This window comes from Ochlerotatus camptorhynchus, unplaced genomic scaffold, assembly GCF_037179485.1.
Source record: "Ochlerotatus camptorhynchus isolate MF236.1 unplaced genomic scaffold, CSIRO-AGI_Acam_v1.1 ptg000303l, whole genome shotgun sequence".
Taxonomy (NCBI): domain Eukaryota; kingdom Metazoa; phylum Arthropoda; class Insecta; order Diptera; family Culicidae; genus Ochlerotatus; species Ochlerotatus camptorhynchus.
This window is the reverse complement of record NW_027040791.1, coordinates 126,043-270,221: the sequence shown is the minus strand read 5'-3', so window position 1 is coordinate 270,221 and position 144,179 is coordinate 126,043. Positions and strand designations below refer to the sequence as shown.

Sequence of the window (144,179 nt, the reverse complement as noted above, 5' to 3'; positions counted from 1 at the left end):
ATCGCTCGCTGAATGTAATCATTTTGAGTTCTGCTGAGGCCACTAACATTTACACGATCAACACGGGCTTTGTATCGCGTAAAGTCGATATCACCTTTCCGAGTAGATTCTGCATCAGGCTCCTGAAGCAAGATTCAAGATAGAAATCACGCTCAGCCGGAACATTTGATTACACCAAAAACCTCACCTTTGATTTGCCGCTTCCCATCTGTAATCCTTTAGATCGTTATGTAATATATTTTTAGAAAAATACAACACTTCCTATCTGTTTAGGTGGCGAGTGATGTCAGCTGCTATTTGTTGTTCGCTTTTACAAGAAAAACATTAAATTTAACACCCAATTTATCCCATGAAGATCAGAAAATAGTCTACGACACGCACTCTTATTCCTATTTGGGTATCGTTGCAAAGGAAATTGTGAACGAATTTTGACGTTTCAGCCGCACTGGTGTTATTTTTGTTGTATAGTTTGACACAAGCAAGGTAACTACAAGAAGAGGTTAACAAGTTGACTTAAATAAAGGCCAGCCGTCACTCGTTAGACATGCAATATGCAAGATTTGCAACATTTTAACGGAGCACGCCAAAATGTTGCAAATCTGCCCGCATAAACGCGAACCATAAATTGACCTTACCTAAAATGGTTAAAAATTGTTTATAATCCCTGCTGAACTTTAACTGAAATGGTTATTGAACTTTACTTGAACGTTTAATGATAAAGTTTCAACCTTATGTATTATGGTTTTTTGGAACTGGACCTTACAAGTAATGGGTTGTTAAGAACCATTACCATTCAAAATTCTTGTTTTCTCCAAGTTGGCTACATATAGGTGTTCTAATGTGTCAAATTCATGATTTATCCATGTTGGATTTTTGTATGGGACAGCGACCGAGTTTGTTTACAATTTGCTCTAAAACCGCACTTTCCCCCCCCCCCCCCCCCGCGACCTCCTCGCCTATATAGTGACAAAGCTGTATCACCATTTATATACCCACCATGGTTTTCTCCATACATTTTCAGAAAGAGAACTATATATAAGTAGAGTCGGTGTATAATGAGTCACGCCAAGAGTGAAGCCAAGTCTACCTATTGAACTGTCAAATCGGCTACCTATCGTGCAAAGTAAATAAACATTACGATGCTACGAAAGGTCCAAGAAAGGTATTGCAATGAAATATAAAATAAAATTGAAGAAATCATCATAAACACGCAGCGAGCATTAAATGGTGATGGGATACGTTTGGTTTTGATCAGTAATGAGAATTTCTACTATTTTTTGATAAGATAATTTGATAAAATCACTGATATTATGATTCACTACAGCCGTTATTTTTGGTTTTTGCTTTTGGTTTTGCTAGTTGATGTAGAAGTCCTCTGTTGCCAAGTGAAAAGAAAGGGAATCCTTCGGAAACCGTGATGCGAGTTCAACTGTTTTTCTCTTGGCGTGACTCATTATACACCGACTCTATATATAAGAACGTTTTTACTTATGATTTGAGAACATTAATGGTAATGGTTATGGTAGTCAGTAAGGTCCATTAATGGTTTTGTATTATCGCTCAACTTTACGTGGAAAATATATTTTTTTTTGCAAATACCAGCATTTGCAGTAATACAAAACTTAAACCACAAACGAAGTGACAGACGACTTACTGGCGAAGAAATCCATTTAAATAATGTGGTTCACTGTAATAGAATTTTCTTGGAAGCTTGTGCCATCATCCACCAGATGGGTTAGTTTTTTTGTTTTGATTTGAACAAAGTTGATTTTGTGTACAATGATTCTTTGACAGTGTGCAAAGAGTGCGTATCATTTTGTCATTTTTTTAAGCATTTCAGTTTTGAGTAGAGTGAGTGAGATAGAACCAAAACATTCTAATACATTTGGTGAAAATGGTAGTACAATCCAGTAGTAGTGTTGCCATGTGGTACAATCCAGTAGTAGTGGTGTTGCCATGTGGTACACTGAAAAATTGAAATAGCAGGTTAGTCACCAAAGTTTTCGAGCCGCTCCGTCTGTCACTTCGTTTGTGCTAATAGTACGTTCAGACTACAGAGTTATAACATGTTATAGCGCTATCTTGATTGTGGTTTCTGTGTTGCAATTAATTGACAACCGTTATAACATGTTATAACTACTCAGTCTGGCCAGCGTTTAACCTGCTATTGCAATTTTTCAGTGTACCACATGGCAACACCATTACTACTGGATTGTACGTAGTAGTGTTGCCATGTGGTACAATTTACCTCTATGCTACTACTAGATTGAACTAGCATTTTCACCAAATGTACTAGAATGTTTTGGTTCTATCTCTTTCACTCTACTCAAAACTGAAATGCATAAAAAAATGACAAAATGATACGCACTCTTTGCACACTGTCAAAGAATCATTGTACACAAAATCAACTTTGTTCAAATCAAAACAAAAAAAACTAATCCATCTGGTGGATGATGGCACAAGCTTCCAAGAAAATTCTATTACAGTGAACCACTTCGTTTGTGCTATTAGTCACCAAAGTTTTCGAGCCGCTCCGTCTGTCACTTCGTTTGTGACTTAAACTATACTTTTGAATTATTGAGTTTTTTTATTGTTCAATAAACATATATGATCAAATTATGGCTACCCGCTTTCCAATGACAGTGTTCTGTGGCTTTTGCTCTAATACCCCGGACAGACTATAGCTTATATCATGTAATATAGGCTGTCTTGCAATGAGCACTCATACATAGGATTTCCAGTGAAAACTAGATGTATGAGTGCTCATTGCAAGACAATCTATATTACATGATATAAGCCATAGTCTGTACGGGGTATAATTTTGCCTTTGCTGCTGATAATCCTGTGAACATGTTGAAGGGTCTATAATTCAAAATCTTTGAGAAGTAATATATTTCACCTAAAGTAACACTGGATGATCCAAAATGTCTAAACCACTCACGGAAAGCTAAAAGCGGAAGCCAATTTCAGGGACAGGGAGAAGCCAGTGGAAGCTATGTTTAGGAAGTGGATTGATAAGATACTACTGCTGCTGCTGCTGCTGCAGCTCAGCAGTTCCATGTCACATGCCATTTTACATATTTGGTTCCCTAGTTTTGTACACGATTAACACTTGAAAAGGGCTTATGCAAACATGATACGCATCAATAGAAAAACATATATCTCGCGAACGATTTGTTTGATCGAGATGGTGTTTTCGGCGAGGTTGCGGACAAGAATTGTGCCTTTAAAAAAAATATACACTGTAAATAACTATTTTATTAAAAAAAATCAAAATTATAAAATTGAATTAAAATTACTAAAATTGCAGTTTTTTATACAGGGTGTTTGGTTCCGGGATTTACATATTTTCAGGGTAGATGGGGCTCCTAAAGTTATGAAAAAATCCCCATGAAACATAGGGTCGGAAATGACTGCTAAGTGAGTTATTCATCATTCTATGTTTTTTTGACGTAGGACTACGTCTTTGATTTCTATATGGGGGTACACTTTGTGAAAACCGAAAATGGAACATGTAACAAATTAAGAAAGATTTTGAAGGTTAATAAATCAGCTGCCCCTGGTCCAATTTCAATAATTTAATCGCCAATCGATCAGAAATATGGCTACGCATTGATATCAATGTTTCGAATGTTGGTTTTCAACAAGAAACTATTGAAAAACTGGTAAATGTCCAGCATTGTCCAAAAGCGCCGAATTAACTAACAAAACCACCAATTACCTACATGCATATGATGCTTCCCCAGCACAGTCGTCGTAGAGTAGTAAGTAGACGAAACACGTTAAAGTGGTATTCGCCTCCGATCCTCGGGCGCGTGCGAATAGGAAGGATGGCATTGCGTAATATTTTGCACACTCATCACTATATACTGGTGCATCGCAACTAATGCGAACGCTCATCACCTGTTCTACAGACAACCAGTTCTGCCGGTACCATATTTTCTCACTTCTCATTGGTTACTGTGTATAGCTAATAGGAAGCGAGAAAATATGGTACCGGCAGATATAATGTATATAAGAGGTAGCTAACTGCGCCTTCGCATTAGTTACGGTGACCGATCACGTTTGTCATAGTGGTCTTTGGTTTTTTGTTCATGATTCCGTTATAAAAAATCTGGGACTTTGAACAGTTATCTGAAGTCAATGAATTGGAAAATTGGTAACTACACTGCAATGCTTATTTCTGTTTGCAAACTTTGTAAACATATCAAACAGAAATGAATAAATAGTGTATTACTGAATTATAAGTGGGGATGGGTGGCATTCATTAGCCTGAGAATACCCTCCAGATGCTAGCCTCTTCACCAACCATACATCAGTACACACTTATCGAGTCAGTAATTTTTACCGAGTTTTTGAATTGCAGAACTCTTCGGTAAAAATTAAAAAATCTTTAAAAAATTCAAAGTTGAGAAATGTGTTACCAAATTTTACAGACTAACTTCTGTTAACCCCGTGTAATGATGAAAAATAAAAAAAAAATCGATTCATTTGAATTTTAACCGAGTCACTAAACTAAAAATCCAGTAAAAATACTAACTCCTGTAAAAAATCTAAGTGTGTATACAGAAGCAGCGGAGCTCCACACTCCTCCATCGAAACAGCACCGCAGCTGAGCTGCGAGTGCTATGAAATAAAAAGGACATCGACTTATTACCACTACCTACTTCTCTCCCTTCCGCTCTCAGAATTCGCCAATTCGGTGTCTCTCGTTGTGCTTTCTGTTGAGACTGAGCAATATTCGATACCACGAAACATCTCCGCAGTTATGTTTTCTTTCGGCGCAGGAGATGTGCGGTAATCAAAAGTTAAGAATGTAGCTAAACATCTACAATAACATTCTACCAAATTTTCATGTGCGTAGTCCACTGCAACAGCCGAACGTACGAATGAATAGGGTGACTATAGCGCATTTTAAGAAAACGTCACAAGTTTTTATGGCTGTTTTAAATCAATAATTACGAAGAAACCATAAAGCCTACAAGGTTACTACCAAAGACACAAATCTAGGGAACTGTATGGAGAATGTTTTGTAGAACAACTAAATAAACAGAAATGAAAATTTTCAACTTAAAAACACTAAAATGTATGAAATTTCACCAGTTTTTTCGGTACTTTCAACATACTTTTCAATTTTAATGTATGATAATTAACTTTAATCGAGTTCTTTTCTAGACAGCATTGATAGCTAAGACTTTAATCTTTCATTTGGTATGTTGAAATCAGAAAACCACATTAAGATTAAAAAAATATAGCTAACCAAAGTTGGCAATACAAAAAAAAACATAAAATGTTGAATAACTCACTTAGCAGTCATTTCCGACCCTATGTTTCATGGGATTTTTTTCATAACTTTAGGAGCCCTATCTATCTTAAAAATATGTAAAACCCGGAACCAAACACCCTGTATATTTTTATATTTATTTTGAAGTTTAGATAAAGTGCTACTCACTGACAATGTGTATTTGCTGAGCAATTCATAAAACAAAAAATTTAAGAATTATTGAAAAAAGTGCTATTTTCCCAAATAATACCTTGAGTAATCGAATATCTTTGAAATAGTGTTAATATTATAACACATTAAATTTACAACAAAAAAGCTCTTGGTAAATTGCTCAAAGTTATTAATTTCAAGATACTCGTAGGCTAAAATTCACTAATCGCATAATTTGAGTATTTTTTGCCCTTTGTTATTCGTGAGTGCCCAATCTTGGAAATATGTTTAACGAAAAGCCCAATTAAAATTAAAATTAATTACTTAATAATGATTATTTTTAGACCATCCTGAAGTTCACAAATGCAAAATCGACCATTTTATTTTGTTTGTCCGTAGGAGACAATTTTAAAGAACACGTGATCCTGCCATGAAAGTTATCTGGCGGGATTTGCAAAAACAAATTAAAAAGCGATTCTCTGCCCTGAGAACAAAACTTTTGAAAATTATGTTTCTAAATTAGACCCGAGTTCCAAACCCTTTTGGAAACTCACAAAAATTTTGAAAAAAACCTCAAAAGCCAATTCCAGCGCTTAAAGAAGGTGGTAAAATTTTGATCACAAATTTGGAAAAAGCTCAGAAACTTGCTAAGCAATTCGAGAGTTCCCATAATTTCAGTTTGGGTCTTACTAGTCCTATTGAGAATCAGGTTGCTCGGGATTTTCTGAATATTTTCTCTCGGGAAAATATTTTTGATGATTCCTGGGGGACTGATTTGGACGAAGTAAGGTCTATAACTAAAAAAATTCAAAATATGAAAGCTCCAGGTGATGATGGAATTTTCTATATCCTCATCAAAAAACTCCCAGAGAGTACCTTGTCTTTCTTGGTAAAATTATTTAACAGATGTTTCCATTTGGCATACTTTCCTGATAAATGGAAAAATGCAAAAGTTGTTCCAATTTTGAAGCCGGATAAAAATGCAGCTGAAGCTTCTAGCTACCGTCCAATAAGTTTGCTTTCTTCAATAAGTAAACTTTTTGAAAAGATAATTTTGAATAGAATGATGCTTCACATCAATACGAACTCAATTTTTGCAGATGAGCAGTTTGGATTTCGCCATGGGCCTTCAACTACTCATCATTTCTTAAGAGTTACCAATTTAATTCGTTCAAACAAATCTGAAGGCCACTCAACTGGAGTTGCTCTTCTAGACATAGAAAAAGCATTCGACAGTGTTTGGCATGAAGGTTTGATTGCTAAATTGAAAAAGTTTAATTTTCCACTTTACATTATGAAATTAGTTCAAAATTATTTAACTGACAGAACTCTGCAGGTAAATTATCAAAATTCCAAATCTAATCGACTACCTGTTAGAGCAGGAGTTCCTCAGGGTAGCATTCTTGGGCCTATATTGTATAACATTTTCACTTCGGACCTCTCTGATTTGCCTCAGGGTTGCCACAAATCTTTGTTCGCTGATGACACAGGCATTTCCGCTTAAGGAAGAAGTCTTCGTGTTATTTGCAGCAGACTGCAGAAAAGTTTAGATATTTTCTCTTCTTACTTACAAAAATGGAAGATTTCTCCCAACGCTTCCAAAACTCAACTTATAATATTCCAACATAAGCCTAGAGCTTCCTTTTTGAAACCTAGTAGTAGTCACATAGTCACTATGAACGGAGTTCCAATTTCCTGGTCAAACCAAGTGAAATATCTTGGATTAGTACTTGACCAAAAATTAACTTTTAAAGATCACATTGAGGGCATTGAAGCCAAATGTAACAAATATATAAAATGTTTGTATCCTCTTATAAACAGGAAATTCAAACTGTGTTTAGACCGGCCATTCTTTACGCTGTGCCAATATGAACAAAATTCTGAAGATGATTTTGAAGTTGCCTCCCTGGTACAGTACTACCATAGAGGTAACTCTAAGACCACTGGGTCCCGAAGAAAATCACTATTATTTTTGGCTCACTCAGTACCAGAACAACGGTCCCAAGCAGTCCCAAGCTATTTCACTCACCCCTGCATGTTCTGCATGAATCCACACACCCCTTATGTTATCTGTCAAACTTTCATAGCGAATCAAAACAAACATAGTGTAGTAATAGAATTTCAACTAGAATAGGGTACGTTAATCGTTTGCTTGGGACCAATAGGCTAGTCAAGTAGTGAGCCAATTTAAAATCGTTAGTTTCGTATTGATTGTTGGTACTACCATAGAGGTAACTCTAAGACCACTGGGTCCCGAAGAAAATCATTATTATTTTTGGCTCACTCAGTACCAGAACAACGGTCCCAAGCAGTCCCAAGCTATTTCACTCACCCCTGCATGTTCTGCATGAATCCACACACCCCTGATGTTATCTGTCAAACTTTCATAGCGAATCAAAACAAACATAGTGTAGTAATAGAATTTCAACTAGAATAGGGTACGTTAATCGTTTGCTTGGGACCAATAGGCTACTAAAGTGGTGAGCCAATTTAAAATCGTTAGTTTCGTATTGATTGTTGGTACTACCGAAGTACATAGAATTTCGAATGTTGAGACTTTAGAACAAATGTCCAACAAAATAATTAATAATTTCCGGCAAAAATCGTTGCAATCCTCAATTGCAACGATTAATTCCCTTTATACTTAGATAAGATTTAGTTTTAGTTTTTAGTTTTAAGATTTCAATTGTTATACTGACGTGCAGGTTTGAAAAACCTGTTTAAAATACTGAATTGCTAAGGCAGGAACAATGTAAAAACACTTAGATATATATCATAACAATTAAGGCTGGTAAGTTACTGTAGTAACTGGAGCACCTAGGTTAAAAATGAAATGTAATTTATTTTGAATTTGGAACAAATAAAGAGTTAAAAAAATGGTATTTGAGAAATTTACAGTAATAAATTTAAGCATCTTAACAATATAAAAAAGAGATTTTTCCCGAACAAATTTGGTCTCATCACACTAATTTTCGTTGTGTGAGCATTGTATCGAAAATTTATTTTTTCTCCCGTACAATAATTTGACAATAAATTTTAATGCACTCAAAATTCAACAGTAAAAATCATTGTAATTTCGTTGTTTTATTATAATTATTTTTTTTCGGGTTGCTTCCACTCACTTGCTATAAAAAACGATTTTCGGAATTTGGAATTCATTAGATGTTATAATGATAGTTTGTCAGGGTTACTTCCACTCACTTGCTATAAAAAAAATGTTTTTCGGAATTATGTAATCATGAAATAGTTTAATGCTAATTAGTACTTGTAAGTTACAAGAAGAGGTCATGAAATATATGTTTGACACATAAAATCTATCAATATTGCTTTCAGTGCGCCACAATCAGCGATTTTACGACTCCTGAGCGCTCACTCTGAGTGAACGCTCACGAATCATAAGATCGCTGATTGTGACGCTCTCAAAGCGAAATTGACAGGTTTTATGAGTCAAACACATGCTTTACACCCTCTTCTTGTTACTTACAAGTGCAACATAGCATTATAACTTCTAATGATTGCATAATTCCCAAAAATATTTTTTTATAGCAAGTGAGTGGAAGCAACCCTGTAGTTTGTACTTGTTAGATACAAGAAAAGGTTAAAAGACAAGTGTTTGACACATAAAACCTGTCAAATTTGCTTTCAGATAGTCACAATCAGCGATTTTACGACTCGCGATCGCTCACTCTGAGTGAACGCTCACGAATCATAAAATCGCTGATTGTGACTATCTGAAAGCAAATTTGACAGGTTTTATGTGTCAAACACTTGCCTTTTAACGAAGACAACAAATCAAGAAGACTGGCAACTCATCAATTTTCTCATACAATCGCTATGAGACAGATACACTCGCGTCATCTGCCGCTCAAAGGTAAATGCTTCGAACGAACTTGATAGCAAAGATTACATCCTCAGAAGAAGGGTATGTGTATTTGCTCATTTTTTTATGCGTTCTTCCAGCTTCACTCAAGCGCAGCGCTACTTTATCTGTCGCTTGGATTCTGGCAAAGTTGCCAGTCTTCTTGATTTGTTGTCTTCGCTTTTAACCTTTTCTTGTATCTAACAAGTACAAACTATCATTATAAAATATAATGAATTCAAAATTCCGAAAATCATTTTTTATAGCAAGTGAGTGGAAGCAACCCTGACCGGAAGACGTCGTAATGGAGGCAAGCGGCCACCATAACAAGGATTGCCAGCATGTTTGGCGAAGGACGAACTAGTGGACGGTTTCCAGGACAGTTTCCAAGTGAAGCTCATTCCAGATCGAAAGCACCAAGAACCTGGTGCACACGGACGACTGTGGCCCGGTTGAGGTGCCATCGGTCGGCGGTTACAGGTACTTTATGACCATGATCGACGACCACAGCCGAGGGCGGCGAGTACAGCAGTAAGTGGCTACGTGCGTTCTACAAGCGAGAGGGAATATCGGCGCAGTACACCGCCGGTTATAGCCCCCAGCAAAACGGCGCCGCGGAGCGGAAAAACCGCTCGCTCATCGAAATGGTACGATGCATGCTTTTCGATGCACAGTTAGAGCAACGCTACTGGGCAGAAGCGCTGACCACAGCAGTCTACTTGCAAAACATTCTACCAACGAAGCCTCTCGACGTCACACTATTAGAATTCCACACATTTTTATTGGCGAATTTACATGTAAAATTCCACATGATTTTTATTGACCACACATAAGACAGAATCCACCCAGAAGCACACATAAAATTTATGAGTCAAATGAACAGTATGTGTGGTTTGGTTACACATGGCTTTTATGTGTACACGTATTAAGTATGTGTCCGACACATAGATATCATTTGTTGATCACATTGCAAAAATTCATGTGTGGGACACATAAAAATCATCATTGAATTTTTATCAGTGCACACCATTCGAGCTTTGGACCGGTGCGAAAACAAAAGTTAACTTTCGGGGGTTACTCCTCGGAGCATAAAGCTTATCGCTTTCTGGACAGAACCACGCGAAAAATCCGCATTAGCCGGGATGCCAAGTTCGTTGAAGACGACATGAAGAAGGATCCAACGGACGTTTTGACGGACGCTTCCATCAAAGGTAAGAAAGGCGATGCAGTTCTCTTTGATATAGGTCGTATACAGAAACGACCAGTCAAACCGGAGGCTCAACCCGAAGTCGAAGAAGCTCAACCCGAAATTGAACCCGAGGCTCGTCCGGAAACGGAGCCTGAAGCGGAAGATCCTGAATGCTACGATACAGCGGATGAAGAAATGAATCAATCGGATGGTGATTTCTAGGGATTCAGTGACATGGAGTTGACACACCTCGGAGAATCGAGGCGATCCACGCGTCCAACCAAGGGTGTCCCGCCTTAACGATTCAGCGACATCACCGGCGTAACGAAACATGTCAGCGATGAACCGCAAAGCTACTCCGACGCGGTCAAAGGCCCAGAGGCGGTGATCTGGCAGACCACGATGCAGGAGGAGATCAAGGCTTTCCAGGAAACTGGCACTTGGGAACTCGTCCCCCTACCACCTGGGCGCAAACCGGTAAGCTGCAAGTGGACGTATAAGAAGAAGCAAGACGAAAACTGGCAGGTAGTTCGGCACAAGGCGAGACTGGTTGCGCAAGGATTCTTCCAGAAGTTCGGTCAGGATTACGACGAGGTGTTCGCCCCTGTCGTGCGTCAAGCGACCCTTCGAACCATCCTCGTACTGGCCAGCGAGTAGCAAAAGCTAGTCAAGTACCTGGACATACGAAGCGCCTACCTGTACGCCGGAGAGGAAGAGGAGGTGTATATAAAGCAACCGCCTGGCTTCGACCGGAACGAAGGGAAGGTTTGCAGCCTCAAACGCTGCATTTACGGGCTCAAGCAAGTCCGCCCGAGCCTGGAACAGGAAGATCGACGGAGTGTTGAAGTCCATGGGTTTCAAGCCAGCGGATAGCGACATCCTAATGTACGTTGACGATTTGTTCGTCGTCAGCAACTCCGAGGCCGAGTTTGAGGAAATTCGTCGGCAGCTACAAGACAAGTTCAAGCTCTCTTGTCTTGGCGAGCTTAAACAGTTCCTGGGGTTACGCGTCGAAAAGGTTGGTGACCACTAGACTCTCGACCAAGTCAGCTACATCGAGAAGATGGTGGCTGAATTCGTCGCGCTGGCGGATGGTTGTCAGCAGCTCATGTGGTACCGGAAGTTGCTCAAAGGCATCAAGCAAGCTGAACTACCTACACCCTACTACCCACCCTACTACCCTACTACCCTACACCCTACTACCCGCCCAATCCGATCATCGTTTGGGACGACAATCAATCGTGCATAAAGATCGTCGAGTCGGAGCGTCTTGAACGGCGTTCTAAACACATTGCTACCAAGTACGCCTACACCAAGGACCTCCAACAGCAGAAAATCATCGAACTTCGCTACATGCCAACCGAGCGCATGGAGGCGGACCTCATGATGAAGCCATTGGACCGAATCAAGCTGGAGAGGTGCCGATCTGCCATCGGCGTTAAAGAGCCATCGGAGACATCCAACTGACAACGTTGAGGAGGAGTGACGGGCTACACAACCGTGTGGCACCGTTGTCAATTTGAACCACACAATTTCTTTGAGTGCAACATTTATATTTTATCTCATTTATCCCAGTTATCCACACTCAATGTAACACACACTGACACGCACACTACTTTGCTACGACTCTGCTACGAATCTGAAACTAAATAAAGATCATTCCATAGTTGTCACTATAGATACTATAGATTCCATAGATAAGCGGAGGCACAAAAAGTTGTTTTGGCAACCATGAAAAATAAATAATCTTACTGGCATCCGTGAAAAAAGCTCATGCCATCCATGGTGGGTAAACAAATGGTGATACAGCTTTGTCACTATATAGGCGAGGAGGTCGCGGGGGGGAAAAGTGCGGTTTTAGAGCAAATTGTAAACAAACTCGGTCGCTGTCCCATACAAAAATCCAACATGGTTGAATCATGAATTTGACACATTAGAACACCTATATGTAGTCACCTTGAAGCCATCATATAGAGCTCTTCGTTGTGTAGTTTTGTTTTGTTTCGTACGTAAAAGTTCAAAATGAAGTGCAAAGCAAATCTTTGCAACAATGTATCGAGGAATGGTTTGCTTTATCTTTCCTTCTTCCGTTGTCCGCGAAATAAATCGGAATGTGGAGCGTGGAAAGCGTTTTGTGCTCATTATATTACAATACTTCTCCCTTAAACAACACCATGATGACGTCATGCTCGTTTGGCAACACTAAAACGCTGTCCAGACTGGAGAGTTATAACATGTTATAACGGTTGTCAAATAATTGCAACACAGAAACCACCATCAAGATAGCGCTATAACATGTTATAACTTTGTAGTCTGAACGAACTATAACTGACAGTTCGTTTGGCTACATTATACTTTTCCTCCGCTTATCTATGGAATCTATAGTATCTATCTATAGAAGTCTACTAGGGACAGCCATGACTTTCGAGAAATCATCGAGTCAGTCATTGTTTACAAAAGCTGTTACGCCCGAATTCCAGCTCTATCTAGAAATATCCATTACTATCGTCCCAATGGCGTGTTCTTCTCGATAAAATTGATAAATAGCAGATTGTTAGCGATAGGCCCAATCTTAGATCCATAGGCCAACATTAGAGCCATTTGCCCTATATGTTTTTTAAATGCTTTTTTATGTTATGACCATGCTTGAATGTATTTTTTTTACTATAGTTGATAAAATTAACATCATTGGGGCTTCATCCAGTCTGTTGATGTAAAATAAAAGAATAAATAAATAAATTAAGTCGATAGGTTGTATCGTTATTGAAAAATCGTTACAAATGTACCACGTAAATTGCGTAAAGTTTTAATATTAAGTCCAATATCTACATTTTCAGTAACATTAATTACACTTCGAGTACTTTTAACTACGTTAAGTACGGCCATATAATTTTCATTACTTCCTTTAAAACTTTAAAATGCTTTAATTACATTAAGTACTTTTGCTTGGATTTTAAATCCAACGCACCGGTCCTGGATATTGCGTGACCCTCGTTTATTGTTTAAATTTTCTGAAAACCATTTTCTAAGTTCAATTACACAAGTATGTAGTATGAAAGGTCATATTTGACTTGCGTAGATCGTTTCAAAATATTGTTAGGAACATTTGCCTGGTACAATTGTTACTGCCTGCCATCTGCGACAACAGTCGACAGCGAAAGGGTAGCTAAACAAAATTACGTAACACCCTATGGTCCCTATGTTGTGATATTTCACTGCACAATGGATTTTATCCGATACTACTAGCAATACCTACACTACTGTTTGACATATATTTATTCTTCAAATTCAAAGTATTCACGCCATCAATAAAGCGCTTACACTGTATTTGGGTGTATTTTATATTATTTTATGGATTATTAACGTTCATTACTTTCGCAGTATAACCAATGTTTTGTAGTAAATTAATCATTAAATTATCAAAGGTAATCAAATTTAAAAGAATAATATTTGAAGCAATTATCGTAAGTTGAACGTTAACAAAATTCGCAAAAAAAAATTAAAGCATTTGTTGAATGTAATGAAGGTAATGCGGGAAAATACGAATAAAAGAAACTTCTCTTACTTCTATTCTCTGTACTCTTCATTGTTAGCTAAAGTGTAGTTTTATGCTCTATACTTATATGGGGCAATTATCCAATTTATTGCCAACGCACGGAGATTAATTATTTCCGAAAATAGAAAAACCCTAACTCGCATTTCTAGTAATCCTACAGCAGCATGCCCATCTACGGTGAAGGCGAATCGTATTCTTCATCAGTTGTACCATATTTATCCTCTTGAGAGCCGTTTGTTTGATCACTTCGTTTCACAAAATCCATCGCCGATTCGGCAAGCGCCTTCTGTACCATTTCCCGCTCACTTAGTTGTGCAAAACCTACGAAAGATGAGATAATTCAGCATTAACTTTTTTCCAGTGTCAGTGCAAGTTAGAGGACACTCACTACCATCGTCGGTGTACGATGATTCCAGTAATGATTGATAAAATTCGGAAACGGGTTCATCTCGCGGTCGGTTTTCGTTTTTCGCAGTTCCCGATGTACTCGCGCCACTGTCCGTTTCATGTTCACCCGTAGGGCTGGAGACTATTTTAGGTTTTTTTGGTAGTACTTCTGTGCTGGGTTTTTCCACTCTGTAGCAAGTAAAAACAAGTAACAATGGTAAGACTACAACAACATTAAGTAATGCTGACAATACTAGCCAATACTGGTTCATTTACTGGATAGTTTTAAAACACATTTTAAAATAACCGACCGATTAACAAATATTCTGAATTTTATTCCAACAAATCTACGTATATAGGGAAAATGGATGTAATGTCGGCCTAAATGCCCCTAATTTGGGCCTATACATAAATTCAGCAATCGACTAATTTTTCAATAGCGACTAAAAATATCCATTAGTACCGTCCCAATGACGCGTTCATCTAGATAAAAGTGATAAATAGCGGATTTTTTGCGATCGGCCCAATCTTAGATCCATAGGCCAACATTAGAGCCATTTCCTCTACGATACATATTTGTTTTATATTAAAAAAAAGAAACAAACATCACTATAAATGACCTGATCGATAGCTAATAGTAATACATGTGTATTAGGGTGGGTCAAGATTGTGTGGCGGATAACAGCCCTCTGCTCGCCACCGTTCCTTCGACCTGTATTGACTTCTTCTTCTAATTTGCATTTCATGCTTTTGCTTATCGCATATTAGCTTATTGCTACACATTAGCTACGACTGAAAATCTCATAAATAAAAAAAAAACCAATCAATCACATGCCTAAAAGCTCATATATGCGCCTGTAGGTATGCGCGAAGTACTAGGCTAAATGAATAATAACTTTTTGCGAACTTCGGTACAGTTATTTTTTTCCAATCTAAGTCCAAGGTTATTTTGATCTTTCAAGTTCTCACAAATCCAGATCATAAACAAATTCGTTCATAAAAATATCGATCGAACGAGCAGTGGGGAGCAGGGGATAATTAAGTTGACCCACCCTAAAGTGTATATTTATCCTAAACGTAAGTTAATGTTAGTAACCGAGAATAAAACAAAAGCTGCGACACCATACAATTTAGGCATAACTTAAAGCTGAAGAATGCAAAAGGTTCAATCGATTCCATTTATCGATTTTCAAAACTCTTTCCTGCAGTTACAGTATTTGTCGTACTAAACACCAGATGACGAATTTTAACCCAAAGCTTATATGGGATTGACAGCACCCCTCTGAAATTCCAATGAAACTTTGTTGGTGTAAAGACTCCGTCTACTTCTAAGACTCTTAGATCTACTTTCAAACTTGAGCATCTTTACATATTGGCAAACCAATGAAAAATTAGCATAGCATTTGACAATCGCAGCTTTAAAAGCATGCTGCGGTTGTCAAATGCAATGCTATTTTTTTCTCTGGATGGGCAATACTTATTTTCCTTAAAAAAAATCTAGACTACCATTTGAAAAGGGCTAAACTTTTTGTCTTTTTTTAACAAAAAGATATAACTGAATAGAATAATTATAATTCCTACACAAATTTGGCGAAAGAGAAGAATAATGTATAATCTTTCAAAAAAAATATCAAAAAGATATTTTATATTTTCGGGAAATTTTTTTTTAGATTTTAAATATTTTTCTACAATTTTTTTTCGACCAAATTGTTGTAGATTTTGTAAATTATATTTTTTATAAAAAATATTAAAAAAAAAAAACAGATTTTTGTAAATGGTCACCTAGTATGAATGATTTTTTTAGAGCAAACGGGAAAAGTTAATGTTAAACCATTTTTTTTTTTCCTATACAAGTGCCCATCTTGCGTATGGACGACTTGTAGGTAATTAGTAGATTGGCTCGAAAAATCAAAATTGTCGAAAATAATGTTTTAATGCTGCACTTTTTGACCAAATTTCAAATGGTAGTCTAGATTTGTTAAGTACATATGCAAAGTTGCTTAAGTAGTCTTTATACAAAAACAGTTTCATTGAAACTTGATATCTGATATGGGTGCTGCTGCCAACCACTGATTGAGTTGGCGTGAAATTCGCGAAATATTAACTTCTTTCATCGTACTGTTTGACAAAACATCCGAAGATGTGTTTACAGAGAGAAAAATCGACTGAGAGAATCGATTGCAATACAATCCACTAATCCAGAAATAACTTATATTACTTACGGAGAACTCAGATTCCGTTTCTTTCTTCTATTACTGTTGTTAAAGTAATATTGAACCGAACAAGAGGTTTCCGGTAGTGAACAATCAAGTTCGAAGGAGCTATTTTTCGAACTCGACGAACAACTTCCTTGGTTGAAGGAATGATTCGATGGCGACGGAGACGATGATTTTCGGAATTCACACAACAGCGTCTCTGAGTAAGATGTAGCAGCCTCTAAATTTTGCTTCAGCGATTTCTCTGGGCTAACCGACGTACTGCAGCAACCACTAGCGCCGCCACCACCGAGATCACTAGAGGTGATGGTACTGGTGCTTTTGCTATTCTTTCCGGAGTTCTTACGCATATTATCACGACACCACTGCAAGTATGATTCTCTTGCTATCTGTTCTTCGATTGCTTCATTGGTTGCTTCCCAATCAGTGGTTTTCAATTTATCTTCAAACATAGTTTGTTCGATCTCCAACTCTTCGCTCATTCTGACAGCATCAGACACTTGCTTGATATCTAGCTCGTCCGGTCTGTAGCCAGCTAAGCCTAAACCGACACCGACCGATGCCTTGTACGGATCTAATATTGCATTATAGTGCGAACATCGCTGGTAAGACAATCGCAGTGGCTCATTTCCATTTTGTAGTTGTTCAGAATTGAAAATGTTGATTGGTTCTGTAAGATGAAAATTAGTAAATAAATACGACTCAAAATACAACGGGAATTACATACCTAGCTGATAACAATACAATTCTACTGAACGGTTGTACATTTCTGACATTGCTTGGATCTCTATGTGGTTTCCATGGACATGGTTTGCCCTCTTTCTAGCAACATAAGTATTGATGTCTTCCGTCACGAATTGTGCGAAATATTCACGGTTTTGGTACTGTCAAAATATTCATCACATTAGTTAATCCAATTTCAATTTCTATAAAAAAAAAACAATACTTACTATATAATCCATTGTTTGTTGCCTTATCATTTCGTGCATGTCCTGGTCACCAAAAATTTGCATTGAAATAGCTCTGAAAAGGCATGCACCATCCTCTACCATGTCTTTGATAACAAATCCACGGTCCGACATAATTTTGATGAAAGCATCGTCCCGTTTCTGCCATTCATCGGGACTGAGCTGTGCATCTTTTTGTCCGACGTGTTCATCTCCACTGTTATAACCGGACAGGGTATCCTCAACTTTTGCCTTCAAGTTGTTAGAGTTGTTGCTACTACTGCTTCCGGTAGCCACATTTAAATTGCTACTTGATGGAATTGTACTCATTGGAGACCGGCCACCGGCATTTCCCAACGGACTGGAACATGGCGGTGCCGTTTGCTTCTTATTGCTCACTGATGGTAGAACAGCTGGATAACTTGGCGAAGTATTTTTGTCCCGCTCGCGATTCTCTCTCTTATGATGATGATCTCGTTTTGCGCGGCCAAGGCTGAAAGAAAGATACAAATTATACTTGTTATAATTATCGAAAGTAATGCAATTGAAACATATGCCTTATGAAAATATGATGAGGCTTTTACTTTTCTATATAAAAAATTAAATACCTATACCAACATTTTAAGCCCGTTGCACAATGGAGTCTACAAGATAAAAATGAAAGGAGAACAGCAAAATGGAGCACATGCGATACGACAATGGAGTGATGCGCGTTAAGAAAATATCACTCCGGGGCACTGTCTATTTTTCGCGCTTGTGTTACAGGTTTTATACAAGACGCAACTAGGAACTCAATATCATCATAGATAATGGATTTACGTCGAAACGTCGTGGAAATCATCAGAAATAACATGGGAGAAGAGCAAAATATGGTGAGAGCTGTCCAATTGTTCTTTACAAATTAAATATCAAAGTAAAACTAAATACGTGTCAGGTTTGAAGAGAATATTTTCGAACCTGGAAGTGTACACTTAAAAAATAAATCACATTTCGAATGGAAAATATCCATTAGAATTTCACATAACTTTCATGTGATCTCATAATTGGGAATCGCACTACAAGATCACATGACCTTATGTGTCCAATGAAATTTATGTGATTTATCACATAGAATTCATGTGATCATATGAATGTTATGTGAATTTCAGATAAAAATCATTAATTTTGTTATCGGAAAAATATCATGTGCGTTCCCAATGGAAACTATAGGAAAACTTTTTTCGGTGTGTATGTAATACCAATATCCATTTGATAACGGTGATGCATACATGCGGGCCTTATTGTATGTGAAAGTGACCTCTGAATGGATGTGAATTACTATGCATTCTGAAATGGGTTTGTTGGATCTGCAGTAGTGCTATCACATTCTAACTACCGGACTAAATATGTTTTCAATTGTCACTACAAGGATAATTGAGAACACACTTCTTCCATAATATAGGGCTACAAATGATGAGTTGAGAACCTGGAAAGAGCGTTTTACCAAACTCTGGTTCTCACGAGTTCCTACCTCATACCTTCCCGTGGTGTAGCCTGGGTAATGTTGTCCTTCTGACAATAGCAAAGTGAGGGGGTGCGACGCGAACACTGGCGCGGTAACCATAGTACGGCGATAGAGGAAATGCTTCGTAAACCCGCAGGAGTGCCAACCAGCACATTGGGATCGATGCTAGTTAGATCCTAATTACGGCATACTGAACACGGCATGGAATAATGGAAACGACACGGCACAATGGATTGGATACCACGCTACAGGGCTGACAGTCGTGCTATTCTGTTCCCTGAGTAAAGAAGGGTGACACTTCTTCTTCTTGAAATGGCGAGTGGGTGGGCTAATGGTTCGGCTGCCCTTGTCCCGGTAAAACCTTGGCAGGCCTCCGGATACGTACAAAACTCGTCACTAATTGGTGGTTGGTGAGTAGTAGGCTCAGATGTATCATTCCTGACTTACGCCGATCTGGCTCTGAACATGAAGGACCGTGTCAACCCTAGCATGGCCTCCCTGTTTGCCAACATAACCATGGGATTACGATATAGCGGCATGGGATTACGATATACCAATGGTATAGATAGCGGCCCGGAGAACAGATTGAAGAAAAACGGAGAAAAAACAAAAACGAAGAAGAAGAAAAAAATATGAAGGACGACGGCAAGACGCCAGACAGTGAAAACGGAGGAACGAACGTGTTCGCAAGGAGCGGGATGTTGCAGAGATCACCAGTGTTGAACCTGGTGGTCACAGCTAGTTCCAGCAACGGCTACAAAAGTGATTTGTTGCAAAATTTTTTAATAAACATTTAAAAAAATCATCTTTAGGTGTAACGCTATAGGACTATTTTTGCATAAAGCTGTAAGTACATTTAACCTAAATAGTTCGCTTCAATTACAACCACTTCGTTATTTCCACACAGTATACTGCCCATAATCGCATATCAGTCCTATATGGATAGGAAATCAAGCAAAGATGGGACAGATATGCGATTATGGGTAGTATAGTGAATTCTATGCCTTGTTCAAAAGATACAAATTCGATACGGATACATACTGGGAAACTGATTTGAAATATTGCTGCGAATCCTCAGAAATAAACAAATTAAAAAATTAAACTTTAGGGCAAATAATCCATTAAGAATATTATACAACTCTAAAAACTCTAAAGCTAAAAGAGCTGTAGGTAGCTTAGAGCATCTACTAGCCTAGTTAAGCCGACAGTTTATCAAGCCAGCAAATATTAAGGATTAATTTGTATATTTAATATGAAGTTTGATTTATTTAATCAAAATTCCTTTATTCCAAATAACTACTATTTATTGATCTACAATGAACCTATTTTTTTGAAAGTTTTGCTCATCGGTAGGAAAATTAAAGATCTTTAATATGCGTTTACAAAAAAAAGTGTTTTGAAAGAATTTCCACAAAACTGTATTATTTTTTTTTTGAGTCACTGATGTACATATATTTTTAAAATTGTTTAAGTTCAAGTGACTGTAACCCATCATCGCACAAATTATGCAAAATTTGGGCCATTAAATCGCATGATGGCGTCTTACAATCAATACTGCGAAACCATTGACTTTTCAATGTCTCGGCATAAACTAAAACAATATTTTAACTCCATACGGAATCATAACTCGTAGGAAGTAAAAATATAATAGCTGACAATATATTTTTTAATATTCTTAAGAAAAACAAATTTGTATATGTATTTGTACTAGTCTACATCGGTTGATGAAATAAATAAATAAATAAATAAATAAATAAATAAATAAATAAATGTGATTGATGAATTGATTTCTTTAAGGGTATTGAGGTAAATGCATATTCGTAATCTGCATTAAAAATGGAATTCAAACCCGAAATTTCATCAATTTTGGTACACTGGAACTATTTTAAATAAATACGATTACATTTGCAAAAATCACCTTATTATCGCCCCTCGGTTTCACTTTGTAAGGGAGCGAGCTGTCAGTTTGTTAGTTTAGTGTCAAATAGTGAAGTTATTATTTTGCTTTAAATCTTGATTTAAAAATCGAGATGAAAGTGTGTGGGTTCGAAAAAAAATATCGCTGTTTTCAGAAAACGAAGCTCTTTCAGATGATATGCAAAAAACGATACATTTTACAAAATTAAAGAACCCAATTCTCCTATGCTTTCCCGGGGGTACCCGGAACATGGCCGGATGTGGCCCTGGACACTCCAAAAGACTACCATTGAACTGGTTTTTGAATTCTGATGTCATTTTATGTGGCACATGGTTCAGTGGTTGCTTCGAAACATGAGCCCCATATTTTATTACACACGATCACACAGACATTTTCTGATTTCGTCGAACTGAGTCGATTCGTATGTGAAACTCGGCGTCGGATCGAAAGTTAGTTTTCCAAGCGGTATGTATACCCTTCTTTGTAAGAAAAAAAAACAATGCATAATAAGTTGATTCATGAAATTTACAAAAGTAATATAAAATGTAGAAAATCTTGTCGACTTGGGGATCATTGATGTTGTATTGGAATTCCAACTTTTTCCCGCAATTATGGAAAACACTCAACATTGAAACTGGCTTGACTTAATATAGCCTGGGTAATGTTGTCCTTCTGACAATAGCAAAGTGAGGGGGTGCGACGCGAACACTGGCGCGGTAACCATAGTACGGCGATAGAGGAAATGCTTCGTAAACCCGCAGGAGTGCCAACCAGCACATTGGGATCGATGCTAGTTAGATCCTAATTACGGCATACTGAACACGGCATGGAATAATGGAAACGACACGGCACAATGGATTGGATACCACGCTACAGGGCTGACAGTCGTGCTATTCTGTTCCCTGAGTAAAGAAGGGTGACACTTCTTCTTCTTGAAATGGCGAGTGGGTGGGCTAATGGTTCGGCTGCCCTTGTCCCGGTAAAACCTTGGCAGGCCTCCGGATACGTACAAAACTCGTCACTAATTGGTGGTTGGTGAGTAGTAGGCTCAGATGTATCATTCCTGACTTACGCCGATCTGGCTCTGAACATGAAGGACCGTGTCAACCCTAGCATGGCCTCCCTGTTTGCCAACATAACCATGGGATTACGATATAGCGGCATGGGATTACGATATACCAATGGTATAGATAGCGGCCCGGAGAACAGATTGAAGAAAAACGGAGAAAAAACAAAAACGAAGAAGAAGAAAAAAATATGAAGGACGACGGCAAGACGCCAGACAGTGAAAACGGAGGAACGAACGTGTTCGCAAGGAGCGGGATGTTGCAGAGATCACCAGTGTTGAACCTGGTGGTCACAGCTAGTTCCAGCAACGGCTACAAAAGTGATTTGTTGCAAAATTTTTTAATAAACATTTAAAAAAATCATCTTTAGGTGTAACGCTATAGGACTATTTTTGCATAAAGCTGTAAGTACATTTAACCTAAATAGTTCGCTTCAATTACAACCACTTCGTTATTTCCACACAGTATACTGCCCATAATCGCATATCAGTCCTATATGGATAGGAAATCAAGCAAAGATGGGACAGATATGCGATTATGGGTAGTATAGTGAATTCTATGCCTTGTTCAAAAGATACAAATTCGATACGGATACATACTGGGAAACTGATTTGAAATATTGCTGCGAATCCTCAGAAATAAACAAATTAAAAAATTAAACTTTAGGGCAAATAATCCATTAAGAATATTATACAACTCTAAAAACTCTAAAGCTAAAAGAGCTGTAGGTAGCTTAGAGCATCTACTAGCCTAGTTAAGCCGACAGTTTATCAAGCCAGCAAATATTAAGGATTAATTTGTATATTTAATATGAAGTTTGATTTATTTAATCAAAATTCCTTTATTCCAAATAACTACTATTTATTGATCTACAATGAACCTATTTTTTTGAAAGTTTTGCTCATCGGTAGGAAAATTAAAGATCTTTAATATGCGTTTACAAAAAAAAGTGTTTTGAAAGAATTTCCACAAAACTGTATTATTTTTTTTTTGAGTCACTGATGTACATATATTTTTAAAATTGTTTAAGTTCAAGTGACTGTAACCCATCATCGCACAAATTATGCAAAATTTGGGCCATTAAATCGCATGATGGCGTCTTACAATCAATACTGCGAAACCATTGACTTTTCAATGTCTCGGCATAAACTAAAACAATATTTTAACTCCATACGGAATCATAACTCGTAGGAAGTAAAAATATAATAGCTGACAATATATTTTTTAATATTCTTAAGAAAAACAAATTTGTATATGTATTTGTACTAGTCTACATCGGTTGATGAAATAAATAAATAAATAAATAAATAAATAAATAAATAAATAAATGTGATTGATGAATTGATTTCTTTAAGGGTATTGAGGTAAATGCATATTCGTAATCTGCATTAAAAATGGAATTCAAACCCGAAATTTCATCAATTTTGGTACACTGGAACTATTTTAAATAAATACGATTACATTTGCAAAAATCACCTTATTATCGCCCCTCGGTTTCACTTTGTAAGGGAGCGAGCTGTCAGTTTGTTAGTTTAGTGTCAAATAGTGAAGTTATTATTTTGCTTTAAATCTTGATTTAAAAATCGAGATGAAAGTGTGTGGGTTCGAAAAAAAATATCGCTGTTTTCAGAAAACGAAGCTCTTTCAGATGATATGCAAAAAACGATACATTTTACAAAATTAAAGAACCCAATTCTCCTATGCTTTCCCGGGGGTACCCGGAACATGGCCGGATGTGGCCCTGGACACTCCAAAAGACTACCATTGAACTGGTTTTTGAATTCTGATGTCATTTTATGTGGCACATGGTTCAGTGGTTGCTTCGAAACATGAGCCCCATATTTTATTACACACGATCACACAGACATTTTCTGATTTCGTCGAACTGAGTCGATTCGTATGTGAAACTCGGCGTCGGATCGAAAGTTAGTTTTCCAAGCGGTATGTATACCCTTCTTTGTAAGAAAAAAAAACAATGCATAATAAGTTGATTCATGAAATTTACAAAAGTAATATAAAATGTAGAAAATCTTGTCGACTTGGGGATCATTGATGTTGTATTGGAATTCCAACTTTTTCCCGCAATTATGGAAAACACTCAACATTGAAACTGGCTTGACTTAATATAGCCTGGGTAATGTTGTCCTTCTGACAATAGCAAAGTGAGGGGGTGCGACGCGAACACTGGCGCGGTAACCATAGTACGGCGATAGAGGAAATGCTTCGTAAACCCGCAGGAGTGCCAACCAGCACATTGGGATCGATGCTAGTTAGATCCTAATTACGGCATACTGAACACGGCATGGAATAATGGAAACGACACGGCACAATGGATTGGATACCACGCTACAGGGCTGACAGTCGTGCTATTCTGTTCCCTGAGTAAAGAAGGGTGACACTTCTTCTTCTTGAAATGGCGAGTGGGTGGGCTAATGGTTCGGCTGCCCTTGTCCCGGTAAAACCTTGGCAGGCCTCCGGATACGTACAAAACTCGTCACTAATTGGTGGTTGGTGAGTAGTAGGCTCAGATGTATCATTCCTGACTTACGCCGATCTGGCTCTGAACATGAAGGACCGTGTCAACCCTAGCATGGCCTCCCTGTTTGCCAACATAACCATGGGATTACGATATAGCGGCATGGGATTACGATATACCAATGGTATAGATAGCGGCCCGGAGAACAGATTGAAGAAAAACGGAGAAAAAACAAAAACGAAGAAGAAGAAAAAAATATGAAGGACGACGGCAAGACGCCAGACAGTGAAAACGGAGGAACGAACGTGTTCGCAAGGAGCGGGATGTTGCAGAGATCACCAGTGTTGAACCTGGTGGTCACAGCTAGTTCCAGCAACGGCTACAAAAGTGATTTGTTGCAAAATTTTTTAATAAACATTTAAAAAAATCATCTTTAGGTGTAACGCTATAGGACTATTTTTGCATAAAGCTGTAAGTACATTTAACCTAAATAGTTCGCTTCAATTACAACCACTTCGTTATTTCCACACAGTATACTGCCCATAATCGCATATCAGTCCTATATGGATAGGAAATCAAGCAAAGATGGGACAGATATGCGATTATGGGTAGTATAGTGAATTCTATGCCTTGTTCAAAAGATACAAATTCGATACGGATACATACTGGGAAACTGATTTGAAATATTGCTGCGAATCCTCAGAAATAAACAAATTAAAAAATTAAACTTTAGGGCAAATAATCCATTAAGAATATTATACAACTCTAAAAACTCTAAAGCTAAAAGAGCTGTAGGTAGCTTAGAGCATCTACTAGCCTAGTTAAGCCGACAGTTTATCAAGCCAGCAAATATTAAGGATTAATTTGTATATTTAATATGAAGTTTGATTTATTTAATCAAAATTCCTTTATTCCAAATAACTACTATTTATTGATCTACAATGAACCTATTTTTTTGAAAGTTTTGCTCATCGGTAGGAAAATTAAAGATCTTTAATATGCGTTTACAAAAAAAAGTGTTTTGAAAGAATTTCCACAAAACTGTATTATTTTTTTTTTGAGTCACTGATGTACATATATTTTTAAAATTGTTTAAGTTCAAGTGACTGTAACCCATCATCGCACAAATTATGCAAAATTTGGGCCATTAAATCGCATGATGGCGTCTTACAATCAATACTGCGAAACCATTGACTTTTCAATGTCTCGGCATAAACTAAAACAATATTTTAACTCCATACGGAATCATAACTCGTAGGAAGTAAAAATATAATAGCTGACAATATATTTTTTAATATTCTTAAGAAAAACAAATTTGTATATGTATTTGTACTAGTCTACATCGGTTGATGAAATAAATAAATAAATAAATAAATAAATAAATAAATAAATAAATGTGATTGATGAATTGATTTCTTTAAGGGTATTGAGGTAAATGCATATTCGTAATCTGCATTAAAAATGGAATTCAAACCCGAAATTTCATCAATTTTGGTACACTGGAACTATTTTAAATAAATACGATTACATTTGCAAAAATCACCTTATTATCGCCCCTCGGTTTCACTTTGTAAGGGAGCGAGCTGTCAGTTTGTTAGTTTAGTGTCAAATAGTGAAGTTATTATTTTGCTTTAAATCTTGATTTAAAAATCGAGATGAAAGTGTGTGGGTTCGAAAAAAAATATCGCTGTTTTCAGAAAACGAAGCTCTTTCAGATGATATGCAAAAAACGATACATTTTACAAAATTAAAGAACCCAATTCTCCTATGCTTTCCCGGGGGTACCCGGAACATGGCCGGATGTGGCCCTGGACACTCCAAAAGACTACCATTGAACTGGTTTTTGAATTCTGATGTCATTTTATGTGGCACATGGTTCAGTGGTTGCTTCGAAACATGAGCCCCATATTTTATTACACACGATCACACAGACATTTTCTGATTTCGTCGAACTGAGTCGATTCGTATGTGAAACTCGGCGTCGGATCGAAAGTTAGTTTTCCAAGCGGTATGTATACCCTTCTTTGTAAGAAAAAAAAACAATGCATAATAAGTTGATTCATGAAATTTACAAAAGTAATATAAAATGTAGAAAATCTTGTCGACTTGGGGATCATTGATGTTGTATTGGAATTCCAACTTTTTCCCGCAATTATGGAAAACACTCAACATTGAAACTGGCTTGACTTAATATAGCCTGGGTAATGTTGTCCTTCTGACAATAGCAAAGTGAGGGGGTGCGACGCGAACACTGGCGCGGTAACCATAGTACGGCGATAGAGGAAATGCTTCGTAAACCCGCAGGAGTGCCAACCAGCACATTGGGATCGATGCTAGTTAGATCCTAATTACGGCATACTGAACACGGCATGGAATAATGGAAACGACACGGCACAATGGATTGGATACCACGCTACAGGGCTGACAGTCGTGCTATTCTGTTCCCTGAGTAAAGAAGGGTGACACTTCTTCTTCTTGAAATGGCGAGTGGGTGGGCTAATGGTTCGGCTGCCCTTGTCCCGGTAAAACCTTGGCAGGCCTCCGGATACGTACAAAACTCGTCACTAATTGGTGGTTGGTGAGTAGTAGGCTCAGATGTATCATTCCTGACTTACGCCGATCTGGCTCTGAACATGAAGGACCGTGTCAACCCTAGCATGGCCTCCCTGTTTGCCAACATAACCATGGGATTACGATATAGCGGCATGGGATTACGATATACCAATGGTATAGATAGCGGCCCGGAGAACAGATTGAAGAAAAACGGAGAAAAAACAAAAACGAAGAAGAAGAAAAAAATATGAAGGACGACGGCAAGACGCCAGACAGTGAAAACGGAGGAACGAACGTGTTCGCAAGGAGCGGGATGTTGCAGAGATCACCAGTGTTGAACCTGGTGGTCACAGCTAGTTCCAGCAACGGCTACAAAAGTGATTTGTTGCAAAATTTTTTAATAAACATTTAAAAAAATCATCTTTAGGTGTAACGCTATAGGACTATTTTTGCATAAAGCTGTAAGTACATTTAACCTAAATAGTTCGCTTCAATTACAACCACTTCGTTATTTCCACACAGTATACTGCCCATAATCGCATATCAGTCCTATATGGATAGGAAATCAAGCAAAGATGGGACAGATATGCGATTATGGGTAGTATAGTGAATTCTATGCCTTGTTCAAAAGATACAAATTCGATACGGATACATACTGGGAAACTGATTTGAAATATTGCTGCGAATCCTCAGAAATAAACAAATTAAAAAATTAAACTTTAGGGCAAATAATCCATTAAGAATATTATACAACTCTAAAAACTCTAAAGCTAAAAGAGCTGTAGGTAGCTTAGAGCATCTACTAGCCTAGTTAAGCCGACAGTTTATCAAGCCAGCAAATATTAAGGATTAATTTGTATATTTAATATGAAGTTTGATTTATTTAATCAAAATTCCTTTATTCCAAATAACTACTATTTATTGATCTACAATGAACCTATTTTTTTGAAAGTTTTGCTCATCGGTAGGAAAATTAAAGATCTTTAATATGCGTTTACAAAAAAAAGTGTTTTGAAAGAATTTCCACAAAACTGTATTATTTTTTTTTTGAGTCACTGATGTACATATATTTTTAAAATTGTTTAAGTTCAAGTGACTGTAACCCATCATCGCACAAATTATGCAAAATTTGGGCCATTAAATCGCATGATGGCGTCTTACAATCAATACTGCGAAACCATTGACTTTTCAATGTCTCGGCATAAACTAAAACAATATTTTAACTCCATACGGAATCATAACTCGTAGGAAGTAAAAATATAATAGCTGACAATATATTTTTTAATATTCTTAAGAAAAACAAATTTGTATATGTATTTGTACTAGTCTACATCGGTTGATGAAATAAATAAATAAATAAATAAATAAATAAATAAATAAATAAATGTGATTGATGAATTGATTTCTTTAAGGGTATTGAGGTAAATGCATATTCGTAATCTGCATTAAAAATGGAATTCAAACCCGAAATTTCATCAATTTTGGTACACTGGAACTATTTTAAATAAATACGATTACATTTGCAAAAATCACCTTATTATCGCCCCTCGGTTTCACTTTGTAAGGGAGCGAGCTGTCAGTTTGTTAGTTTAGTGTCAAATAGTGAAGTTATTATTTTGCTTTAAATCTTGATTTAAAAATCGAGATGAAAGTGTGTGGGTTCGAAAAAAAATATCGCTGTTTTCAGAAAACGAAGCTCTTTCAGATGATATGCAAAAAACGATACATTTTACAAAATTAAAGAACCCAATTCTCCTATGCTTTCCCGGGGGTACCCGGAACATGGCCGGATGTGGCCCTGGACACTCCAAAAGACTACCATTGAACTGGTTTTTGAATTCTGATGTCATTTTATGTGGCACATGGTTCAGTGGTTGCTTCGAAACATGAGCCCCATATTTTATTACACACGATCACACAGACATTTTCTGATTTCGTCGAACTGAGTCGATTCGTATGTGAAACTCGGCGTCGGATCGAAAGTTAGTTTTCCAAGCGGTATGTATACCCTTCTTTGTAAGAAAAAAAAACAATGCATAATAAGTTGATTCATGAAATTTACAAAAGTAATATAAAATGTAGAAAATCTTGTCGACTTGGGGATCATTGATGTTGTATTGGAATTCCAACTTTTTCCCGCAATTATGGAAAACACTCAACATTGAAACTGGCTTGACTTAATATAGGTATTGCTGCAAGTTTATTTTTATAGATATTGTTTAATTGTAGCCTAAATAGGGTGGCCGTCATACCCCGACCTCACTTACAGGCGGGAAAAGTTGAGGGCAAGTGCAAAGTTCCATTTGGGCGATAATAGACAAAAAATAACAAAGATTTTTTATGAGTATGAATGAAAGTTTCCTGTGATATAATATATAAAATTATTGCATGAAGATACACTATACGTCGGGGTCCATACTGTTTTAAGGTGCCTTTAAGGTCTTATCCATTAAGTACGTCAGGAGATTGTGGTTTAGAAATTTGTGACAAACAATGTAGAAAACGTGTCGAAAAAAGAGGGAGGGGGGGGGGGTATGGGGGTGGTGTTGATTTTTATTCAACATAGCGTGACATATTAAATGGATACTCCCTAATTATGAATACGTTTAAAGGGAACTATTCACGTGTATTTCAAAAAGTTAATAAATTTAATAATCGACAACACCATGTTGCATTCGCATAAAACACCAATAACAACAACAACAACAACAAACACAACAACAATCACAGAAACAAAAACAACCTCGGGTGTAATGCTACAGGAACAGGTTCCAGCTGCAGCTTCAAACATCATACCTAAAGTCATCACGAGGATGGATCGTCACTGGAGCAAGTGCAAAGCGTGGAATAAAATTCTCATTACAGAAGAACCCCCAAAAGGAATAAAAAAAAATCAATGCCAGCCAGCTAGCAACTACGGTTGACGGTGGTGAGTAGTGAGCGCCCAGTACCTATACTGTTTCCGTAGCAAACGACGAGAGAGGATGAATAAGATGGCGATTCGTATGAATCTTTCTTCCTCATTCCTAAACACCGAGGATTTTTACGGAAAATCTTATAATTTTTAAGCGAACAAATACATTTGTAAAATATTGTCCATCCAAATCCAGAACATAGCTTCGGGACCGCTACGGGGTCTATAAATAACACTTTTACGAGTATTTTTGGATCATCTTCTCGTACAACAAAAAGCACAGAGGAAGTACCATGAAAACACGAACATATAATGTAGTCACTTACTTTTTGTGGGGGCTCCTCCTATGGCGAACATTTTCATTATCGAAATTGTGCGGAGTATGAACTCGTTTTTCCCTTGGGAGTGGCTGAAATTACACGATTACGATTTCTTAATCACAATTTCGGATATCAATTTTATGGTGCAGCCTTACTTGACTTTCTGACGTCGACAGCTGATTCAGGACAGCATTCCTATGTGTGTTACGACCCACTGTTCCGTTGTTGACCAGATTCTGAGAAGTGCCCTCCTGGCTTTCTTCCGAACTCTTTTGATTCACCAACGGTTTGATCGTCATGGTTGGAACTCGATGATTTCACACTTCCATTAGCTTTCTTCACGAAAATTTTCAGTATCTCTAATGGCGATTCCACGAGCACTTTTTCACTGTTCAGCACTCTACTCTAATGATTAGACATGAACATGGCGAGTGACACAACGACAGAAAAGTTAGCAGAGGCTGCTTTGCCACCATTCACTGTTCAGCACACATAAAAAAGAAAAATATTTACGTTTGAGCCGCGTACGCGAGGAAAAATCCACACAAAGAAACGACCCGAACTCGAGAAAGAGCAACAAAAGACTGGCAAAATACAAAACATTGAAGACATGACAGTGACAGAGGGTGCGTGCTATAAAACCACCCCACACGATGGTATAAAATTTACGAGGGACCTTTAAAAACCGCGGCACGTAGGAACAAATTTACAGAGAACCGTTCAAATATTACGTATCCAAGAGGAAGTGGTTTGAAATCCAAAATGTGTGAATCTTATGATTTTTTGTCGTTTTTGTAAAACCGTATTGTACACAGAAAAAAAAGTTGTTGAATTACATCCAAACTGCTGCAACCAGGCCAATCCATCGGTTGTGTAATATAACGTTGTACGATGTACATCGATTTTGCGAACAAAATTACATCCATTGATGTAATATTGTATCTGCTTTTTGCTATTACATCATTATTTCATACATCAGGTTGAATAACATTGATCGATATTACATATATATATATATTTTTACTAATGCTTTTCCAAATCCACCCAACTGTCTGTTTGACAACAGCTCTTGAGGTAAGTGGTGCGAAGTCACTCGAAATGGTTGTCAATAACCAACACCAAAGCTTACGTCTTTTAAACAGATGCGTTCGAAAGATAGAGTATCAACATTCAAAATTATATCCTCAAATTAAATTGTAAAGTAATAAGTGTATCTTAAAGGCTGGCCAAATTTATTCATACCCATGAAAACATACGGTTAATTTATTGCAATAAACACTACTGATTGTAAACATCCTCAACAAAGAAAACTTAAACATCAAAATAAACAGGTGTGAGGGAAAGCAGCAAAAGCACATTCGACCGTGTGACTTTACCCGAGACTTTACCGTGGACTTTATATTGATCAGTTTCTTACTTGATAACCATTTGAAAGCTTATTCCGAGCTTTACATAATATTGGCTATATCAAGCAAATGTAAACAAATAATGACAAAGTCACGAATGAGTTTTAATTTTTGCTCTGGAAAAAAGCGTAAATTTGTGAGCGGTGTGAGACAAGAAAATAAATATTATTCAAGCAAACTAACTTGAAATTTGAAAGTGATCGAATGCACACAACTCAGCTCGTGACTCAACTCTTGAGTAATCATTTGGTCGTTTGAAAAAGTTAATTATGTCAGTAGTGCGGTGCAAAAAGATGATAAATCAAATGAAATAGTTATGACTTGACATTTAGCATGCAAAAGGTAAATAGAACGTTTTTCACAACAGTTGCCAGGTATGAATACATAAAATCAGGGTTGCTTCCACTCACTTGCTATAAAACAATGTTTTTCGGAATTATGAAATCATTAGATGATGTAATGATATGTTGTACTTGTAAGTATCAAGGAGAGTGTGTAAATGATGTGTTTGACTCATAAAACTTGTCAATTTCGCTTTCAAAGCGTCACAATCAGCGATCTTATGATTCGCGAGCGTTCACTCAGAGTGAGCGCTCACGAATCGTTAAATCGTTGATTGTGACGCACTGAAAGCAATATTCACAGGTTTTATGTGTCAACTACATACTCCACAACCTCTTCTTGTAACTTACAAGTACTATACTATATTACCCCGAATAGAAATTTACATTAGCCCAACGTTTGATTTTGATGTCTACATCAGCATCGAAATCAAATGTATGCCTGATGTCAAACATTAGAAAACATTATGATTTAGTTGTATTTAAGCAACGTAACATGGTGTATACATCAGAAATTTTGGAACAAAATTTTGCCATTCTAATGTCGGTCTGACGTCAAAAATTTCAATCTCTTGACATTAGAACCAAACGTTTTAAGGATGTTTTCTGATGTACATTACGTTAGAACTAAACGTTGTTCGGATGTTTTTATATGTAAACGTTTTCTGATGTTTTCTAATGTAGATGTTTCCCGATGTTAGAACCAAACGTTTTCGGATGTTCTCGGATGTAAAAAACGTTAGAACTAAACGTTGTTTAAATGTTTTTACATGTAAATGTTTTCTGATGTTTTTTAATGTAGAAGTTTCCTGATGTTAGAACCAAACGTTTTTGGATGTTTTCGGATGTAAAAAACGTTAGAACTAAACGTTGTTCGGATGTTTTTATATGTAAATGTATTCTAATGTTTTCTTATGTAGATGTTTCCCGATGCTAGAACCAAACGTTTTTTGGATGTTTTCGGATGTACACAACGTTAGAACTAAACGTTGTTCGGATGTTTTCAATTGTACTTCCTGTTTGTTGTTCTCTGATGTTTTCAGATGTACAAAACGTTTAAAGTAAACGTTGTTTGAATGTTTTAAAATGTAGATGTTTACTTATGTTTTAAGTAGTATAACCACTAGAATCTTACTTTTCAAATGCTTTCAATTATATTTACAACACATTAGAATTAGTAACATAATCGTGTAAACACTACACACCATTGTTGTTAGATAACATCATAAAAATGCGTACATAACTGTCAATGCTGAAGCTCCCGTTTCCCACCAGTCAGTTAACTGACCTTAGCTAACCTAATGTCATTGCGGCAACTCTCTATGCAGCAGGGGAACTATGCCATTAGCGCGCTAAGAGTTATTAGACCACTGACATAGGCGCCAATTTGTAGGTGACGAGGCACTTGGTGACATTACAGCGAGCTTGACGATTGTTGCAGCATTTTTTAATCAAACTAACAGTTAAGGTGTGTAGTGTTTACAAGATCATGTTTCTAGCACTAATGCTTTGTACAATTGAAAGCATTGGAAAAGTTAATTCTCATGTTTTGCACAATCAGAAAACATAAAATTGTACAAAAAAAATCATCCATTCTGGTAGACTATCTCTTAAATGCATACAGAATAGCCATTGCGTAAGCTCCCGTTTCCCACCAGTCAGTTAACTGACCTTAGCTAACCTAATGTCATTGTGGTAACTCTCTATGCGGCAGGGGAACTATGCCATTAGCGCGCTAAGAGTTATTAGACCACTGACATAGGCGCCAATTTGTAGGTGACGAGGCACTAGGTGACGTTACAGCGAGCTTGACGATTGTTGTATCATTTTTGAACGAACTACCAGACAAAGATGCCTAGTATTTACATAATCAAGTTTCCAAATCTACAGGGCCACCCACATTAGATCCGGATCTGGCGCGATGCAGCAAAGTGACAGCTAAATATATTGTCTAACTATAAAATTTACGACAACGCAACGCAAGCAGATCTAATGTGGGTTACCCTTAAGGCCTGTGGAAGAGTGAAAACTGGTGGCCGCGTGAAACTTTAGGGAAATTCCCCAATAATTTGCAAAATTTAGCAAAACACAAATGCTCCGTCCATGTGTCGAACCACAAACGAAACTCGTCAGTTGGTGGGGATTGATGACTTCCTTGGTTGCTTTGGTGGTGTCATGCCTTCCTTCGAAAAGAAGCACAGCCGTGGATCCTGGCCCTTGAGTTGATGAGTCCAGGTCTAGGTGTTCAATTGCCTCCCTAGCGTAAGTGGTTGCCACTCGGTTGCAGAACATAGAACGATAGAAAATAAACAAGAAAACAAAGCCAAATTGAAGATTAATCCAGGGATTTTGCAATAAATATTTAGATGAGCTACCCTAATAAAAATTGTATGGTTAATTTGCTTAACGACGTGTTCTGGGTATCATCCAAACCATTTGTGGAATAATTCAATGATTTGGGTTATCGTTCGTTTATGGTTATTTTTTATTAGGGTAAGACTAGAGAATGCTAGAGAAACTGAAAGACTATCAAAGCAAACTATGCACCTAGATCCAAATCTTTTCAGAAAACTTATCAATACGCATAGTTTGAACCGATGTATAAACATCATGCAGACATTGTTGTCTTTGAAATGTCTACGAGCCAGGTAAAGGGCCGAACCCAATGACACCAGGACAGCGGCATAGCTGTATAGGGGTAAATGTACATTTTAAGGTTAGTTAGAAGAACTACTAGAACTTCAGGGTAGTTCCATAGAGGTAACTCTAAGACCACTGGGTCCCGAAGAAAATCATTATTATTTTTGGCTCACTCAGTACCAGAACAACGGTCCCAAGCAGTCCCAAGCTATTTCACTCACCCCTGCATGTTCTGCATGAATCCACACACCCCTGATGTTATCTGTCAAACTTTCATAGCGAATCAAAACAAACATAGTGTAGTAATAGAATTTCAACTAGAATAGGGTACGTTAATCGTTTGCTTGGGACCAATAGGCTACTAAAGTGGTGAGCCAATTTAAAATCGTTAGTTTCGTATTGATTGTTGGTAGTTCTATAAACATCAGAAAAATACCAGATTTAATTTAATTTAAGTTAATAATTATTCTGAAGACCTACAACTGAACAGAAATTCAAACGATGTCCTTTTGATATTCTTTGAATAGTTTAAATTGATCAGGTATTATTCTGAGAACCTACAACTGATCAATAAATCAATCGAAACTTTTCGGATATTACTACAAGAGATCAAAATAAGCAGAAATTGTTTTGAAGACCTACAACTGATCAGAAATTCAAATAAAGTAATTTAGAAAATATTCGAAGTGGTCAGGTTGATAAGGATTAGATATTTTTCGAAGAGGTCAAGTTGATCAGGAATTATTCTAAGGACCAACATCTGATAAAAAATCGAATTGAAGTCGTTTGAAAATTTCTTCAGAACGTAGAATAATCGGAAATTGTTATGAAGATCTTACTACACCGAAGGTCGTAGATCTTCAGAGAAACTAGCAGAACTTTAGGGAAATTAAAAAAAAAACTTCAGAGAAGTTTTAAAAAACTGAAATCTTTAGAGAAATCAAAAGAAAATCAGGGAAGTTCGTAGATCTTCTGAGTAATTTACAGCACTACAGTAATGTTTGTCGTCGTTTCGAGAAATAATCACTACTTTATGGATGTTCACAGATCTTCAGGGAAGTTTGAAGATCTTCAGAGAAATTAACAGAACTACAGTGATGTTCGTAAATTTAAAGATAATTTTTTAGTTCCTAAGGGAAATTTATAGAACAGAATTTCAGAGAAGTTCGCAGAACTTTAGATAAACTCACAGAACTTCAGGGAAGATCACATAAATTTAAAGATCCTCGTACATCTAAGAGTTATTTTCAGTACTTCAGGGCAGTTCACAGAGCTTTAGGCAAATTGGCAGAACGTCAGGGAAAAATACTGAATTTCAGGGAAGATTGTTGATCCTCAGAGAAATTTGCAGAACTTAAAGGAGGTCTTCAGATAAATTTTTATTGCTTCAGAAAAAAATTGCAGAAATTCAGGAAAGTTTTGTAGACTTTTAGAGAAATTTTTAATATTTTAATGCTTCAGGGTAGTTCGAAGATCTTCAGAGAAATTCACAGACCTTCAGGGAGTACACAGAACTTCAGGGAAGTTCGAAGATCGTCTAAGTAATTTGCAGATTTTTAGGAAAATTTAACATAACTTTTACTTAACTTTAACTAAACTTTAACATAACCTTAACTTAATTTTAACTGAAATTTATTATAATTTAAATTTTAACATAACTTTAACCTAACATCAACTAACCATATCTTTAACTTCACTTTAGCTTTAACATAAATTTAACTAAACTTTAACATAACCTTAACGTAATTTTAACTTAAATTTAACATAACTTTAATCTAACATTAACTGAACTTTAACTTAACTTAAGCATTAACATAACTCTAAATTAATTTTAACATAACTTTAACTTAATTTTAACTTAGCTTTCACATAACTTTACCTTGAACATTACTTCAACTTTAACTTCCCGAAAAAAAAATTACAGTGAAATTTTCAGTGGAAACGCATTTCTAACATTCATATTTATTGTCGACAATAAAAAAGATTGTTATAATGTTGTACTCTTCCGAAAACGGCAAAACTGCTACCTAGCTGTACAATGAATGTACATAATAAAATGTTGTTACAATGATTTTTATCGTATTTTTCATTTATTTTATTGTTAACATGATTCGATCATGAACAATAATGAACAACTCAATTACAATAAAAATAAATCTGATTGAAGCATGCAGACTATGAGAGGGTCAGCAACACTGCCAATGTAACTAAGATAGGCGCTGCTCGTATGGCTCTGGCTTTGACAGTTCGTTTGGCTCAAAATCAGGCAGTCCGCGTCCGCTCATATCTTATCCTAGACCCTCTCTAAAGCTTAATGGAGACCTTTTCCGTGCAGTCAACCCTAATAAAAATTGTATGGTTAATTTGCTTAACGACGTGTTCTGGGTATCATCCAAACCATTTGTGAAATAGTTCAATGATTTGGGTTATCGTTCGTTTATGGTTATTTTTTATTAGGGAATAATCATACAATAATAATAAAAAACTCCACCACTTGAAGATGTCAGAAAGGAACTCTCAGGTGGAAGCATATTTCATGGGCGATTCTCTCCAGTCGAATGCATTAACTTATCAACGGCGCTCAACCCCCAAGGAGACGTGACCTAGGGATATCGAGCGCAGGGGAGTTGGCCTGTATTTCTCACAAGTTCCGGATCGAATCTCGATCCATAACCAGTAAAAAAAAGGACCACCCATAACAGACATGCCACCCCCTTCCCTTCCCGGGGCAATGTTTTATTTTTTCGATTTATTTTTAAAATCGATAATGTAGATCTGTCAAGCCAACACATACACTCTAAAGTACACTGTTATTTTTTTAATCAATAAATTCGCCAACCAACAGTAAAATAACAATAATATATTATGTTATTGAAAAAAAAATTATATGGGAAAATCACGAAAATTTCATTGTTAAGATACTTAACAACCCCCCTTTTTTATTGTAAATTTTCCATTTACCATGAAATTTACTGTTTTGTACAACATAAATCAAGGTAAATTTATTGTAGACGTAACAATATAAATCATTGTTAAAACAATAATTTTCGTCTTATTGTTACATTGTTTTTTAATGTATTTTTGTTGTTATTTTTTTTCGGGTTAACTTGAGCATAACATAACATAACTTTAACTTATCTGTAACATAACTTTAAGATAACGTTAACGTTAACTTAACTTAACTTAGCATTAACTTTAACTTAGCGTTAACTTAACTTTAACTTATCTTTAACTTAATCTTAACTTAACTTTAATTTAACTTTATCATAACTTAACCTTAACTTTAACTCATCTTTAACTTAACTTTAACTTCTCTTTAACTAAACTTAACCTTTTTTTACTTAACTTTAACATAACATTAATTTAATTTTAACTTAACTTTAACATAACTTTAACATAACTTTAACATAACTTTAACATAACTTTAACCTAACATTAACTTAACTTTAAATTAACTTTAGCATTTATATAACTCTCACATAATTTTGACATAACTTTAACTTAATTTTAACTTAGCTTTCGCATAGCTTAACCTTGAACATTACTTTAATTTTAAAATCATTTTAATTTTAACTTCACTCTAACGTAATTTTAACTTTACTTTAACTTAACTTTAACAAACTTTAACTTATTTTTAACTTTAACATAACTTTAACCAAATTTTAACTTAACTTAAACGTTGTTGTTAACTAAATTTTAACTTAAATTTAACATAACTTTAATTTAACTTTAATGTAATATTAACTTAACACATCTTTAACTTGACTTTAACTTTATAATAACTTTAACTTAACTTTAACATAACTTTAACTTAACTTGAACTAAACTTTAACATAACCTTAAATTAATTTTAACTTAAATTTAACAGAACTTTAACCTAACATTAACTTAACTTTAATTAACTTTAAATTTTATCTTAAATTTAAAATAAGTTTACCATTAACATAACTTGAACTTAACTATAACCTAACATGAACTAAACAGATCTTTAACTTAACTTAAACTTTATAATAACTTTAACTTATCATTAACATAACTTTAACTTAACTTGAACTAAAGTTTAACAAAACCTTAAATTAATTTTGACTTAAATTTAACATAACTTTAACCTAACATTAACTGAACTATAACTTAACTTTAAATTTAATCTTAAATTTAAAATAAATTTAACATTAACATAACTTGAACTTAACCTAACATAAACTTAACATATCTCTAACTTAACTTTAATTAAACTTTAACATAACCTTTACGTAATTTTAACTTAAATTCAACATATCTTTATCCTAACATTAACTGAACTTTAACTTAACTTAAGCATAAACATAACTCTAATTTAATTTTGACATAACTTTAACTTAATTTTAACTTAGCTTTCACCTAACTTTACCTTGAACATTACGTTAACTTCAAAATTATTTTAACTTTAACTTTAACTTAAACTTAACTTTAAGTTAACTTATACTTAACATAACATAACATAACGTTAACTTAACTTTAACGTAACTTTAACTTAACGTTAATTTAACTTCAACTTAACTTTAACTTACCTATCACAGAACTTTAACTTTAGTTTAACATAACTTTAACTTTAAAATAACTTAAACTTAACTTTAACAAAAAATTAACTTTAAAATAACTTAAACTTAACTTTAACTTTAAAATAACTTTAACTTAACAATCTTTGTACAATTTCACTGGTTCAGATCAATCACGGAGTGCAACTATCGATACGTGCAGTCAGACTAAGCTAAGCTAAGCTAAGCTAAAATAACTTTAACTTAACAATAACTTAAACTTAACTTTAACTTTACTTTAACATAATATTAGCAAAACTTTAACTTAAATTTAATCAAATATAACATAAATTTAATTTATTTTTTGCTTAACTTTACCTTACCTATAACATAACTTTAAATAAAGATTAACATAACATTAACTAAGCTCTAACATAACTTTAACTTTAAAATTACTTTAACTTAACTTTGACACAACTTTAACGTAACTTTAACTTATCTTTAACATTAATTTAACTTTACTTTACTATAAAATAACTTGAACTTAACTTTAAATTTAAAATAACTAAAACTTAACTTTAACTTTAAAATAACTTTAACTTAACCTAAACTTTACTTGAACCTAACTTTAACAAAACTTTAACCTAAATTTTACCAAATCTAACATAAATTTAATTTCTTTTTAGCATAACTTTAATTTTAAGATAGCTTTAACTTACCTATAACACAACTTTAACTTAATTTTAACATAACTTTAACTTTAAAATTACTTTAACATACCTTTAACATAACTTCAACTTAACTTTAACTTACCTTCAGCATAACTTTAACTTAACTTAAACTTTAAAATAACTTAAACTTAACTTTAACTCTAAAATAATCTAGACTTAACTTTAACTTAAAAATAACTTAAACTTTACTTTAACTTTAAATTAACTTAAACTTAACGTTAACTTTACTTGAATATAATTTTAGCAAAACCTAAATTTTACCAAATTTAACATAAATTTAATTTATTTTTAGCATAACTTTAACTTTAAGATAGCATTAACTTACGTATAACACAAATTTAACTTAAGTTTAACATAACTTTAACTTAGCTTTAACTTACCTTTAACATAACTTTAACTTACCTCTAACAAAACTTTCACTTACCTTTAAATTACCTTTAAATTAACTTTAACATCCCGCATAAACAATAACCATAAGAAGCGCCTAACCACCAATTCGGGATATCATCCCAACTTTATGCGGTATGGTCGTACCATCTATGACATCGTTAGTGTATGGTATCCGTTTATTAGGGATAACTTTAACTTAAGTTTAACAAAACTTTATCTTTCCTTTAAAATAACTATAACATAACTTTTTCTCTTACATAACTTTAACTTAACTTTAAACTTACTTTAACATAAATTTCACAAAACTTTAAATTAACTTTAACTCTACCTTAACATAAGTTAAACTTAATTATAACTTAACTTTAACTTTAACATAACTTGAACTTTATTTTAACAAACTCTTATCTTAATTTTAGCTCTCATTTAATTTTAGCTTAACTTTAACATAACTTTTACTTTAACATAACTTTAACTTAAACATAACTTTAACTTTAAAATAACTTTAACTTTAACTTCAAAATAACTTTAACTTTAACATCACTTTTAAACTTAATGAATGATTCAAAAAAACTTAACATTATCATAAAATCAACTTAACTTTAACTTTATAATAACTTTAATTTTAACATAACTTATACTTTAGTTTGAATAAACCTTAACATAACATAATTGAACTAAACATGAACTTAAATTGTGCTCAACTTTAACTCAATTTTAACTTAACTTGAACGTTACTTTAATTTTAAATTAATTATAACTTAACATTATCATAACTTTAAATTTAACATAACTTTAACCTAACTTTAACTTAACTTTAACTAAACTACAACATAACCTTAACTTAATCTTTACTTAACTTGAAATTTTAACTTAAATTTAACATAAATTTAACTTAACTTTAACCTAACATATACTTAACATATCTTTAACTTAACTTTAGCTCTAACTAAACTTTAACATAACCTCAACGTAATTTTAACTTAAATTTAACATAACTTTAACCTAACATTAACTGAAGCTTAACTTAACTTAAGCATAAACATAACTCTAACTTAATTTTAACATAACTTAATTTTAACTTCGCATTCACATAGCTTAAACTTAACTTTAACTTTAACATAACATAACTTTAAATTAACTTTAACTTATCTTTAAGATAACTTTAACATAACGTTAACATAACTTAACTTTAACTTAACTTGAACATAACTTTAACTTTAACACAACTTTAATTTTAAATTAATGATAACTTAACATTATCATAACTTTAACTTAACTTTAACATAAATTTAATTTAAATTTAACGTTAACATAACTTATAACTAAATTTGAATAAACTTCTACTTAACATAATTTTAACTTACCGTTAACTTTAACTTAACGTTAACTTAACTTCAACATAACTTTAACTTAACTTTATCTTACACATAACTTTAACTTTACTTTATCTTAACTTAAACATAACTTTAACTTAACTTAAACGTAACCTTAACTTAACTCTAACTTACCTTTAACGTAACTTTAAATAAATTTTAACTTTTACTTTAACATAAGTTTATCTTACCATCAACATAACTTTTACTTTAACATAATTTTAACTTAAATTTAGTTGTTACATACTTAATTTAACTTAACTTTAAATTTTACTTAACTATAATAAAACTTTAACTTAAACATAAACATCGGGATCCGGTATCGGAATGCGTTACATCAGTAAGGATGCTTAACTCAGCCGGATTCCTCCTGCGGATCAATTTTGGAAAATAGTTACATCAAAATTGATCCGTTGGAGGAATCCGGATGAGTTAATCATCCTTGTTGATGCTTTGCATCAGTCAATTAAATCCGCCGGATTCCTCCAGCGGATCAATTTTTGGAAAATAGTTACATCAAAATTGATCCGTTGGAGGAATCCGGATGAGTTAATCATCCTTGTTGATGCTTTGCATCAGTCAATTAAATCCGCCGGATTCCTCCAGCGGATCAATTTTTGGAAAAAAAAATACATCAAAATTGATCCGCTGGAGGAATCCGGATGAGTTAAACATCCTTACAATAAGGATGCTTAACTCAGCCAGATTCCTCCAGCGGATCAATTTAAAAAAAAAATAATTACACTTAATAACAAATTGTTCAATACTTACCTCTATTCCCGAACACCTCCGGAATTATTGGAAGCAGGCGGCTGAAAAAAAAAACAATTACAAAATAATCAAAATTTTGGATCTGTTTGTTAGAATTTGTAATTATTTTTCAAAATTGATCCGCTGGAGGAATCCGGATGAGTTAAACATCCTTGTTGATGCGTTGCATCAGCAAGGATGCTTAACTCAGCCGGATTCCTCCAGCGGATCAATTTTGGAAAATAGTAACATCAAAATTGATCCGTTGGAGGAATCCGGATGAGTTAATCATCCTTGTTGATGCTTTGCATCAGTCAATGAAATCCGTCGGATTCCTCCAGCGGATCAATTTTTGGAAAAAAGTTACATCAAAATTGATCCGCTGGAGGAATCCGGATGAGTTAAACATCCTTTTTGATGCGTTGCATCAGTAAGGATGCTTAACTCAGTCAGATTCCTCCAGCGGATCAATTTTTAAAAATAATTACACTTAATAAAAACTGTTTAACACCTACCTCTATTCAATTTCCGTACACGTCCCAATCCGGAATTATTGGAAGCAGCCGGCTGAAAAAAAAAATACAAATTAATCAAAATTTTGGATGTTTGTTAGAATTTGTCATTATTTTTCAAAATTGATCCGCTGGAGGAATCCTGATGAGTTAAACATCCTTGTTGATGCGTTGCATCAGCAAGGATGCTTATCTCAACCGGATCAATTTTTGAAAATAATTACATCATGAGAAATCCGGATGAGAAATTACAAATAATAACACTAAATATAACAAATATTTGAATACTTTTTTTTTTTTTTTTTTCCTTTGCTTGTGTCAAAGACTTGGCTAAGACCGGGTTCGGTCCATCTCGCCTCTGTGGTCGTGCATCTTGTAGTTGTTAGTGTTTGGTTTATGTTATGTTGCCTTTTAGAGCTGGATTTTGCAAATCTTAATAAATTGAACTAGTTGTTTTAGTTCGATTTCCAAATTTTCACCGAGTATCTTCTGTAGTGGTTTATAGTATTCTAGTATTGAAAATTCAGATCTTTCGTTGTTTAATTTCACACAGTCATACAGTAGATGCTGAATATCTTCTTTTACTTCACAGATTTCACATAGATCGTCTGTTTCCCAACCCCAGTTGAATCTTCTTTCCTTTGTTAGGGTGTGGCCCGATCTAAGGCGATTTAATGTGGTTATTTCCTGTTTGTTCAATGTGAGCCCTTTGCACCAGATTTTTCTGCCTGGCTCTTTCATCCAGTTGAAATGCCATTTACCTTTTTCTGCTGATGTTTGTTTGTATTCTGTTTTCCATTGGTCCCATATTTCCTTTTCGGCTAGCAGCAGTGCATCTGCCATGACCAGATTGATGTTGTCTGATATTTTTCCTTTTGTGACTGACTGGGCTTCGTGGTCAGCCCTTTCGTTGCCATCTATTCCCATGTGGCTGGGTATCCACTGAATAACTATTTTGTTCTTCGGATTCTCTTTGATTTTTTTGACGATTTGCCATGATATGATGTTGCTGGTGATCTTCCGATCGTTCAACAGTGTTTGGCATGCTGAACTCGAGTCCGTGAATATGACCGCTTTGTTGAGGTTTTGGTCCACTATCCAATCTGTAGCCTTGCGTATAGCTAATAGCTCTGCGTTTGTTATTGAGTAATTGTCGTTGATCTTGTCCTTCCGTACTTCTTGTGTTGAGTCGTTGTAGATTGCCGTTCCTGTTCCGTATTGTGACTTCGAAGCGTCCGTATACAAATGATGATAGTTTCTGTATGATTGGTTCTTCACATTCAAAAACGTTTGCTTCCAGACTGCTGGGTTGCAGTTTTGTTTGGATGGTTGGTTGGTGTCTAGTTTTGGGTATACTTTTAGGTCCGGGCTTGCGTCGACCAGTCTTTTGCGCCTCAGAGAGACTATCGAGCTGTCCTTTGGGTGTACCTGGGCCACAATATCGTTGTGTTTGGATGCTATCTTTGTAAGGTAAGTGCCAGTTGGGGGATCTTCGTTGTTGGCTGCTTTGTGGATGAACCTTGCCAACTGATTTGAGTGATATTTACTTTTGATGATGTCCTTTAATGCCAAAAGTTCCGTCCGTGCTTGCACTGGCATTTGCCCGGATTCCCCCAACATCACATGGATTGGGGTCGATTTGAGGTACCGCATGGAATTTCTGATGAACGCATTTTGGAGGGTTTGGATTTTTTTCATGTTGGACTGTGCAGCTTCTCCGTAGATTTGGGCTCCGTATTCATATCTGCTTCGTATCAGGGCATTTCCTACTTTTATCAGCGTCTGAGGGTTTGCATTACTAGAACGTTTCCCTAGCATCTTGATTATGTTCAGCTTCTTAGCTCCTGCTTCCCTTACCGCTTCTATGTGTTTCCGGTGTGTGAGGGTTCGATCCAAGGTGTATCCTAAATATTTGTGGGTGTTGGTGATTTGAATCTTGTGGTTTCCTATCTTTATCCTGAGTTGTTCCGAGTTTTTCCTGGAGAAGAGTACCGCTGCAGTTTTCGTTGGGTTGAGTTTTAGGTTGAGCTCTTCAAGTGCTTTTTCCAGTTTAGGTAGGAAGCTGTTTGCCTTGACTGTGATTTCCTCCACATCTTTCCCGATGACTACTATCGTGAAATCATCTGCGAATTGGACAAGCACCACTCCGTCTTCCTTGATGTCGTGCAGCGTAGTGGTGTAGAGGTTGAAGAGCGTCGGAGATAGAGGACATCCTTGGGGTAGGCCTTCGGTGACATCAGCTATGACTTCTCCTTCAGATGTTTTTAATACCATCGTTCTTTGGGTTGTGTAGGTGTGGATCCAGGAAATAATTTTGGCAGGTATGTTTAGAGATGCTAGTCCTTTTAGGAGTAGCGTTGTGTCCACGGAGTCGAATGCCTGTGATAGGTCCAAGAAGATGCCCACTGCCTGTTTTCCTTCCATCTGCGCTTCTTTTACTGTGTTGACTAGGAAGTTTACACAAGATATTGCCGAGCTATTCTTCCTGAATCCAAATGACAGTTCCGGCAAAAGTCCCTCTAGGTCCGCTACCTGATTCAACCTGTCTTTTATTGCTGCATTTATGAGTTTCAGGCAGACATTCATTAATGCTATGGGACGTTTCGAATCCGGGGAAGCTGGGTTCCGATTTGGTTTTGGTATTGGTTTTACCACCGTTGTTTTCCACTTCTCCGGAATGATTTCCGTGACAAATACCTGGTTTAGCATCTCGCTGATCTTCTCTAGGATTTCCGGTTTCAGTTTCTTCAGGATACCATATGATACGCCGTCTATTCCTGGCGCCGAGTATTCCTTCTTTTTCCTTAAGGTTACCATGAACTCCTCGTGCTTTAAAGCTGATTCGTATCCTAATAGCTCCTGTTTCGAGGTGGCCTTTGGCATATAGACCTCCTTTAGCTTGCCTTCAAAGTAGTGCTCCATGAATTTCATGCCTTCTTCCGTGTTCATTTGAGGGTTACTGGTCGTCGACTTTGTTAACGCGTTGTCAATTCCTTTGATGATGTTCCACATTTGACGACTTGGTGTCGCCTCATCCACCATTTCTGCTAATTCCTGGCTGTACTTCCTTTTGGCTTTTCTAATAAGTCTTTTGAGTATTGCTCTTGCCTTTTGAAGCTTTATTAGGTTAGTTTCCGTTTTCTGCCGATTATAATTTCTGAGTTTTTCTCGTTTGAGGATGTAAGCCTCGTTGATTTCAGAAGTCCACCATCTTTTTAGATAGTTTGCTTTCTTGTTTTTGACTGTAAAACTGGCTTTTTCCAAGCATTCGTCGAAGATTTCTTGCATCTCATTGGGATCGTAGATGTACTGCGGCCGGATTTCATTTATTAATTTGATGGCTTTTTCCTTGTTGATGCACTTCCTTTTCCCTTGCGCTATTGGAATTGTGCTTCCGATTTCGACTGTGATGCTTAGGTGATTGCTTCCGAACTCGTGTTCTGTTGTCTTCCACGTTGACTTGCCAGCTGTTCCCGGAGTTGCTAGTGTCAAATCTACGGTGGAGCTACGTCTTGCGGTGGTGGTTAGGCAAGTTGTCGATCCGTCATTTAGCAGAACAAACGGGGAGTTTTCAATCAGCGTGTTTATCAGGCTTCCTTTCCTGCATGCATCTGCTTCCAAGTCCCATGAGGGGTGATGCCCGTTCCAGTCTCCTCCAACCAAGACTTCTCCTTCGATGTCTGCAAGTGCTTCAAATAGACTCCTTATTTTTGGCAAGATCTCTCCGATTAGCGAGTGATCCGGGGGTACGTATACCGAAATTAGTGTGATAGGGTGGAATCCTTGCACGATCTTTACTGCTACTACTTCTATCGGCAAGAAACTACCTAGATTTAGGACCTGGTATCCATAGCTGGAGTGGAGTAGGATCCCTACTCCTCCGTATCCGCTTGGCCTTCTAGCTGATTCCATGCAGAATCCCCTTAATCTGAAGTACTCCCCTTCCTTCAACCATATTTCCTGCAACAAACAAACATCGATGTTGTTTTCGTCCAGAAAGTGGGCGAGTTCGGCTCTTGTTTCCATGGGTCTAATGCTTTGGATGTTGTGTTGCAGGATTCTGAGGGTTTTACACTCCACTGTGATTGTTTTCGGCGGTTCTGATTTCGTGTACACATCCTTGGTCATTTTCTTCGATTATCTTCTGAATGTCCAGCCCAATTTCGACTAGCAGTTGGTCTCTTTCGATTTCCGTCTGGGCCTCTTGTGAGCGGATGAAGATCTTCATTTGCAGATTTTTGAGCGATCCCAGCCATCTTTTCGTCCTTATTTCGAGTAGTAGCACCTGCCGAAGTTTAGAGATGAGGCGTTCGATGTCGGTCGTTCGTAGTGTGTTTTCTACGCATCTTCTGCATTCCTCCTTGTTGTAAGTTCTCCAGCAATTTCCCAAGGGGTTTGAATCTCTCCTTTCTTGATTCAATGTTGATGTTGTTGATTCCCTACTCCTCGTTCTTCTTCTTCTTGGGCTTCGTACTCCCGATCCTCCTGCCTTTCCTTCCTGTTGGTTGCATGTTCCTGCCAGCTCTGGAAATTCCTCTTCCTCTAGACCATTGAACCTGTTCGAGAGCTTCGGATAGTGCTGCTCTGCTTGAGCGTATGATGATCCTTGCTTCTTCATGTCAGTTAGGATGGCTTGTCTTCTTTTTCTCTCCGGGCATGATCCGTCGTCCGCTCCGTGTCCTTGTTTGCAATTTAGACATTTGGGGTGAGATGAACAGCTCCCTTCGTGATTTTTGCCGCAGGTGTTGCACCGAGCCCTACCAGTGCAGAAATTCGCTCCGTGCCCGTACTTCCAGCAGTTCCTGCATTGTCGGATCGGGAAAACGTAAAGTTCGACTGAGAAATAGCATCCGAAGATTCTCACTCTCTGTGGCATGTTTTGTCCCTTCACAGTCATCTTGATGTTGTTGGTGTTAGTTAGTTCTCCTTCTCCAGTTTTCCTTCGGATTCTCTCGATCTTCAGTATCTCGTGCTCCGTTTCGATGTTGTCCAATATGTCCTGTTCTTCGAACTCTCTTGGTACACCTCTGATGAAGCATATGGTTTTTCTCCTTATCTTCGGATCGTATTGCCTGATATTTTGGTTTGCCAGATTTAACAGCCCTAGTTTGATTTTGGCTTCTGCTGAGTCGACCGTGATTTTGAACCGAAACTTCCCCACCTTTTTTACTTCGCTGAATAATGTGAAACCATGATCTTTGAGGATTTTGCCGACCTGAATCGGGTGGCTCGGGTTTGCCTCACGAATGTTCCGTAATTCGAGGAATACTGTAGCTTTTTCACTGAGTGGGGTACTGGTTTCTGGGCATTGGTCTGGTGTATTCTCTGGTTCCACATTCGTGTTTTCGTTGATGCATGATTCCTCTCGAAGTAGTTCCTTCCTTCCTCTGGTTATCCTACCTTGGTATTGTTTCCTGCTTTCAACTATTCGCTGAATTCTTGTTTTCGGATCCATGTTTGGGAATCACTTTTGATGGACCCGTTTACACTATCGACCAAACCGAAAACAAGATGTCTGACTCTTTTCACCGACGAATTTAGGAGACGGGCCAAAAAGGTATAACAGAATCGAAGATTTTCGAGCTAATTTCACTTTCTCCCTGAAAATAACACTTTCCCCGTTTGCACTGGGTATTTATCTACGCTTTTGAACCAAATTCGACGGAAACTTGTCGGATTTAACGGGGTTTTCGAGTAAAACCGCTGAACCGACGACACAAAAAACGCACTAGAATTTTCCTCGAACAGCCAACCGCAAAAATGATTTCGAAGCAAAACAAAGGATCACAAGCAAATTGTATTTGAATACTTACTGTTAAAGTTGCTACTTTCCTTCGCGGCTCGGGTGAAGGAATTTGCGGTGCGCTCCGTGCACTCAGCCATCTTGTCTAGTTTGTTTATAAACAAACCAGACAAGATGGCTGAGCGCACGACAAAAAAAAACACACCAATTTAAAAACGTCAGTCTTTAAGTCGCCCAATGTCAAATGACGTCACTTTGTCGCCGGCACTTTGTGTGTAAAGCCCTACAGTAAAAGTATGGACGTCTGTCAAAAGTTGTTCCAATCGAACCGTCAAAATGCACCGCTTTGCTCGATTGGAACAGCTTTTTTCAGTTTTGTGGTGCCAGTCGTCCATACTTTTACTGTAGGGCTTTATTCGTGTGGGGTGCTGTATTCGTACACGGTAAGAAAAAAGTACCCAACGGCCAGTTCACTTTTACCTACTTTTGACTAGTTTGTCTCCTTTTCTCCTTCTAATGTTGTCAAAAACGGAGGAGCAAAACCACCCAACAGGGGTAGTAAGTGTGTTCGTATACACGGATGCGGTATACACGCTAACTTGAAAGTACTCATTAATGAGTAAAAAAAGACCCATTTTGAAGAAAAGTGGTTTAACTCATTGATGATTAAACAATTTTACCCATTAATGAGTATCTGTTACCCATTAATGATTAACAATTACTCATTAATGGGTAACAGATACTCATTAATGGGTAAAAATTTTACTCATTTAATGAGTTAAGCCACTTTTCTTCAAAATGGGTCTTTTTCAACCATTAATAGGTACTTTCAAGTTAGCGTGTACAGCACACTATACACTGTGACTGGCAAGCACCCATTAATGGGTGAAAAAGTACCCATTTCGAAGTAAACTAGGTAAACTCATAAAATGGGTAAAACGTCTTTACCCAATAATGGGTAAAGAGCTTGTACGTCAATTCATCGGGTATTTTTTACCCATTTTCAGAAATGAAAAGATTTAGAAAATGGGTAAAAAGTATACATTTTCGATAATTGAGCTATTTAGAAATTAATTTTAATTTGATTTTTCGCATATTTCATTGAAATGGCGGAAACATTAGCATTAATAACTTGTTTTTTATTTATTTCGATAATAATAACTTGGCATCCACTGTCCCTGCTGTGCAATGTGTTGCTTTTGTCGGACGTTTCTTCATGTCATCCCTTCCTGGAACACTTTGTTCACGGCCACTTCCTTGTGGATCTGAAATTAACAATAAAAATCATTAAATTTTATCTGAATTTCATAATGTACACCACCTAGATATATTTCAAATAAATACTTACATTTCAATACTCATTTTACTAGGCATAGATGGCATAGAAAATCAATTTTTAAGCCCTCGTAATATGCTTTGTGTTAGACAATATTCACTATTGATTAAGATAATTTTCACCCAATAATGGGTAAAATAATACTCATTTTTCTTCCCCGAAGAGGTCAAAAAGATGGGTACAAAAGAACCCATTTTCAAAAATATTCAATTACCCATTATTTGACAGCTTCATATACTTACTTATAATGGGTACTTTTATACCCATTAATGGGTACTTGCATGTTACAGTGTAGCCGACGTTATGTTTAACGTACAGAACAAGAGTAAAATCGGTTTTCAATTGAAACGATAATAATCAATTAAAACACTAATTAACTCTTGCACTGTAACGTCACCAGGGCATTGTTTTACATACAAATAAACATTGCCCACAGGGCATGCCAAAACTTCTTTCCCACTGCGAAAAAAAAAACTGTACACGGCCAATGAGATCAACGCAAATTTGAGTACAGTGTACTCAATATCGAAAAAAGTGCAGGATGAGTAAATTTGCCGCATGTTTTCCTGTGGAAAACCTCAAAAATCTGCCCTAAAATAAGGAAAATTTACGAGAATCCAGAGAATCCAATCTTTGCTTTTCTCATATTCGGAACATGAGGGAAATTAATTCAAAACTGAGTTCCTGCACTTTTTGCGATTTATGAGTGAACTAACCTCAAATTTGGGTCGTTCTCATTCGCCGTGTAGTGCTGACTCAGGAAAAACAAACATTGCATGCGGCGAGAGACCGAGGGACAACAATATACATCGTTATGAACTTTGATTCTAATGTAACGTTTGGTTCTGTTGTCATTGGATGTATTCTGATGTTTTATGCGTGCAACAAATTACATCGTGATGATGTTTGATTCTAATGTAACGTTAGGTTCTGTTGTCATTGGATGTATTCTGATGTTTTATGCGTGCAACAAATTACATCGTGATGATGTTTGATTCTAATGTAACGTTAGGTTCTGTTGTCATTGGATGTATTCTGATGTTTTATGCGTGCAACAAATTACATCGTGATGAAGTTTGATTCTAATGTAACGTTAGGTTCTGTTGTCATTGGATGTATTCTGATGTTTTATGCGTGCAACAAATTACATCGTGATGATGTTTGATTCTAATGTAACGTTAGGTTCTGTTGTCATTGGATGTATTCTGATGTTTTATGCGTGCAACAAATTACATCGTGATGATGTTTGATTCTAATGTAACGTTAGGTTCTGTTGTCATTGGATGTATTCTGATGTTTTATGCGTGCAACAAATTACATCGTGATGAAGTTTGATTCTAATGTAACGTTAGGTTCTGTTGTCATTGGATGTATTCTGATGTTTTATGCGTGCAACAAATTACATCGTGATGATGTTTGATTCTAATGTAACGTTAGGTTCTGTTGTCATTGGATGTATTCTGATGTCAAATTTTACATCGTCAAGACGTTTGATTCTGATGTAACGTTTGAGGCTAATGTATTTTTATGTACACGCAGAAAAAAATATTTTAAACGTAATAATATTTGACGTAAATTTAATAAGAATTTCATTTTGTTTTGGCTGCAAAAAGAAATCATTATTATTTCAACAATCCAGTATCTTTGTTTCTAAAAACCCATGGATTGTTAAATCAAAAAGAAAATATTTTCGAATTTACAAGAGAGCTTTTATGGTTTTGACGTAAGCTGTCAAATTTGGCAGGTGATGGGTCAACAAAAAAATATGTTTGTTTTTAAAAGAGATTTCTTGTTGATTCAATCAATTTATTTTATTTAGACTGACAATATACGCAGTAGAAATAAAAATATGTTTATTGATTCATTATTCAATAATTTGGGATTATTTTTATGTTTTGTTTTCTATTTGTAACAAACAGAATAACAATTGAAACCTTTCTGAGGCATAAAATCTCTCCGGTTCATGAGTTGATGGGTCGATAAGTAGGGTCCAGGTGTGGGATCGGCCTTCCTGGCGTCGGGAGCATTGGTACACAGTACTGAAAATAAGATCGACGGAAAAAATAAAGGATAAAAAAGAAAAACTGTTTATATTTTGCGACTGCAGCATACTTGCTTACCTCTAGAGCTGAATCAAACGAGAATTTTTTTGTTATTGTTTACATTTTTGTCCGGGTGGAAACGAGGGAATGGTTGGTAGTTATTTTTGCATTCATGGCCCGGGGAACAGACACAACAAATAAATGTTAAATTAAAATCAACTGTTGTTGGCTTAATAAAAGAATATTGTTGTTTTTACAATAGTTGCAGTTGAAGAGTGGCTTATGAAAACAAAAAGAATCTTATTTTGAATTTATTTGAATAAATATTATCGAAACAATAAAATGCAACATAATTTCAACCGGAATTGTTTGTGTAAATACAAATAAAGTTTTTTTTCTTTCAATGCAAACAATTTTCTGTCCGTGTACTTGGACGTCACACTGACGTCTGAATACATTAAGATTACAGCAATACACGTTAAAATTTAATGTATTGAAGATGTCTGCTGATGTTTCCTACATTACAATTTCTATTCGGGACCATTATAACATCTAATGTTTTCATAATTCGGAAAAACATTTTTTTATAGCAAGTGAGTGGAAGTAACCCTGCATAAAATATCATGGTTTTTTTTATCTAGTTCGTTTATTTGGAAGGCTCAATCGCGTTAGCTTTACGGAGCCGATAATTCATTGTTCACTGTGTGTAACAAAATTCACTTAATTCTATGTCTAGTAGGAGTTGGGCCGATTACTCGCGGCTTACTCGAGGTTAGAAGGGTACATTTTCGAAGGATAGGATCAGGGGAGGAGCTTGGGGTAGGGTTTCGTTGTCTCATCAGAGCGTTGTCACCAGTATGAACGGTAGTGCTGTTCTAGCTTCGTCCGGAGTTCGACCGGCTATGGTGGGTGACCAGTGGGCGACGATGAGACTCATCGAGACGGGGGGACAAGACAAACAAAAACTAATAAAGAGAGACAGAAGACAAAAGGAATTAAATTCTTATACTAGACACACAGACAAACAGACGTAACTCTTCATTGTGTATCTTCGTTCATGCATTTAACGGTTGATTTGAATATTATCAGTTCCGCGAACTACTCGCCGCAGCGCTGGCATCGGAACACTTTGACGTTTATATATATTCTATAGAACTTTTATGCAATATTGTTTACGAGTTAGCGAGCAAGCTTGTTTTCCGCGAGAAGCCAGAGAGATGTCGTTACTGAGGTTATATGTTTTGAGATACTATGTTTTCAAGAACAAGTTTTTCAAAGAGTTACGTCTGTTTGTCTGTGCTAGACATTTAAAGAAAAACATAAACGGACTGCATATAGCAGAGATCACGGGTTGCCAACACGTCTCTGATAGGAACATAGGGTTGTCTTCCTTGGGCCTCGAGGGTATTCAAAAGTCGCTCTCTGGCGGCGTCATTATCCGTACATTGCCAAACTGCGTGTTCGATGTCATCGTAACCGTTTCCACACCGACAGATGTTGCTGTCCACGAGGTTTATTCTATTGAGATGAGCATCTAGCGAGTAGTGGTTGGACATAAGTCTACTCATCACGCGAATGAAGTCACGACTTAAGCCCAAGCCTTTAAACCACGCTTTCGAAGAAACATTAGGAATAATTGAATGTAACCACCGTCCAAGATTTCCAGTGTCCCAATCGTTTTGCCAACTCGAAAAGGTACTCTGACGCACTAAATGGTAAAATTCATCGTGTGAAATTTGCCTGTCATACAATTCGCCTTCCTGCGCGCCCACCTTTGCGAGAGAGTCCGCCTTCTCATTGCCTGGGATTGAGCAATGTGAGGGGACCCATACAAAGGTAATCATATATGATCTTTCGACCAGCACACACATCTGCTCCCTTACCTTTGAAAGGAAATAAGATGAGTGCCTACCTTGTTTCATCGACCGAATAGCCTCAATCGAACTGAGACTATCCGTGAAGATGAAGTAATGGTCTGCGGGCATGTTGGAAATCATCCCCAATGCGAAGTTGATTGCTGCCAGCTCAGCAACAAAAACGGAACAAGGTTCCTGAAGTTTGCGGAAGGCGCTAGAGTTTTCATTGAAGACATCGAAGCCAGTGGATCCATTGAGACGGGACCCGTCTGTAAAATATCTTTTCATGCAATTGACTTGTTGGTACTTTTCAGTAAAAATACGCGGAATAATAAAAGGTCGAAGTTGATCGGGAATCCCATGAGTTGCTTGTTTCATGGTCAGATCATATTCAATTGAGGAACTGCGATTGGTGAAGTGAACACGGTCTGGAGTATAACAAGGAAGACACATATCTGATGATATGTACACCCAACCGGTGGATGTAAGATTCGCTTACAATTATGTGGGATTCATCATCAGAGGATGTAAGTGGAGACCGCATGAACCGAGGATGCGATATACCTAGCTGCGGTCCGATGTAAGAAAATTGGAGACCGAAAAGTGTGGAGTGTATTAGTGAGTGAAATTAATTATGTCGAAAAAAATAGAAAAAAGGTTGCCGACTGGACTCGAACCACGGACGTTGCGACTATCAGACCTGTGCTTTCTCCACTGCTCTCTCTATGCTTCTGATTATGGACAGCCTAAAAGCAAACATGAAGCGCTCATTTTCTCGCATGCTCGGCTTCGTATGCTTTTTCTGCAGGAGAGATTCGAGATAAGTGTGTGTGTCGTTCTACAATGTTCTACAATGTGCGTCGTTCTACAAGCTTACTGGTATAGTCGAAAGCGTAGATGCAACACGAAATAAAAATGCTCGACTTCGTATGCTTTTTCTGCTGGAGAGATTCGAGACAAGTGTGTGCGTCGTTCTACAATGTTCTACAATGTGCGTCGTTCTACAAGCTTACTGGTATAGTCGAAAGCGTAGATTGAACCCGAAATAAAAATGCTCGACTACGTATGCTTTTTCTGCTGGAGAGATTCGAGACAAGTGTGTGCGTCGTTCTACAATGTTCTACAATGTACGTCGTTCTACAAGTTTACTGGTATAGTCGAAAGCGTAGATGGAACACGAAATAAAAAAAGACAAAAAACCATTACATCGCCTGCATGGTCAATTTCTAACATTCGTTGCGATGTTCATGCACAGAGGATGATAGGAAACGGAACTAACATTCATTGTAATAGATTTTTGGTTTGCGTGTAGTGGTGGTAGATTCTCATAAATCGAGATTGTGTGTTCAGCCCAAGAATTTCTTCAAAATTATCAATTATAAGTGTGTTCGTCACTCCGCATTTGATTAGTATTCTGAGAGAGAGCTCCCAGAAACGGTTCTGGAGGGGTGTTACTCCTGCCAGAACCTCGAGACTCATGTTATGCGTTGAGTGCATACAGCCTAGAGCAATACGCAGACAACGATATTGAATTCGTTCCAATTTTATTAGGTGACTTTTTCTTGCCGAGAGAAAGCAGAAAGAGCCGTACTCTAGAACAGAGAGAATAGTTGTTTTATAAAGCGTTATGAAGTCTCCCGGATGAGCACCCCACCATGTGCCGCAAATTGAACGGAGAAAGTTGATCCTCTGCTGACATTTTTGCTTCAAATACGTAATATGGGTATTCCAAGTGCACTTTGAATCAAACCAGACCCCAAGGTACTTGAAAGATAATGATTGGGTAATGTTTCTGCCCAAAAGATTAAGCTGCATTTGGGCTGGGTACCGCTTTCGAGTAAACACTACCAGTTCAGTTTTCTGCGGCGAGAATTCGATCCCTAGATTCATAGCCCAAGAAGACAAGTTATCTAAGGAATTTTGCAATGGTCCTTGCAAGTCCACGGCATGTGGACCTCTTACGGAAACCACACCGTCATCTGCAAGTTGTCTTAGCGTGCATTGTTCTGCCAAACAGTTGTCGATATCTTTGACGTAAAAGTTATAAAGAAGAGGGCTGAGACATGAGCCTTGGGGCAGGCCCATGTAGCTAATTCTGGAAGTTGTCAGTTGTCCAAGGGAAAAGTTCATTTGCTTTTCTGACAACAAATTGTACAAGAAATTATTTAAAATTCCAGAAAGTCCACATCTGTGCAGATTGTCTGACAGAATTCCAATGGAAACTGAATCAAAAGCCCCCTTAATGTCCAAGAATACTGAAGCCAATTGCTCCTTGTGTGCAAAGGCCAGTTGAATATCTGTGGAAAGCAGCGCTAGACAATCGTTTGTTCCTTTGCTCTTGCGGAACCCAAACTGTGTATTTGATAGCAAGTTATTTGATTCGACCCAGTGATCAAGTCTCCGAAGGATCATTTTCTCCAACAATTTCCTAATGCACGAAAGCATAGCAATCGGACGGTATGAGTTATGGTCAGACGCTGATTTGCCAGGTTTTTTAATGGCTATTACTTTGACCTGTCTCCATTCAGGCGGTACAATGTTGTTTTCTAGCAAGGAATTGAATAAATCTAGCAAGCGTCTTTTAGCGATATCTGGGAGATTTTTTCAGAAGATTGAATTTAATCATATCGCTTCCCGGTGAGGAGTTGTTCGATGAAAGAAGAGCCATAGAGAAATCCAGCATTGAGAATGGTCTATCCAGAGAGCCGCCGCTAGGAGACGCTTCTCGAAGAATATTTTGTGCTGGAAATGAGTCCGGACAGACCTTTTTAGCGAAATCGAATATACATCAGTTGGAGTATTCTTCACTCTCATTGAAAGATGAGCGGCTACGCATGTTGCGAGCCACCCTCCACAAGGTGTTCATTGAGGTTTCTCGTGAGAGTCCCTCGACGAAATTGCGCCAATAACCGCGTTTTTTTGCTTTGATTAATTGTTTCAGCTTTGTCTCAAGCTTTGAATATTCCTCGAAGTAAGTGGAGGTTTTGTGTCTACGAAAAGCTTTGAAAGCATCAGATTTTTCTACATACAATTTTGTGCATTCTTCGTCCCAACCAGGTGTGGCTGGTCTCCTCTTAAAGGGTGCACTTGGAACTTTTTTTTTTGTGCTTCCAGTGAGCTTATGTAAATCAAATCGGCTAGGAATCGATATTCTTCCAATGGTGGAAGCGCATCTATTGATTCGACACCGATTGTCACCGCCGTTGCATATTTCTGCCAGTCGATGTTCCTTGTAAGATCAAATGGAACCCGAGATGGTTCTGCAGAGTGAGGGCCACACTTAATTGAAATGATGATTGGCAAATGATCGCTACCATGGGGATCATTGATAACCTTCCACTGACAATCCAATGATAGCGATCTTGAACACAAAGATAGGTCGAGTCGGCTTTCTCGAGCCGGAGGATTTGCTATACGTGTCGCTTCACCAGTGTTCAAAATAGTCAAATTGAAATCGTCACATAAATCGTAAAAAATAGCCGCTCTATTGTCGTCATATAGATCGCCCCACCCAGTACCATGGGAGTTCATATCACCCATAATTAATACTGGGGATGGAAGAATCGAAACTAGATTCCAGAGTTGACTACGGCTAATGGAGGTTCTTGGTGGAACGTATACTGAAGCTATGCAAAGATCTTTGTTCTTCACATTTATTTGGCAAGCGACGATTTCGACGCCTGATAGAGCAGGAAGGGAAATGTTGTAGAAAGGGTAGCACCAACAATCAATACGAAACTAACGATTTTAAATTGGCTCACCACTTTAGTAGCCTATTGGTCCCAAGCAAACGATTAACGTACCCTATTCTAGTTGAAATTCTATTACTACACTATGTTTGTTTTGATTCGCTATGAAAGTTTGACAGATAACATCAGGGGTGTGTGGATTCATGCAGAATATGCAGGGGTGAGTGAAATAGCTTGGGACTGCTTGGGACCGTTGTTCTGGTACTGAGTGAGCCAAAAATAATAATGATTTTCTTCGGGACCCAGTGGTCTTAGAGTTACCTCTATGGTAGCACTTTTTGATCCCTAAAAGTACTCCTCCATAAGAAACGTCTCTATCCAGGCGAATAATGTTAAAATCGTGGAAGTTGAGTTCTTTATCGGAAGAAAGCCATGTTTCACAGAGAGCAAATATATCACAATCAGAATTGTGAAGTAAAAATTTGAACGAGTCTAGTTTAGGCACTAGACTACGGCAGTTCCACTGTAGCACAGTGATCATATCTTCAACCTCGTTCGACGAATTATCCATCGAAAGATATGATTGATGCAAGGAGGGGCCATGAAACAGTCAATTGCTTAAGATATGATTCTAATGTTGTAAGCAAGGCAGAAACTAAGCTTCTAAGAGGGTCTTGTATGTTGAACATATTTAATATGAATTCCACAATGTCCGAAAAAGCTAGCAAACCGCGTTCGGACTTGGATTTCTTTTGAGAAGTTTGAGGAGCAGCTTTTTTGTTTTTCTTTTCTTTGTTGGGTAATGGCGGAAAATCCTTACTGCAGCCAGGAAGTGAAGCAGTAGGAGCCTTCGATTTATTTTTTCATCCCCATTACCCTGGGAATTTTGCAATCCTCTGGGAGTGACTTTAGTTTTCTTACGGCGCACTTTCGGGGAGGAGCATTTTCGTTTTGAGGATCCGTTCGTTTTCAAAGGTGCGTGTACCACCGTAGAGTCACCCTCATCGGATGAGTCAGAGTCCGATTCTTCAGCTGACAAAATCGAAAATTGATTTTCATCTTGGACGGCTGATGCAGCCTTCACCATTTGTGCATATGACTGCTTGGAGCGTCCCAGAGATTGAACGCTGCACTTTATCGGAGTGCTGCTTGTACATCGGGCACTCCTGCAAGGGGTGAGGATTCTCGCCACAATAAGCGCATTTTACTGATTCTTTGTGGCAAGAATCCTCTTTTTGGTTTTCACCACATTTGCCACAATGGCTGGCTGAGTGTCCCAGCCTTTTGCAGTTGGTACAATTATATACCCTCTGTACAAACAACCGCACCGGAATAAAGCACCATCAACTTTGACAAAGTTTGGGAGAACTGAACCAGCGAAAGTCACCCGAAACTAGTCTGAATGCTGATAAACTTTCTTGCCATCTTGCAAAGATACTGAATGCAGTTGCCTAACATCCAGTATCTGTACCTGCTGACCGATTTTCGAGTTTTTGAAGCAACCCGATGCTCGTTTTAAGTCCTCGACACTCAGACTCGCGTCGGAGACCATACCTTCTATCTCCACATCTCGAGAAGGGATGTAGATGTTGTACTCAACACTAAACAGCTCATGTTCAGCAATTTTATTTGCCACATCATAAGTCGGTGCTTCCCCGAATAGAAATTGTAATGTAGGAAACATCAGCAGACATCTTCAATACATTAAATTTTAACGTGTATTGCTGTACCCTTAATGTATTTAGACTTCAGTGTGACGTCCAAGTACATAAAAATACATTAGCCTCAAACGTTACATCAGAATCAAACGTCTTGTCGATGTAAAATTTGACATCAAAATACATCCAATGACAACAGTATAAAATGTTACATTAGAATCAAACTTCATCGCGATGTAATTTGTTGCACGCATAAAACATCAGAATACATCCAATGACAACAGAACCTAACGTTACATTAGAATCAAACTTCATGGCGATGTAATTTGTTGCATTAGCATTAGCATTAGCATTAGCATCGAACAAGTTGCACAATATCGTAGGTGGTACGAATTCAAAACTATTAAGAGCAAGACGGATATCTACATATTACTGGACAGATAGTAAGTAGGAAGTAATTACTATCTCCCAGATAAAGACATATCCCGCTCCAACAGTTAAGGATTGTCCTGGCCACGTCCTTACAACTGGTAGGGATAGGAAAGGTATGTTAGTCCAACATTTACTTAAGAGAGATGCAGAGAACTCTACGACCCCTCATAAATGTCTCGGGAATTTAGGGATTATGTTAGTAGGGAAGGTAAGCCATAGGATACACCCAGTCAGTGTTGCTGGCATATGTAGTTTTTTTTTTATTAATGTTGAAATTGCTGTCCGGATCATCTGCTGGAAGATAAGGTTGCTGAAATAAAATGAAAATATAACATAGTGAACTCGCCATCGTTGTCACACCCGTAGCTAATTAAAAGGAAGGAAATATGTTGTGTTTTATCTTTTTTTTTCTTCTATTGATTGAGAGGAAAACTCGCGGGAGTGAAAATAATTGTACTACCTCTTCTCCCGTAGGCCCAAAACCTCTATGTCGTTTCAATTTGAATTATAATCAATTAAAGTAAACTTAAGTTCATGTGATGCACTCAAATTATACGAAATTTATTTCGTTTTCGTTTTGCGGTGCTACACTGCCGTACACTGAAATAATTTAGGGTGTTGATATAGGATGCACCTTTGTTTAAAAACTAATGATGTTAAGCTGTCAAAGACTCGCGCTTATTCCTGTTTACACTACACCGGTGCTACACCGCAATAACGAAAGCGACATAACTGGAAAAAGCCCACCAAATACAATAACCATGGCAGAATCAACACAACCTTATTCAGTTTTTTCATACACAACCACAAACGAACAAATTTAATCTTATCTCATTAATTTTCATTGTTTTTGGCAACATTAGAAGGAGAAAAGGAGACAAACTATCAAAAGTAAGGAAAAGTGAACTGGTCGCTGGGAACCATTTTCTAGTCGTGTACTATCATTACATCTATACTTTTTTTTTAAATTGACACTAGATGGCATTACAACAAATGCTTCAATTGGTTGTTGTCTCGCCTATCTCTACCATTCTATACTCAGACAAAAAATGCTACACTAATACAATTCCACACATTTTTACTGACGAATTTCCACATGATTTTTTATGTGACCACACATAAACAGAATCCACCCAGAAGCACACATAAAATTTATTAGACAAAATAATAGTTTGTTTGGTTACACATGGCTTTTATGTGTACACATATTAAGTATGCGTTTGACAAATAGATATAATTCGTTGATCACATTTCAAAAATTCATGTGTGGGACACATAAAAATAATCTTTGAAATTTTATCAGTGTGCTCATATCAGTTCACTCAAAAAGCGCAAAAAGTGTATCCACATACAAATGAGCAAAATTCCACCCAAATTCGAGGAAACGTCACCCACATTGCTGCAGCTTTTCCGGAAAATCTGCATCCCATTCCCGAGTAAACCCACCCTCTACATTTAACGCAACACAAAACTATTGTACTTAGCTTTTTTTGAAGGACAAACCATCCATTCCTTCTTTTTCGTCTTTCGGCCATCTTACGCAGAGGACGCAACCGTTTGTTTTTTTCTCGTATTGCACCGTCGTTCAGCCATCCGGTTCCTTCTGCTTCTCGCCATTTTCCTTTTTATTTTTATTTTTATTTTCACAATCTGCGCCAACTCTTTTTTTACACTTTTAGACCTTTCTGAGACTTCTAACACTAATCTTTTGCATCAAATCACTTTCCACCGTACTTATTTAAGCCTTACTCATATCTTTTTTAATAAATTCCACCAAAAAACATTGGAATTATGATTTAACTGGGTCGGCTATTTTTTCCACTACCACTTGATGCGCCAGTGCCGCCAGTCCGCCCTTCATGGCGATGTAATTTGTTGCACGCATAAAACATCAGAATACATCCAATGACAACAGAACCTAACGTTACCTTAGAATCAAACTTCATCACGATGTAATTTGTTGCACGCATAAAACATCAGAATACATCCAATGACAACAGAACCAAACGTAACGGGGTATCCAATGACAACAGAACCAAAGCTAACTCTAAGACCACTGGGTCCCGAAGAAAATCATTATTATTTTTGGCTCACTCAGTACCAGAACAACGGTCCCAAGCAGTCCCAAGCTATTTCACTCACCCCTGCATGTTCTACATGAATCCACACACCCCTGATGTTATCTGTCAAACTTTCATAGCGAATCAAAACAAACATAGTGTAGTAATAGAATTTCAACTAGAATAGGGTACGTTAATCGTTTGCTTGGGACCAATAGGCTACTAAAGTGGTGAGCCAATTAAAAATCGTTAGTTTCGTATTGATTGTTGGTAATACCCCGTACAGACTATGGCTTATATCTTGTAATATAGGCTGTCTTGCAATGAGCTCTCATACATCTAGTTTTCACTGGAAATGCTATGTATGAGTGCTCATTGCAAGACAGCCTATATTACATGATATCAAAGATGAATACTAAGATGAAACTGTCGGAAGAAAAACTTTCTATTTTAGTGTCTTCTTTCACGGTCCCTTTCATCCAATGAGAACCACCCGTATTCAAGGTAATTTTGTGGTTTTGCTGCCCCCTCGGAAGAGATGAAATTTTGCGCTCATTTTTATCAAAACAATCACACCAAAATCAGAGGTGTCCCATTTTTTAATTACTCGATTAACAACTAATCGATTATTTTTTGTTCGCTGTGCTGCCATTTTTCCACCAATGAGAGTGCAGCACATGTTTGAAACGATCGGTGATGATCCTGTGGAGATGTTAATGCTTATATCGGCATGATCTAACCGATTATAAATAGTTTACTTTTCGGTTCGTTAATCGATTAAACGATTATTCGAATGAAAATTGGACACCACTAGATGAATGTGAAACGTCATTTCAAATATAAGGCCGTTTATAAAATAATGATACAATTTGAAAGCGACCGGGGCTAATCACAAATTACGTCTCCATGGTAACTGAAATAAACACGAGTGTTCACCGGTTGGTATAAGCCTACTTCCCGGATTGAAAACTAATTAGAACCAAATCAACTTTGGTTCTTTATGTCATTTGTGACAATAGAGTTCTCTACCACCGTTAGTATTAGTGAGAAGTTTCACTAATACATGCATTTTACTGGTTGAAAACAGGGTTACTTTCACTCACTTGGTATAAAAAAATGTTTTTCAGAATTATGAAATCATGAGATGGTATAGTGATAATTAGTACTTGTAAGTTACAAGATGAGAACGTGAAGTATGTGTTTGACACATAAAATCTGTCAATATTGCTTTCAGTGCATCGCAATCAGCAATTTTACGACTCGTGAGTGCTCACTCTGAGTGAACGCTCACGAATCATAAGATCGCTTATTGTGACGCTCGGAAAGCAAAATTGACAGGTTTTATGAGTCAAACACATACTTCACGTTCTCTTCTCGTTACTAACAAGTACAGCATATCATTATATCATCTAATGATTGCATAATTCCGAAAAATATGTTTTTATAGCAAGTGAGTCGAAGCAACCCTGGTTGAAAATAAAAAATGAACCGCTGTCAAGTCGAACACTTTGACAGCTGATTTTGTGGTTGAAAATAATAAACAAATAGATTTTACAGGGCTGCGCTAGCTAGGTTGTATAAGTGAGATGTTGCGTCGAGAAGTCAATTGTCAAACTTTCCGTTTCCGTTTCACTACCGCGAATAAGATACTTTCCGAATGACTGAAGGCTTTGGAACTCTTTGCTATTTCCAAGGGGCTATCAACTTGAGTATTTTCGATTCATCTACCCGACTTGAAAAGGTGTATTTTGTATTTTTTCGTATTTATGTATGTATAAGTTTTGTGTATTTTTGTATTAAAGTGTATTCAATTCATTATTAAATGAATTTTTCGTGTACAAAGTATTTTCGAGGTTATTTATTAGGGTATTTTAGTTTCAGCGTGTACGTATTTACGTATTTTTTTGTGTATTTTCCGAAGTGTGTATTTACAATCCAACTGATTTATGAAGTTGATCGCCCCTCAGCTATTTCTGGGACAATCATCAAAAAACATGCTTGTTTGCAATTTTTTCGACGTCTAGAAAGTTGTATTCGAGTATATTTCAAGTATTTTTATAATAGATAGTGAAATAATGTTGAAACATATCATATTAATTGAATAACATAAATTATAAAAAAAAACAAGAATTTGAATTTCACTTTTAGGTGGATAATATTCTTTATTTTTTCAAACAATTTAGCAAAAAAAAAACACATTACTAGCAAACATTGAATCTATTTTAACAAAAAATCATCTATTTGGAGATTTGGCCAACTTTTTGGGTAAAATTCTCCTATGCGAGTCGGACGCTGCACGGCCAATCATACCAACTCAGCGACTGAGATTAATTGACTCAGAAAATTTTCTTTCCATACGAAATTTACTCAGATTTGGAAAAAAAATAAACTGCAGTTACTCACAAGCTATGAGTAACTGCAGTTTATTCCAAATCTGAATAAATTTCGTATGGAAAAAAAATTCTCTGAGTCAATTAATCTCAGTCGCTGAGTTGGTATGAATGGCCGTGTGCGTATCAAAGTAAAAAGAGGGGAGTACTACCAAAGGTCGAATTACAAAAGGCCGAATCACGAAAGGCCGAAAACACAAAAGGCAGAAGAAAAAAACTCGGGAAAGGGACAAAGTGGACGCGCCTTTTGTCAATTTGTTTTTAATAAATTAAATTACATTATTAAAGTAAAGTTTCAATAATTATTATTCTACATCTTCTAAATAAAATATAATGAAAGCTACTTCAGGGGATAGATATAAGTACCGTGGAGGCACCATATTTGACGCAGGTCCATATTTGACGCACTTTTGAATTAAATCCAAGTTTATTCGAATTTCACGCAGAATTATACCTTCAAATGAATCGAAGTATTTTTGTTTACGTTTATTCTTCACACTCGTAAAACCAAATTGTCTGTTGATCTTTAGTAACGTCAAAATAAAAGCAAAAGAAAAACATCGTCTGTCAAGTGCGTCAATTTTCATCTTCCATAACAAAGGAACTAAAAAACGAGTTGTACAATTTTTATTAGTTTGCATATAAAAAATCAGTTTTTAGTGATAGAAACATCTGTAACTGTAAGAACGTATGTTTTACTAGTGATCTGATGCTTGCAATGTTACTTATTTATGTTTTAATCAAATTTTTCGACCGAAAACTTGTCGTAAATTTAGGCTCATACAGTTCCTAATTATTTTCAAAACGAAAACATGGGATCCTAAATTAAATCCGATAAAAAGTACATAGTCTACACCGAAGCTGAGCTTGGAAAAGGTGTTGACATGGCGCGTAGAGGTATATCTATCCGGCAACAAGCAAATTCTGTTGGCGTTCCAGAGGCCACTGTTCGGCGAAAGCTGAAACAATCAAAGAAGCGTTCACGGGGGAAGCCAACGGTTTTGGCTGGCGGAAGAGGAAAGGACTATAATCGTTCGGATTCGCCCAAAGATAGAAAACATCCGTTGGATACTTTCTTCAGCTGTCTGGCAGACCTAACCCTTTTACTGGAGGAATCCCCGGTCGTAGGTGGTTGTTTTTACGACGCCAGCCTGAAATATCTCGACGCGTATCGAGTGCTCTCTCGAAGCAACGCACTACGGTTTCGGAGAAACAGATAAGACATTGGTTCAGTGAAGTTGATTCATTTATAAACAATGAAAAGCTACAGCAAGTTCTTGCGAAGCCAGAATGTGTGTTCAATATGGACGAATCGGCAGTTAGGATGGTTCCGACAAAAGGGCAGGTTTTTGCCAAAACTGGAGAAAAATATGTTTACACGAACAACGGAAACTCCGAGAAGGAAAGTTATACCGCTTTGTTTGACGGGACGCTTGCTCCACCGTTGATTATTTTCCCTCACAAGCAACGTCTTCCGGCGGAAATCGCGCGGAGTGCACCACCAGGTTGGGCTGTTGGAAGAAATCAATCAGGATGGATGACTCAAGAAACATTTTTTGATTATTTGAAGAATTTATTTGTACCGTGGTTGAAAAAGACAGAAATACCGCTACCAATTATTGTTGTTGTGGATGGTCATTCCTCTCACGTATCGTACCAGACTGTTGAATATTGTCGCGCGAACCAGATCTCTTTGATTTCCTTGTTCCCGAATTCGAAACACGTACTCCAGCCATTGGACGTATCCTTTTTAGACCATTGAAGGTCCAATGGAACAGACATCTTATTGAGTATCGAACCTTTTTATTTTGGAAAAAGCGGTTGATAATATGAAGAAGTTGTAACCCATACTTGTAAATGGTTTCCGCAAATGTGGAATCGTGCCGTGGGATCCTAATGCGGTTAACTATCAAATGCTTCTTCAAGAGCAAGATAAGCCCAATGATGAGAGGAACGGGAACTGGACAAAAAAAAAACAGCGAACTATTAAGGAAAACAATGTACTGCGGGGTTTGGAATCGCACCTCAAGGTTGGACAGCTAAAACTATTTGAGAAACATCAGTCAAGCTTGATTTGGCCCGGTCCTGCAAATGATAGCAACCTGTTCTATGTTTGGCAGGAGATGAAAAAAAAAAGGCAGAGTCGATTTCTAATAAGCATGATAATCAAACAGACGGTTTTTATGGTTTCGGAAATGATGAAATTGAAGGTACCAATTCCTGAATATGTTTTTAGAAGTACCTGATGGGTTAATTATAAATATTGATTTAATTTTAGATGATCGGATGCGCACCTTGTCAAGGTGGGACAGATTTCAGATCACAGAGAGCCCAAGCAATGACGAATCCGTCAGATGTACGGAAGGACAAGAAGAAAGTGATAATCTTAAAGAACCTCCGGGAGGGCCAATAGAGACAGAAACTCTTCCAATGCTTCCGGAGAAGCATCCAGATGAGCATGCGGAGTCAGAGACATCATACGACTTATCTCAATCAGGTTTATCTGAGGAAAAGGAGAATCTGTTCAACAAAGCATTTTTCTTGCCACAAACAACACCCAAGGTGTCAAAGCTGCACGTAAGCGTCCCCGTCCACCGGCTGTTGCTACAAGTGAAGAATATAAAGGATGGTATGAAAAAATGGAATCGGAAAAGAACAGATTCGAGCAGAGAAGAAAAAGGCTAGAGAGGCCAAAAAATCTGCAGCTTTAAGGGGCCGTAAGAGTCTAAATCTAAAGCTGCTCCGAAAAAAATCAAACTCGTAATTTAATGGCCCTGTTAAGTTTTTTTCCAATATGTATATTACAAAAAGTTGAATAAACAGTAATTATTTGCTTAATTCACATCATGTCAATCAAGGCACGTTGCGAAATCAGTGCGCCAAAATCAAGAACATAGGAACATTGTTGATAAATCTATGTCTACGACATGGTCTTAATCTGTTCCTGAAAGGCCAAACTCATTAAATAAATAATATAATGTTATATACCCGCTACGCATATAACAATATATTCAACAATCGATCATTATGGATTGAATTTATAACATTTTTATAGTGCGTCTTATAAGGAACATTCTGCGTCAAATTAGGAACATAGGAAAATTAGTGCGTCATTATTAGGCACACGACGAACGATATCAAAAGTAATTTTTTCACAACAGTTTTTAACAAGTTCGTCAAGTTTTATATGTTTCCCCTATTCTTAGATGTTACAAATAATGGCAGGCAAAATTTCAAATAAATTCATCGCGTGTTGATTTTTTAAATCAACATTGAATTTGATATTTCCTTAACTGCGTCAAATATGGTGCCTTCACGGTAGGTCGGTAAAAAAATTATGGGTTGGTATACGCACACATTTAGATTTTTTTAAACTTGTTTTCAGAGGGCATCAAAACCTGCGTCAAAATATACATTTTCAACTGTAAAAAATAAATAAATATGAAGACATTTGGTAATACAATTGCTGAGATATTCTTATATGAAGTTAGTGGTTTGGAAAAAAACGGGTCACACGATATCTCATCACTGCTTTGACCAAATCTGCTCATTTTTTGGGGTGAAGATTCGTTAAACAGGTCCCATTTGCATAAAAGGCGGTTTTTGAAAAGTGAATTTAAAAAAAATATTAAAAATATTTTCATGTTTTATCATATTAAAAATCGTCAGTTTTTTTTTTATTTTTGTATTTAAAAAAGGGAAATCGTCATGCACACGGGATACATCTTGAGTCTTTACCCCAAATTTCAGCCAATTTTGTCCACCCAGTCCTGAGATATCGTGGGACCTGTAAATCAACTCAACGAGAAAATCCATCTTTAGACCTCAATTATTTACATATCAACATTTCACCTCAACACGTGTTTACTAATGCGAATACGTGTTTACAAATACTAACACGTGTTTACTAATACTTTCTTTATTAAAGTCAATGATGATGTTTATTGTTGCATTTAGAGTACATTCAAACAATGATACTCGCCAGTATATTAAAAAAAAAAACTTTTAATGGGTCTACCCCGTTTGGCATATGTACTGGGAAAATGGTACTTTGATAAAGAAGGGAATATTCCCTTCTTTGAACATTGAATGCAATTTTCCGGAAAACCATCCCTTTTGAAGCCATAAAGTAGAACGTGATATTTGCTACTCAGAAAAATAATTCATAGTTCTTCGCTATGTTTTGCCAGATGAAATTTATTGCTGTAATCAATCAATGTTAATAACAGCCTGTTTTTTGGCATTCATAGAAGCTTGAAGTCCTTCCATGAGTACGCTCTGTGCCTTTTCATCTTCATTGGCAGCTTGGCTTATATCGGCCGCAGCAGAGATCATTTCTAGCAGTCCTTGCACTTCCAGAAAATCTCCTATAATTTGCTCTTCTTTCTTCAACCTTCGCGAAAGGTTAATGAACATTTTACCGACCTCCGTTCCGGCAAACTGTTCAAAATCATCCTCATAGACATCTAGCAGTATGTTCGCTGCATCAACCAGAGTTGGGGTGAACCGGTAGTCTCCAATATTGCGCATAAGGAAATTTATGAACCGCACTAGAAATGAGTGCGCTCTGCCTTTCAGTGCCCTGTCCAATCCTTTCCGTCGAATCAGTTCCCTTATCAAGGCAACGGTTTTCTCGGGAGCTTTTCCCATCACGACGGGCAACATGACACTATCGAGGGCCTTGGAATACTCGTACTGTCTCAACATTCGATCGAACTGCTCAATTCTATCATGACGGAATTCGGAAATTTTCTCATCAGCGCTATCGAAAATGTTCTCGTACCTCGCCCGTGCCTTAGATTGACGAACTTTGCTTTTCGCGGAATCATCTCTATCCTTATCGGCGTCACGCCGATGTATGGCTATCAGCCCGTCGACCATTCCTGTCACGAGAGTATCGTCATTTTTGGAGACACCCAAACTCAACACTGCATTGGAGTTATCTATGGTGTGTACTACTTGATAAGTTGCGATATCGTAGATCTTAACGTGTCTATCCAGACTTCCAGAAAGCAATCGTTTGCCATCACTAGCAAGTTGCAAGCAGGTAATAGTTTTATGATGCTTTGATAATTGGGCAATCTTTCTACCACCTGCTAGCGCGTCGTAGACATTAACTGAGGTTCCTCCAGCACTTATGAAAATGCCGCCACTTGGTAGAAAGATCAGTGACTCTACTGGACTACCATGATCCAACGATAGTACTTTCTCCTTTGTTCTTGTGTCGTACATGTTTATTTTCTTATCGTAACCACCGGAAACAATTATGTTAGGGCTCACGGGACTCGTACAACCAGCGCGAATGTAATCCGTATGCTCGGAGAAAGTGTTGATGTGTTTTTCTGTGGCGATATCCCAATACCGAACGGTTTTATCATCCGAAAAGCTGCTTACGTGATGTCCATCAGCGTTGAAAAATGTTCGATGCACCGGAGCCTTGTGACCAGTAAAAAAGCGAAGGATAGACTTTGAGGAGACATCGAAAAGGCGCACTTTTCCAAGGTCATCACCAGCCACTAGGAGGTTGCCATCTTTCCTGAAAGAACCTCCGTGTGCGCCTTCTTGAAACTTGCTTATATTTTTAACCACTAGCTTGGTCACCGGATTGTAGATCTGAACACGAACCGATGCGGTCACTGCGAACAGATACGGTTCAACCGGGCTGAAATCGATGTAGTCGATTGCTCCAAATTCCTTCACCAACGTTGGTATCTAAGAAAGAGAAAGCGCAACGGAAGGTTTATTTGTTCAGTATTAAAAATAGCGAAATATTATAGGGTACTGCGGGTTCGATTCCTGATCTAGTCGAGAATGGTGTAGGTTGGAAATGTGATTCTATAACATTCCCCAGAAAAGATGATGAAATTAGTAATTTATCACTTTTTTTTACTATCCCGAAGGGGCATTATCCCGAATCCCTTGCGAAAAACTATTGATTATATATTTTTCTTATATATTCAAAGAAGGGAATATTCCCTTCTTTATCATATATCCAAAGAATTAATTATTTCTTTTCTTATATTTTCAAAGAAGGGAAAACCCTTGATCCATTAAGAAATTTTTCTCTTCTTTTTATATACGCGCTAGAAGATTCCAGGAGTGACTATAATAAACAAAAATAGTCAATCTAATACATGGTATACTTTTCTGGGGAATGTTATAGAATCGAAAATGTCCTCGACTTCCGCGTTATACTGACCACAATATAAAAACATAACGCTATAAGGAAACTCTCAGTTAACAACTTAGGAAATACGCAAAGCAAAATTCATGTTGAGGACAGGCATAAGTTACAGTACTAATGCAGTAAATCAGGAAGAACATATTGATAGCACATGATAATTGTATCACGAAATAAGTATTGCAAGCATTGCTTCTACATATATATATGCTTACCCCCAACTTTTTCCAGTAGATTGTATCCGGCGACTGTACTGTCGCTGTTTTGGCATAAATCTGCGCATTGGTCTTCTTAAACTTTGACATATTTATCAAAACTGCGGCTACTCTTTGCTATAAGCTTAACAGAATCAAAAATCATGAAGCACAAAGCACAGAATTTTTTATTAAAAATGTAAGCGCCTCTAGTGGACCGCATGCACGTGCGTTGATATATGTTTTTGTTTTGATGGGCGCCTGCCGTGCCGTGTGTTTTTGTCTTTTATACCGAAATCCAACTCTCAGAGCTGTCACCATGTGTGCCATGTTAGCTCATGATCATAAAAAAAGAGAAATGCAGAGTTCTCGCGTAATATTTGAAAAGGGCCTATGTCCAAAATGTAAACAATCCAGAAAATGAATTGTAAATTTTTCCGCCAGTATTTAATTCCTATATAAATAAATTAAAGTATTTTAGGCATTTATATTGTTCACAATAACAATAGAAACTATATCTCAGTACACAACATCCAAAACATGCGAAACGTTTTCAAAAATACATGAAAATCGATAAAAATTTAATATCACAGTAATAAGCCTTTTTGTGAATCTTTAAATGGTTAGGCCCTTTTTGTTAAGCCATTGTGCTTGTCATCATAAATTGTAGGCCCTTTGCTAAGCCTTTTCTTAACGTCAAATAAATCATCGGCCCTGCCTCAAGCAGTAGGGCCTAGCTTTGATTTGAAATGTTTCAATCATCGGCCCTTCTACGTCGCTAGGCTTATGAATGGAACCTCATCGAACGAAAAAAAATATATGTTAGGCCCGAGGTTAAGCCGTTTTTGCATGAATGATTGGAAAAATTTCGTGGATCGGCCGTTTTAAAAATCAAGTTATTTTTAATGATTTTTATCGATAATGCGGAACATTCCTATACGACTGGTAGCTAATTACCAGTGCTACAGAATGGTATCAAAAATCGGTTTGTTTACATTTTGATCATAGGCCCTTTTCAAATGTTACGCGAGAGTTGTCATCTTAGTCCTCCCGTAAAAAAAATCCAATAAAAATACAATGATTTTCATTGTCATTGTAACCCCCTAATAAAATTTGTATGGTTATTTTGCTTAACGACGTGTTTGGGGTATTATCCAAACCATTTGTGGAAAAGTTCAACAATTTGGGTTATCGTTCGTGTATGGTATTTATTTATTAGGGCCATGATATTCACTGTCAAAACATTGTACATTTTTGTCCATTATCATAAAATCACAACGAAATTTATGGTTCACAACAATGAAAATCATGGTATTTGAGAGATTTGCAGTAAAAAAGGGGGGTTGTTAAGCATCTTAAAAATATAAAAAAGTGATTTTTCTCGAACAAATTTGATCTCATCACACTAATTTTCGTTGTTTGAGCATTGTATCGTTAAAAATCGAAATCTTTTTTTTCTCCCGTACAAAAATTTAACAATAAATTTTAATGTACTCAAAATTCAACAGTAAAAATCATTGTTATTTCGTTGTTTTATTATAATTATTTTTTTCGGGCTCTTAGATCTTAGTAGATGAAATAAAAACAAATAAAAAATGCGAGGATTAAAACAATTGCAAGTCTGCTGATTATTTAATGAATGATATTTAAAACAAATTTTCCTTACAAATTGTATTAAAAACTATAATGAAAGATGAATTCAAAAAGTTGTGTTTTAGAGAAGCTTCCCTAATAAAATTGTTATGGTTATTTCGCTTAACGACGTTTGGGGTATCATTCAAACCATTTGTGGAATAGTTATATTATTTGGGTCATGGTTCGTGTATGGTATTTTTTTTTATTATGGTTGTTTTGTCCTGATCATATTCTGTTTGACAATGAACTTGGCAGCACTGGTGAATAACACTCGTCCACTCACATAAAAACATCAACATCAAAAACACGTCACTAATTATTGAACAAAAATTAATTTTTTTAATACTCGTTGTATTTTAGTAAATTCGTAGACAAAAATGGTAAGGCTAAAGAAATGTATGTGCTCATTAGATTTTCACATAAAAATAACAAATAACATTCCTTCCAGAGTGCGATATTCAATTTCCAAAGCTTACTCTCGTTGCTCCTTCTGGCGATATGCACCTGTGCGTATCTACGATCTCTGTTTCCTTCATTTATTGATAGAAACAAAACCGGGTATTTTAAATATTTTCGATTTTAAAATTACACATCATTCATGTCTGTTATATCTATTCTAGAATGGTTGGTATATTTTGGAAGCTGGCCCGGATTGGTGAACGCAAGTCTCCGTGGGTGGCTCTGGCGTGTGTTATGATGGCAGCATCGATACTATTCTATACATAACCGAAGCAAACAAGCACCTCGTAAGTTTTCCATAATACCCAATAAACTATACATTCAGTTTAAAAAGGTTTCGACTGGATCCGAACTGTCTTGGGTCCGTGCTTCATACATCCCTAGCTAGACTTTACTTTAATACAAAGTGACCAGTGAACCGGGAAAAAAACTGGGAAAAGCCCGTGAATTTTGAGAACTAATTAAATGGGAAGATAGTTAAGGGTTGTGTCCTCAGCACGACCATATTATTGACGGAGGACTATAAGATTGTTTTTGTTGCTCAATTCAATAATTACACAATAATTGTTGGTTTCTCGCGTAACATTTGAAAAGGGCCTATCATCTTTTGTAAACAAAACTGTATAGGCCCTTTACGCACGAACCGAATTAGGTACACTAATTTGTATTGTCCAGATGACGCATTATTCTACGAAACATTTGAGAACAAAAGTCCGGGTCCAATTTTTTGATCCATAGGCCAACATTAGAGCCATTTCCCCTATATGGCATTGATATGCATTAAAACTAATAATAGGCCTCTAAAAACCGCCATCGTGAAAAAAGTATTGATGATGCATATTTTAACATTTTACACGGTCAGGTATAGGATCGAAATATTTAAATGCTTCTATTTCTCACTTTTCTTAAAATATTTTTTTTTCAATTATTCTACGGGATAGGAAAACTCAATTTGATTTGATGAAAGTGGTAGATTTCGACTTTTCTTCCTTCACAGTAACACTCAAATTAATTTTAAGTACTTCATTTGAAAATTATAAGCAAATTATGCGCAATGTGGTCCATTCTTGGGATTGGTCTATTCTGAGGAAGTAGTGGGCGTTGGTAAAATTTGGATCTTTCAGCTATAATCCTAAATAGGACTTAGATTATTTCCTACTCTAGTACATAGATTACCAAACTGTGAGCCGGTACCTTCCGTATTTTTTTCGCCTCTATTTTTAAAAATGTTTCTTAAATTTGGGAATCCTTCAATGAAACTTCTTCTACCAAAGAAGAATTCATTTCGCATAAGTTCGATGGTTGTCGAGAGGTAAAATTCTAACAAAAGTTGTTGAGCTACGTGAAGAGTTGGCGATTTTTTTAAGGGAACTTTTCAGTCATATTGCGTGTTAAAGATTTTTCTCTGAAGCTCGGATATATCTGATATTTTTATAAAATTAAACCATCTCAATTCCGGAGTGATTTGAGATTTGGGCGTAATTGCTTTTGTAAACAAACACGTCAATCGCCGATTTCTCGTCAATAAAAGCTCAATCTCGTAAACTAACTATACCAAATGATAGAGGAATCATTTCTCTACCTCATAGTGTTGTTAGTTTTCGAAATTGAGATTTTATTCGCGAGAAATCGACGATTGACGTGTTTGTTTACAAATGCAATTACGCCCAAATCTCAAATCACTCCGGAATTGTCGCATGTCAGGTAAATATTCGAGGTAAAAACCTTAGTATAGACTCAGTATATCTTCCTCCGAGAACTGCGATCTCTCGCCAAGGTCTCTCAGATATCTGCTCAGCTTTATCTGAGCCTCGGTTGATCTTAGGAGACTTTAACCAACAATCAATACGAAACTAACGATTTTAAATTGGCTCACTACTTGACTAGCCTATTGGTCCCAAGCAAACGATTAACGTTCCCCATTCTAGTCGAAATTCTAGTACTACGCAATGTTTGTTTTGATTCGCTATGAAAGTTTGACAGATAAAATGAGGGGTTATTGGTTTTTCCTATGTTTCGAGGGGTGATTCGATTAGCTTGGGACCGAAGAGAGTACCATAGCTGAGCCAAAAAGTTGAGTACGTTATTTCGGGACCTTCTAGTCTTAGAGTTACCTCTATGCTTTAACTCCCACGGTACAGGCTGGGGGGAACTGTACGATGACAACCACTCAACCCTGATATACGACCTTTGCGATAACTTCAATATGACAAGTAACACGAGTGGCCAAACTTCCAGCAAGAGAAAATACATAAGACCTCTCCCTCAGCTCGAGTTCGCTATCGTTGGATTGCTCGTGGAAAGTAATCCAAGATCTCTACGGTAGTGACCACTTGCCAATCAAAATTTCTATTACCAATGGTTCATCGTCCACCCATTCGGTTGATATCGTTGGCAAAAATTTGCTTTCGCGGTTCCTGGTGGTACTAATTCGGTTAAGATACTCCCTCCGCTGGATGAGTACTCTTTTTTTATCTTGACTTATCATTGATTGCGCTCTTCAAGCACAGACAAAACAAGTTCCGGGTGTTTCCGTTGGCAAACGACCTCCCACTCAGTGGTGGGATAAGGATTGCACCGACGCGAACAGTGAGAAGTCCGCCACGTTTAAACGCTTCCGCAAACACGGTAAGGTCGGGGATTTCGAGCGGTACACCGACCTCGAGAAAACTTAAGGGCTTCATTAAAGCCAAAAAACGCGGTTACTGGCGTAGGTTCGTCGATGGTTTGTCTCGAGAGACTTCCATGAGAACACCTACTAGTATAGAGATAACTCTAAGACCAGAAGCTCTGGTACCCTCTTCGGTCCCATGCTAATCGATGCACCCCTCGAAACATAGGAAAATACATGAACCCCTAATTTTTTCTGTCAAACTTTCATAGACCTTTTTGACGTTTATTTGTCTTTCTCTATCTAGCACACAGGGATAAATGGATGGTTTGTTTTCCCACTAATCTGTTTCCCTCTTACTCGCACTCCTTCAATTTAAATGCTGCATTAGTGTGCGCCGATTAAACGTCAAAAAGCTCCATAGCGAATCAAAACAAACATAGTGTAGTACTGGAATTTCGACTAGAATGGGGTACGTTAATCGATTTTCTTGGGACCAATAGGCTAGTGTCAAGTAATGAGCCAATTTAAAATCAATAGTTTCCACCGGTTGCTACTAGTCTTAGAGTTACCTCTATGGTTATAGCGTTATAGGGCCAAGCGCACCTGACCTGCAAGCACCATTGCAAGATACCTTGATACAATTTGTCTACTTGGGCTTTGAAGCTGGGTATCGGATTCTCTGCGGAGAAAACTGAGTTGGCTGTTTTTTCTAGGAAGCATCATACTGCACAGTTACAGCTTCAGCTAATGGGTAAAACAATCACCCAAAGTATTTCTTTTAAGTATTTAGGTCTCTGGTTCGATTTCAAATGCACATGGGGAGAATATATTGCGTATCTGAAACAAAAATGCCAGTAAAGGATTAATTTTCTTCGTACAATTACCGGAGATTGGTGGGGAGCCTACCCGGAAGATCTGATCAGGTTGTACCGAACAATCATCCTTTCGGTTTTAGAGTCAGGCAGCTTTTGCTTCCAATCCGCAGCAAAAACACACATCCATACATACATTCGGAGAACTTTGAGATTTGGGCGTAATTGCTTTTGTAAACAAACACGTCAATCGTTGATTTCTCACGAATAAAAGAACAATCTCACGAACAAACTATACCATATCAGTGCTAACATTTGAAAACGGCACAAAAGCCATTTGTATGTTGGGAAATATCGGATATTGAACAACTATTAAAGGCGAGATTTATCGAGCAACGTTTTTATTTCAATGTGGTTCAATTACACGCTTTTAGAAGAATGACGGACAATAAACTTCTGGTTGCATCATACGTTTTTCAAAAGAACATAGTTTGTTTGCTCTCTAAGTTGTCGTTGTGCGAGGGACGCACTGATGTAGACGGCATGTGGTGTACTTTCCAACACTCCTCCTCACCATGTGCCGCCGCTGTCCTTTGTCTGTGACAGTCCCAGCAATCCTGATAATTTCTTGAGTTTTGTAGTTCCAAGGGGCTTAGTTAGCATGTCAGCCACCATCCCTTCAGTGGGACAATATTCAAGTCGCACAGATCCCCTGTCGCACAACTCTCGAACATACCTCTCCTTTGTCTCAATATGCTTTGAGCGACGGCTGATTCGATCTGATTGCACAAACTGGATGCATCCTTGATTATCTTCCATAATACATGTCGGTCCATCCAAAGTTTCACCCATGTCACTAAGCAGTCTTCTCAACCAGACAACCTCTTGACTGGCTTCTCCAAGCGCCACGTACTCAGATTCCATTGAGCTGAGTGTGACACAGTGTTGTAGTCTGCTGCCCCAAGAAATCGCCCCTCCAGCATAGAGGAAGACATAACCCGTTGTCGACCGACGAGTACTGATGTCACCAGCCCAATCTGCATCCGAGAATCCTAGTAGTCCTTCAGTATCGCTCTTGTACACCAGCTTAGCACCTTTCGTTGATTTGAGGTAACGAAGCACCCTCTTCGCCGCCACCCAATCATTTTCAGTAGGAGCACACACCTTACGACCAAGTATAGACGCACTCACGGCTATGTCTGGGCGAGCACACACAGCGACGTAAAGTAGGGCACCTACGAGACTCCGATAGGCCGTGTTGTCGAGGAATGGTGAGCTAGTATCCATCGACGAAACATACCCAGTATCCATTGGGCACTTAGCAGTCTTGGCAGTTTGTAGTCCGAATCTAGCAGAGATTTTGTCAATGTAACTCTCCAGGCAAATACTATATTTCCCGTTCAGTCGTTGGATCTCAAGGTCTAAGAAGAAGCTTGGCTCTCCTAAATCGGTAATATCAAACTTTTCACTCAAAGCTTTGGTCACTCGGCCAATCTCCAATGATTCCATGCAAGCGACAAGTATGTCGTCGACATATACCAGCAAGTAGGTTCTCAATCCATTAACGACTTTGGTGTAGAGGCACTGATCCGTTTCACTTTGCGTAAATCCCAAATTCTGCAACACGCTATGTAAACGCTGGTTCCAGCACCTGGCTGATTGCTTGAGTCCATAGATGCTACGACGAAGTCTGCACACAAGTCGTTCTTTACCCTTCTCAATGAAGCCAGGTGGTTGTTTCATGTACAACTCTTCAGTTAAGTTGCCGTAAAGGTACGCAGTCTTAACATCCAGGTGGCGAAGAATCAGATTTTGTTGAGACGCCACTGCCAACAAAGCTCGAAGTGTGGTTTGTTTGATAACGGGGGCAAATGTTTCTTCAAAATCCTCCCCGTACTTTTGCGTGTAGCCCTGAGCTACTAAACGAGCTTTATGCTTAACGATTTCGTTTTCAGCACCTCTTTTGATCTTGTAGATCCATCTACAGCCGACCGCCTTGCGGCCGATTGGAAGTTCTGTTAGTTCCCACGTACCATTTTTATCATGAGATTCTAGCTCCTCCTTCATCGCAGCTCGCCATTCCGATTCATCGGGACCAGCCAATGCCTTTTGCAAACTTTGTGGTTCATCATCTGTAGCCTGGACATAGAAAATCTCCTCAAGTAGCCGACGTGGGGGAATTCCCTTGTTGACGCGAGATGATCGACGAAGATTTTTGTCTCCTTCAAACTCCTCGAATGCAAGTTCATTCTCGACTGAACTGTGAAACGAATTGCTGTCATCGGTTCCATCCTCTTGCTCCGAAACTTCTTCAGGATCTTCGAACATCGGTTCATCAACGACTTCTTCTGTTTCAAGCTGCTCGCGCGTACCATTAGTTAGTTCAAGGAACTTTGCGTCCCTACTAATAGTGACACGGTTCGTAGTGGAGTCCAAAAAACGATACGCCTTCCTGCCATCAGCATATCCTACAAACACCATCTTTCTTGCCTTCGGATCAAGCTTTCGTCTTCTCTCCTCCGGTACGTGAACGTACGCTTCACTCCCAAACACTCGGAAGAAAGAATAGTTTGGCTTCTTCCCCCACCAAAGTTCAAACGGTGTAGCTTCGATCGCAGCAGTCGGTAGTAAGTTTTGCAGAAAATTAGCAGTTGACACTGCCTCCCCCCAATATTGTTTACCAAGTCGAGCTTCCATCAAAAGACATCGCATCATCTCTTGCAAAGTGCGATTCTTTCGTTCAGCCGTGCCATTCTGTTGAGGGCTGTAGGGTGCTGTTTGTTCCAATCGGATTCCATTTCCAGTCAAAAATGTCTTCAACTCAGTACAGGAGTACTCTCCTCCTCCATCCGAGCGTATTACTTTAGGCAACCTACCAAACTGATTCTGCATCATTTTTGAGTACTCGACTATCTTTGCAGCCGCCTCCGACTTGTGCTTCAGCAGATATAGAACGCAATACCGGCTGTAATCGTCCACCATAGTCATCAAGAAACGATTTCCTCGAGGTGTCGCAACCTCCAACGGTCCGCACAAGTCAGTATGGACAAGATCTCCTACAGCGCTAGAAAAGGACACGGACTTGTTTGGAAACGGTGCACGACACATTTTTCCTTCATAACACACTCCGCAATCAGCTTTAACATCACACTCCTGCAAATTTAGGCCATTTCCGAGACCCTCTCGAACGATCTTCTCAATCACTTGCTTATCGCGATGGCCAAGACGACGATGCCACACATGAATACAATTCTGGTTGTGGCCTGCCATCGTTTTTAACGCCTTCTGAACATAGATTTTCAGCTGATACAGATTGCCTCTTCTTTCAGCACAAAGCAGAACTTTCCCATTCTTCTTGATCTCACAACTGGTTTTGTTGAACAATACGGAACATCCTTCATCGGTCAATCTACTTACCGACAGTAGATTCCCAGCCAACGCAGGAACATGGTAAACTTGCTTGATAGTCACAGGTACCTTCTTACCATTGCCATCCAGCCAACGGAATCTGCTGGAACCAACCCCTGCCGCAGCGATCTTGTTACCATCAGCAAGGCCAATAGTCGAACTCACCTTCGTAACGTTTTCCAGAAGCGATGCATCACTGGTCATATGCGATGTGGCTCCCGAGTCTAGACACCACACAACATCACCCGAATCACCACCGAGCAGTCCAGCAACCAGACACACCTCGTCACCTTCTTCATTTTCGACCACTATGTTCGCCTTCTGATTGTTGGCACTTTCTTTTTCTTTGTTCTTCCTGTCGTACTCCAGCTTCTGGCAGTCCCGTCGAAAATGTCCTTCTTTACCACAATAATGGCAAACTTTTTCTTTCTTCTTCTCTTGCTTCTTTTGGTTCACTTCCGTTTTCAACACTTTTTCATTACTGCCGCTAGCACTTCCACCGGACTTTTCTAGACGCTTCCTCCACTCATCGAGCAACTTCCCCTTCACGAATTCCAACTGCAGATCAGCTTCGAGACGACTTTCCAAAGCCGTGATCAGACTGTCATAGGACTCGTTCAGACTTGACAGGATGATGGCAACTAACCAGTAATCTTTCAGCGGATCTCCCATGTTTGACAGCCGGTTGGCCAGTTGTGTGATTTGCGCCAAATGATCGGCCATATTTCCATCTTCCGGTAAGTACATTCGGAAGAGCTTCCGCAAAACATGTATTTTCGTGGCAAGCGATGACCGGGCATGGTAGTTCTTCAGTGACAACCACATTTCGCGAGCTGTGGCAGCATGCATGACGTGGCATGTTTGGCCATCATCAATTGAGAGACCGATCAGAGCCCGAGCCTTGCCATCTCTATAGATCCAGGACGAGTTAGGGACTTCCGGCTTCTCCTCATCGACAACGTTTCTCACTCCCTCTTTCAAAAGCACCAGCTCCATACGAAATTTCCAGAGCTCGTAGTTGAAATCATTCAATTTATCTACGGCCAAGCTCGCGTTCGTTGCCATGTTGCTATGGTACTATCCAGAATGAGTAGCGAGAAAAAAAAAAATGTCTTCACAAGTGAAAATGTTTTTTATCGGAGAAAAAAAAACACTTTACATCCGATTTCCGAACGGAACTTTTCACAATTTGCAAACTACGTGCACATGCGACGCTGGGCCCATAACCTGTTGGGAAATATCGGATATTGAACAACTATTAAAGGCGAGATTTATCGAGCAACGTTTTTATTTCAATGTGGTTCAATTACACGCTTTTAGAAGAATGACGGAAAATAAACTTCTGGTTGCATCATACGTTTTTCAAAAGAACATAGTTTGTTTGCTCTCTAAGTTGTCGTTGTGCGAGGGACGCACTGATGTAGACGGCATGTGGTGTACTTTCCAACATTGTAAACAAATGGTTTGTGGGTCCTTTACTCACTACTTGAAGTACACCCACGCGACACAACAGCAACATCGGGTAGGGGAAATTTTCCCCTTCCTGACGATGCTGTTGGTTTGCGTGGGCGTTCTTCGGGTAGCGAGTAAAGGGCCCACAAACCATTTGTTTACAAATGGCTTTTGCGCCGTTTTCAAATGTTAGCACTGATATGATAGAGGAACCATTCCTCTACCTTCTTCTTCATCTTCGCATTTAAAGCTTATTGCATATTGCATATTAGCTTATTGCGTGCTCTCAACTTAGTGTTCTAGATGCGCTTCCACAGTTATTAATTGAGAGCTTTCGATGCCTGTACCATTTTTGCATTGGTATAATTGTGTGGCAAGTCCAATCACACTTCTATGCCCAGGGAAGTCGAACAATTTTCCAACCCGAAAAATTCCTAGACCGGACCGGGAATCGAACCCAGCCACCTCCAGCATGGTCTTGCTTTGTAGCTGCGCCTTTACCGACTGAGCTAAGGGAGGCCCCTTAGGTCATCTACTTGTTTGTGTTATAAGTTTTTGAAATTGAGCTTTAATTCGCGAGAAATCGGCAAATGACTTATTTGTTTACAAAAGCAATTACGGCCTAATCTCGAAATTCTCCGGACATACATACCGTTGCCTTCGTATTGCGCTAGGCTGTATGCACTCAACTCATACGATGAGTCTCGAGGTACTCGCAGGTGTCCTTCCCCTAACAGATCGTTTCGCTGAGCTGTCTTTCCGGTTTCTCATCAGTTGTGAAGTAATGAATCCATTGGTAATAGAAAACTTTGAGAAGCTGCTCGACCGAAATTCTTAAACAAGATTCATGAGTTTGTACTATGAGTACATGACGCTGGAGGTTGGTCCTTCTTCATTAATCTCCAATCGTGATTGCTTTCAAGCCTTCTATAGTTCCTCTGTAAATGTTGGTCTGACCATGATGCAAGAAATCCATGGAATACCAGATCACCATCGGTCGATGGTTGTTTCCTCAATTTTTGCAATCAAGTACCACCATGTAAGTTACAAAAACAGTTTTTTCACAGATGGGTCAACCATAAATGCTTCCACTGGATTTTGTGTATTTAATCAATATCGAACCATGCTCCGTATACGTTGCGTTCCGCCATATTTTACGCAGTCGCCGCAACCTTCTGACCATTATTTAATTTTTACGGATATTCTTAGCTCAGGCTATTCGTTAAATAAGACCGATGAAGCATTCCTCGTATTTCCTGCCTGAAATACGATCTAAGCTGAGTGCTTTATCTAACTGCTCCTATACAATCACCTTAGCTTGGGTCCCATCTCATTGCTCAATTCCGGGTAATGAGAAAGCGGACTCATTGGCTAAAGTGGGCTTTGTCTCCAACGAATTTTTTTTCCATTGCTCGCCAGCAAGTCCTCATCAGTTGGCAACAAAAAATGGAATGATGGTGGTTTGGGAAGATGGTTACATTCTATTCTCTCACAGGTGTCGAACAAACCATGGTTCAAAGGGTTGGACATGAGTCGCGACTTTATACGCTTATGGCTTATGTCCAATCACTGTTCGTTAGACTCGCACTTCTATCGAATTGGGCTCTCAGGCAGCAATTTATGTGCGTGTGGAAGTGGTTATCACGATAACGAGCATGTTGTTTGGTCATGTACCGTGTTGCCAGATCTGAGTTATCTTCATCCCTCAGGGCCCGAGGAAAACAACCCGCGATACTCGTTAGAGATGTCTTGGCGAGCCGAGATCTCGACTATTTGAATTTAATGTATGTGTTTTTAAACCGGATAGATCTGAGGATTTAGTAGTTAGTGTCATCTTGTGTTCTCCCAGTTGTTAGCTGCCCATGTTTTTCTTTTTCATCAGTATGTTTCATCAAGAGCACATGGCTCTCCAAACCTTATGTTCTCAATCCCTACCCTGCCATCCATTTGTTACAATTTGTTACCCCTAACGTCGAGGTAGCCGCGAGTAATCAGCCCCCGCTTTACTAACGTTAGTTTTAAGTTATTTGTGATCTAAACAATGAATACCGGCTCCGTTCGGCACATGTCCAATGTAGCGCATATTGAAATAATTGCAATATTCCAATTTACTTGAATTACATTACTGTGTGCAAGTATGTTTTGGAAATTTGCATATACATTTTATATGGCAAGTTATATATTGTTACGTTCAAACTATTGCCATTAGGTATTTGAGGTATGTAAGACGGACAGAAAATTGTTTGCATTGAACCAAAAAAAACTTTATTTGTATTTACACAAACAATTCCGGTTGAAATTATATTGCATTTTATTGTTTCGATAATATTTATTCAAATAAATTAAAAATAAGATTCTTTTGTTTTCCTAAGCCACTCTTCAACTGCAACTAATGTAAAAATAACAATATTCTTTTATCAAGCCAACAATAGTTAATTTTAATTTAACATTTATTTGTTGTGTCAATTCCCCGGGCCATGAATGCAAAAATAACTACCAACCATTCCCTCGTGAAAACCCGGACAAAAATGTAAACAATAACAAAAAAATTCTCGTTTGATTCAGCTCTAGAGGTAAGTAAGTATGCTGCTGTTGTAAAATATAAACAGTTTTTCTTTTTTTCCTTGATTTTTTCCGTCGATCTTATTTTCAGTACTGAGTACCAATGCTCCCAACGCCAGGAAGGCCGCTCCCACACCTGGACCCTACCTGTCGACCCATCAACTCATGAACCGGAGAGATTTTATGCCTCAGAAAGTTTTTTTTTTAATTTAATTGTAATTCTGTTGGTAACAAATAGAAAACAAAACATAAAAATAATCGCAAATTATTAAAAATTGAACCAATAAACATATTTTTATTTCTACTGCGCATATTTTTAGGCTTAATAAAATAAATATGATTGAATCAACAAGAAATCTCTTTTAAAAACAAACATATTTTTTGTTGACCCAGCTGCCAAATTTGACAGCTTACGTCAAAACCATAAAAGCTCTTGTAAATTCGAAAAGATTTTCTTTTTGATTTAACAATCCATGAGTTTTTAAAAACAAAGATACTGGATTGTTGAAATAATAATGATTTCATATTGCAGCCAAAACAAAATGAAATTCTTATTAAATTTACGTCAAATATTATTACGTTTAAAATATTTTTTTTCTGCGTGTAGGATGCGAAGGGTCCGCTTAGGGGAAATGTAACCCATTTTATGATTCCATATATTAAATAGTTCAGATAAGCTAAAAATGACAATTATTATCATTGTGGACCTAAGGGGGCCTCCCTTAGCTCAGTAGGTAAAGGCGCAGCTACAAAGCAAGACAATGCTGGAGGTGGCTGGGTTCATTTCCCGGTCCGGTGTAGGCATTTTTCGGGTTGGAAAATTTCTCGACTTCCCTGGGCAGAGTATGATTGTACTTTTGCTACACAATTAATAACGGAGGAAGTGCATTTAGAGTATTAAGTTTAGAGCACGCTATTAGCACATATGCGAGAAGCAATAAGCTTGAAATGCGAAGAAGAAGAAGTTGGAGGAAAAAACAATCCAAAACAATGCTGTTAGAATTGATTCCGAGAAATATTAATGTCTGTAAAGATTCGACCATATTTTTTTTCCCTCTGTTCGGGACCTAACACTACTGCGACCAGTAAATTTATCTATTGTAGTATATCCCATGTCCTTAGTTTAGTGTATGTCGTATTACTCCATCACTATTGAAAAATGATGAAGTATTATTAGATTTTTGTACAGCCACTCTTGCATTTATCGCAAGGATCCGACTCTAATTGAAAGGTTCCGCTATGTATACCCTTCGGAGTGTTGAAGCACCCTCCAAAGGTGCGCCCCTTTGTCAGTCGAAATTGGATTCCTTAGCAACAAAATTAAGGTATGACACCGATAATGACCATGCATCAGAACCCTAGTCTTAACCACTTCAAACTAGGGAACAACGAATAGAAGATTAGGAATCACATAGATGAAGGCAACTAACTCATTTTTTTTCCTTGTTTCAAGATCATCCTCGGTAGATAAAGCCGAGTCTTGTCACTATCAACAAGGCATAAAAAGTAACAAGGACTAAGATGTGTTCCTTGGATTACTGAAAAATCATGTTCCCCTAGTTTGAAGTAGTCAGGACTTGGAATCGGTGGTAGACCTTACATCCCGTAACGTACCACGAAAAGGTGATCTACCCACGATACGGGGTAATTCGACCATATAGGTTCACCGTTGTATAATTGGCAATGCACCCGTGTACTGAATGGGAATTGTAGGTTCGAATCCCACCGTTGCCCTTAGAATTTTTTAGGCAAATTTTCACACACACACACACACACACACACACACACACACACACACACACACACACACACACACACACGTCTCTTACCGATGATATGTGCTTACCTCTCCGTATCCTCTAACCACAAACGAAGTGACAGACGACTTACTGGCGAAGAAATCCATTAAAATAATGTGGTTCACTGTAATAGAATTTTCTTGGAAGCTTGTGCCATCATCCACCAGATGGGTTAGTTTTTTTGTTTTGATTTGAACAAAGTTGATTTTGTGTACAATGATTCTTTGACAGTGTGCAAAGAGTGCGTATCATTTTGTCATTTTTTTATGCATTTCAGTTTTGAGTAGAGTGAAAGAGATAGAACCAAAATATTCTAGTACATTTGGTGAAAATGCTAGTTCAATCCAATAGTAGTGTTGCCATGTGGTACAATCCAGTAGTAGTGGTGTTGCCATGTGGTACACTGAAAAATTGCAATAGCAGGTTAGTCACCAAAGTTTTCGAGCCGCTCCGTCTGTCACTTCGTTTGTGCTCTAACTTTCTTATAAACAATTAAATTGGCTACAAAGTCGTTAACCGTAATTAGAAGTGCTGTTATTCAACACAGATCAAGCTTCAACCTGCATATATATAAGTTAATATACCAGAACCTGGACGGACACTTAAGCCTACCTAGGGGAGGACCCGGATGCGATCACCCTTGTGAGTCTAATGTCGTTTTTGCGGTGTAGCACCGGTGTAGTGTAAGCAGGAATAAGCGCGAGTCTTTGACAGCTCAACATCATTTGCTGGTAAACAAAGGTGCATCCTATATCTACACCCTAAAATATTTCGGTGTACGGCAGTGTAGCACCGGTGTAGCTACACCGCAAAAACGAAAACGACATAAAGTATCGCGCAAGCTGACAAGTGCAACGAGAAGGACGGTAGGTGCATTGACATGGGAGATTGTCCCTAGATACGTCAATTTTGCGGAAGGCACGGGATATGCACTGAACAATTACAATGGTCTATTCTGGGGGAGTGGTTATCTGGGGAATATTCCATTCTGGGGAATGGTACATACTGTTACAATATTTAGGTAGCGGTAGAGCAGACTACCTATGAATGGGCTAGAACGTAAACATAGGGGAGATATGCACCACCGAAATCAAGAATGGGTTTTTTACTCACTTTAGGTACATTTATTCTTCCCCTTCATCTTCCTCTTTCGCCTAGCTCCTCAAACTATCCTACATCCTGACTCAACTTTTCTTCTTCCAATCTGCTACGATTCTCTTCTTTCGGTACACACAGTTTCGGCTGGGTACACCCTTACCGTCGCTCGATGCCAGCTACGTTGGGACTCACGCGTCCGATGGGCTCACCTACGCACACAACACGTCCCACTCGCCTTCAAGGGCCTACATCGGCCTGATGTACCAAACGGCTACGGATCAATCCGTAACCAGCCGTAAGCCGGAGTCGGGTAACCACTCGATGGGGCCAACTAGAAAAATGCTGGCTCAAGGTTGTGTGTGCGTGAGAATTGCACTTTGCTGCGGTCCGCAGGCTGTCCGGATTGGCTCGTGCGGTTTGGAAGGGTTGGAAGCTGTAATTAAGAGAAGAAAAAAAAAACATTCTTTTGGCAAATGGCCAACTCCTGGCTCTGCGATGCCGTGACGCAGCAGGAAAAATCCACTCCTAGGTCGGCTATTATGCGCTCGCAATGCTTCGACCTGCTTCATGCGTTTCTCGCTCGGTCCTATGCTGTACGGCTCGTCCGCCAGTCCTTCACTGTGGTGTGCCGGAATCACGCCGGTGGCAAAGTTCGCTGAACTGCACTGCCGATGATGTAAAAAACAGCACCTTAAGCGCTATCCAGACTGAGCAGTTATAACATGTTATAACGGTTGTCAAATAATTGCAACACAGAAACCACCATCAAGTAGTGCTATAACATGTTGTAATAGTACGTTCAGACTACAGAGTTATAACAACAATCAATACGAAACTAACGATTTCAAATTGGCTCACTACTTGACTAGCCTATTGGTCCGAAGCAAATCGATTAACGTACCCCATTCTAGTATAAATTCCAGTACTACACTATGTTTGTTTTGATTCGCTATGAAAGTTTGACAGATAAAATGAGGGGTTAGTGGATTTTCCTAAGTTTCGAGGGGTGAATCGATTAGCTTGGGACCGAAGATAGTACCAGAGCTGAGTCAAAAAGTTGAGCTCGTTTCTTCGGGACCTTCTGGTCTTATAGTACGTTCAGACTACAGAGTTATAACAACAATCAATACGAAACTAACGATTTTAAATTGGCTCACCACTTTAGTAGCCTATTGGTCCCAAGCAAACGATTAACGTACCCTATTCTAGTTGAAATTCTATTACTACACTATGTTTGTTTTGATTCGCTATGAAAGTTTGACAGATAACATCAGGGGTGTGTGGATTCATGCAGAACATGCAGGGGTGAGTGAAATAGCTTGGGACTGCTTGGGACCGTTGTTCTGGTACTGAGTGAGCCAAAAATAATAATGATTTTCTTCGGGACCCAGTGGTCTTAGAGTTTCCTCTATGGTTATAACATGTTATAGCGCTATCTTGATGGTGGTTTCTGTGTTGCAATTATTTGACAACCGTTATAACATGTTATAACTCTCCAGTCTAGACAGCGTTTTAGAGTTACCTTTATGGTTATAACATGTTATAGCGCTATCTTGATGGTGGTTCCTGTGTTGCAATTATTTGACAACCGTTATAACATGTTATAACTCTCCAGTCTGTACAGCGTTTAACCAACAATCAATACGAAGCTAACGATTTAAAATTGGCTCACTACTTGACTAGCCTATTGGTCCCAAGCAAACGATTAACGTATCCCATTCTAGTCGAAATTCTAGTACTACACTATGTTTGTTTTGATTAGCTATGAAAGTTTGACAGATAAAATGAGGGGTTATTGGATTTTCCTATGTTTCGAGGGGTGAATCGATTAGCTTGGGACCGTACACACTTAGAAAAAATCACCGACTTCGGTAATTCATTTACCGAATTCTCAACAGCTGAACGGTCGGTAATGTTTTCGGTAATGGAGAAAATTACCGAAAAATCTGTAAACTGGATCAGCAAAATTAGCTGTCAAATTTACCGAACGATCGGTAACGTTTACCGATGTGCATTGCTTGATTTGTAGTCGACTTTACCGGAGAACTGTAATTTTGAGGACGATATGCAAATCGAAAATTACCGAGAGATCTGTAATTTTTTAAAAAGGTCACCGACTCAACTGTAATCAAGGTGGTGGTCACTGCAACCCATGCAAAAATTTGGCTGCAGTCGTGATCAATAAGTTAGTGTTACAAATTGCACCACCAATGAACAAAACCGTTGGCGACGATCTGAAAACAGCATTTGGAATATTCTTCCAATGCTTCCTTGTTACCAGTGTAGCGCCGATTCTTTCCGACAAAAACTTAAGATTCGGCGCTACACTGAAAACAAGGAAGCATTGGAAGAAGATTCCAAATGCTGTTTTCAGATCGTCGCCAACGGGAATGGAACTTGAACCGACAGAAAAAAACAAGCAACAACATCGGCCTTCTGTAATCGGGATTTATTTAGATAACGGAAATTAATTATTTACGGAAAATTTCCACGATTCGCTCATCTTGTTGTTGCATAACAGCCTATATAATTTCACCTTTTTTTATTTTTGACAAGCACGAACGCTTTTAATGTCGATCGAAAATAACAATATGGTGGATTTGACGTTTACCTAGACCGTTACCGAACTCAGTAATGGAATGCTTTGTTTACCGAAACTCCAGTAAAATATTTCACCGAAGTCAGTGATGAAGCTGATTTACAGACCTGCTGGTAAAAATGTTTACCGTTTTCGGTAAATTAAAATAAAATTACCGAAATTCGGTCATTTCATTTACAGTTTTCAGCAATAAAGCGAGAAAATACCGAAACATCTGTAATTTTTAGCATTACCGATCTAAGGCGGTATTTTTTTTTACCGAAGTCAGGGTCTCTGTTTAAGTGTGTAGAGAGTACCAGAGCTGAGGCAAAAAGTTGAGCACATTATTTCGGGACCTTCTTGTCTTAGAGTTACCTCTATGGTTTAACCATTCGTGGAATAGTTAAATTATTTGGTTTATCTTTCTTTTATGGTGATTTTGTATTAGGGTTACCCTAGAGTGTTAGAACATAAGAGGTTTTTACCTTTTGGGATGTACTTCAACGGAATAAGAAAGTACAGCGCATAATACCAAGAAGGGAAAATAATTATTTAATGGGTACATGAGCTGTTCTTTTATGCCAAACGAGGTGAACCCTCGCCTAGGCCATGGTACTGCGCTTCGATGAGGTTAAAGATTTTATCCGGTACTCCCTTGCGCCTCAGGACGCCACATCACAGATTCTCGTGATTGAGTCGATCCAAAATGAAACTGGGCAGTAAACAGTGTGACAGCTCGAAATTCAGCATTCATCGCACAATTCTATTAGACCTATTCTGCACGGCGTGTGAGGTGAGGTGACAGTGAAGTAATGGTGAAGTGACAATTGTCACCGCGGGTGAGGTGAGTCTCCGTGCAAATCAAATGGAGAGTCACCTCACGCGAGGTGACAATTGTCACATCAGATGTGACAGCGTGATACAGACAAAACGGTTGCTACGGCTACCATGACAAACTCGCTCTGTAACATAGCTCGATCAGAGTGGTAGAACGATAATGATATATTGCTTTGTTGCAATATACACGGATGAGAACATAGCTTGATCTGAATCGAGAAAAGACATAAAAAAATCCCATTAACACACTTGTAGGCATCTTCGGCTTTACTTCGTGAAGCAGCTTGCCAACAATTTGCTCGTTACCTTCTACCGCCCCAAGTGAGCTGTGTCGCACGGGTTGCTTGTCATGAAAAAAAGGAAGAAGATTATATCATTATTGCTTTCCACTTCATTACAGCGTTATCATTCGGTTCGTTGATCGCTTGTCATTTTGTCATTTGGAGATATTTTGATTCCTTGATCACGCATGCCATCATAGGAGATGTTCTTTCTATTAGTCACATAGGAAACTGAAACTTGTTTGAGTGATAATTGTTTATTATAGTCACTGTTAAATATACGATTATAAAAATGCATTGAAAATTGTCTGGGCTAAAGCTTGGCCTAATTGATCTGGATGACATAGAATGTAAAATATATCCAATAAAGAGCATATAAAAAAGTACAACGTATAAACTAAAATGGCGTCTGCTTTACGTTTACTAGAGAGGCATCGCTGCCAGTTTCCTGTCGATTGGCGTTGTTCCACAATAATCGGCAATATATATCAAACAAATCGGTCCATAAGTTCCTAACATAAACTAAATCCCACGTCTTTTTTGGTATAAACATATTTTCTTCGTTCCTTGCTACTACACCATGGTTAAAATTAATTCGTTTCTCATTATACCGTTGGTTGTTTCTGTTTGTTGTTTTTATTTTGACTACTCCCTACGACGAATGTTATCATTTCTAATCTATATAACTGATTCTGTTCTTGCATTACTGGTTCAAATACATCCATTTAGATAATAATGCGTTCCAATATGTTGGCTTTTAATTTACGGCAAAGGTAAGAAGTTAATTGTTGTTTATTCTGTTGTCTTGTCGGTTGAAATAGTGCACTGGTATGAAAAGGGTATTCAAGGGAAAAAAAATTGATCTACACAGAAATAGGCTATTTTGGGGTCTGATCTTTATCGGATTCAATTAATTGCTCGCATGTAGCTGCTTATTGTTAGGAGACGGCCGTATATATTTTTTAGTATGACTTTTTTTGAAAACGGACACCTAAACTTCTAAATGAACTGACGAATTTTGTGCGATGCCTGGAATACATAACTTTTCGTTTCATACTTGCTATCTTTTGTTTAAATATGTTTTTAGCCTAAAATTACCTCTCCTGAGTACAGCAAAATGCTAAAAATTATTCCTGTGATGAAAAGTGTTCACTTCCATCTGCAAGAGTGTCGAGCAAATACATACAAGCAGATGTTCAATAAATACTTTTGACTTTTTTATCCAAAATTTTGAAACATAAAACAGATCATTGTTCTTCCTGATTATCCCCAATTGTCTCACTATTTCGTTTGTAATACACTTTTAAATGTTAATCCTGTGTCGGTTTTGTTTTCTTTTATAACTTTTAGTTCTTCTCCCTAGCAGAGAAAGCAATGTAAGATTTTTCTTTAATTGTTTCATGTAAATTCATTTGGAAAAGACCGTACCTACGCCAACAAATTAACTAATCATCTCACGGTATTTGAGTTTGTGCTTCGAAAGCATCTCCGTGACAGTGACCAGTTTTTTGAGCGAATTGTTAGTCTTACTCATCGATTGCAATTCCGGAAGGTACGAAACGCAGATGTGATGCAATGTCGCAAGTTCACGTCCTGTGGTAATGGCAAGAAGAGGCAAATTGTTAATGTTTCATGAAGGGCAGTCAAATGGACTTGATCTTACCGGCATCGGAGCTAGAGAGCGTGCATGAGCTGTTTTGTTCGACCATGCATCCCGGTGGAGGATTTGGATCAGTGACGGAGGATAACTGATCCAAGAAAACTATCATCCTTTCCTTGTTCTTCAGTATGAATGGATTGACTACTTCCATGTATGGTTCCTATTGGTAGAAAAAAAAAAAAACAATTAGGAAAAATGTTTTGCTTCTTGGAGTTTTAAATTTGCACTTACTTTTCCACCAAATTCCACAAGGTTGGCCAGATTTTGTAGACATTTTGCCACCATTATGAGCGTGCGAGTTGCCATCTGATGAGGAGTTTCGCTGACTAGACCAAATTGACGGGGGTTGAGCAAAGCAGGGCAAAGCAAACGTAGAAAGATGAATCCAGATACTACACGAGTACGCACTAGACGCTCGTTTGGCGATGGCCACTTGGCTACCACTGCCTTCTGAAGACAATTGCAAATGTACCGCACAGTACGAGGACAGGCATCAGGCGAGGTGAAAATCGATTGTGTGACCTGATCCAAAATCATCAACAGAAATTCAGCATTTGAGCAAGCGTCATCGTTCACATCCATCTTTGTTGGATTCAGTTCTCCTGATTGCTTGCTGTCGAGTATTCTTTGGATTGTGTCAGATACGGCGGATTGTAGAAAAACGGTACACTCAGCACGCATGTAGAGATCCATGAGAGTTGTCGCAAGGGAAGCACCGCGAAACAGTGTAGTGGTTTCATTTTCCCGAGCAACTTCCGTTTGACACAGTATTCTCAGCAGTTCAGTTTCACGTTTTTCGTGGCGGAAAACTTTCAACAGAGATGTAGCCAACGGAATACGATCGTTATGGCAGATTTCGGCCAACGCACGCACTGCATTTAGTTCCGGTTCTACCAGGAGCTGCTGAAGGGGACTATATTCATCGCAGGGCATAACCAAGTCATCCAAATATCGTATACGAAGCCGAATGGATCCCCACTCGCCCATCGGTGTCATCCCGATCAGTGGATACCATTCTTCCGTTTCTTGACCATTCTTCAATCCACACAGGTCAACAGTCAATTCGGCTACCTCGGAATCCTTACCACGTTTACCCTTACTGAGTACGGTGATTGTAATTGTCACTACGTCCGGCGGAACATCACTAGAGGAAAAAAAACCAGTTCAACTTACCGCAGTTCTAAACAATGATAACTTAACGTTCAATACTCACTCAAGAACGAACTCCTCTTCCCACACTGGATCCGGTGCTGTTTTGACGCGGGTTTTACCCACCTTGACCTGATTCAGCGAAACGACGCAGTACGGATGCGGAACCAGTTTGAATGGCAAACGGTGAGCTTCGAGTATCTGCAGATTCAAGCAGCGCAACTCGCGCAAACGCGGAACTTTGGACTGAGCTTTGCTGAGCTGGGAAACGCAATGTGACTTTAGCGCGTTGACCCATTCAACATAACTCTCCTGGCTGTTGGCACAAAGATAGGATATCGTTGCTAGGCACGGAAGCGCACGTTCTACGATCTGAAAGCAATGTTGCCTCTCCCAAAACGATTCATGGCACTGGAAAAAAAAAATAGCAGATGAACAAAGAACGAATCATTTTGATAAGGCACAAGAAAGCATTGAGCAGAAACAGAGAGCAATGGTCTTAAGAGGTTTTACTTCCCTTCACGCTAAGAACAGATAACCCAAATGTAGGTTTCGTTTTCCCAGATTGGACTAAACTAGACAAACTCAGAAGTTGGGTAAATTTAAGTCAAATTTAACTTACTTATATATGGACAATACAAGAGATCTATGCAGGAGCAACCCTAATAAAAAATAACCATAAACGAACGATAACCCAAATCATTGAACTATTCCACAAATGGTTTGGATGATACCCAGAACACGTCGTTAAGCAAATTAACCATACAATTACAACCGTTCCCTAGCAATATTGGTGGGCGTTGGCCAGATTTGGATTTTTCAGATATAATCCTAAATAGGACATAGATTATTTAATACTCTAGTAACCTCAAGTTCGTGCGCTCTGTCACATTGTTTCATTGTGATTAATGAACACTCAATGGGTAAAATATCAAATTTGGGGTGAATTTGAAAGAAACGGAACTTGGAGTATAGAGCGCACTGCCCACTGGACGATTCTGAAGGTTTATTTGATTGAACGTCATTTCCAATTTATATATTGATACACTCAAACCATTTGTATTTGGTGTTTGAGATAAGACAAAGATAGGATGCGGAGGGCCCGCTTAGGGGGAGCGTAATCCATGATATGGTTTCCATTTAAGAAATAGTTCAGATAGGCTAGAAATGACAGGTTCATAGTGAGAGTATGTACCATATGGTGCCCGTTCACTGCTGGTCAAAATCAGATTCACATCGTCAGGCCCTTCCCAAGAATAAGGGGATTGACGATGATTTGTCAGGTTTTATTTTGCATTTGCATATATTTGTAATTTTAAGAGTTGGTTGGAATGCTATCTAACATAAAGCTTTAGTGTGATAATTTATTAGCTAGAGATTGATCTTAGAAGAGGATAGGTAGATGTTTCCGTTGGAGTACGGCAGTATGAAAATTGAATAGAAGTTGAAAATGAGTGAGCACTTTGAGTGTAATTTTCAGTTTGCTTTTGTAATTATAAGGTGAATAGTATATCCCTAATAAAAATAACCATAAAAGAGAACTTAACGACGTGTTCGGGGTATCATCCAAACCATTTGTGGGATAGTTTGCCCATCTGGGATAGAGTTCGTTTATGGTATTTGTTTATTAGGGATCTCTATTGAAACATTGAGTTGTATAAACTCTACGAATCATACATCTAGTAGTTACAGCACAGACAAAGTTGCAGTGTCGCATGATCCAACAACCACTGCAACCAGAGATCGAAATTTTCGCCTACTTGAGAAGAGAAACATCATTTTTCACCTGTTAGAAGAAATAGTTGAGAATGTGAGAAGCGAGAGCATATTATACGCTCACAGCAGTTTTCGCGAGAAAAGCAACAGCGATTTATTTTTTTTTCGGAGAGCATGAGCGGCAGTTAAATCGTTTCTTTTTCAGTGAATTCTTGTTGCCGATAACAGCGCTGGTAGCGAGTCACTTTTTAGTGACTTAGTCACTTTTTTCAAGCCAGTCACTAAAAAGTCTCTTTTTTTAAGGCCAAGTCACTAAAGTCACTATTTCTTGTAATCAGTCACTATTTTCAACTTTTTTAGCGTGAATTTACTTCTAGATTGATCATTCTTCGCTTTAGGCGTTTAATCGTCTTTCTCTATCTACAGGGTGTCTATTCATTTTTCTAAATAAAACTATCTGACTTTTCCAGGTTTTCCCAGTATTTTAACGGATAAAGCTAAATTTTTAAATGCGTTAAAAATATTCTTTTTTTTGTAGATCAAAAACAACAGCAATTTACCCAAACGTTTTTAAGACATGTCAATCAGTTTTAAAGAAACAGCTTTACAATCAAATCCACAGAATGATGAAGTTTATCACTTACTTAATTTCTCACTTAATAAAGTTATAAAGAACTGACCCAATTTGATTAGTGCAAGAATCAAGGAAAAAAAAATAAATGATTTATTTCAAGTTCCTAGGAACTTTAGTGAGTAATGAAAAGAAATGATGAGAATTTCAGTGAAGGTCCATAAACAAACTGCGGAAACATAAGGGAAGTTAATACGCTAAAAATATGGGGAACTTACTGGAAGCTTTAAGAACCTCAAAGCGGTTCTTTTAGCATTCGAAAATTTTCGGGAACTTTTATAATGTTCCTAGAATTTCAGAGAACATCACAGGTGTCAAGCGAACTTGAGAAATATAGAAAACATGAGGGGTATTGCGCAATTTTTCAAGAAGTTCTAAGTACCTCAAAAAAGCTAGATCTAGAGATTTTTTCGGGAATTTCAGACCTTAAGAGCAGTTTCCGGAGCTTTACTCCAGACTTTTGGAGAGGCCAGTTCCTTTAGTTTCAGAAAATTAGTGGGAAGTTTAAAGCAGTTCCCAGATTTTCAGATAACTTCAGAGTTAAAAAGTTAATTGAGGTCTTCGCATACGTTCAGAAGCTCACTGAAGCTTAAACATTTTTAGGGCGTTTCAATTAAATTCAGCGCAATACAACAAGATTCATGAGAACTGCTAAAACTTTAGAGAAGTTTTGAGAATTTCAGAAAAGAGCAGTTCCGTTAACATTAGAGAAATCACATAAATTTTAAAGAAGTTTAGACAACTTCAGCGAATTGTTAAACGTTCAGAAGAGATCCATGATCATTGGAAAAATTTAGGAAACTTTAGGAAGTCCTAAAAAGTTCAGGGAAGTTTAAGAATTTGATGAGAAGTATTGTGAGTCTCACGCTAGTTTCTCAAACTACAAAAGAACTTCAAGGCAGTTTAATTAACTTCAGGAAAAAATTGGGAACTTTCAAGTAGTTCTGAAAACCTCAGAATAGTCCATTCCATATTCTACGGAGATTTCCATTGAAATATTCCTCAAAATTTTGGTGAAGCTATCCTCCGAATTCAATTTTCTTTTAGTTTTCCTTGGAATTTCTGAGGAACCACAATAAGAAACCCTTTCCAAAGATTCTCCGAATATTCAATGAATTCATTTCAGATTTCCTTTTCAATCTCACTCCTTACCTTGGAATTCTACTCACATTGAAAGTCTCCTAAGAATTCATTGGCGTTTCTCCTCACAAATTACTTAGATTTCTTCTCATAATTTGTTTGGCAAACTCTCCTGAATTCATTTTCCGAATTCCTTTGAAGATGTCCTGGAGTTATTAACATATTTAATTGTAATCCTCCTTTAGTATTTTCAAACAAAATCCAAGGACTTATGCTCCGGATTCGTTTTCTCCCACAAACTTTATGAAATTATGCTCAGAATGCCCTTAGAATTTTCCTCTGAAGCTCCTCAGAAATTCCTAAGAGTTTTTATTAAAATTTACTTTTAGGTCACTTTTTAGTCACTACTTTTACAACTATAAGTCACTATTTGGTCACTTATTTCATCAAAATGATCACTAAAATCACTATTTTTAACAGCAGTGATTGCTACCAGCCCTGCGATAATGATTTTTCACTTCTCTCATATGCCTGAAAATTCACTTTCCGCACGCAAACGATGATCCGAAATTAAGAATCAAAACAACAGTTAGGGCACATCCATAAGTTACGTAGAATCTGAGGAGTAATGGGAGGGGGTTTCAACATTTGTAACGGACCATGCATAAGGTATAGAAAAAACGCCACGAAGGGGGAGGGGAAAGTCTAAAATTGGTAAGAAAATTGCATCGTCATTTATGGATGACCCTTATGATTTAACAGATGGTTTAAAAAGGAAATAAAAAAAAATCTGCCGGACTGGTTGAAACCAATGAAATGCAAACAGCTGAGGCTATGTGAAATCGTTGTCCCTTTCGTTCTGCCGCTGTTTAAATGGATAACACAGTATGACGTCACACTCCGTCAACCATTTAATCAGCGGAAGACCAAAAAAGACGGCGAATTCTCAAGCCTCAACTGTTTACATCACATTGGGTTGGAATTTTTTTCGCTCTTGGTTGTTTTCAGAGCCAAATGGGTGATGAAAAAGTATTTTCGTTGGTTTTTGAAGAGATATATTTTCGGATTATGTATGAGAGAGTATAATGAATTATCGGTGAAAAATGAGAGATGAAAATGTGAACGGTTCACAACTCACCGAACAGTAGCTTGAGTGAGGAAATGCTTATCGTGCAGCTGAGTGAGAATTTCTATCTCTGACTGCAACTAATGTTGGAGGGGCCGGCAGGGCTGATTACGGATGAAAACTAACATAACTCTAACACTAAAATGAACCCAGTCATAAAGTAGTTTTATTTATTATCAGTGGACATTGGCCAAATTTGGATTTGTATTGTGATTAATCAACACTCAATGGGTAAAGTATGAAATTTTAGATGTTTCAAAAGGGAACTTGGAGTGTAGAAAGGATCACGCCAGTTGGAGACAATTTATACTGGACGGAACTGGTAAGTAGGATAAGAATTGTAAAAGGTGTGTGCTTGCATGATTTACCTATTTTAGCCAATAGCTATATCAGAAACTCATTTCCTTCAATTACTACTCCATCGCAGCACACACCTAACAGTGTTGGCAAAATCACCAACACGGATACGAATTTTGCTCATTTAAATCAAAAATATGAATGTTTAAACTGTAAACATATGAAATATTCAAAGTAAATTGAAAGTATGTTTAAAATAAAAATATTTATGTTTGAATTAAATTCAAAAGCATGTTTATTTCAACAATATCGAAATATCAATTGTATTTGACAGCATCTGTCACTGAAGTGTTTGTGTTTGACTGACAATGATCGGTTTCTGTACGTGGCGAATAAGAATGGAATCATTGGCGGCGATAAAGGCGCAGAAGACCAAGCAGAAAACGGTAGTTCTTTCGCTGGTCATTTCGCAGGATCTGGTAGCGGCCCATGAAATCAAGAACTGGACGGAGTGACACTGGAGCTGGTGACCACAGAACATTCGTTGTTACCGGTGGTATCCGGATTAAGGGCTGATCCCTGCATATGGATGTGATTGCATCCGGATCATGTGACGGTGATAATGCAAATAAAAGCGCACGATTGTAGATTTAACCAAATCGCGCACTTTTATTTATTTCATCGCACATTCGAAAATAATTTATAATATCAAATAGAAAATCGTGCTAAACATTATATACCTACGTTTAAAATAAACTTTAAAATCATGTTTAAAATAAAAATATTTATTTTTGATTCCAAACCTGTCAAAGCAAAAATATTCACGTTTATTTTCAACACGAATATTTTTGAAATAAACGTAGCTAGACTTTTATTTTAAACATTGATGTCACATGACTTTAAACATCGAATACGTTTGAAATAAATCTAATTTATTTTTGTGGCCAGAACAAACTGAGTTTACGTTTATATTTACCTCAAATATTTTTATTTCGATAATATTTTTTTCTGCGTGAATCAAATGATATTTTTCCGCTCTCATACGGTCTCAATCACGCTTGATATTGGATCAAAATATCATGCTTGATATTGATTTTACAAGCTCCTTTGATATTGCGAGACTATTCACAACGAACAAAAATCAAGCCGAGAGTTGACTCGACACAAAAATGATTCCATTGCACATCGTTTTCTTAAAAAGAGAGAGAGTATAGTTTGCTATCACTTTTTACTCTTCACCGATGGCAGACACGAAACGACTGCTGCCAGCCGTTATGAAAGTTTCGGTTGCGTTCGGGTGTAAAGCAAAAATCATGAAACTCAATCTCACCACAGTTTGGTGAGATTTGCAGCTTGTGAGTTTTGTTTGCTTGATATTCCATGCTGCGATATCACAGATTGAAATATCAACCGCAGTTGTATGTTTGTTGATTTTTGTCTACGAAAATCAAGCGTGATTTTGTGCATTGGTGAGATTTGATTTTTTGACATTTTCTCAACACTGCACCTAATAATGATCACTAAGCTTCATATAGTTTCAGCATTATCGATATTATAATCAAAAGGTGAGTTGTGAAGCATAATTACCATGTATAGAGATAAGTTAATGTACCAGAACCTGCACGGACACGAGCCTACCCAGGGGATGAGGACCCGGTTAAGACCACCCATATGTGTCTAGAGTATCGCACGAGCTGACGAGTGCAACGGGATTGACAGTAGGTGTATAGACTAGAGGGTTAGAGCCTAGATAAGCCAACATAGCGGTTGGCACAGCCTATACACTGAACAATTACAATACAAGAGATCTGAGCACTGCCCACTGGACAATATTAAAAGTTCTTCAAATTTTCCTGGAATTTGTTACGTTTACTGTGAAGGCAAAATGTAAAGTTAAATTTAGCACGCTACGCGGAGCTTACACGCAGTATAGCAACAAGACCATTATAGCAATAAGTCCGAACACCTTCGTTGCTTGGAAAAAGATGCTCGCTAGTTATAAATTTGCTCACCGCTCGTGCTTGACAAGAGTGACAAGGCGATTTCCGCTCCGACGCGAGCGAAGAGGAGAAGGAAAAAAGCAGGCACACTGAATACGCGGTTCCATTAGGAAGGTGAATCGAATTTTGTCTCCGGTAAAACGTGTGGAATTTCCGCTTCTGATCGGTGTGGTGTAGTGCGGTTTGGTGCGTGTCCGTGGGAAATCGGTCCCTGAAAGGGAGCTCGGCCAACGTCCTATTGAGCGGTCCTCGTAGATCGGAGAGATCGGAGCGGGTTAGCGGCAATTCGCCCGAACAAAACCACATCGCGTGGCAATCCCAGTAAGAGTTGGAAAAACGTTCTCGGGCGGCGACAGAAGGAGTGGATGAACGCTCACACGGATCCGCATTGTTCGAAGTACCCCAGCAAATCACGAACGTGGGCGGCGTGGGTGAGCAAAACGTGCGCATTTGGAGGAAAAACGGAAATTTGATCCGCGTCAGTCACCCGACCAACCGTTCGTGGTTCCCGGAAAGTTGAAGTGTAACGGTGACGAACACCTCCGTCGAACGGACACGAGTTTCATACAGCAGATCCGCGAAGTAGTAACAAGGTCCCGTCGAGAGTAAGTTTATAATCCGTTTGCGCAAATGAACACAAACAACAAAGCTCGTTGTACTTACAGGGCCTCACTGCGGATTCAGCCCTGTTAACCGGAAGATTGTCTGGGATCGCCGCGAGGTTGTTCGAACCCGGCAAGGTACCTGCGCTAGACTGAGGAAAACATCCGTCGAACGGGTAGAAGCTCCTTCCACACGAGCACCAGGAAAGCAACTAGACCCCGTCAAGGGTAAGTTTGCCAAGGTTGGCAAGAAAACACCGATGACTAAAACTTGTCACACATACAGGGTCTTGTTACGGAGCCGATTGACAACCATCGCTGACGAAAGCGAGCCGGGGAAGACCTCACAGTTCGGCGGACGCGGTCGCAGCGTCGAGACACCGGTGGTCTGATCCGGGAAGTCTGCCGAGGACCGAACATAGTCGTCGTCGTCATCAGCGGAGAGAGCGGCGCACATTCCAGAGCGAGATCCACCAGTCGCGGTGGAAAGCGTAGCGGATACCGGCTGCGAATCAAGATTGAAGTGCTAGAGAACCCTGATCCGCGCCAAGATGGCGTTTGCCACATCGAAGAGTTCGAGAATCGACGGGATGTCGGTACCACCACCTGGCAGGACTGTAACGACGGGTCGGTGCGCGGCAGAAGCTCCTCGGCGAGATTAGTCGTCGAGATGGCGGCCAAGGCAGCATGGCAGCATGTCAGTCAGCAACAAACGGCGGTGAGCACGTTCCTTATTGTTAAATCACTATATATATACATATGATCAGCCAGTAGATAGAATCAGGTCTTGAGGCTAGGAGCAGGATCTGCTGTAAGAAATGTTGGGGACAAATATACTTGTTAAGCAATGATATTTGGATTTGTTGTGGTGTTCTTTTAGTGTTTGCTGACAGAAATTTTCCCTGTGTATTTGCGCTCTGTCAGCGCTTCCAGGAATCTTACAACAAATTTAGATCTTGAAGTTCGGAAAACAAGATCTTGAAGCACGGAAAACCAGAGTCGATGTAATAATAAGAGTTAAGAGAAAATGTTGCGAACAAACAGCATGATGACTTTCACTCAGAAGTGAAAAATAACATGTCGATAACGGAGCTCCTGGTAGACAAAAACAATTATAGAAGCTGAAAAATGTTCAAACAAGTGCTTGGTATAACTTATAAATACCATAATGTACTAAGGAAAACGAAGAGATGTTTTTCATCTAAAATTACTAAAATATTGTCAATAACGAATGCAATACATGTAGTTCACTGGCTGAGGGAACAATAATGTTTATTTACTTTGCTCGTTTGGTACCCTGCGTGATAGTTCGATTGGTATTTCTGGCTTCACTCTTGGCGGGACTCTTATTTTAACATTGACTCTGCGGAAAACAAGATCGACGGAAAACAAATCAGGGAAAAAAAATCTTGTATTCCATGCTGAGCACCAATGCTACCGACGCCAGGGAGGCAGCTCCCACACCTGGACCCTACCTATCGACCCATCAATTCATGAACAGGGGACCAACGGCTTTACTTCCCTTCCGAAGGAAGGCGTGATCAGAGATGTTATGCCTCAAAACATCCCGGCGGCGCCTACTGGTATTGAACCCAGGCCTGCTGGGGTGAGAAGTTATCACGCTTACCACTATACCACCGGCGCCGCTGAATACAAGAATGTGTTACCAAAATATTTATCATTCTCCAAATTGTCTTGGAGATATTTTACAGATTAATCGAAGTCTTGTTCCATGTCCACTTAGAGTTTTTGAGCATTTTATACTTCACGGAGACTAATACCACCATCATTTAAAATTATTAATAGTGTTTAAAATAATATTCTTGGATTATCCAAGTCATCCCGGATATCTGATCTTAACCTGATTCGACTTAATGATAAAATGAGTAAAACTTCGAGAAGACCCATAATATCATTGGTTTGGTTTATTAGGTTTTCCAAAATTATAGTGACTTTAACACTCTTGGATCATGATCGTGCCTTATCAGGGTGAGACTTTGGCGTGAGAGGTATGGATTCAGATCTTTATATTTTACAGACTAACCTCATGATTTTTTTTTTAATTCGTTGATTGTGTTCGGTGTTTTACATTTGCATGCCAAGCATGATCAGGCATGCAAAAAGTTTGACAACGCATGAATCTGCTTCTCTACCTTCGAGTAGCTTCGTTACAGGATGTCTCACTCAGCCTTTATACGGTGAATGAGAACGACCCAAATTTGAGTTTAGTTCACTCATAATCGCCAAAAGTGCAGGATCTCAGCGATGAGTAAATTTGCCTCATGTTTTCCCAGTTTTTTCCAGGATTTTCCAGGGAAAAGTTCCCGAATTTGAGAAAAGTAAAGATTGGATTCACTCAGTCTATTAGTACTACTCCGAGACTGAATAAAATTTTCGTCAATTTCCTCATTTTCCGGCAGATTTTTTAGGTTTTCCACAGGAAACCATGAGACAAATTTTACTCATCGCTGAGTTCCTGCACTTTTGGCGATTATGAGTGAACTAAACTCAAATTTGGGTCGTTCTCATTCGCCGTGTAAACTAGAACTGCTTCACTCTGAAAACGTAGCAAAATAATTCAAACACTTTGCGATTGCGAGTGAGGGAAAAAATAGAGTTTTTGTATTTTTTGATACTTTACCACAGTGAAAGACATTATATGAAAGCTGTAAACAGATGTGTAAACAAGAGAATATAATGGTGTATGTGATATAAAGTTGATTGATTCCAATTAACATTGAATGTATAAAAGATTCTGCTTTTTCTTCTTCGCATTTCAAGCTTATTGGTTTATCGCAAATTAGCTTATTGCGTGCTCTCAACTTAGTGTTCTAGTAGCGGCGCCGGTGGTGTAGTGGTAAGCGTGATTACTTCTCACCCCAGCAGGTCTGGTTTGTTCTGAGTTAAGGCCGGCGCACAATGCATACGTTTTCGGGTTTTTTGACAGATAATGCATGGGCTAACTGTCAAAAAACCTAAAAACGTATCTATTGTGTTTGCCTAATGTTTTTTGTTATTGATTCAAAAATATTGTATCACTATTCCAACAAAACATTTTTGAATCAATCAACAAAATGATTTTTAGAATCAACAAACGAATTATCGACTCAACAACCGGTTTGTTGATTCAAAAATATTTTTCGTTGAATTAATCGAATAATGTATTTGAATCAATACCAAAAACATATTAGGCCCTGAGTCAAAAGTATATCCATTTAAATTTAAAAATCATTTCTCTGCGTGTATATATGATCTTTCCCGCTGCAATTTGGGTTTTCCTGCATTTTCCCCGATTTTTTCCCGGGAAATCCGAATATATGTTATTTTCTCGTATTTCCAGGTTTCCCGGCTGAATGGATGGACACTGAATTTATTTATTCGTTTCCAAGAAGTAATTGATAGATTTTAATAGTTCGTATATTATTCTAAGGAATGTCTTGTTTTGCATAATCATGTTATCTCAGTAAATTTGTAACCTGGATTATGTTCATAGCTACACATAAATGGGCACTGAATGCGGCAGCAAGGGTTCATCTTAACAAATCGAACACAAGGGTGTCTTCATGCAATAGAATGCATAGCAATTCCATCGGAAAGGAAGTAAAGCCGTTGGTCCACGGTCCATGAGTTGATGGGTCGATAGGTAGGGTCCAGATATTGGAGCTGCCTCCCTGGCGTCGGTAGCATTAGTACTCCGTACGGAAAACAAGATCGACGGAAAACAAATCAAGGAAAAAAATCATATCAATAAATAAGATGTGGATGTAACCAAAACAATCACGAAAAATCATTTTTTTACAGAATTATTTGAAAATGTGTCCTTGAAATGGTTGGAATGGAGTATCCAAATAATTAAACTTAAAAGTTAGATGAATGTCGTTTTTGTTTTTGCGGTGTAGTACCGGTGTAGTGTAAGCAGGAATAAGCGTGAGTCTTTGACAGCTCAACATTATTTGTTTGTAAACAAAGGTGCATCCTATACCTACACCCTAAATTATTTCGGTGTACGGCAGTGTAGCACCGGTGTAGCTACACCGCAAAAACGAAAACGGCATTAGTGCAGCAGCTATTCTGTTTTTTAATTCGATTTTGAAACGTCGGTGACTCCAGGGGTGTGTGCGGTTCGTTTGGAGACTACTGGGTAATCCGAACACCAACGACACCAGTCTTTTGGAGCTACGAAGAGATAAATCAATAGGGCTTTATAGTCGTTGTCACTTTGCCCTTTCCCAGGAGCTGTCAAATGATAGCTCAAATAGAGAAGAAGAAGAAGATTCTGTTTCAAATTTACACCGGATCCAAGGTGGTGGCTGTCAAATACGAACAATCGTCGCCTACCTCGCATAACTGGTTCCAAACGTAAACAAGCCATAAGAAACCTACAGGGTTTGTTTACGTTTGGAACCAATTTCATACAAGAATGATCAGTAGGCTGATTTGACAGTACGTCTCACACCAGATCCAAGTAGCCTCAACAACCCTGTCTTTTGGCAAATATCTATTGTACATATTTTAAACAAGTCAATTAATTGTATCAGTTGTCCCACAGCTGTCTACAGCAGCAGTCGATTTTTTATTTCGTTGTGAACCACACGATAGCCTGATTTCGAGACTCGCTATTATATAGTTGCTCTTTGTTCGTTGCTAGCAGTTCGGTGCCTTTTTTTGCTACGGTGCAAGATGTGTGAAGCAAAAAACACCATCAAGTTTAGCTTCAGCCATTGTGATGCCAAACCAAACATCGGAGAGATAGTAAATTTCGCCAAAGCACTCGACGCTGATCCGGCTGAAATGGAAGCTGTTTATCGCATTGGTGAGGAAAGGGGAGTCTACATGAAGTTCAAATCAGAGGAAGCGATGCTCCATGCTCTGACATTCAATTCGGAGGATTTAATCTTCCATTATGCGAATGGAACGACGGCAAAGGTACGCATGTCGCATGCTGGTGAACTTATTCAATATGTGCGTGTGTATGACTTGCCACCAGAGGTACCCGACAACGAGCTGGATAAAGTGCTGGGGAAATATGGGAAAATTAAACGCATCATCCGGGAGAAATTTCCAACTGATCTGTGTTTTGAGGTATATACAGGGATACGCGGTGTATATATGGATGTGAAGAAGGAAATCCCCACGTCATTACATTTCTTCAATCGCAAAGGAAATATTTTTTATGATGGCAACAAAGATAAATGTTTTCTGTGCAAGGCGGACGGACACCGGAAGCTTTCCTGTCCCAAGCGGAAGACTCGGAAGGAACCGGAGAAGCAACTGAAGGAAAAAGGAAAGCAAAGTGAAAGAAAACAAAACAGCAGCAGTACGTATGCTGGTGTAGTGGTGGAAGGTGCGTCGTTTGTCATTAGCGATCAGGAAACGGACACGGGGTTGGAGATGTTGAATGAAGATAACGAAATGGACGTGACTACCCCGACGACCGACGAGAGTAGCGGAGAGCATGCAACGGGAAACGATGTTCAGAAACAGCAGCAGCGATCACGATTTGGGTTCAATGAAAATGAGGAACAAATTCGGGAAAGAAAGAAGTTGCATGCATGGGAGAAGATCGCTTTGTCGCCGCTTCGATCGCCACCCAGAAAAATCATATGATAAAATATATTTGTGTATTTTTTTTTGTATTTTGAGTACCATAATTGGTATTCTATGTTACTCGGCTCCGCTAAGTTATTTTTTATAACATTTGAGCCTGCCAAATAAACGAAATGAAAAAAAAAAAAAAAATTAATTGTATGAAGTCTGTTCTGCCGCTATTCGCATAACAGTCCCATGTAGATAAGAAATGAATAGGAAATGGGACTGTTATGCGAATAGCGGCAATGTATACATGATCACTTGTTTGTATAAATACAGACATGTGGGGTGGCACTCTTGCCCCTAGTCTCCCTAATGAAACACGCCAGGCTACGGATGCCGAAAGATCGACTTCGTATACGTTGGCCTATCGGCTATCGAGTCTAGTGGAAAATACAATCGGTGTTGATTCAACCCTTCAAGTACGTAAGTAAGTAGAAATTAAGTAAATTTACTGTGTAGGTATTTTTGCAGACACACACCTCTGAGATAATAAACTTAGCAGGAACTTTTTACTAACCTGGTAAAGATAAGCACACGAGAGGTCAATCAAGCCTTTTGGTTTAGTTTTCTTCGGATTATCGTAGAAGCATAGATGGGTTTCCGAACCTTCTACTAGCAAGGCAAAATACAGTTGCTTCCACTTGGCGGTTTTATCAGATTTCTTCAGCAGATATCCATGATGCTTAATGCCCTTGGTTTTCTTTAGAATGTTTTGATCACGGCACTCACGTAAGGTAGCATAGATTTTCTCCGCAGCACTGGCAACATTAGACGGCGGATGATACTCCGGTTGGCTTCCATTGATAACAGCATGCATCAATGTATGTCCTTCTACGATTTGTTCTTTACGATAACGGTTGATAACCGCATCCAAACATTCGAAAGTCCTCCCACCCATTAAATAACGAACGCCCTTCTTTTCGATGCGGAAACGTTGTATCTGATTGTTAATGTGGAAGAACAAGGAGTAATCACCTGGTGAATTGTCACTTGGCCGCACTAGGAAACTTCCAGGCCCAGCTTTAACCAGCATATCGACGGCTTCATTCTTTGAACAGGTTGGATGAAACCAGGAAAATACCGTATTTGGATCAATGCTTGGATCGAGATCTTCGACCAACTCACGAAAGATCATTCCTTGTTCACCGGTACGATGCGCTGTAACCCACAGCCAATTATCACCCATATCGTTGTGCACAAAGAAGATATCACCCTTTTGGAAGGTGAGTTCGTCTGTATCCGGCATTTTAGTGTAAGGAAGAATGGCTACAACTCGCTTCTTGTCGTTAACTGGTTCCGGTGGAGGCACTGGACATACAAGTCGCTCCCGTTTCAGCAAATCGCTGCACGACGTGTAATAGCCGACCAAATCGCTCAGCGAAAAGAATTGTCGTCCTCCGATGTAGAAATCACCACAGACCGCAGTAATACGAAAATGATTTATACCAGTCCGTCCGTAGTAACTCAGCACGTACGATCCTGGTTTTCTATCACTTTCTCTGACTGAAAAAATAAATTTCATTGTATTTTAGCGTGGAAATCTCTCGACAGAGACGTAGTAACTGGTTTGAATTGTGTAGTTGCTACATACCTAAATAGCTTCCAAGTCTGGAGGCAGATTTCAATCGTTGTTCTGCACTAAATCTATCTAGCCGGCCATGGTACCACTCGCTCTCGGGAGGAGCAGTAATTGCTGGACGATCTCCTGAAATGTATAAACATCCTTGAAAACACTTAATCATTTGTCAAGGTAAATTCCTACCATTGAACGCCACGGGACCGTCAAATTCATCCTGATCCAATTCTTGAGCGATGTCACCGAGATCGATTCCTCCGCCGTCCTCGGAGCCGGTGGATGGAGATCCAAGCTTATCCCGCTGGAATCCTCCCAGTGCACCGCTTCCACTCATTCGCATCATATCTGCCATGATTACTTTCTTTGTTTTTCGTTCCTGCCTTTCTTCCTGTCCCCTTCGATCACTCTTGGCTCCTCGTCACAATACGCCAACGACTACCCTCTGCTGGGGGTAGCTATCAGAGAATGTGTTAAGTTCACTGGAATTGATTAAGTACCAAAACAAAGTCAACATTTTTTTTATCGTAGATTATAAGTAGCTAATATCGAACATAAACCAGACAACACCGAAATTAAATTGGATTTCCAATGTTGACTGAAAATGATAAAAAATGTCAATACAGTACGACTCGTAATAAATCCTGAAATGTCCACCTCATCTGTATACTTAACCACTAACCTGTACTGTCCCGTTGTGCTCTTATACTTCTACACCATGTTTGAAACATTAATTGTGTATTTTCTGGCGAAAAATTTCCATATTCCACTATTTTTACTCTACTGCAAAACCATGGATGATTAATCGGAAAAAAATACTGGAAGTTAAGAAAAAGGAGAAAAACGTCGGAGGCTCTTGAGTCACTGTCAATTTGACCGAATAGACATACGTTCGCAACTGCTTTACCGATACTAAACGAAGAATGATGTCGAATTGACTGCTTTGCAATTGGAAATCTAAAATACTGTTCACACCTGAGTGGTGCGGAGTAAAGCCCTACAGTAAAAGTAAGGACGTCTGTCAAAAGTTGTTCCAATCGAACCGTCAAAATGCACCACTTTGCTCGATTTTGGAACAGCTTTTTTCAGTTTTGTGGTGACAGTCGTCCATACTTTAACTAGAGGGCTTTAGTGCGGAGTCGATCGTATTTTGGCGAGGGGTTTTACCAACCGCCCTAATAAAAAATACCATAAACGAACGATAACCCAAATAATAGAACTATTCCACAAATGGTTTGGATGGTACCCGAACACGCCATTAAACAAAATAACCATAACAATTTTATTAGGGCGGTCAGCACTCGTGTTTAATTCAGTGACCGTGGGGACGTAATTTGTGATTAGCCCCGGTCCCTTTCAAATTATATAATTATTTATGTGCACATTCATCTAGTGATGGCCGATTTTCTTTCGAATAATCGATTAACGAACCAAAAAGTAAAATATTTGTAACCGATTATATCATGCCGATTAGGAATTAGCATTAACTTCTCCAGAGGATCATCACCCATCGTTTCACACATGTGCTGCACTCTCATTGGTGGAAAAATGACAGCACAGCGAATAAAAAATAATCGATTAGTTCTCGCGTAACATTTGAAAAGGGCCTATCCTCGTTGATCGATTCTCTTCATCGACTTTCTCTTTGGATTACCACGGCAACATAAACGAATTTCTCGCTAAGCTCGCAGCACAGTTCGACATCAGAAGATAATGTTAGCTTCCGCCTGAAACAACACACTCAATGAGAAATTCATTTGCAGTCGGGTTATTCGCGAAAGAGAAAATCGATGAAGAGAATCGATCAACAATGATAGGCCCTTTTCTCGTGTTGCGCGAGAGTTGTTAAGCGAGTAATTAAAAAATGGAACATCTCTGATTTTTGTGTGATTTTAAGCGCAAAATTTCATCTCTACCGAGGGCAGCAAAACCACAAAATTACTATGCATACGGGGGACACTAAAATCGAAAGTTTTTTTTCCGACTGTTTCATCTTAACATTCTTCTTGGTCCCATAGTACTTACACGGTAACCGCAAAATACCCAATAATGAGTACAAAGTAAGCATTTTCAAGAAAAACTGGGACCACCCATTAAATGAGTAAAATGTTACCAATTTATGAGTAATTACAACTACAAAAATAAGTAGTAAGTACTAATTTTTGAGTAACAAATACTCATAAATGGGTAATATTTTTACTCATTTAATGGGTAGTCCCAGTCTCCCTCGAAAATGTGTACTTTGTAGTTAATATCGAGTCTTTTATAGTCATTATTGGGTATTTTGCGGTTACAGCACCGACAAACCGACATGACACTTAATTCTGACTTATGCCCGAGAATTGTAAACGGCTGATTTAAATGTGCAGTGATCCGAACTGTCAAAACCATAGGATTTTTTTTATCTAGATAAAAATAATTTGTCCAGAATAGATCAGAGACGGAACGATTCAAAACTTTTGCATGCGGGTTCATGGCTTAGCTAAATATTTCCCGCGAACACGGAGCCAGATGTCAGTAGTGTGCTTTGGTCAGAAATTTTATTGCTTTTGCTATGGTCATTAATGTCGGTTTGTCACGAAACTAACGATTTTAAATTGGCTCACTACTTGACTAGCCTATTTGTCCCAAACAAACGTACCCCATTCTAGTTGAAATTCTAGTACTAAGCAATGTTTTTTTTGATTCGCTATGAAAGTTTGACAGATAAAATGAGGGGTTATTGGTTTTTCCTATGTTTTGAGGGGTGAATCGATTAGCTTGGGACCGAAGAGAGTACCAGAGCTGAGCCAAAAAGTTGAGCACGTTATTTCGGGACCTTCTAGTCTTAGAGTTACCTCTATGGCATGTTTATAGATGAACTAGCCTAAGGCTAAAAATCTCTTAAATAAAGAAAAAAAAAAAAAAACAAAAACCTCTATGGCAGTAGTGTGTGAACGTCAAACGTAAGGGAATTTACTATGTGCGCCACAGGTGGCTGTACTACGTACTACCACAAACGAAGTTACAGACGACTTTTCTCCGAAGAAATTAATTAAAATAAGGTGGTTCTCTGTAATAGAATTTTAGACCACTTTCCGCCGCTCACCGCCAGGTTTGCTAGTATTTTTGATTTCAATTAATTCAAGTTGGTTTTGTGTGCAATGATCTGGCAACTCGCGTTCTCACTCGCGTTGACGGGGTGCTGTTTTCTCACTCATCGAAGGAAATTTTGATTAGAGTGAGAAAGTAAGGAACAGTCAGCGCGGGAACCGTGTGCGGTACTATAGGTGCGGCAGAAAGAATGTAGTCGACTCCTTCGTTCTCACGGTGTTCTTACGCATGATCCAACGTTACGTCACACTAGATTATGCATAAGAACGTCGTGATAATGAAAGAGCAAAGTTTGTATGTTTGGGAGCCTCTCGCATTCAACTCGCATTCGTCCTCGAGTTCGTGTGGAAGCCATTCAGAGCGGAGGTGGCCAGGAGCGTGGCATTCGAAGTGGAACCGTTCCGACTCCACTGGTCGTTGGATTGGGGGAAGCCTGTGAAATCGCTAGCCGTGAAATGGAGTACGATCACAAATGGATGGAGTTCCTCTCGAAACGCCTGATGGACCAAATCTTCGCATCGCTACCGAAAGTCATCCGCAATGGCGATCCAGTTCATTCTTATCCCGGATGTATCAATCTGTCGTTTGCATACGTTGAGGGTGAATCGCTGTTGATGGCGCTGAAAGACGTTGCCCTCTCGAGTGGGTCGGCTTGCACTTCGGCTTCGCTGGAACCGTCGTATGTGCTGCGTGCGATTGGTGCCGACGAAGATCTGACTCACAGCTCGATTCGCTTTGGCATCGGACGGTTTACCACCATCGAGGAAATCGACTACATAGCTGAAAAGTGCATCAAGCACGTGACTCGACTCCGAGAGATGTCCCCGCTGTGGGAGATGGTCCAGGAAGGTATCGACATCAAGTCGATCCAGTGGTCGCAGCATTAGAGCGGACGGGTCGGGGCATATTTTAAAGAGAGATTTGATTTTGTATGTTCTGCTGTGTATGGTTGAATTCAGTGAGGGTTTTTTTTTTAATTGTTAATCATTGATTGTGTTATTAACACATCCACTTTTGGTAGTAAGTAGGTATTGAGACGAGAGAAAAATAATGTATAGCTTTGCTACATATGCTATTAGAGACAGCAATAAATCTTAGACAGTGAAATCATTGTGAGTATTTCATCATTCACTTGGCGAAAAAACTTCCTATCAGCGATTGTTTGAAATAGTATAAACTTTGTTAGTTCCAGTCAAGGACGGCGTTGTTACGACTACGCTAAATTCGCAAATCTGAGGTATTCGTGGACTGCCATCTCAGATTTGCTTTGGCGCGGATTAGTTCCACTTACACAGCAAAAAAAAAATGTAATATCAATCAACGTAATTCAAGCTGATGTATGAAATAATGATGTAATAGCAAAAAGCAGATACAATATTACATCAATGGATGTAATTTTGTTCGCAAAATCGATGTACATCGTACAATGTGATATTACACAACCGATTGATTGACCTGGTTGCAGCAGTTTCGATGTAATATTCAACAACTTTTTTTGCTGTGTAGGGTTAATTCAACTAAGTTTCGATTCTAACTATTTGAAGACTCCAGGAAAATCTACGTTTAGAAAGACCTTCTATTATTTAATAAAGAAGTAAAGCAGTAAAGTTATTAATAGTTGGTTGGGCAAGCTAAAATATCATTTAAAAAAATGTGTTCAATGTCGATAAGCTTTCCGCAAAATCCGCACTTCAAAAGCTATAAAACCGCACAAAATTTGCGACACTTGTAACAGCCCTGCAGTTGGCTTCGGCGTGCGAGAGAATACCTAATCCACCTAACCGGACCTGAAGAAACGGAAAGGAGCGCGACTGGGATTAGACGGGCTAGCCTTATGAAGCTCTCTACTGACATACAATATAGCATGGTTGCAGCAACCTTATATTTCACCTATTTGTCCCTAAAGATCACTAATTTACACCCGACACCCTAGGTAGGATAATGTCATCGCAAATAACAACAATTCCCGTTGAATACATAGTGCGAAAAATGCTCTTGAATTACCCCAAACCGTCTCATCACAACCTACGCCTCGGTCAGCGTGGCCCGACCGATCGTTTTCGGCATCTTTTTATTGGTGGAATCCTCGAGCTCCTTCGGTTTGTAGTAATGCGGTGCCGCCTCCAGCAGCCACTTGCTTTCGATTTCAATCACCGACCGCATGTACTCCTTCGTCGTAAACACCAGCTCGTGGTACAGCACCCAACGAGGCAGTTCTTCGAACAGTGCCGAATTCGGATGGATCATCACCGTCTGATTGTGCTTGGCCGTTTTGTAGTGACCCCCCCTTGGAGAGCCGAGCGACGTGATAAAAGTACCCGGCTGTAATAGCCTTCCGGATGTTGGTCGTTTCCGGCAGACTGGAAACCATTTCGATTTCGACTCACTGCATTAACCCAACCAGCTGCTCCCGGACATCGCGAGCTCGTTTCATCGAACAGAACTGAATGAAATTTTCGTAACACCACTGAGTGCTGTAGTCCGATTCGGCCCATTGGTTGTAGACCTGCAGCAAACTCAAGTGGTCCCCGTGCATGTGGTTGAAGTTCTTCCGGGCCGTATCTGCGTGGATGATTTTATCTTTCGGTCGGTAGAAGATGGCTCCATTCACCGATAGCATTGCAGCGATGGCCACCACCTCCTCGGAACATTTGTACTTTTCACTAGCAAGCAGCATTTTTGCCATCATGGGATCGACCGGAAATTCCGCCATCCGTCGTCCAAGTTTGGTCAGTTCACCGTGGTGATTCAATGCCCCTAGGGCGTAAAGTTGCTCCAATGCCAAAACCAACGTTTCATGTGGTGGAGGATCGAGGAAATCGAAATGAAGCAAATCGTTGATTCCAAGAGCTTTGAGCATTAGCACGGCATTGCCCAGGTTTATGCGCTGAATTTCCGGGACGGTGTTGTCTTCCAGCTCGTGTTTGTATGCCCAGGCTGTGTACAGACGAAAGCACTTGCCAGGGGCAACGCGCCCTGCTCGACCTGCACGTTGATTGGCAGACGCTTTCGAAATGGGCACGACCATCAGGGTCTCCATCCCGGTTCTGGAGTTAAAATTATTTTGCTTTGCAAAGCCCGGATCGATCACGTACATTATGTTATCGATGGTTAGTGATGTCTCGGCGATGTTGGTGGCCAGTACGACTTTCCGGGCGTTCGGTGGAGTTGGATCGAAAATTTTCGCCTGCATGTCCGACGGCAGATTGGCATAAATGGGAAGGATGAGTAGTTCCTTGAGTTTGGAACCCAACCGCTTGACGCGATCCTGGAGCATCTCCTGGCAGGCTTCGATTTCCTCTTGTCCTGGAACGAAAAAAAAAATGTAATTTTTTAACATCGCATAGAAATAGACCCACTTACCAGTTAAAAATACAAGAATGTCTCCAAGAGGCTGAGTGGCATGAATCTGTAGAACCGACACCACACATGCATCGATATAATCTGCTTCCGGTGCTTTGGTGTAGAAGACATCAACCTAAAGGGTGATACGGTCAAAATTTGGTCAATATCAACTTGACGTATTTCTTTCAATTTTGCATTTAAAAAACCTGAACACCCCTCATTTTGAAGGTGTGTGTGTGTAGAATGTTGCTCCTATTTTGATTTTGGAATTCACTCTTCAGTTGTCAAAATGCCGTCCAAGCAAGAAGAGCAGCGTATCAAAATTTTGCTCGCGCATCGCGAAAATCCGAGCTACTCGCACGCAAAGTTGGCAAAATCGCTAAAAGTTGCCAAATCAACCGTTACAAATGTAATTAAAGTGTTTGGGGAACGTTTGTCGACAGCCAGGAAGTCTGGATCGGGGGGAAATCGAAAACCGGAAGCCGCTGAGACGACAAAGAGAGTTGCCGGTAGTTTCAAGCGAAACCCTAACCTCTCTCTCCGAGATGCCGCAAATAAGCTGGGTGTATCGTCTACAACCGTGCATCGAGCCAAAAAACGAGCCGGACTATCGACTTACAAGAAGGTAGTGACTCCAAATCGCGATGATAAACAAAATACGACGGCCAAAGCGCGATCCCGGAGGCTGTACACAACGATGCTGACGAAGTTTGACTGCGTGGTAATGGACGTCGAAACCTACGTCAAAGCCGACTACAAGCAGCTTCCGGGACAGGAGTTTTATACGGCAAAAGGAAGGGGAATGGTAGCAGATGTTTTCAAGCACATGAAACTGTCAAAGTTCGCAAAGAAATATCTGGTTTGGCAAGCCATCTGTACCTGTGGCTTGAAAAGCAGCATTTTCATAGCTTCCGGGACTGTCAACCAAGAAATTTACGTGAAAGAGTGTTTGAATAAACGTCTGCTGCCTTTCCTGAAGAAACACGGTTGTTCCGTACTGTTTTGGCCGGATTTGGCATCTTGCCATTACGGTAAAAAGGCCATGGAGTGGTACGCCGCCAACAACGTGCAGTTGGTTCCCAAGGACAAGAACCCTCCCAACACGCCAGAGCTCCGCCCAATTGAGAAATACTGGGCTATTGTCAAGCGGAACCTAAAGAAGACCAAAAAACTGCTAAGGGCGAGCAGCAGTTCAAGGCAAACTGGCTTTCTGCGGCGAAGAAGGTGGACAAGGTGGCTGTACAAAATCTGATGGTAGGGGTCAAGCGTAAGGCCCGGCAATTCGGATTTGGAAAAGCGGAAGCCTAACTGAATATTTTTCCTGAATTTTATACTAATTGAACTTGAAAAAGAAATTTAATTTGATTTTTTAAATAAACGATTTCACCGATTTACACGCGTTTTCCCTTGACCAAATTTTGACCGTATCACCCTTTAGAAGAGAAAAAGTTAGATTTTACAGCAAAACACAAAGCAAGTCAAATCTAACTACGCACCGGAAAACGACGACCAGGAATACGGAATATGTTCGCATCATCGAAGAAATCCGAAAACTTTTCCGCATCCAACGTGGCACTGGAAATCAGTAGTTTCAAATCCAACCGAAACCGCGCAATGTCCTTCACCAATCCAAACAGAATGTCCGTGTGCAACGTACGCTCGTGAGCTTCATCGATAATCATCACACTATACGAAGCTAGGTCCGGTTCCGAAAGAAACTCCCTGTGCAACGTACCATCTGTCATGTATTTAATGACAGTCCGCTCGGATGTGCAATCCTCGAAACGAATACTATAACCAACTTCGTTGCCCAACTTGACGCCCATTTCCTGTGCAACACGTGCCGCCACGGACATCGCTGCCACGCGACGAGGCTGAGTACATCCAATCTTCTTGCCGTCGTTTGTAAACCCAGCTTCATAGAGATACTGTGGAATCTGTGTCGTTTTTCCCGAACCCGTTTCTCCTTCGATAATAAGAATCTGGTGTTCTTTTATAGCGGCTATGAGATCCTCCTTGAATGGAAAAACTGGAAGTGATTTCTTCGTTTCCTCAATGTCCATCTTCTTCCTTTCCGCCTCAGATACCGGTGCTTTCCGGTCCTTTTCTTTAGTTCCATCCAGTCGGAGTGCCTGGACGAAATCAATCTGATCATCCAACAGCAGTTCATACTCTTCAGCACCAGCACCACTTGCGAACCTCTTCGTTTTTGAAAGTAAATTTCACGCACAGTCTGACGTTTGCTTACGGATTTTACCATAGGAGTAAAGAGCTATAGATTCGCCGTCAAGGCCAATAGCATCAACTATATACTTTAAGCTAGTACATATGAGTAGATAGTGTTGCCGTGAGGTACACTCGAAAATTTCAAACGTAAGTGCGTCAAATCAAATTTTGAGCCGCTCCGTCTGTCACTTCGTTTGTGGTACTACCAACAATCAATACGAAACTAACGATTTTAAATTGGCTCACCACTTTAGTAGCCTATTGGTCCCAAGCAAACGATTAACGTACCCTATTCTAGTTGAAATTCTATTACTACACTATGTTTGTTTTGATTCGCTATGAAAGTTTGACAGATAACATCAGGGGTGTGTGGATTCATGCAGAACATGCAGGGGTGAGTGAAATAGCTTGGGACTGCTTGGGACCGTTGTTCTGGTACTGAGTGAGCCAAAAATAATAATGATTTTCTTCGGGACCCAGTGGTCTTAGAGTTATCTCTATGGTGGTACCATAGAGGTAACTCTAAGACTAGAAGGTCCCGAAATAACGTGCTCAACTTTTTGGCTCAGCTCTGGTACTCTCTTCGGTCCCAAGCTAATCGATTCACCCCTCGAAACATAGGAAAAACCAATAACCCCTCATTTTATCTGTCAAACTTTCATAGCGAATCAAAACAAACATTGTGTAGTACTAGAATTTCGACTAGAATGGGGTACGTTAATCGTTTGCTTGGGACCAATAGGCTAGTCAAGTAGTGAGCCAATTTAAAATCGTTAGTTTCGTATTGATTGTTGGCAGTAGTGTGTAAACGTCAAACGCAAAGAAAATAGACAAATATTTAAATTGACCGTTAAATATGTGTTCGATGAGAAACATACGCGTTACGTCTGTTAGTCTGTGGGTATATTATCGCACACTCATTAAGGTGTTTCGCTGTGAGATCCTTATTCTCGTAACCACTTTGAAACCGAGTTCGAAACTTATCAGCTTCCTCGAAACGTACCACATTGAAACTGTTACTTCACGTTTGCTGTACTGCAGCATACATGAAGTATTAATTTCAGATGAAATGGGGCATTAATTTCCGAGATTTGTGTAATTGAAAATTCCAAGTGGTAGTGCATGTATACAGCCGGCCATTTGTGGACTCTACAAGGAATCACCTTAAGCACTCTTATGATATAACGTTACTCGTCCGATTTCTGATTCTGTTATCTGACGGTTTTTGACTTCCAAGATATGTAAAATGACTTTGGAAAATGGATCAGCGCTGAAGAATTAACCGATATTGAGTTATTATTTTCTCAATGCTGTGCATTTTGTTCAACTGTAATTTATTGAAATATTTATTTAAGTATACTACATGTATTTACAAATATTTGCAACTGTGCTCTAGCAAATAAAAACCCCAATGGCATTGATATTTTTTTTAATTACCCAAAGTAGCTAATTACAGAAAGTATGAGACGCCCCCATATAGATTTATAATCTCTTTGAGGTTATCATTGAAAGATATTCTGCTACAATTAAGAAAATATCGACATTTGCAATTCAGAGCAGCAATTGCCAACATGGTCAAACAAAGCAAATCAGTTGCTCCAAAATTCCTATTTATACAGTAAGCTATGTCTGACGTTCTCATGTATTGATAAACACTACGATTAGTACGACTAGTACATCTAGATGTTGAAGGATTCACCGCAGCCACAAGTTCCCTTGATGTTGGGATTGTTGAAAACAAACTCCGCTGACAATTTGGTCTCTACAAAATCCATTTCAGTGCCTGATGAAATAGGGAAATAAGATTGTTTAATTTACGCTAGTTTACGATTGCATAACGCAGTATAATATATACCTAACAGAGAAAGTTGAGCTTTTTTGTCAATCAACACTTTAGCACCATCTTGTACCACTTCTTCGTCTAGTTTATCTGAAATGAAAAATGAACCAATTTAGTAAAAAAGTTTCTAATTGGGTTTTCTTTATTTATTGTTGATTATTGCTACCGCAATCTATTTAATATGTGTACGGAAAAAGTAGACCGGTCTGCTGTGTAAGGAACTCCTAGATGTATGACCTTCTAATATTGTAAATTATGATGAAACCAACTTGTGCGATGACCCGGGGAAAATGAAGGTTTTTTTTCCCTTGATATGTTTTCCGTCGATCTTTTTTCCATGCTGAGCACCAATGCTACCGACGCCAGGGAGGCAGCTCCTACACCTGGACCCTACCTATCGACCCATTAACCCATGAACCGGGGACCAACTTGCAAGAACAACATATCATTATATCATCTAAAGATTTCTTAAATTCCAATAATCCATTTTTTATAGTTAGTGAGTGGAAGCAACCCTGATACGCGATGCTCGATATGGACCAACAAAGGCGTCCACCACCAGAGAAAAACGGACAAAGATCCCAGTACTACCAAGGCAAAGCGTTACTGGGAGCTCAAATATCGTCCCTGAAGATTCTGATCCGGCAGAGATGATCGACGAAACGCCGACTCCAGATAATGATAGAACATACCCTTCTTCTTCTTCTTCTTCTTCGCATTTCAAGCTTATTGCATATCGCATATTAGCTTATTGCGTGCTCTCAACTTAGTGTTCCAGATGCACTTCCACAGTTATTAATTGAGAGCATTCGATGCCTGTACCATTTTTGGATTGGTATAATTGTATGGCAAGTCCAATCATACTTCTATGCCCAGGGAAGTCGAGAAATTTTCCAACCCGGAAAATTCCTAGACCGGGACCGGGAATTGAACCCAGCCACCTCCAGCATGCTTGCTTTGTAGCTGCGCCTTTACCGACTGAGCTAAGGGAGGCAAGTTTTTCACTGAGATCCAGCAAAATAAAATGCCGAGCTGCTCGGTGGCGTCCATCTCGGCAAAAAATCTAAAGGTGTACGAGAAGTGTTGCTTGTATGCAATCTAGAATGACTCCCAGATCTTTTACATTGCTCACACGTTAGATTATTATGCCCCAATAGAGTTAGAATATCGCTTTCACAGAAAAAAAGTTGTTGAATATTACATCCAAACTACTGCAACCAGGTCAATCCATCGGTTGTGTAATATAACGTTGTACGATGTACATCGATTTTGCGAACAAAATTACATCCATTGATGTAATATTGTATCTGCTTTTTGCTATTACATCATTATTTCATACATCAGCTTGAATTACATTGATCGATATTACATTTTTTTTAGCTGTTTTTGATTCCAACAACTACACAGCAAAAAAAAAATGTAATATCGATCAACGTAATTCAAGCTGATGTATGAAATAATGATGTAATAGCAAAAAGCAGATACAATATTACATCAATGGATGTAATTTTGTTCGCAAAATCGATGTACATCGTACAATGTGATATTACACAACCGATGGATTGACCTGGTTGCATCAGTTTCGATGTAATATTCAACAACTTTTTTTGCTGTGTAGTTGAATTTGAGAAGCACACGAAACATAAAGGTGATTGAATTTCTGTTCGATTGCAATACTCTCAAATTTAATCTTGTAAGAATAAGGAATCCTCGGAACAAATCTAATGGGAATGTTCTTCTTCTTGTTTCCTTTATTTAACGTCGGTCTCTTCTTCTTTCCTTTATTTATTGAACGTCGGTCTCTGTTCCGCAATCTAGTGCCAATCACCGACGGACATCGATTGCCATCCATTGACGGCAATCGAATGTGCAGGAAGGCAGCTTCCACACCTGCGTAGGATATCGCACTCATTCAACACACATGGGCCGGGACCAACGGGCTTACTTCCCTTCCGAAGGAAGACGTGACCAGACATTTTTATGCCTCAGATAATGGGAATGTTTGATTGGCTCAGATATTGACAGTTCATTTGGCTCAAAACATTCTATCCGCTTATCTCTCCCCCTGAGTATTTTCAACTAAAAACTTACAACAGTTGTTACTGACTAATATTTGATGCTAGTATTTTGTCTGTTTTGTGTATCTGTGATCTAAACTAGAACGTAAACAACGCTCAACTATGACGAGGAGTTCATTGTGAACAACTTTTACATAAATGAATATTATGTAATTATGAACAGAACATTTAGCAATAAAAAAATACCTTTCGCAGTGGCATAATTAAGCGTGTAACTTAAACCATTGCATCCTCGCTGCCGCACTCCAACTTTAAGACCAACCTGAAAAGTTTGCGTTATTTTATTTACATGGTATAGCAGAATATATGCAAATATTTAAAATACTTACATACTCGGGTTTACCATCTAGAAGTTGTTTTACTCTATTTACAGCTGCTGGTGTCTGAAACGTAGAAGCGTTTATAATATTCGGTATCACCAAAAACATTTTGAAATAATGAAAATAACTCACCAAAGTAAGTGCCGCTCGTGTTGGGAGTAGTTTCCTCTTTACTGCTCTCACCGTTGCAGTGGCAACAACTTTAGATGCCATTGTGATTATTAATTTGCGGTATGAACGAGATTTTCGGAATTTTGTTGGGAGCAACAAGAATTTTGTACCGAATTTTCGCGGCTCTGTTGTTGACGACTTTTTCGATTTCGCAATTTCAGTCATGAGCAGAAGCACAGCTGATTTTGGAAATGTCAAAATGATCCGTTTTCAAGTGTTCCAACAACACCGTATGAAAGAAGGTGATAGCAACAGAGCAGAACATAGAGTTATCTCGTTCTAATGTCATATCGAAATGTCATTTCCATTAAAACTTCGCATTCGCTCGTATCGCTCTGCATTTATCAAAACATACGTGCGAATCGCTGCAAACTGGACGGAAACGTATTAATTCTCATGCTTTATATTTGCGAATTTCATGACAATGTTGATCACTATTTGGTAGAATTTTGCTCAGTGAAGTCCATGACTGTTGGGATTGAAGTTCTGCAGCGAAGTGTGTCCGTGTTGCTTGTGAATTTCTCACTATTGGCGCTCGATAAATAAACGAAAAAAAAAATATATGATGACCTCGGAAGCTGTGGATTGGGATGATAATAATGCGTTCTGCGAGAAGATCATCAACGAGATATACGCTGTATTCCTGCGGGATCCTGAATTGTAAGTAGTGTAGAATCAACTATTGTCACTTAAGTGGTCCTTTGTCCAGCTTTTGTTTACTCTGCTGCATTTCGGAAGATTATTGAGGGGGACATTCGCTGATCAGCGTGTAAAATATAATTACGAATAATGAGCCAAAGTATCCAAGATAGTCTAAGGCAAATGTATCTTCTTGTGTTTATAATAGCAACAAGAGAAGGGTGTCATTGATCCGGAGGTCAATTGCGGAGCTGATTGAGAAAAGGAGAACACATTGAGGCACCGTTGATCGCGTTCAGTGGCGCGCGTGGCAGTGATAGGCTTTGCGTGAAACTTGATATTTCACACTGTTCTTGTTTGCCATGAAGACGAACATAGTTTTATTCCGTCAAGTTTTAAATTAATTGAAAGATTACTTTCACTGTTATCTGAATGTCTAGCTTATTGAAGCTTTCGTTGAAACCATGAAGAGGTCTACTGACATGGAAAAAGACACACCCCACGGAACTGCCAAATTCCAAATTTGCCGCGCTATCGTGCTGCGTGATGGTATTTTTGTAAATTGGCATTAATTTATAATAATTGGATGGTACAATCTAGCTCGTTAAAATTTGCCTGAAGAAGTTTTGCTCGTCACGTCGCACATTTTTAATCAAACAAATTGCCTTATGCTTTGGGTGAACTTCTGTTATTCTGACATAGTCATAATTTTTAAAACTTGGGTTGCTTAAAAAAAATATATATATATGACAGACAGTTGCTTACCGAACAGAATTGTGCCTAATATCTTCATCTGAGCTCTTATACAAATTTTATATTCTCTGTCTTAGAGGTATTCAAATTTGTACTTTGCGGAACACTTAGTGCTCCATCAAGCTTCTACTGTGCTACTAGTGATATGTGGCAAGCAGGAATAAAGATTGCAACCGATAACAGACTCAATATGACGATTTTAGATCAATCATTATTATTGGATAGTTCAGTAAATTCAAGAAAGGTAAACGAACGGATCAATGTGACAGTGAATTAGAATGAAATTAACTTTGGAATAGTTAATGAATTTTGTATAACAGACGGAAAACCAATACCTATTGTGGAATATATATTTTTTAAAGATTCATTTCTAAAAACCGACGAATTTTCTAAAGAAATCCTGAGACGAACATTTTTCTGTGTACGAAATCTATAACACAATTGTTTTTTTTTTATTTCCAAGTCATTAAACCGTAAAAAAAATTAAACTTCTTTAAGCACAGACCCAACACATTTATTGAAATCCAAGATCCAAGATCAAGATTTTTAATTTTTCTTAGTTTAATATCTTGAACATCCACAGTACTAAAATATTCTCTAGGCCCTGGATTTAATTTTATTTAATATTATTTGAAGCCCCAGATTTTTTTTTGCATTTTCGAAATTTATCAAATTCTGAGATCTTGAAATATAATCCGAGTTCCTGGGTTTTGACATTTTTTTTTAGTCCAATAAGAATAAAATCTAATTTTTGACCTACTAAGCACAACCAGCACTTTACCTATTTTTTTTTTCGAACGGGTATTTTTACACAAAATTGAATGTTTCTACTACAGATGAATTCTAAATTTATTTACCTTTCCATATAAAGACTATAGAATTGTAAATTGGTCATATTTCGTTAAACATTCAACACTGTTTCTTGATTTTAATTGGATTCATCATTGGATTCACTTCGTCATACGGATGAAGGCAAAAATAAAATGAACGAATGTTTTCTGCTCGATAGTTCAAAAATAGACGCTTAGGCCAAAATAGTTCTCTCCCCTATTTTTTTTTGTCAAAGTTTGCATTCTTTTTTTTTAATCCTTAGAATCCAAGTAAATTTTCTCTTAGATGCTTTCATTTTTTTTCAAGTGCAGAATCTGATTCCAAGCAGAGCACTAAATGTTGCATTCAAAGTGTTTTTTATGTTACTTCATACGCGAATGTGCGTCTATCTTGAAAACTGTCGCATTAATGGCCCTTCGCTCATTTTCAACTTCTATTCAATTTTCATACTGCCGTACTCTAACGGAACTATCCACCTACCCTCTTCTAAAAAGATCATTCTCTAGCTAATAAATCATCACACTAAAGCTTCATGTTAGCATTTCCAACCAACACTAAATGTTGGCCGATCAATGCTTTGAAACGTATTTGGAACTGCACAACAATTACAATAAAATTTAATCTCTGTTGCACGGAGAACAAATTCGTTAAGTTAAGATAACAATCCTAATAGTTACTTTTACATGGAAAAATATTGTTGTTTGAAAGAAACCTATAGTTATTCCAACATTAATTTGACCATCAACTCAATCATATCTACCTAATAGATTCAACTGTTCATCTTATACTCAATTCAACTATAACTTTGATCAACTACAACAACCGTCAAACGTAATTTAGTTATATAAATTGATTTCAAGTGATCATCATAAATCCACATACTTTTAACTTGTGATGCGTAGAGCAGGCAATACAATTTCGTCTGCTATAATTTGTTCTCCGTGATATCTTAAACAAAATATTAATATACCTATTTGTATTTTATTTTTATTTATCAAGACTAACTATAGGGTTTCTTCCACTCACTTCGCAATAAAAAATGCTACGAAATTATACAATCATTATGTATTATTTTCATATTTTGTAACCCGGCGTAGTGGTCAAGTAACGACAAGTCACGAATGACCCAAGAGCGTTAAAGTGAACTATAATAATAATAATAATAAAATATCAAAAAGAGGTTGTGAAGCATGTGTGACACATAAACCTGTCAATTTCACTTTCAGAGAATCACAATCAGCTCATTCAGAGTATATGGATTGTTTGGTAGTTGGTCTAAAATACCTCAAAAACTGTCTACATGAATTGTGAACAGCCCCTTTACAGTTAGATTAATCATATACGACCAAAGTAAATAGTGTGCAGTGTACCAGCAACTGCCCAATAAATTTTGTTTCAGAAACAAGTAAAAATACCGTGGTTCTCAAAACAAAATTGTTTTAAACATGCATATTACATTCAAATCTACCCTCCTGTGCTGATGTTACCCAAATAATGTGTGTGTATGCCCTCTAACCCCCACTGGCATCAATAACTGCATCTCCACGGTTGTCACGGGAAGGACGTTTTTGTTAGTGGGAAGGGTAAATTAGATCTGGATTCTACAAGAAGGATTGGGTTACAAGAAGCTATTACAATGAAATGAAATTCTCCAAAGTAGTTAACAATGCCTTTCGAACCGGATCAGCCGTACGTCACATTGGTGTAAATATACTTATTACTTTTCTGTTTCGTTCCTTCAATTTATGTTATTAATAATTTTCTAAAGGGTGTACCGTTTCAAATCCGCACACACAAAATTCATTCTCGAAATTCGAGTTTTTATCCGATTATAACCAAATGTTCAGGTAGTAAAAAGAAACAAGTAAAGTTAGTTTTGACGTCATTCATTTAATTTATTTCGTCTTTTTATCCGAATGCGCGAACCTTGGCCTTAACCCTAGCCATAAGGTTCTGGACGACCTCAGAATCGACAGTTTTTTTTGCATATTATGTTTTCTTCATTTCTTCTACATTATTCACAACGTTAGGTCGTTTCAGAAGGTGCTCCTTTATAATGGCCCATTTTTTTTTCTATTGGGCGCAGTTGCGGAGTGTTTTGGGGGTTCAGATCTTTCAGCACGACATCATTCGCCTTATACCACTCTAGCACGTCCTTCGTGTAGTGGCATGATGCCAAATCCGGCCAGAAGATCATCGGACCGTTGTGAGCCTTCAGCAGAGGGAGAAGCTGCTTTTGGAGACACTCTTCCAAATAAACCTCCCGCATAAACAATAACCATAAGATGCGCCTAACCACCAATTCGGGATATCATCCCAATTTTATGTGGTATGGTCGCACCATCTAAGATATCGTCAGTATATGGTACACGTTTATTAGGGCTGTCCATTCATGGTGCTTGCGGTAACGAAAGGTGTACTCCGCTTTCCGCAATTACAAATCGCTTGCCAAATTAAGAACTTCTTGGCGAACTTCGACATCTTCTGTGTCCGGAGGTTTTTGGGAACATCACACTTATCCTTGGCAGTCACATACAGGTTTCCGGGAATTTGGTTGAAGTCCGCCTTCACATATGTCTCGTCATCCATTGCGCAGCAGTGTGGTTTCGTTAACTTCTGGTCGTACAACTTCCGGGCACGGCTTTTTGCGACCGTATTCTGTTTCTCGTCACCGTTTGAGGACTTTTGAACCTTAAACGTACGTAGTTCAGCTCGAGTTTTGGTATTCTGCACGAAATTCTTGCTCACATGCAACTTTTTAGCCACATTTCGAACTGAGGCCCCAACCACGCGTTTGTGACGAGACTCGGTGAGTAAAGCCACTTTTATTAAAAACGGGTTAAATTTTACTCATAAAAGGGTATTTGACTGTTATCGTGCAAGCGTAGGGTTTGTTTTCGTTTTGTTGTTTATTTTTACTTTAGAATGACAGTTCTTACAGCAAACAAAAAATTTCTCACAGCTAACAAAATATTTCATCTCACTAACACACGCAAATCTCACCAATACGAACCCGCCTGGAGAGGCCTATTAAGTTTATGTTTTTTTTTAAATTGTAAAAAGCGTTTGGTGAGAACCATGTTAATTTGATCCTCCAATCCATGGGTTCCGTAGTTTTGTTTTTCTCTACAATTCACATCTCATTTCGTGATTCACCTTTGTCGTAATACCAACTAACGATTAAAAATTGGTTCACTACTTGACTAGCCTATTGGTCCCAAGCAAATCGATTAACGTACTGTACCCCAGACCAGAAGGTCCCGAAGAAACGAGCTCAACTTTTTGGCTCAGCTCTGGAACTATCTTCGGTCCCAAGCTAATCGATTCACCCCCTTCCTTCAACGAACACAAATTTTCTAGCATTGGCATGATCATCTGGGAGGAGTTTCGCGTTTAGTGCTTTCTCCAGGAACTGTTCGCTGCCACCAGCTATCACTATCCCAGTCTTGGGCGTATCCAGCTAGGTATCTTTCAGATTGCTCGCAATCTCCGACACTGGTGAGAGACCAGCAGCCGAGCACTTTTGCATGCGGAAAACTTGCTGATTCACGGCAACGTCGACCACTAAAACTCGCGACGGACACATTATCAGAACGTTCCCGGGCTAATTCCAATCCTCTGCCAAGAAGGAGGGTTGCTGAAGTCACCACCATTGGCGTCGTAGATTTTGGAGGTTAGATTCAAGGTCAACCGACTCACTCAAAGCAAACAAAGGCAAAACACGATATATCACTAAATGACAACTTTATGAACACTTGAAACTAAATTTCAGCACAAAAATTAACAAAACAAAAAATGTTTAATTCGCTGACGAAAAAGAAAAACACGTTAGCTTTTAAGCGCGGCCTCATGCGATCTTTCTGTGCTGCTGTTACCCAAAGAATACACGAAAATGAAAGTAGGTATATATTATAACATCGATTCTGACAAAAAAAACATGCCTTTTTTAACTATTTCTTTTTATTTGGAAGGCTCAATCGCGTTAGCTTTACGGAGCCGATAGTTCATTGTTCTTTGTTTGTAACAAAATTCACTTAATTATATGTCTAGGAGTTGGGCCGAATACTCGCGGCTTACTCGAGGTTAGAGAGGTACATTGTCGAAGGATAGGATCAGGGGAAGAGCTTGGGGGTAAGGTTTCGTTGTCTCATCAGAGCGTTGTCGCCAGTATGAATGGTAGTGCGGTTCTAGTTTCGTCTGGAGTTCGACCGGCTATGGTGACCAGTGGACGACGATAAGACTCATCGAGACGGGGGGACAAGACAAACAGAAACTATCAAAGAGAGACAAAAGACAAAGGAATGAAATTTGAAGAAACACATAAACCGACTGCATATAGCAGATATCGCGAGTTCCCAACACGTCTCTGACAGGAACATAGAGTTGTCTTCCTTGGGCCTCAAGGGTAGTCAAAAGTCGCTCTTTGGCGGCGTAATTATCCGTACATTTTTTTTTTTTTTTTTTTTGTAAAATATAGTTTATTTAGGTCTTAAATAACATATTCAAGATATTTAAAAAATATTTCAATCTTCTAGAGTCAAAATGAAATCTAGCTCGCCTACATCTATTCTATTATTAATATTCACATTGACAAAGTTGATGTACTTAATGAACGTTTTTAAAATTTGATTTCTTCTCGCTGTTGTCATGTTACCCAAGATTGGCCGTACAAGATCGTCGAAGCTCAGCCTCTGCCAGCCGCCGAGCGTCGTCGTCAATTTTCGCTGGATGTGTGCCCAAGCTGCAGCAACTCAAGGGCATTCGCAAAACTTATGTTGCAAAGTCTCGATTCCTACCGCACAGTGCTGACAGTTTGGGTCGTTTGCACGGCCGATGACGTTCATCAGTCTACGGTGCTCCGTCTTCTCGTTCACTAGCAGGTAGAGATCAGTACGCTGGCTCGACGATAGCTTTCTCGATGATATGTTCATCCAGATCTTTTTCCAATTGATGCCTGGATGGTTTCGTTCCACTCTGGGTAGCTCAGTTTGTTCCAAGTAGAAACGATGGATTTGATCGCTGGAGGGGTTTTGTTGGATGTGGTGTGGAAATAAGGGAATTTGCTGTGAGAGAAGTTTTAGGCAAGGAAGATTGGCGGGGGGAGGAATATTTTGGGCGAGAAGGGACTGATAATAGGGAAGGAAAACGATCTCCTGCAGGTGACGATTGACTAGAAGTGCTTTGCATTTGATCGCCGGCAGTTGCAGTTTCAATCCACCCTGCTCTCTGCTGCGCGCCAACTGCTGCATTGGGACTCGTGCGGGTAGCCCACGAAAAAGGAAAGTCCCCATCGTTGATGTCAGCTTCGCCGTGTGAGCACATTGCGGTGGAATAACAGACGAGAGGTACCCCACCTTCGCTGTAATGAAGATGTTCAGCAGTAGCACTTTCTGCTGCAGGGAAAGGGAGCGCATGTTATGCAACCATATGAGTTGCGAGATCCTCGATACTAAAGCGTCCCAGTTTAGTTTAACCATCAGTCGCACTGAGTTGGTGAAAATAACGCCCAGTACCTTGGCATTCTCCTTTGTCTGCAGCCCTGGTATCGTCAGTGGATCTCCATTGATAAAACGAACATCGATCGCCACTGTTTTCAGTCGATTTAGCTTTGCCCCGGATACGATCTCGAAGCTACCAAACAGCTGATAAATACGGTCGATCGTGTGTTTTGAGGTGGCAATCACCGTGATGTCATCAGCATACGCAACACAAAGGTCACCAGCGCATACACGCTCCACCCGTGTGAGGAGGGGATGAAGATAGAGCACGAACAGCAGCATCGACATCGGGTCTCCCTGACGTACGGACCGTTCTATACGGAACGGCTCTGAGAGGCACCCATTCACTAGCAGCCGTGATGAAGAGGCAGCAGCGACTCGAGAGAGCCAACAGACGAAACCCTGGTCGAAGCCCAGAGAGAGCAAGGTCCGATGCAGGAACTCATGAGAGACCCGATCGAACGCGTGGTCAAGATCGAACGAGATCAACTTCCCCTTCTGCTTCCTCGCGATTAGCTGCGCAATACGATCTTTGAGCGAGAGTGTAGCTTGGAAAATAGAACGGTCGGTATTTGCGCATTTTTGAGAGGCGCTCAGGACTCGATGGATCCGCAGTACTCGTTCCAGGCGGGCCTTCATCACGCGGGAGAGGATTTTAAAATCGACGTTGAGCAGGCTGATCGGACGGTATGCTCTTGCTGTCCCATCCCCACCTCGCTTTTTAACCAACACAATAGTGCCATCGGCGAATTCAGATGGGAGCTCATTCGTCATAGCTTCATTAATAACGAAGTAGAGCTCTCGATAGATGACGTCGAAAGTTCGTAGGTAGAACTCTACCGGCAAACCATCGATCCCCGGTGATTTACGTTTTTGCGACGTTCGGATGGAGTTTTTCAACTCGTCAATGCTGATCTCCGCCATTAGAGCTGCGTTGGCTTCGTCGTTCTCGGGTACGGCTCTCTCAGTTTCGAACATTTCTTCCCCCACCTGCCTCGTCTCTTCCGCCGCATACAGGTCCCTGAAGTATCGAAACATGTGTTGCTCGATCTCCAGAGAGCCTTGTATTTGCTCTCCTCGTTCGTTCTGCAGTCCTGTTATGGTTGTTTTTTTACGTCGTCTATCACCCAACTGGAAAGTGGATATGCTCTCGCCGGCTATAAACGTCTCGTTGATGCGGATGAAGTTTTGCGCAAATTGCTTCTGCAACGTGAGCATTTGTGCTTTTACGCGGTTGATGGTCACCAGCATGGTGGGATTCTGGTAATAGCCATCATATGCGAGTCGTAATTGCTCGTACAGTCGTTGTTGTTCTGCGTTGAAAGTCCTGAAAACTTCACTTGACTTCCATCGGAAAAAAGATTTTATTTTTGGCTTCGCGCATGAGAGCCACCATGTCATCCAGCTGGGGAAATTTCTCCGTTGGCGGGTCCAAAACTGCCATCGAACTTGGAATTCCTCTAAGTTCTCGGTGGTTAAGAGGTGAGGGTGGAGGGACCAGTAACCGCGTCCTTGTTCGCGGCCAAGGTGGGGAAGGCAAATGCGCGCTGTTAGCGCTTTGTGATCCGTGAATAAGCATACGTGCGTAGCAGCACTCCGCAGATGCTCGCAAAGCCCAGCGCTGACATACATGCGGTCGAGCCTGGATGCCGCATTGTGTGTGATGTACGTGGGTGCGGGGGTTGTGGGGTACAATTTCAGCCACAGATCGTGAAGCTGTAGCTGCCGTACGGTCGCTTGGAGAGCCGGGCTTGTGTTGGAACTCGTTGAGTCGCTCGGACGTAGCACGCAGTTAAAATCTCCAGCGAGGATGACGTTTTGAGTGTTGTACCGAAGGTAGTACGCGATCGTGCTGTTGAAAAATCTTTCTCTTTCCGCACGAACAACTGTCCCCGATGGCGCATATACGTTGCAGAGCGTCGTGTTTTGCACCCTCAAAGCGATGAGACGACCATCCAGGCTCTTCTCCACATGCGAGAATTGTATGTGGTCTTTCAGCGCGATTGCCGTTCCCCGCCTTGCTTGGTCCACATTGCAGATAACGTTGAAGCCAGGGATAGAGAGTTGCTCATTCTCCACCTCCTGGAGGAAAACGATATCCAGTTCCAGTGTTCGTACAAAGGTTCTAAGAGCGTCAATCTTCGTTGCGTTCGTAATATTGTTGATGTTGATGGTGGCGAGGTTGTAACTGGAGAACTCAGCCATTAGGACGGTTGGTTACTCCCATCTCGCTTGTCGTCGCAGTCGTCATCCACGCGAGGCTTCTTGCCTGGTGGTCGAGTGCGGAGGTGTCTTCTGGAGCTGGATGACCCTACAGACGAATCTGTTTCGTTTCCATCAGACTTACCACTAGCAGTTTTGCGATCCACTCCGCCGCTAGCGGGGGGTTGTTGACTTGTATAGGGAGTCAACGACCCGCTGTCCGATGGGGGAATCGAAGCCGAGGTAGGGGCTAACGTGGGGAAATTCTGTTCAGTCAGAACTGGTGGTAACAGCTTCTGTTGTTGACGTTGGGGAATTTGTTTCGGTGGTGGCATGGTAACAGCTTTGGCCGAGATTGGTTCGAACCGAGGCCGGGAAGCTTGGTTCGAGGTCGTTTTAGTTAGGTTCGCAATGGGAGCGGCTTGGTTTGAGTTTGTGTTGGTTTGGTTCGCACTATAGTCGACTGGACTCGTTTTTTGCGACGGCGTCTGCTTTGCGGCATCGGCGTATGATTTTTGCACGAGCAGTTTTTTATTTTGCACGCAAGTAGCCCCGATGTGCATGTATTCGCGGCAGTGTCGGCATGTTTGTAGCTGCCCGAAATACGATACATTCGTCACTTCGCCGTCGATCGTGACCCACGACTCGATGTTTCGTTTCACCGTCATTTTTGCTACACGAACGCCGGTTGAAATGCCAGGGAAATCGATATCGGTTCCGCATCGTTGTTCTCGTATTGCGATTACGTCACCGTATCTTCCTAGAAAATCAGTAATTTTTTGATCCGACACGTCCTCGGATAAATCGTAGAGCCTCACCTCCACTGCTCCCTCCTCCAGTGTGATTTTCAACGGATATTTTTCCCGTCGACCGTTATTTCGTGTTTGTTGTCATGTTCCTCACAGATTCGTTGCGCCAACGCTAGGTCGACGACTTTCACGAAAGAAACTCCGAGGGTTCTGCTGTTCTGAATCCGTAGCACTTCACCTTGCTTCAGACCCAATATGGTCGCACAGAATTTGTGAACTTTGGCATTGTCCGGTTTCTTCGGCACGTTCGCAAAATCTATGCGAAAGGTGTTTTCTCGACGGCCCATCGCGAAGTCGTTTGGACGCGCAGCGACACGTAACGGCTCAGCGATGCGCAGAAAGAGAAAAAAAAAAACACAGTTGGCACTGGTAATTAGCTTGTGTTCGACTTCCACAGAACTGTAACAAAAATACATCTGTTCAGCTCGGAAGCTGAGCGCTCACTGATACATTGCCAAACTGCGTGATCGATAAAAACCATGCCTTAAATGAAGAGATGAACCAGCCTATGGCTGAAAGTCTCGATAATAAAGCTAACCTAACCTTTTTTTTTCCCCTTCATTTGTTTTCCGTCGAATTTTCAATTACACAAATCACGAAAATTAGTGCCCCCTTTCTCCTGAAATTGCTACTGCATGTATGCAGTAGAGTGATGCAAAATTTGAAATTTTCACTCCACAATACTTAAAAGATTCCAAATCGGATCCTGACTAACCTCTCAAAATTTGAACCCATTTGCTGAGAAACTGAGATGGCACAAACCATTTGAAATTTGTATGGGAATTACTATGGTAAAACCAAGATTTTTGTTCATGTCTATCTAATAATTCACCATATCGGTCTGCTTCAAAAACTTTCAACTGTGCTTGTAGGAAATTTTCCCAGCTACAACTTTGCTCAAGGCCACTTTTCGATTAAATGCAAAGGATCGAAAGTTATCAATGGTTCAATGCGCTGATGTCTTATGATCATGTTCAATCAACTGCTCAGCAGGCAACATTGGTGTTTCTGGGGCGTTAAATAGGACACAAATATCATGGCTACTATGTCACACTGCAAAATACAGTGTTGCCTACAGAGCAGCTGCTTGATCTTGTCATAAGTTTACCAATCTCTTAAATAATGTATAACTTTTTGCTGTCTCGTTTTACATAGAAACGATCTTCAGCAAAGTTGTAGCTGAGAAATTTTCTATAAGAATGGCTATCGAACTGTTTCGCAGCTCAATATGGAAAAAGACTAGAAGGCAACAAACAAAAAGTTGAGATTTCCCATAGTAATTTACATGCAAACATCAAATGGCTTGTGCGAAGTCTTTTTCTAACCAAATGAATTGTAACTTTGGGAGGCTAATCAGGACCCGATTTGAAACCATTTAAACACTGTGGAGCGAAAAAGTCAAATTTTGCATCAGTCTAGTATGCAGTGCAGCAAACGTGGAGTCAGCGTTGCCAGGTCATTTTCAGGAAAATCTGGACCAGGTAAAATATGAAATCTGGAAACATCTGGAATGCTCCAAAAAAACCTCTTTTCAACATAATGCTATTGAAATCAATGTGATGTGCCAATCTCCCGTAAAAATAGGTCAGTATGATCATCTGGAATTTATTTAAGTACTAGAATGGTTTCTAAATTACATATTTAAATAAATTATATAAAGCAAATAACTTGTAAGCATTTCCAAAATCATCCAAAAATTAAAAAGTATTGACACGGTGAGTTCTTATTAATTCTAATATTTATTTCTCGGAATTTGATCAGCTTTACAGTTTAATACTTGACATCATACAACACACAACACCCAGCAGACCAGTAGCCAATTTTATTTTGAAGCAAAATTCACCGGGCTGAAGTGGGAATCAAAGCCTAACATCGTGGAACTCACACACAGTTTTTCTAAACTACGGGTAACTGCACTATTCGCATGACCATTACGAATAATTTGATGCCAAAGAATAATTTCATTATATAACTATTTTTTGAAGTATCAGGATCTTGCAATGATTCTTAATTCCGGAATTTATATTTTTCCTGCGTCTCAGATCATTATCTTCGCCATTCTTTAGTTCAATTTGAATCATCCTCTAATTCCATCATATTTCTTTTTTATACTTCCCTAAAATAATCTTGAAAATATCTAAACTTTTCCAGCAACATTTTAAGAGTTCTTAGCATTACCTCTTGTAATCTCTTATAAATCACTCTCCGATTCCACAACTCCCTCAAACTGGCAATAATTTACTCAATTTTGTGTCCATTTTTCTCTATGAAATTCTTAAAATATTCTTGACAATTTACTTGGTACCCTCTTCAGAATGACCGTCACACTCTTCTCAGACTTAACCGATAAATCCCTTTGAAGAGCTTTGTAGGTAAGGTTATAATTGTGTTGAAATCCTTTACAGTATTACCTAAGTACTCAAGTACTTTTCCAAAATGGTTTTGAAAGTCTCCCAGAAATCGCACTTAAAATTTTATTAAAACTAATCTCCATAGAAACATTAGACAGAATTCCATTGAAATTATTCTCACGATTCGTATCAACATACTCCTTAAGTTTCATCATAAGAATTTCCTATGATTCCTCTTCTGGATTGTATTTCCTTTATTGACAAAATCTCCATGCAATTGTCATCAGAGTTGACAAGACAATTGACACCGTCTTCAATCAGACGTTGCACAGACTGAATATTTAACACTAGACAACGGACAACACACCACACCCAGTAGACCAGTAGGGAAATTTTCAGGTTGCCAAAATTTGCACCGGCTGAAGCGGGAATCGAACCCATACTTTGTGGCACTCACAATACGCCTTTTTATTTTTTTATTAGAGTTTAAATGAATTGCACTGATTTTTAAAGAAACACGTTTAAAAAATCTGGGAAAATCTGGAACATATTTAAAACATCTGGAAATATACGTGGTCTGTCTGTGTATCTGGCAAGACGACTAAAAATCTGGAAAATCCAGATAAATTTGGAATACTGGCAACGCTGCGTGGAGTAACAGTTTCATTGTAGTACGTGTCGTGGAAGCTGATATTTGTGCACTTAAAGTTTCCGAAGTGGTAGCGAAAATAAGGATCTCACAGCGAAACACTTTAAGCAAAACAAAACCTCACATGACGTCTGACATTTTCGTCGATCATGCAACTGAAAAAAATCCTTTTCTCAGCAATAAGACATAATATGAAATATTATTTCAGTAATAGTAATTATAACCACTGAAAGATAAAAGTTTTTAAAGTGTAATTATATGTGTACACATTTATATACCTATTGCAATTGATCCGAAGAATAGTTCTTTTTTACAAAAGTGAGCTGTATTTGGGGCATGAGTGGAGACTGATACATTGAAGGTAAATAAAGAAGGTATTATTTCCTGCTTTATTGATATATTCGAAGAAGGAAATATGGAATACTCTTTCTTTATCAAAATATTGAACTATATTCCGAAAAATGGAATATTCCTGCAAATTGCATTTCGGGTAATGTACCGATTTGAGAAATGTTACTTTCCGGAAAATGGCATTTCAGCAAATGGAATTCGAAACACTAGACAAACCTATGTTAGATGAATCTTTAGTATAAAAAAACAAATGCTGTGCCTTCCTTTTAAATTCAATTTGTGGATTCACGATAACATTCTTTAGGGACAAGAGATGACTTTTAATCCATGAAAAATATCCAGAAACCGTGGAAATATTGTCAAAAACGGGGAGGCACAGTATTTCAAGAACTGAATATCCCGTTCTTCTTTTGGTAAATTAAATTGTCGATTATGAAAAAAAAAAATGGTTTTTATTTACAATACAATTCACTTCATGTTATTGTTCATAATGAAAAATTAAATTATTGATAAAAATAATATTCCTTTCTAAGTGTGTTAATTTTGGTGTAAGATGGCCACCTTAACGAAAAACTCATAAAATTCTATTATTTTGAGCAGAAAATAATTCTTTCTATAATCTTGCAGAAGTTTGAAGGGTTGGCCATTTTCCTATGCTTGAAAAACAATTATACAAAATTATTAAACCTCGAAAAAGATTCAGAATAAAACTTCCCTCCCCATGGACATGGAGGCAAGGTTGCAAATACTCATTTCAGCTCTACTCAATGTTTTTTTTAAATAATGAAATAATTAGATGCTATGATCATATTTTGAATTGGTAAGATACAAGAAGGGGTTGCGAAGAATGTGTTTGACATATAAAACTTGTTTATTTCACTTCATGAGAGTCGCAATCAGCGATTTTTCACACACTTTCACTCACTCACTCACTCACTCAGCGATCAGCAAATCGCTGATTGTGACTCATAGAAAGCAAAAATTACAGGTTTTATGTTTCAAACGCATACTTTGTAACCTCTTCTTGTAAGTTACAAGTAAAACATGTCATCATACCATCTTTTGGTTTTATTATTCCGAAAAACATTGTTTTAGCTGAAATGAGTATTTGCAACCTTGCATGGAAGTTGACGGTACTGAAGCAAAGGGTTATGTTTAATCTCTTTATATTTGCAACGATGATGATGTCCCATAGTGACACATGTCACCTTCATAATGCTTCAGTATGCCTCAAACGATTATTTATTGGTAGTTATTAGAACTTCCTTGATGAAATCGGCTGCTTCATGCAGACTGAGCAATTCTGAGTATCAGATTTGTTCTGTATACAGAGGAACTGGGAGGGCTTATTAGAAACTTCTCACCAAATGATCTTCTAGTAAATTTTGCATATCATTTTATTAAAAATTTATTTTATCTTAGCATATTGCTTAAAAAATCTGACCCAAGATAATAGTATGTTACTGTATTGTACTGTACAGTTAATAGATATCCATTGCCTGGGTAAGGTTTTTTTTTTTTTATTTTAAACATTATAGTAAAATAATTTCTGGTGGAGGTTTCAGCCCTACTTTTAATTCCCACGATCTGGATTCGTTGCCTTCAAAGTTGTTTCAGAGCTATTCCTCAGATTACCGTTACTATTCTAATTTGTGTAACTTATTTTCCTAATGTAGATACAGGATTGAACCGAATATTCTGTTTTTTTTCCAGAACTGGATTCGAAGTCATACCGATGCCATCCAATACGAACAAATCTCCGGTAATCCACATCGAGCACAACCTAGGACTGCAGTCGTGGTGCGTTAAGTATATCTACGAATACGCCCATCGACTGCTACTTCGACACAAAGCCGAATGCTTTAAGCTTTCAGGAGGAGTGACACCGTCTTCGACGAGTATCGTCGGTAATACCTCCGGAGCATTGCTGATGTCCGGCACTGGAAACAATGCGATCATCAAGTACCTGAACTGTGCCATTTTGATTAACCCGGATGTGGCAACGTTTTGGAACCTACGCAGGCAGCTTTTCGCGAAGAATCGGCTCGACATTACCAAAGAGTTTCAATTCTCAGCAGTAGTTCTGAGCAAAAAACCAAAGTCGAATGAAGCGTTCGCGTACAGGCGGTGGCTGTATTTGTTTCAAAGTAAGTAGCAACATACATCAATTTGAAATGCTTGTGTTAGATTTGTCGCACTGACGACAATTGTTTAGTTGACCCAAGCGGTCAGTGCTTTGATGTTAGAAAGCAGTAGGAACATATGTGGCAAATTTAGCTTCCTTGGTTAGGTGTTATAAGTTGATTTGATGTTTGGCTTCTATCTCGCTAGAAAGGAATTGTTCTTATATCTTCGTTGGTTATCACATCTCAACATCTCACAAGTTATTTGCGATAATTTTCTTGTATGTGACTGCATAAATTCTACAAAAAAAACCTTGGTTTTTTGTTTGACATTGCAGTTTTAGAAACAAGTGCTCAGTAAATGTTTCTAAACCTTTTTTTTCCTAAAGTTTCTTACCAAAACTTTGCGAAACATTTTACGTTTTCAACTCAATTTAACAATTTAACCCCAGTGTGTCTGAGTTCAATTCCAACTGCAGTATGAGGCAAAAAATCTCTGGTCACCTTCTCCTTCGGAAGGGAAGTAACGCCGTTGGTACCGGTCCAAGTGTTGATGAGTTTGATTGGTTTCAGCATTTCACGTGTGGAAGTCGCCTTACTGGCATTCGATTGCCGTTAGTTATTAATTACCAATTGGCAATCGACTCTCATCGGTGATTGGCACTTGATTGCGGAACATAGACCAAAGATCTGAAAGTTCCCTTCTTTTGATCATGAGCTGTTATTTCATATTCCGTTGAAGTGCAGCCCAGATGGCAAATTATGAATTTATCGGTTTAAATAAAGTGTTTCAATATGTATGCCAAATGGGTTATAGCCGACAAAAGATCGAAATAATTATAAATAAGTCTAGGCTTGATTTACTTGCTTTACTTTACATATTGTGTTTCCAACCTTTTATTCTTTTATTTTTTGATCCACTAAAAGTAATTTGATCTTTCAACATTTTTGACCTTTTAAAATTTTCTACTTTTTATCCATTTCACCTTTTTGAACATTCGACCTTTTGTCTATTTTAATTTCATTCGGGTTTGTCCATTCGACATTTGATCCATTTCGACATTTTGTCCTTCGACTTTTTGTCTTTCGACTTTCTGTTCTTCAACCTTTTTTTCTTACAACCCCTCAGCTTGGTACACGTTCGACGGTGTATACTCTTTTTTAGGCTTGGGTAGTGAACCGAGGATTGCGCGCGACAATTTTCGTCATAGTTCATTAAAATAAATATTTTATTTATGAATCCTATGTTTACTAGATTGATAAATGTTCAAGAATTAACTTGACTAACAAATTAGAACTATTTAAACGCTGTACACAAATTACGTAACGCAAAAATCCGGATTTTGTATCCCTTTTTTCCCCTATGCAAAAATAAGCAACGCTTGATAAGACACCCTCTCCCCTTCCCTAAAATTAAGTAACACTAACTTACTCGCCTCTCTTTTTTTCAAGATTGAATAAACAATGTCAATAACAGTGTGAAATGTTTTTATTATGATCTAGATACAAGGGTCGCGTGCATTTATTTAACAATTTTTTTTTTGTTTTTGATTTTTTTTTCAGTTTGGTCAATCTGTTACTCCCTCCTCCCCCTATGTAACAATAAGTAATGTGAGCTCTAACCCTCCTACCCCCTCCATGTGTTACGTAATTTGTGCTCGAAGCCTTACTCGAACCATGTCTAAAAAACCGTGCTGAACCGTGCTGGTTCACGAAACCGAGTGGTTCATCATGCTTTGTCCAAACATGGGTTAGGGGCTGTTAATAAACTACGTAGAAAATTCAGGGTCCGGGGAGTTGGCGATTGTCTACGGTCCATATAAATTTTAATAATTTTGTATGGACAAAAGTCTACATAGGGATGGTGGGTCTAGAATCACAAAAAACTATCTACGTAGTTGATGAACAGTCCCTTAGGTTAAATGTTCTAATTTTTTCGTCACGCTGGTTCTTGAACATTTATCAGTAGAATAAACATCGGATTCATGAAAACAAAAAAAAAACACATTTAAGTGCACCGTGACAGAAACTGTAGGGTACAGCCTCGGTACACTTCCCAAGTCTGCTCTTTTTTTATTTTCCTTATGGTGAACTTGATGGCTAGCAAACGGCTGCTGGACAATGCGTATCATTTACCACATGTATCTGCATGCAGGTAAAATAGAATTCAATTAGTGGTTCTTAGCATCTTGTTAGGCAACTCTACTCCTTTTGCAACCTCCCCGCGATGCCACCTGGGTACGAGTAACCTTAGGAAATATCGGGTAATCAACTAGAGATGGGCAAAACGGATCACTTGGATTAACGGCTTAGAATTGTTTTATTCGTATACTGCCGCTATTCGCATAACAGTCCTATGTAAATAGGAAATCTATAGGACATGGGACTCTTATGCGAATAGCTGCGAAAAAATTGTCCAAATCTTTTGTAGTGTATTGTGATATTTCCCAAATTTATATTTTTCCAATACACTAATCAACACTAATCCAGCATTGTTGGGTATTTTTTTCAACTGGGCTTGAACCGTAAATCAAATCTTTTACTGAATATTCAGTTCAAATTAGCGGAATTACTGACATTCAGCAAATACAAACTGAACTTCGGTAACTTTTATTGAAAAATACTGAGCACAGAATTTATAATTACTGAGAAAGACATAAAGTTCTAAATTTTCTGTGTTGTACGAAAAGTCAGTAATTATAATTACTGTAAACAAAGTAATCATAGATTTTTCCTGGACATTTGTCAAAATACTCATCGTATTTTGCTGACCATGAATTATAAAATTTTAAGCTGTCATTTTTTGCAATCGCTATTTTAGCTTTAGTGAAAATTCAGAAGCAAGTATTTTTTTCCACGGCAGTGGAGTCGAGTCGGAGTCGGAGGGATTTTCGAGGTATCTGATGTCCAAATCAAAGGTATTCTTTATATTACACCGATAAAACACCATTGACAGTAACTCCGAGCCCGGAACCTACCAAAAATGCCGCCGCCTCCAACCCGACTCCACAGCCCTGGTTTTTGTTTTCGTAATTTTTTTTCAGTAAACATTTGAGAAAAGTATGTTATATCATGTTATATATTGTAACGTGCCAGTGCGGTGTTACTCCCAGCACTGATGAGACCCCCGTCTCCAAGCCTCAGGATCGGCACACGCTCGTGATTATTCCGCGAACCAAGAAAACACTCAAAGTTCACTTAAGATAAACTCTCACTTTATTCGTTTTGACGACACTCACTTCACGGACGGTCTCCCACTTCCTTAGGTTTCTACTCCTACCTTGTGCTAGCACTACTCTTCTTTGTCTTCGGGGCCCCTTCACCTGCCACTGCCGTCGTCGTTCCTCTCCTTCCTCTGGTACCGCATCACCTTCTTGGGCCAGGGGTGGACGCCTCTACCTGTCCCGTGCGCCCCTCGAGTATGGTGACGGACTCGAGGTTTCAACGAACCACAAGGGTAAGTTGACTTGCCTGGATTGGTTGCGCACACTGTAGCTGAGGGATCAGATTCTGGAACTGCGATTCGGACACACTATCGGCGATTGGCGTGGTCGACTCCGGAAAATTCGTTGGGTTCACTGGCGTTACGGTAAAACCGCGAGGTCCTGTGGGCGCGAAGGAGAATTCGAAATGGCGGTTATCGACCTGACAACGGTTGGATTGGTTCGGGGTTTTCTTGGCGATGGTAATTACCTGGCTGTCCAATGGTATGTGGCAGCTTCCTCTACAACTTCTTCAACTTCAACTTCCAACTTAGCTCACTTTAGCACTTAGTTTTCACCTTCAAACTATTAACGCTATCAAACGCTATGTGACCGTAGTCTATAATGATCACCAGGCTTCTGACTGTGCCTCTTGGTGGACGATGACCCCGAACCGTGACCGTTGAACCGTCGTACGTGCCACGAATTCTCCACGCAATAGCCCGATTACGCCACCCCTATGGACGTCCATTCATGATTACACACAGCGTGCTCTGGTGGTGGCTAGTGGCATTGTTCTACAGTTTATAGGGAAGTGTCTCCTACTGGCTGCGTTCGTGAGGATTCTGGGACGTTTTACCTTTTACGAACATTTAAACATTTTCTTAGAATTTAATAACTAAATATACGAAAACTACACGCGATTAATCTCACCAATCTTGGACGCAACGCTTACACTTGTTACAATATTGAAGTAAGCTCGTCGTTGATATTGAATAACTTGCTATAATTTTTAATAATCCTTTTTCAAGGTTACGATCCCAACAGTAAATATTGAAACCCCTGCCCTTAAAGTGTGTGGGAAATTATGCGAAGACAACACTGATGGTGTTTATTTCCTGGAAGAATATCACTATCCATCAGTGCAAATCCTTAACTGCTGAAAAATATAATTCACCAAACGTGTTTTTTTCTGTGCAATTAATAATTATTTAATTGAAATGAGCATTTCTCTCCCAACACAAACAAAACTTTTTTAACTGGCTTACACGGTATTTACTAAGAAAAAATAACTGCATTGTCAGTTAAATACCAAAAAAAAAAAAACAACGTTCACATTTATCTGGGTTATCTAAGTCCGAAATTCCCATATATTTTCACATATAAAATATTAAAATTCTCCCGCAAACCGAACATATACCCAAATTAATATTAGTTATTAAAAAATTATTAGATTGGATCCCCCTATGAATTGTATAACAGTAGGGTATAAGTTGCTGACTTGAAATTTCCAGTGAAGAATGTTTAGTCCACATATGTAATTTTTATCAGGGTCTGAGTGGTGGTTTTCAATGATTTTTATTAAGGTTTAAATTAATTGTTTTTCTTGATTTCAAATGAAAAAAGATCCTACAGTATTTCTTGACCATTGTATCTTTATTGTATTTATTTTTTCATAAGTGAAAATCACTTAGGGTTTACGTGAAATGCACATAGAATTTGAGTATGTGCAAATCTCGTGCGTTTCATTAAAAAACCTAGTGACTTTAAAGGGACTTCCTGTTGATACATATGGGGTATCACGTAGACTCTACTTCTGTCACGTAAATTTATCATAAAAGTGGCTCCTCCTGATTTTTCACGTAACAATAACGTGTCGATTATTTTGAGTGCACATTTACATCTACTAAACGGCTGAATTGATCAACGCTACAGTAAACGTTACAGACCAACTATAGAATAGCATTTCCATTTGCCCTGCCGTACCTTAATAATATCTACTTCTAATTATGTTTTTAGGCTACGATGCTATCGATTGGTCTTTCGAAATTGGGCTATGCGAAAAATGTGCAGACAAAAGCACTACCAATTACCATGCCTGGTGCCATCGCCAGTGGGTCATCATGAAGGCTCCGCAGCTACTGAAGTTTGAAGTTTACAAAACGGAAAAGTTTATTCGAAAGCACATCCACGACTACAGCTGCTTCAATCACCGGCAGTTTGTCCTGGCGAAAATGTACGAATCGTCGTATTTCGATGAACACGATGGAGATGACTTTAACGAGCTCATGCAATACACTGGTTTTCTTGGAAACACAACTGTCGAAAATACAGACGAATTACTCCGATGGCTCGTTCCGACTGCTAGTAGAGAAAAACTAAATCAGTTAAAGCTACGATCGTTCTTATTTTGCCTTAATTTAGCGGCCTACGATTTGAGATTTTGCGACGAATTGCAGTCAGTATATGGCGAATCGCAAGCTTTCGAAAACCATCGACGTTTTATGCTAAAATTTATTGTCGACCGTTGTCGTTGTGCGTTCAGCACTTTAGCAGTGGACAAAACAAACGGACACATGTCTACGTGCAATCAACCCATGCATAAAATCACAAAATTGGATGATCAGGACAGTGCTTTCATCCGTGCTATCGAAGCGAACGAAAAAAATCGAACCACACCTCAACATAAGCTGTGGTGCAGTTTGTTTCTAGGATTTGATTTCGAATGAAGCAAAAAAGATTAGTTGCTGGTTTCTTCTTATTTTATCTTTTATGGTGCCTACCTTAACGGAGACCGTAGCACATTGTTTTTAAAAGTTCCTAATTCTTTAAGTAGCTGACATGAACAAATTTTACTCACTTTTAATAAAAACAAATAATAGCCATCTTGGTTTAGTTTGCTCTTCTTTCAATAAGTTTGTTTGAATCTTGAACAGTTTGCTAAATTTAGTCTATGATAGGTTTTATTAAATTTTATTTATGTTTTTTTTTTAAATATTGTAGAAATTATTGGTTTTTTTTTGTAAACTACCGCTGAAAATAAATGCAATGCTAGAATGAAACAGTTCTCAAAATTAGTTATCAGACGCGGGGAAATGACACATTGCTTCGCTTTAATTGAATGTGACCAGTTCAGTATGAAACCTCTGAAAAAGTCATTATATTAATGATAGTTATTTTTGCCAAATGTTTGATTATTTTGAGTGTTAGAGCTGAAAGCAATAAATTTCATATTAACATTAAAAATGCTTTACAATTGTTACCTTATTACTGAAAGAAAGTTCCAAACCTTCACCGCTATTTTGAAGAAGATAATGTTTAAGCAATGTATGCAACATTGCGTGCAAGGTTAATCAAAATCGAGCTAGCTATTCGAGCAGATTCAAACTCGATTAAGTGAATAGGTATTGTTATTCGACACAAGCATGCAAACATGTCAAGGCGATGAAGGGCTGTATAACTTCTCTCTTGCTCTTTAAATATGCTAGATACGGGTTCTCTCACAGATCCTTAATATCTTACCGTTCTCGGTAGAGTTTGTGATTGTATACGTATATGTCGAGTGAGTGTATTTTATCCTGCGAGCATCTATCGGCATTTTCGCTTCCATTTAAATTGGCTAATAGAGAATAATAATGTAAATTTGTAATATAAATCTACGTGCTTCAAGTGCGGGATCAGCAGTTCTTCCAATATTACTTATAAAGTGAAGAAATCCTGCTCGCCAACGCTGGTTTTCCCGGAGGTGTGACCCTTCGAAATCGTACACGGTGTATTTGCAGTAAAAGAAGAATGCGATTCGCCTTGAAGCTACTCGGAAAAGTGGGAGCATAAATTTCAGGAAGATTTTCCTTGAAAACAGTTTGATGAACGCTCGAAAAGGTGTTTCTTTCGTTGCCCAGCTGTGTAGCATAGCTTCTGGATTACGATAGTTTACTAGTTCGGTCGAATTAATATATCACAATATCAAAATTGCCGCCGACGGTAAAAGGTAAGACTGATAAAGGTTCTGTCCCAATGGTTAGTGCGATAGAGAAGGTCAGGGCCATTTAATAGCTTCCTACATATATAATAAATCAACATTTTATAGGGCTCAGCGTACTACATTGGTATATCACTAACTGATACACCCACTCCCACTCATTGGGCCGAATG

The 144,179-nt window shown here is 38.6% G+C and overlaps 8 protein-coding genes, 1 long non-coding RNA gene and 1 pseudogene across 10 annotated transcripts in view; 3 read left to right on the top strand and 7 right to left on the bottom strand.

Moving 5' to 3' along the window:
• Positions 1–393, bottom strand: part of LOC135707085 (SAM50-like protein CG7639) — a 2,218-nt gene extending 1,825 nt beyond the window's left edge. The window contains exons 1-2 of the mRNA XM_065228824.1: positions 188–393; positions 1–122 (exon numbers count right to left, since the gene is read on the bottom strand). The exon at positions 1–122 is cut by the window's left edge and continues 54 nt beyond it. Coding sequence (XP_065084896.1) covers positions 1–122; positions 188–208 — 143 coding nt within the window. The 5' untranslated portion in view covers positions 209–393. The remainder of the gene's footprint in view (positions 123–187) is intronic.
• A 13,063-nt stretch (positions 394–13,456) lies between these two features.
• On the bottom strand, positions 13,457–30,927 carry Duba (Deubiquitinating enzyme A). 2 transcript variants are annotated; one of them, XM_065228784.1, is made up of 7 exons: positions 30,496–30,927; positions 30,347–30,429; positions 17,592–18,081; positions 17,369–17,525; positions 16,648–17,311; positions 14,430–14,614; positions 13,457–14,359 (listed from the first exon to the last, which is right to left on the bottom strand). In XM_065228784.1, exons 1-7 carry the CDS (start codon positions 30,637–30,639, stop codon positions 14,211–14,213), a joined length of 1,872 nt encoding a protein of 623 aa, XP_065084856.1. In that variant the 5' UTR covers positions 30,640–30,927; the 3' UTR covers positions 13,457–14,210. The 2 variants fall into 2 exon arrangements, with proteins under 2 accessions (XP_065084856.1, XP_065084855.1); XM_065228783.1 differs by having other exon boundaries at positions 13,462–14,359; positions 14,427–14,614.
• A 2,496-nt stretch (positions 30,928–33,423) lies between these two features.
• LOC135707079 (uncharacterized) lies at positions 33,424–43,198 on the bottom strand. The gene is made up of 3 exons (XR_010518206.1): positions 43,004–43,198; positions 42,510–42,550; positions 33,424–34,363 (listed from the first exon to the last, which is right to left on the bottom strand). It is a non-coding gene; the product is annotated as an uncharacterized LOC135707079 (long non-coding RNA).
• A 25,178-nt stretch (positions 43,199–68,376) lies between these two features.
• LOC135707084 (U3 small nucleolar RNA-associated protein 15 homolog) lies at positions 68,377–70,810 on the bottom strand. The gene is made up of 2 exons (XM_065228823.1): positions 70,603–70,810; positions 68,377–69,918 (listed from the first exon to the last, which is right to left on the bottom strand). The coding sequence occupies exons 1-2, from the start codon at positions 70,690–70,692 to the stop codon at positions 68,416–68,418; spliced, it is 1,593 nt and encodes a 530-aa protein (XP_065084895.1). The 5' UTR covers positions 70,693–70,810; the 3' UTR covers positions 68,377–68,415.
• A 1,696-nt stretch (positions 70,811–72,506) lies between these two features.
• Positions 72,507–73,008, top strand: ksh (transmembrane protein 167A-like protein ksh). The gene is made up of 3 exons (XM_065228822.1): positions 72,507–72,596; positions 72,665–72,774; positions 72,837–73,008. Exons 1-3 carry the CDS (start codon positions 72,594–72,596, stop codon positions 72,940–72,942), a joined length of 219 nt encoding a protein of 72 aa, XP_065084894.1. The 5' UTR covers positions 72,507–72,593; the 3' UTR covers positions 72,943–73,008.
• Positions 73,009–91,500: 18,492 nt separating this feature from the next.
• Positions 91,501–108,374, bottom strand: vap (RAS p21 protein activator vap). Its single transcript, XM_065228789.1, has 8 exons — positions 108,225–108,374; positions 107,732–108,024; positions 107,561–107,674; positions 106,487–107,472; positions 92,990–93,336; positions 92,008–92,920; positions 91,780–91,936; positions 91,501–91,709 (listed from the first exon to the last, which is right to left on the bottom strand). The coding sequence occupies exons 2-8, from the start codon at positions 107,895–107,897 to the stop codon at positions 91,558–91,560; spliced, it is 2,835 nt and encodes a 944-aa protein (XP_065084861.1). The 5' UTR covers positions 107,898–108,024; positions 108,225–108,374; the 3' UTR covers positions 91,501–91,557.
• A 2,337-nt stretch (positions 108,375–110,711) lies between these two features.
• On the top strand, positions 110,712–111,748 carry LOC135707077 (cysteine desulfurase-like). Its single transcript, XM_065228818.1, has one exon. The coding sequence runs from the start codon at positions 110,932–110,934 to the stop codon at positions 111,520–111,522; it is 591 nt and encodes a 196-aa protein (XP_065084890.1). The 5' UTR covers positions 110,712–110,931; the 3' UTR covers positions 111,523–111,748.
• A 669-nt stretch (positions 111,749–112,417) lies between these two features.
• LOC135707102 (probable pre-mRNA-splicing factor ATP-dependent RNA helicase mog-4) lies at positions 112,418–116,193 on the bottom strand (annotated as a pseudogene).
• Positions 116,194–117,499: 1,306 nt separating this feature from the next.
• MagR (Iron-sulfur cluster assembly 1 homolog MagR) lies at positions 117,500–120,762 on the bottom strand. Its single transcript, XM_065228819.1, has 5 exons — positions 120,577–120,762; positions 120,454–120,507; positions 120,311–120,386; positions 118,062–118,136; positions 117,500–117,989 (listed from the first exon to the last, which is right to left on the bottom strand). Exons 1-5 carry the CDS (start codon positions 120,655–120,657, stop codon positions 117,886–117,888), a joined length of 390 nt encoding a protein of 129 aa, XP_065084891.1. The 5' UTR covers positions 120,658–120,762; the 3' UTR covers positions 117,500–117,885.
• A 183-nt stretch (positions 120,763–120,945) lies between these two features.
• On the top strand, positions 120,946–143,270 carry temp (protein prenyltransferase alpha subunit repeat-containing protein tempura). The gene is made up of 3 exons (XM_065228816.1): positions 120,946–121,275; positions 136,412–136,845; positions 142,044–143,270. The coding sequence occupies exons 1-3, from the start codon at positions 121,178–121,180 to the stop codon at positions 142,751–142,753; spliced, it is 1,242 nt and encodes a 413-aa protein (XP_065084888.1). The 5' UTR covers positions 120,946–121,177; the 3' UTR covers positions 142,754–143,270.
• The last annotated feature ends 909 nt before the right edge of the window (positions 143,271–144,179 follow it).

Excerpts from the sequence above, each read along its gene's own strand:
- Duba (XM_065228783.1), bottom strand. The coding sequence starts at position 30,639 with ATGACGATCAAACCGTTGGTGAATCAAAAGAGTTCGGAAGAAAGCCAG. Across the intron at positions 30,430-30,495 it reads TGTCGACGTCAGAAAGTCAA|CCACTCCCAAGGGAAAAACG; the intron begins GTAAGGCTGCAC and ends GTGTAATTTCAG. Across the intron at positions 14,615-16,647 it reads AAACGGAATCTGAGTTCTCC|AGTGGAAAAACCCAGCACAG; the intron begins GTAAGTAATATA and ends TACTTGCTACAG.
- LOC135707084 (XM_065228823.1), bottom strand. The coding sequence starts at position 70,692 with ATGTCAAAGTTTAAGAAGACCAATGCGCAGATTTATGCCAAAACAGCG. Across the intron at positions 69,919-70,602 it reads TCTACTGGAAAAAGTTGGGG|ATACCAACGTTGGTGAAGGA; the intron begins GTAAGCATATAT and ends TCTCTTTCTTAG.
- ksh (XM_065228822.1), top strand. Across the intron at positions 72,775-72,836 it reads ATTGATAGAAACAAAACCGG|AATGGTTGGTATATTTTGGA; the intron begins GTATTTTAAATA and ends TATCTATTCTAG.
- vap (XM_065228789.1), bottom strand. The coding sequence starts at position 107,897 with ATGGCAGATATGATGCGAATGAGTGGAAGCGGTGCACTGGGAGGATTC. Across the intron at positions 92,921-92,989 it reads GAAGAGGAGTTCGTTCTTGA|TGATGTTCCGCCGGACGTAG; the intron begins GTGAGTATTGAA and ends TTTTTCCTCTAG. Across the intron at positions 91,937-92,007 it reads TTGTGGAATTTGGTGGAAAA|GAACCATACATGGAAGTAGT; the intron begins GTAAGTGCAAAT and ends TTCTACCAATAG.
- LOC135707077 (XM_065228818.1), top strand. The coding sequence starts at position 110,932 with ATGTTTGGGAGCCTCTCGCATTCAACTCGCATTCGTCCTCGAGTTCGT.
- MagR (XM_065228819.1), bottom strand. The coding sequence starts at position 120,657 with ATGGCATCTAAAGTTGTTGCCACTGCAACGGTGAGAGCAGTAAAGAGG. Across the intron at positions 120,508-120,576 it reads CACGAGCGGCACTTACTTTG|ACACCAGCAGCTGTAAATAG; the intron begins GTGAGTTATTTT and ends TCTACGTTTCAG. Across the intron at positions 120,387-120,453 it reads TAGATGGTAAACCCGAGTAT|GTTGGTCTTAAAGTTGGAGT; the intron begins GTAAGTATTTTA and ends CAAACTTTTCAG.
- temp (XM_065228816.1), top strand. The coding sequence starts at position 121,178 with ATGATGACCTCGGAAGCTGTGGATTGGGATGATAATAATGCGTTCTGC. Across the intron at positions 121,276-136,411 it reads TTCCTGCGGGATCCTGAATT|AACTGGATTCGAAGTCATAC; the intron begins GTAAGTAGTGTA and ends TTTTTTTTCCAG. Across the intron at positions 136,846-142,043 it reads GTGGCTGTATTTGTTTCAAA|GCTACGATGCTATCGATTGG; the intron begins GTAAGTAGCAAC and ends TTATGTTTTTAG.